This window comes from Macaca thibetana, chromosome 2 (genome assembly GCF_024542745.1).
Source record: "Macaca thibetana thibetana isolate TM-01 chromosome 2, ASM2454274v1, whole genome shotgun sequence".
NCBI lineage: Eukaryota > Metazoa > Chordata > Mammalia > Primates > Cercopithecidae > Macaca > Macaca thibetana.
In genome coordinates, this window is record NC_065579.1 from 167,393,701 (window position 1) to 167,537,879 (window position 144,179).

General features: G+C 37.0%; 1 long non-coding RNA gene and 1 pseudogene across 1 annotated transcript; one reads left to right on the plus strand and one right to left on the minus strand.

Moving 5' to 3' along the window:
• Positions 1-38,785: 38,785 nt before the first annotated feature.
• On the plus strand, positions 38,786-85,233 carry LOC126949279 (uncharacterized). Its single transcript, XR_007723649.1, has 5 exons — positions 38,786-38,804; positions 46,598-46,738; positions 52,860-52,923; positions 54,888-54,988; positions 83,943-85,233. It is a non-coding gene; the product is annotated as an uncharacterized LOC126949279 (long non-coding RNA).
• A 31,968-nt stretch (positions 85,234-117,201) lies between these two features.
• On the minus strand, positions 117,202-117,748 carry LOC126949276 (rRNA-processing protein FCF1 homolog; annotated as a pseudogene).
• Between the last annotated feature and the right edge of the window lie 26,431 nt (positions 117,749-144,179).

Sequence of the window (144,179 nt, forward strand, 5' to 3'; positions counted from 1 at the left end):
TTTTTGGTGTGATAAAAATGTTCTAAAATTATATTATGGCAATGGCTGTACAATTCTATAAATATACTAAAGCCCATTGAACTGTAAACTTGAAATAGGTAAATTTTATGGTATGCGCATTATGTCTCAATAAAGCTGTTAAAAATACATTAGTGAAAAAAGAACTAATATAATTCCCTACACTAACAAAACAAAAAACATGAACAATCATCTCAATGATTTCTATAAAAGCATTTATTAAAGTAAAACATTTATTTGTAAAGTATGTCTTAAAAATCCTACAGCAAACATGAACTTAATGATGAAATTTTTGAAAGTTTTTTTATTTTAAAATGACTTTCATAAAAAGATGTCTGTTTTAATCTAGAGGTCCTTGTTAGTGAAATAAGACACCATATAAAAATAAAATGTAAATATTGGAAAAGAAGAAATAAAACTGTCATTATTTGTAGATTATAGGATTATTTATGTAGAAAATTCATAAGTTCCTAGAATTTATAAATGCATATAGCAAAATTGCTAGATATAAGCTTAATGAAAAAACGTCATAGTATTTATAGATATAAGTAACACATGTAGAAAACTATGGTATTTATAGGTATAATTAACACATGTAGAAACCAGTAAAGTAAATCAGTTACCACATACCTTAGCATAAAAAAATGTCAAATATTGGCCAGATGCAGTGGCTCATACCTATAATTCTAGCACTTTGGTAGGCTGAGGTTGGTGGATTACTTGACCCCAGTGGTTCAAGACCAGCCTTAGCAACATGGCAAGACCCTGTCTCTACAAAAAATACAAAAATCAGTTGGGGGTGGTGGAATACTCCTGTAGTTCCAACTACCCAGGAGGCTGAGGTGGAAGGATTACCTAAGCCTGGGAGACAGAGGTTGCAGTGAGCTGAGATCATACCACTGCACTCCAGCCTGGGTGGAAAGGTGCAACTCTTTCAAAAACAAAAACAAAAACAAAACAAAGCAAAAAAACACACAAATATTTAGGAATAATTGTAAAAATGGGCAAGACCATTACATAGAAAAGTCCAGAGCTCTACAAGCAAAAGTGGTGAGAGAAATTGAAGAAAAGAGAAGTAATCAGAAGGATAGATTATATTTTTGTATCTTTAGTCTAGGTATGCATCTGTGCATACCCAGTGAAAAGGTAAGCCAGAGAGCGAAGGTATTTCTAAATATAGGTAACCAACAAAGAATGCATAACTAGAATTTTTTAAATCTGCAAATCAGTAAGAAAAAGGCAGACAACATAATAGAAAAATCGGCACAATATTTGAATAGGAAGTTCGCAAAAGAAAATACCCAAATAATGACCACATGACTATATTAAAAGGAACCTAACCTCACTGGTAATTAGAGAAAGGCAAGTTAGGTACCACTACATAATCATCAAAATGACTAAATTTCAAAAGACAACATTAGTTATTGTTTGCTGAGAATGTGGAGATATAGGAGTCTTTGTATACTACTGGTAGGAGAATACATTGGTGAAACCACTTTGGAAAAATACTTAGCACTATCTTTTAAAGCAGACCTTTTGCATACAGTATGATTCATCATTTTTACTTCTAGGTATATCCAGCGGAAAATGTATATATTTGCCTCAAAAGATATGTAAATAGACATTTAGAGCATCACTATTCATAATAGCCCCAAACAGGAAAAACATAAATGTCCATCTAGCAAAATAGATGAATAAATGTGTGACAGTTATATAATGAAATGCCATACAGAAATGAAGAAACTACCCTCATACCCCACGACAAGGGTGAATATCACAATTACAATGTGTGTGTGGGAGGGGAGCCAGATACAAATAAATGTATGTACTGTATACTTTCATTAATATTAAGTTTACCAAATAGTCAAAACTAAGATACAGCGTTAGAAGGCAGGATCGTGGTTTCTTTGGAGGAGGTGGGAAAGGGAAATGGCTGGGGGTGAGCCTGTATGGTTAGCAATTATTGTCTTTGTTGTCCTGATGACAGTTCCAGAGGACTTCGCTTTGTTATAAGTCATTGAGCTGTACCCTTATAATTTTTGTACTTTTTATATGTGCATTATATGTCATAATACAAAGCAGTTATAAAAAATGATTAAGCTATACTGGCCACAATCATGAATCTTTCAATGTGGGTATGGTGAATTTCTATATATCTCACTGTATAAATGTTTTTCAACTAAAATAGAGACCAAAGGTGCAGGAACCAAAATCACACAATGGAATTTCGTCTGTGCATACCCAGGAATATTTTTAATTTCAATGTTGTCCACTGTTTCCACAAGTCTTCATGACAAGGTAGTCTACTTCTTTTCATCATCTAAGATTTAAACAGGCATTCTTAGAATGTCTGTTTCACACCAAGCCATTGAAGAGGCTGCTATTGAGAAAGGATCTGAATACAACTGCCAGGCTTTTCAGCAGAGAAGGGCACAATCAAGGCAGTTTTTCTCCTATGCTAGTAAGACTGGCACCATATCAGAGTCCCCAGCCCTTAAGTAAGTCCTTGAGAGCACATGCAGTCAAGTTTGTTTGTCACTAGCCTATTTGAAAACTATTGAACCTTAAAAAATGTATTGCGTATTCATTAGTGATCACTGCTGCAGACGGGACCTTCAGGCAATCTTGAAGATGAATATGTACCTTCTACAGATATTTTTTAGCAAAGTGCACTGTCCATGAAATTGTAAATAAAAACATCTTGGAAAGAGCTGTACGTATTTTCTAGGCCCTCCTGGCTATTCTGTTTTACTAAAGGTCTGAACATGATGCATTCACGCTGATTATGTGTTTCTTGGAAAACGTCTTTCTTACCTCTGCACATGTATTGCTCGCAGCACATTTCAGAGGTGTTTAGGTGTATGTAGGGGTACCAAGGTTTTTTTTTTTCTTTAATTTTCTCTGAAATTTTTGGCCCCTCTTAGCAAGAAAGAAGCTTTTGAATAGTGAAGGGTAGCTTATAATTTGGGGGACACTGCATGAGCTTACTTAAGATTTAAGGTAAAGTTGTTTGTATTTCAATGGTAATGATAATATATTAACAATCAAGTTATATGTTTTTTAACCCAGATGTGAAAGAGAGATTTTGGACAGTGGAAAATCAGAATGGATTATCACAAAGAAGATAATTGTTTCTTATTTGGAAGTCTTAGCAAGTAGAATTTAATCTCTTCTATCTGGAATAACACACGTGGAACACAGGCTAGAGAAAATGGTTGCTTCTAAGCACTTTAACTTATTTTTCCTTGGGATGATAATATGAAAACAGGTGACTTTAGACACATTTTGGGCAGTTTGTTACTGGATTATAACATTTTACCTTTTGTCATTAGCACTGGGTGAATTTGCAAGTCTTGTTAGAGAACCATTTATAGCTCATACTTTAAACCAGTCCTTGCCAAATATTTTGGATCATAGGTTTTACTTTGGGTGCTTTTTAAAAACACATTTGTCTGGGTCTCTGCTGAATCTGAATCTCTTAAAAAAAAAAAAACCCTAGAAAACATTATTTATGTAATGAGTAACCCAAGAGATTCTTATGTCCAAGAACAATGGGGAGATGTGATTTATACATGAAACTTTGGAGTGGGATATTAAGGATATCAAAAGATTATTATTTATTCTTATCTGTATGAAATAGAGATGAGATAGAAAGACATGATTACATACAAAAGCAAAAGCAAGCTTAAAAATTTTATTTTTTAAAGTTATAAATCCACTTAATAATAATTAAAAATATGGGTAGTTTGTTACATAGGAAGGGCCAATTGTGATAAATGACTTTTTATAAGATTTTACAGTTTGTCAAATAAAATCAGATATATTTACCCAGTCAGTTCTCATAAAAACCCTGTGGAATAGATGTTACTGTGATCAATCTCAGTTTCTAAATAAGTCTTGGGAGTTCATAGAAGTTAAGCCGCTTAATCCAATATCTCCTGTAAAGTTGAATCTCATTTGATTTTAAAATAATTTATGTTGAAATGACTTTTCTACTTGTGACTCTGCCAGAAGCTAATGTTCTGAATGTCATAGACATCATTTCTACCGAACTCCTTTGCATGGAATGGCCTAGAGGAAACAACATCTTGAAATACAAACCTCCATTCTAAAGTGAAATAACCCCATCATGTTTTTTCCTTTTAAAGCAGGAATTCTTTTTTTTTTTTTTTTTTTTGAGCTGTCACTTTTATAATGGAATCTGGTGGTGATCATATTCTACCTAAAGTTCTCCAAGAAATTATTTGTTTTTGTCTTGCAGGCAAAGTAAACATTCTTTTCTACCTGTTTATTTAAATTTTAAGGCCAAAGTGCACTTAAACTATCCTGAAGGCTAAAAGTAGCAGCACAACAATCACAGAATATGGTTTATCTTTCTATTAACTGTTCTGCCAGTCAGCATTAAAGTTCATTCCCAGGGCAAAAGCAGGATTGCAATAGAGAAAACAGAAACAATGAAATACTAAGCAGCCATTCTAATAAGAGAAACTCCCTTTAAAAACGAGTACATAATAAAAATTCACCAAGTATGTAGGGAAATTTATCACTGTGAAGGAGAGATACCAAAGGCAATAAACAGAACTCAAACCCGAAGAAACAGAGTGGTTACAAAAAGAAAAGAATTTATTAGTCGGGTGTATTTTGCACAGAGAAATGTAAGCAAATATTGCCACCTAAAACTTAATCAACTACATCATATGGATAATAAAAACTGATCAATCCACATAACAGCAAAATAGATGAACTAAGGAGAGCAGAATGGCTCCTGAAACAGAAGAGTGAATTCACATAAGCAGATTCTTGATCAACGTCATTCCGTTCAGTATTTTATGCTGATGAAAGAAAAGATTCCTGGCAGAGCCACTGTCTGGGTGGAGTTTGCATGTCCTCCATGTGTCTGCATGGTTTTTCTCTAGGTACTCTTGTTTCCTCCCACATCCCAACGGTGTGCACATTAGGTAAATTGGTGTGTCTGCATTGCTGCAGTGTGAGTGATTGTGAGTGTGTGTGTAAGTGTGCCCTGCAATGGGATGGCATCCTATCCACAGCTGGTTCCTGCCTTGCACCCTGAGGTCCTAGTATAGGCTTCATCCACCTGTGATCCTGAACTGGAATAAGGGAGTTGGAAAATAAATGAATGAAGGAAGGAATAAATATAAATTATGAAATAAAAATGTGTTAACTCTATGATCATACAAATACATGACAAAAACAATGCAGTACAAAGACTCTCAGTGAACCCATCATATTTATTATCTTTTTTTTTGAACTGCATAGTGGTAGGAGGTGCTCCTTACAAGTTTTGCTTTGAAAACATTTATTCTTTGATTTGACCCACTACAACTGTGACTGCTGTCACTGATTCACCAAAAACTGGGTAAATGATGTCTTGTTTTTATTAATCTTTTAAAATGTATGTATAGCTCACATTTATTTCAATGTTTAATAGTGTAATTGTTTTTGGTCTTTATTCAGAAGTTTGGTGATGTTTTGCAACTAGAAATATACCATAGGATCTTGATTCTGGTTTATATCAATTACCCTATGGTAATATTGGTTTCATTATGCATTGTTTTGCTTAAAGTCAAAATTTTCAAGAACCTATTGACAATTTTCATTGAGGGCTTACTGTCCTAAATAATCAAATATTTTTAGAATGCAGGACAAAAGAAAAAGATGAAAAGTATGAAAGGTAAGATAAAATATAGACAATAGGTCCCATGTTCCAAATTGCATATACTAGAAGACTTAGAGAAGAGTGGAAGACAGGTAATACCTTGTATTAAATAAATAAAATATTAGACAAACATTTCCTAGAATTGAAAAAGTTAGGTCTTCAGGTTAAATGCACATACCTCTGCAAGCACTCAGCAAGATTTAGAGTAAGCTATCAGAGTACCACCTATCCTAATAAAATTTAGAACACCAAGGACAAAGACAAACCCTAAAAACTTCCAGAGAAAGAGAATTGTTTACTAGGAAATAATGGTAAGATTGAAATTGGATTTACCTGAACATTTACTAGATTCACCAGATGCAAGAAGATAATAGAAACATACATTTGAAGGTAAGTAACTTTGAACTTGTAATTATCTAATCATTCAATTGGGAGAAAGGAATAGGGTGGTTTTGCACATGAATGATTCAGAAAATGTATCATTTCTTATAGACAGAGGTTGATTTACTCTTGGGTGCCCTCCAGCAAGAAGACAAATATGAACCTAAGAAGAAGAAATAGGATACCCGAAGTAATGACAAGTAATTAAATTATTTAAAATTATTGTAAATTCTAAATCAGTATTAACTGTAATTATTTTTTCTGAAATTGACTACTTATAATAAAAAATGTCTAGGTGGTATCAACATGGGATAGTGAATGAAAGCAAAAGCATGTTATAGTTCTTGACTTTTGGAGGGGATATAATATGTACAAAGTTGAATACTAGTCATTGTTAAAAACAGTATCATTACAATTACAAAGAAATTATTTAAAAATTAAAGTTTACTATAATTGGAAGAAGAAAAATAAAATGTATACTTTCAAATTATTAGTAAAAATAAAAGCAACAAAGAAAATTTGATTAATTCAATAAAGGATAAAAAAGGGGAATACATATATTTTAAAAGCTGAGAAGGGGAAACAACATGCAAGCCCACAGGAAAAAAAAATCCATGTAAACATGGATGCAAAACTCTTAAATAAACATTTACAAATAGTATGAAACAGTCCATTGAAATTAAAATATGTCATATGAACATGTAATGTCTACCCCAGAAATGTAACAATGATTTAACAACAACAAAATCTGTCAGTGCCATATACAATATCAACATCTTAAAGCATAAATACAGCCTTTTAAATATAACTTAAATGGCATTCCTTAGCAAACAAGGATTCGAAAGGTAGGCCGGGCGCGGTGGCTCAAGCCTGTAATCCCAGCACTTTGGGAGGCCGAGACGGGCGGATCACAAGGTCAGGAGATCGAGACCATCCTGGCTAACATGGTGAAACCCCGTCTCTACTAAAAATACAAAAAAACTAGCCGGGCGAGGTGGCGGGCGCCTGTAGTCCCAGCTACTCGGGAGGCTGAGGCAGGAGAATGGCGTAAACCCGGGAGGCGGAGCTTGCAGTGAGCTGAGATCCGGCCACTGCACTCCAGCCTGGGCGACAGAGCAAGACCACGTCTCAAAAAAAAAAAAAAAAAAAAAAAGGATTCGAAAGGTTGTTATCATCATCTTGATAAAGATTCTTTGCAAAGATCTATAAAAATAAGTATCATGCTAAATAATATTTGAAGTTTTATTGAAAAGAGTAACAAGAAAGAAGGACCATTTTTTACCAGAAGCCCAGACCAGGCAACAGCAATAACAGCAGCAATGACAATATAAGTGGATGGTATGGTTTGGCTGTGTCCCCACCCAAATCTCATCTTGAATTGTAGCTCCCACAATTCCCATGTGTTGTGGAAGGGACCCAGTGAGAGATAATTGAGTCATGGGACTGGGTCTCTCCCAAGCTGTTCTTGTGATAGTGAATAAATCTCAGGAAATCTGATGGGTTTATAAAGAGGAGTAAGATGTGACTTGCTCCTCCTTGCCTTCCACCATCATCGTGAGGCCTCCCCAGCCATGTGGAATTGCGAGTCCATTAAACCTCTTTCCTGCATAAATTACCCAGTCTCAGGTATATCTTTATTAGAAGCGTGAAAACAGACTAATACAATGGGTAATGTGGGGAAGACGATTGTCTCATAGACTATCCAAGAGAATCAGCTGACAAGCTATCAGCATTCATAACCTTATTTGCAATATTGCTAGATAAAATATCAGCATATGAATGTAATTACTTTCCTGTATGCCTATATGTGAATTTTACAAATGAGGAAATATAATATTAAAAGTCTAAATAAAATCATGCACAGCAACAATAAAAGCAGCAAACTTTGAAGCACCTAAGTAAAAGGTGAACAAATGTCCAAAAAATTTATGTTTAACATTCTAAAATATATCTAAAATGTTATTTGAGAAATTTTGGAAGAGCTGCATACATGGAAAAATGGAAAATTTTGTGGGTGGGAAAATTTATTATTTTAAATTTTTCAATTATCAGAAAACAAATCAATAATCATGATTTTTTCCATCAAACTCAAGAAACTAACATAAATTTATAAGTTATAATAAATGTCAAAAATATTTAAGACAATATTGAAAAACATAGTCGTAGGAGCTTGCCCTGTTAACATCAAAGGATTAACAAAGAGTAGTTAAATCAGAATTTAACCATTATTAATTAAAAAGATAATAGCTAATAGAAATATAATAAAGAGCCTAGAAGCAACTCTTTTCCTCTTTCTGAATTTGACATACTGTAAAGTGGAAGTTTTAAATCATCAGGGAAAATGGGTTATTCAGTAACTAAGAGAGTAAGTTGATAACATTCTATAAAAGTTTAAGATATGATTTTTACTCACACAACTCTGAATTAAAAATAGATTAAATATATTCATGTAAAACTAAATCATACAGTTATTAGAAAACAATATAAAAGAATGTATATTTGATATTGAACTGGAAGAACACTTTTGAAATAAGTCACATAGCCAGAACTTAAAAGGAATGTTATAGGCCTTTTATAGAAATGCCTATAACACATTGTGAGAAGTGCAGGTGGAATGAAAGATGTTGTTGCTACCATTTTGAAAAATGAAATCTACTACATATGCTATTGAAAGAAAACTAATATGCCATGCTTATATGCCTCCAAATTCAAGATGTAATGATATCTCAAGTCCTGCATCTTAAGAATCTTGATTTGAGATGTAATTTTTAAATGAATTGAATGCTGAAAAGTTTTAGGGCTTCTCTACCAAATGCTTCTAGCTTATTAACAAATGTTGTAAGGCAAAGAAAATTTAAATAATTTGTCTAAGTCATTAAGATATTTATACTCTTAACTTCAGTAGAGTTATCTTCCAATTATGTACCCTATTAAAATGCTTAGATTTCTATTATTTCTCATCTTTCATGTATCTGTGATAATAACCAAGTGATCAGTAGTATTTCCACTCTTTCTGAGAAGTTTTAGAAATGCAGGTGATGCCTTCCTTCCTTGTTGTAAACTAATTTTATATAGCCCTGTGTGAAAGTTACAGGAATCTTTAAATATTACAGTAAGCATGAGGCTCAAGCACGACCTCAGGTGTTGAGCTGACATATTCAGTTATAGTAACAAGGCCATGTAAGACAAAAACATAATTACTCCAAATTTGTTTTCAGACATTTATTGACCTTAAGAATTCAGGGTCTATTATACTCCCCTCATCCAAAACTAATCACTGATACTTCATAACTTGAATACTGACAAATTTTCATTCAGTTGCTGTCAAAGGTTGAATAATTATATTTAAGGCACTTTCTTCTGGAATGTTTCATTTATTTTGGAGTGCAATATTGAAGTCTAATTTTGAAGATGTTCACTTGTCAACATAATATTTTTAAAGTTCTCAGCAATTACTTCTGAGGGATAGTTAAGGATAGCATGATAGGCTATTTAATATTTCCCAGGACTCGATATCCACTGAGGAATGGGGAGACTTCTTGAAATATGTTGATTTACCATAGCTTATCAACCAACCTTGATGGGTCTTTAAAAAGCTAAGTCTGCAGTTAAGGACTCAGCAAGAGGGTATTAGCCCCTACCAATTTTCACAGCTTTACAGGGAACAAAATATTCCAAAAGTCATCTCAGGAGAGGAGCAGAGATAAAGTAAATACTCCTTACATGTATGAAAGATAGTTTTACATTTTTGCATCTGAACTGCATAAAATTATATCTGCAGGCATATAGTGTACCAGTAATAAATTGTCTTGACAAGCAGTTGTTTACTATAAATTTTTAAACTTTTTATTCAGATGCCTTTGATTTCATTAAACATTAAAATAGGATTCACAGCTGAAGATGAATAATCCAGTATGAGTCTTATGTACGTAAAATAAATTTAGTGTTTTTACGTTCCTATTAGCATATTCTAAGTTGCCTCAGGAAAGTGCTTGCTTGGCAGTGAGCTGAGCTGACTGTAACTTGATATTCAGAAAATGTTGGGGGATATGTCAGAGTCCAGCATGGAACTATTCAAAAGACCATGGGTGCAGGGAGATATTTCTTCCTTAAAGTTTGAAGGCTTTCTGGCAGCTCAGGATTTTCCAATGTGACCCCTGTGGATGCCCCTAGATATGTGGAGATGTATGAACCCCATGGCTTCTCTCATGGATAGTGTTTCTTATTTTCAATATTCATCATTTTGTTTCTGTTATTGCCTTCTTCCACAGCTACCTCAAAGGAACATCATTTATTCTCAGGTTGGTAGATTATTTTTTCTTATCTTCTCTCCCTATACTCATCTAGTTGTGTAGCTGATTTTGTAGGCTGATTAATCCCAGATTTACATCTCTAGTCCCAATCTCTTCCCTGAGCTCTAGCTGCTTTTTAAATATTTGTCAGTATCTACATCGACATCCAGAATTCATCATGTCTAAATCCAAACTCTTGATCCTCCATACTCTTACTTCTCTCATCTCTGTCAGTCAATAGTGTATCACCATTCAGTTTCAAACCCAGGAGTTATCTTTAAATCTTCTCTTCACCCTCCACAATTAATATTCCACAAAATCCTCTTGACCTCACTGTCAAAATATATGATGTGATTTATCAAGTAATACATTCAACTAATATGTTAAAGGATCAAATAACATGCCCAAATTATAGCTAATAAGTTGTAGAACTTCTTTTGGACAACATCTACTGTGGTCTAGTTTATGTGCTCTCTTGCTCCATTTCTGCTGTAGTCTATTCCCCATGTAACAACCCCACGTAACCTTTAAAATGTAAACCATGAAACTGCTATTTTGTGAAGACAGAGTACATGTATTTTTTTTATTACTCTCACTAAGTACAACAAAAACCCCCTGAATATTGTACATAAAACAAATATAAAAAGTCTCTGAAAGGTGGAGAGAGAAAGGTAGATGGCTAGGGACTTCATGACCCAAGGAATGGCACAGCAATGAGTTCCTGGGTTGCGTTTTGCTTGGAATATCCTAGACTTGAAGCTGAAAAAGCTGGTAACCTAGAAATGCCAACAGGAGCAGACAACAAAATAAAACAAGACAAAACAGAACAGAACAAAACCAACAAATGTCGTTTCTGTTTAGCCAAAAGAGCAGGAGAGGGGCAGCCTAGCAAGGCAGAAAACTTTTGGACAATAACCACTTTGCTTCAGGCACAAATCACAGAAAAATTTCATACCCATTCCAGCAAAGACCAAGAAGGAGACTAAACATCTTGGCCAGGCACTAATGAACCCCCACCCTGACAAGGTGTTGACAGAAAAGCCAAGTAGGAACGAGGACTTTCATTCCTGCAGGGTGTCGGGGTGTCAGAGGTGACCAAGTGGCGAGTCTGAACTTCCACCACTACCCAGCAGTAATAAAGTGCTTCTCTTCTTCCCTTCTAGGGTGGTATCAGAGGAGGTCTAGTAGAGTCAGGCCTCAAACCACCACCCACTAATAAGAGGGCCATCTCCTTGCAGAGTTAGTGGAAGCTAGGCTACGAGCAATAGCAGGCACTTCTACCTTTTCCAGCAAGGGAGTTATCAGTGGAGGCCTATTGGAGGGATGGAACTCCAACCCTGCTCGAAAGTAACAAGGAATCCCACCTCAGGTACATACAAAGGCTTGGTGGAGAACCTGGACATCTTCTTGTACTGGGCAGTAACAAGTCAGTGCCATTCCTTCCCCTACTTGAGTGGTGTCAGAAAAGCCAACTAAAGCAGAAGGTTTAATTAAGATACAGAGTTTTATGATACAATACCCATAATGTTCAGGTTTCAATAAAAAGTCATACATTATACAAAAAATAAGGAAGATCTCAAACTGAATGAAAAAAGGCAGTCAATAGATGCCAACATCGAACAGAGGTGTCATAATTAACTGAAAAAGATTTTAAAGCAGCCATAATAAATATACTTCAATGAACACTAACAGGCTCAAAAAAAGGAAAGTCTCAACAAAGAAATAGAATATATAAAGAGAACCAAATGAAAATTCTAGAACTTAAAAATACAATAACCAAAAATTTTAAAAACTCAATGAATCTGCTCCACAGCAGAAGGGTGGGAGAGAGAAAAGAATCAGTGAACTTGAAAATAGAACAATGGAAATTACCCAATTAAAAAAAAAAGTTGAGAAAATAGACTAAAAAATGAACAGTCTTAGGGATCTGTGTTACTACTTCACTATTTATGTTATCAGATTCCTAGAAGGATACACTATTTATGTTATCAGAGTCCTAGAAAGGAGAAGAAAGTGTATGGAGTTGAAGAAGTATTCAAAGAAATAATGACTGAAAAACTTGCCACATTTGGCAAAATACATAAACCTATAGATTCAAGAAGCTGAACAAAACCCAGACAAGTTAAATAAAAAAAAATCTATACTGACATACATAGTGGTTAACATTATAGATAAAGAAAAATTCCTTAAAGTAGAGAGAGAGAGAGAGAAAGACAGAGAGGTGTGACACTACCTGAAGTGGAAAAACAATATGAGTGACAATGGATAAGTCATCAGAAATTATGAAGACCAGAAGAAAGTGGCACAATATTTTTGAATTGCTGAAATAAAAAGAACAGAACTGTCATCCCAGAATCCTTTATCTAGTGAAATTATTTTTCAGAAATGAAAGGGGAAATCATGTAATATCAGATGATCCAAAGCTAAAAGAATTTGTCACCCGCTCAGAATTTGTCCTAAAAGAATAGCTAAAGGAAGTTCATTAAATGCAAGAATAACAATAGAAGAAAGAATCTTAGGAAAGGAGGAAAGAACAAATACATAGTAAGCAAAAACATGGACAAGAACAATACATTTTCTTTATCTTCTTGAGTTTTCTAAATTATGTTTGATGGTTGAAGCAAAAATATAAAACCACTTGATGTGGTTCTAAATGTAAATAGAGGAAATATTTAGGTTCATTAGATTATAAATTGGGGAAGGTAAAGGAACACCACAGGAAATAAGATTTTTAAATTTTACTCAAACTGGCAAAATGTCAATGCAAGTAGAATGTGGTATAATCTATAAATAATGAAAAATCTACAGGAACCACTACAAGGTTATATACACAAAGTGACACACAAAAAGCACTATAGAAAAATAAAAATGAAGTTCTAAGAAGTTCAAATAATCCATAAAGAAACAGGGAAACAAAAACATGTAAAGGAAAACAAAGAGAATGACCCTCCCTACACCCAAAAAATCTAAAATGGCAGATTTAGGCCCTAAAATGTAAAAATTATATTAAATAAAAATGATTTCAATTAAAAGACAGCAATTGGCAGAATAAATTAAAAACTATAACCTAATTTTATGATATCTATAAGATATTTATTTTATATATAATGATGTAGGTAAATTAAAATTTAAAAAATGGGAGAGTATCACACAGGTATTAATCCAGAGAAAGCTGAATTGATCAAAGAAAATTGCCAGAAATAGAGAAGAATGTTTTATAATGATATATAGTATAAACACTCAAATATGTCACTCTATCAAGAATATATGATCCTAATGCTTATGCACTGAACAAGTTGCAAAATAAGTGATGCAGGAACTTACAGAACTGAATTAGAAAGAAAATATTAAGTCTTTTGCCATTAAATATAATGGTAGCTATACTGTTTTGTCAATTCTTATCAAGTTGAAGAAATTTCTTCCATTCTATTTTATGAGAGTTTTTATCATAATGGTGTGTTAATTTTTTCCAAATGTGTTTCTGAATCAGGAAAAACCGCGGAGGTCAGCTTTCACCACTCTTACTCAATATAGTGATGGAAGTTCTATGTAGTGCACTACGGCAGGAAAAGGAAATTAAAATCATATAGATGAGAAAGGGAGAAATAAAACTGTCCTTATTTACAGATAACATGATTGTTTATGTAGAAAATCCCAATAAATCTACCCAAAAACTCCTGTAACTAATAAATGAGCTCAGCAAAGTTGCAGGATACAAGATAAGCATATACAATTAATTGTGTTGCTATGTACTAGTAATGAACACATGGACACCAAAATTCAAAATACAGTACCATATAAAAACACTCAGAGATAAAAAAGAAATACTTAGGTGTAAATGTAATAAAACATGTATAGGACTTGCATGCTGAAAGCTATAAAACACTGATGAAAGATCAAATGAGGTCTAAATCAATGGAGAGATATGCTATGCGGATTAGAACACTCAATATAGTAGAGGTGTTAATTTTCCTCAAATTGATATGTAGATTTAATGCATTCCCAATAAAAATCCCACTATGATTTTGTAGATATAGACAAGATTACTCTAAAATTCATAAGAAAAGGCATGGACCCTAAAGTATTGAAAACAATTTTGAAAAAGAAGCATAAAGTGAGAGAGAACCCATCTAGTCAATTTCATGATGTATTATATAACTTTTTACATAGCTATAGTAATCACGATTGCATAGGACTGGTGGAGAAATGGACACATAGTTCAGTGGACTACAATAGAAAACTCAGAAATGGGCCCACAAATGTATGCACAACTGATTTTTGACAAAAGTGAAAACAAATTCAATAAAGGAGGCATAGCTTTTTCAACAAATGGTACTGGAGAATTTGTATTGACATAAACAGAAGAATTTTGATCTGTGTCTCATATCTTATATAAAAATTAATTGGAAATGAATCACAGAATTAAATGTAAGATATAAAACTATAACACTTTTAAAAAAGATACAGGAGAAAATCTTTAAGATCTAGGACAAGAAAGAGTTCTTAGAATATAAGTGCCATCTACAAAAATAATATTTGATAAATTAAACCTCATCAAAATTAAAAAGTTTTTCTCTGCAAAATCCTTATGGAGAACACAAAAAGATAAGCTGTAACAGGGAGAAAATAATTACAAAAAATATATTCATAAAACACTGGTACATAAAATATATAAAGAATTCCCAGAACTTAATTGTAAAACCAAAATTCACTTAGATGATGAGTAAACATTTTGCTGAAGAAAATATACAGTTATGAATAAACATTTTGCTGAAGAAAATATACAGTTGCAAATAAGCACATAGAAAGATTTTTGTTATTACTCATTAGGAAAATGCAAATTAAAATCACAATGAGAAACTTACCACTACATACCTGTCAGAATGGCTAAAATAAAAACAGAAATGACAAAGACTGTAGGCAAGAAAATGGAGAAACTATATCACTCATACATTGCTGGTGGGAATGTAAAATGGTACAGCTACTCTGGAATTCAGTATGGGAGTTTCTTTAAAAACTAAGCATGCAACTACCACACAACGCAGGAATTGCACTCCTGGGCATTTATCCTAAAGAAATGAAAACTTAGGTACACACAAAAATCTGTATATGAATGTTTAGAGCAGTTTTATTTCTAATAGCCAAAACCATATATCCTACAGTAAGTGAATGGTTAAACAGGTACCTGTTTACCATTCATGTAAATGAATGGTTAGCAGGTACCATGGAATAGTGCCTGGCAATAAAAAGAAGCAAACTAGTCATACATTCAACCACCTCTATGAATCTCCAGAGAACTTTGTTAAATGAAAAACACCAATCCCAGAAGTTTACATCCTATGTGATTCCATTTCTGTAACGTTCTGGAAATGATAAAATTGTAAAAATGGAGGATAGATTAATGTTGCTGGGTTATAAGGAGAGGGTGGGGATGGCTGTATAGAGACAGCATGAGGGACCCTTGTTGTGATGGAATATTCTGTATTTTGACAATATCAGTGTCCATATCCTGACTGTGATATTATGCTACAGTTTCACAATACGTTGGGTAAATGGTACATGGGCTCTCTCTATATTATTTCTTACAACTAATGCAAATCCACAATTATGTCAAATAAAAAGTCTAATTTAAGAGCAGCAAGCTGTAAATCATATTCCTCCCCTGCTAAGAGTCCTCCAATCGGTTTCTCATAATTCTTAGGATAAAATCCAGACAAAGTCCCAAAAGATACAGCTCCTGCTTACCTCTCTACATTCTCTTCCTCTAATATACCAAGCTGGCCTTAGGGCCATTGTACTTGCTGTTCATTCCCACTGCCTAACATTTTCTGTATTCCACATGTTCAACTTCCTCACTCACCCATCACCCTATTTAAAGGACTCTTCCCCATCCTCACCAGAGTTCTTTTTGTCTCTTTCCCTCCTCCTCCACTTTCTACTCTTTCTCCTGCTTCTCCTCCTGCTCCCTTCCTCTCTCACTCTTTCCCTTTTGCTCTCCATCTTCCTCCGCTACATACTGTCTATAATTGATCAAAGTTAGTTAAGTTCTCAAATAATTTTACTTCCAACCAAGTAAATACTTGCTTCCAACCGAGTAAATAAAATATTATAAAAAATGCTAAGCGCTGGGCGCGGTGGCTCACGCCTGTAATCCCAGCACTTTGGGAGGCCGAGGCGGGTGGATCACAAAGTCAGGAGATCGAGACCATCCTGGTTAACATGGTGAAACCCCTTCTCTACTAAAAATACAAAAAAAATTAGCCGGGCGTGGTGTCGGGCACCTGTAGTCCCAGCTACTGGGGAGGCTGAGGCAGGAGAATGGCGTGAACCCGGGAGGCGGAGCTTGCAGTGAGCTGAGATCGCGCCACTGCACTCCAGCCTGGGTGACAGAGCAAGACCACGTCTCAAAAAAAAAAAAAAAAAAAAAAAAAAAAAAAATGCTAAGGTCCTTTTTGACCATGAAATTAAATGCCTTTTCCCTACCTCTTTGTTAGATGTGTTTATTGTCAGATGTTTTTCTATGGATTTGTATACACATGTGATCTCCATATACATTATATAGTGTTGTATTTTTTCCTTTATTGTTTGTGGGTAGATGCTCCCAAATGCTTTAAGAAAATCTATCCGTGAGAGTATCTACATATATAATTAGTATTTTGTAGATTAAATGTCTTACATTTTATTTAGCAATGTTATTTATTGTATTGAAGAACTGCCATGTTCTCCGATTTTTTTTTTTTTTTTTGCTATTGTTTTTGTTTAAAACAATAATGAACCAAACATCTTTGTATATGCTTTTTTGGTATATTTGTATGATTTATTTTAATTTCCCATGTAGTACAATAACTGGTCATGTGAATCTTAATTTTCAGATGCATAAATTTTTCTATTTTTATTGATTTCTAATTTTTAAAATATAGTCAATGAATAAATACTGCAAAATACAAATGTTTGAAATGAAATTGTCTTTACAACCTGGCACAACAATTTTTTTTGTAAATGTACTAAAAAAGAATACGCTATCTTTTGTGCAGCATTGTGTGTGCGTGTGTGTGTGTATCTGTGTATGCATGCAGGTTTGTTTGCATGTGTTAAATCAAACTTCTTAAATATGGTATTTAAATCCTCTATACTAATTTTATTTTCTATTTTATCTTGTAACTTCAATCAGAGATGTGTTATATCCTCCTACTGTGAAATTTGGACTTATCTATTTCTCTAGGGGAATATCAGTTTTCCTTTAAAGTTCTGAACTTATGCTGTTAGATGTGTAAAACTTATGATATTTATATTTTCTTATTGGATTGTTGATTTGTAAATATGTCAACCTACTTAAAGCTGTTTGCTTTGAATTCCTTTTTGTGCTACTGCCAACCCAGCTTTATTTTGTTAGCATTGGCCTTTATTTTCAACTTTCTTGTGTCATTTTGATAAATGTGTGGACCTTAAAATAGAGTGTGTTTGATTTGTTTTAACAAATCTTAAAATGTTTCCTAAAAGATGAGCTAAGCACATTAATATTTACTGTGTCCACTGAAATCTTGAAATCTTGCTTTGTGTGTTTTTTATTCACCATATTATCTCATTGTTTCTTTTGTCTTCCTTCCTTGGTTTTGTTAGATGCATCATTTACCTTTTTCTATTTTTGTGTTTTCTAAATTGAAAATGATGCTTGTATTTCTATTATTGTTTCCTTTTTCACTTTAATATAAATGTTCAAATTTACACTTTTTAAAACAAAGATTAAAATTATTAAGCCATCTGTCTACCTTAAAAGACATAGGGCGGGTGTGTTGCCTCACGCCTGTAATCCCAGCATTTTGGGAGGCTAAGGCAGGTGGATCACCTGAGGTTGGCAGTTCGAGACCAGCCTGACCAATATGATGAAACCCCGTCTCTACTAAAAATACAACGTTAGCTGGGCGCAGTGGCGCATGCCTATAATCCCAGCTACTCGGGAGGCTGAGGCAGTAGAACCGCTTGAACCCGGGAGGCAGAGGTTGCAGTGAGCAGAGATCACGCCATTGCACTCCTGCCTAGGCAACAAGAGCAAAATTCAGTCTCAAAAAAAAAAAAAAAAAAGAAAAGAAAAGACATCAACTGTGTTTGTATTATCTAATTTCACTCTGTGCCCCCTCCCACCTTGGGCAACTCTCATCTTCCCCTACATAATGTGCAAACATATAAACATAGAATTAATTCATGGACAGAATTTGTATATTGATAATATCTTTAAATTGGTTTTCTATTGTATGTGTATTTTAATAATCAATACCTATTAAAACTTTCCAATAATATTGAGTGAATAACTTAGCATTACTTCCTGCATTTTATTACCTCCTCCTGGCTTCATTTCACTACTTGCTGAGGCATCTTCTTCAGTAATTCTTTTGTATATATTTCTCCTGGGCAAACATTGTGAGTCCTCATAGATCTAAAATGTCCTTATGTTAGTTTCGCTCTTGAATAATTGTTTGTCTTTTTATAGAATTCGGCGTATGAAGTGACTTGGAGACTGGTCTTTGGGCCCAAGCATGACTTTTAAGTTTCAGAGATCACCAGCCAGTGGGTTCTGACTACTCTCTAATGTACGCTCTCACACAGATTTTTTCCACCTAAGGCAGATGCAGGTGTCTAAGGGGTGTGTGTGTGTGTGTGTGTGTGTGTGTGTGTAGGCAATGGATGCCTATCGTTCCTGGCTGATTGAACATTGAATACACAGAAAGTGTTCAGTGCTGCTGCAGAGGAAGAGTGGGAGGTGCAGAGCTGTTCAACCATCAACCTAATGATGTCTCACACTTTACTTTCCCATCTGCTTTCCATTAGAGGATAATGATGTTGACTGTGCACATGTAAGATGGCTTTCTTATTTTGCAATAGTGGACATGTAATTGAACTGCATACTCCCTCATCTGATCACGTTTAACACAAGAAATTCAACATGAACACTCGAAAACAGGGCGTCATCAGTGGCTATATATTACCACTCCCTAATGGGACTTGAACCTCTTTAGATAAGGATGTAATGCTCTAAACTAATTCATTCTCTTTGTGTCTTATACTCCCTTAGAATTTTTTCCTTCCGACTATGAATTCATTGTTATTTGATGCCACTTTGCACCATGTTCATCTTCTTACTGAGCTCCACTGCCTTCTTTTGTCTTAAGTTTGCAGGAGTGATGGAAGGACAAGACTCTATAAAAAGATGATATTGGTGGAAATTATCAGGGGAAGTGTGGGGAACATAATTATTACTAATGTAAGGCGATTGGTAACAAATTTTAATTTGATTGCTCATTCATTTAGTTAGTATTTATTGAAGATTTCTTATCATCATACCCAGTTCTGTGTGCTGGGGGTAAATTAGTGGACAGACAGTAAAGATGAATGCAGCTTCAGAGTTTGTACTCTATTGACAGAGATCCTAGTTTGAGTCCGACATTTATATTTATGATATTCCATCAAATCACATAGTTGCATCTGAATTCAGATTTATTTAGGGTATATTTATTTTTCATTGACGTTTTGAACTCATTTTCCTTTTGATCTTCTATTGCTATGTAGTGTGGGGAAATGCTATGAGTTTTTGAAAAATAAATGCTTCATTAAAAATAATGGACTAATTCTTCACATTGCAGTCAAAATTATCTATTAAAAACATAAGTTTGATTGTATATTATTCAATATATTTCAATTTGTCATTGTTTTTAGGATAAAAGTAAAATGTTTGATACGGCCTCTTGGCCTGGCATGTCTTCCTGCTTCTCCCTCTACCTTATATCATACTATTATCCCCTCACTCTTGGTTCTGCTCATTCTGCTGTTCTCTCAGTTCTCAAACTTGCAATACTTCAATCCAATCTGGGCCCTGTCAGCTCAGCCGCAATAGTCCTCTTTCTCCTCATTGCAACTTCAAGCCCCCTGCCCTAATATCCTGCTCATCCTTCAAAATCAGCTTATGTATCTATTCTCTAGGAATCATTATCTGAGGCCCTACTTAATCAAATCTATTAATCGTTCTCCTTGTAGCCTGTTCTGTTTCATATTGCTTATCATGTTTGAAATGAATAATTAGTCATTTATCATTTGTTTCTGTAGACCATAAGTTTCATGAGGACAGGAACTATTCTTTTTCATGATCATTATTTTATTCTCAGAAGTTAGCAGAGGTTGACCTGGGGCAGTGGCTCACGCCTGTAATCTCAGCGCTCTGGGAGGTCAAGGTGGGTGGATTACTTGAGCTCAGGAGTTTGAGACCAGCCTGGGCAACATGGAGAAACCCTGTCTCTACAAAAAATATAAAAATTAGACGGGATCCCTGCTACTTGGGAAGCTGAGGTGGGAGGATTACTTGAACCCAGGAGGTTGAGACTGCATTGAGCCATGATGAGTCACTGCATTCCAACCTGGGTAATAGATTGAGACCCTGTATCAGGAAAAAAAAAAAAAAAAAACAGCATATGTCACGATATATTACAATACATTAAAGATACTCAGAAAATAAATATTTTTAGACAAAGTAATTAATCCAATTTTTCAGCAAACCTGGTATATGCAAAACACTATTTCTGTGTATTAAAGTAGCATATTAAAGCTTCCATAGTCCAAAATGGACTCAGTCATATTTTCTCTTGAATGGAAAAATTAGAGAAGTCTAACTTCAGAAAAATGATGAAATGCACATTAAAGAATGCTCTTGTGTGAAAAATGAAATGAGATCCTGAGGAGGAGAAGTTCTTGGGTATTTCTTGAGTTTTCCAATATTGACTTGACCAAACTGAACCTCCGTGTAAACCAAAGATCCCTTGATAAAATAATCACTCAGCCTTTGTTCCTTTCATTTTGTTTTACTTTCAAAAAGCCCTCTGGATATTCTATCAAAACTACAAAGTGGAAATTGGTTAGCTTCATTTAACACCATATTGTGCAGCAAAGGCCTCACATCAAGGCACTTGTCATTTTACATTCTTCTTATTTTAATAGTTTTCCCAACTTCAAAATCTTGGAGTTGTAGATAGCCAAAGGCTTCCATCCTAAATCCCTCAAGACCGAATTCTTTGATTATATTAAAATCCTGGTGTTCTAGCAGCCATAGGAATGTAAACTTTTCTCTGATTCTTCATCCCAAGACTCTGATGAAATCACACTGATGAAATCAGGAGGGCCTTTGGCAACATACACTGACTCTCTGGGTCTTTAGCAATGGCGGAATTTCTTTGCCTTGGCTGGCACTATCTTATGTGCTGGTTGTAATTTGAAATGTAAATGGCAATAAACGTTTTCCAATTTTCACTGAAATTTCAAAAGAATAAGACAGGAAACCATAAAGTAATTTCCTCACAGGAAAAATGTTATAAAAGAACAAATTATTATTACTTTGATCTGTTTTGTTTATGAATATGGAAGCCTGTGGGTGGAGTTTGAAGTTTTCATATCTAGTTAAAGAAGCTGTAAACTTTACAGGTGGGATTTGTTATAGATTTTGGAACAAAATATGCACATTTTAATGTATGCCACAGGTATTACACCAAGAAGCTTTTCCTCTTGTTTTATTGATAAAATCTCCTTCTTTGATGTGTGACAGATTTTCTACTAGAAACATGTCTGTTTTTTTGAATTGTTAGTCCAGAAATGCAGCATTAGGTATTTTGATGACCAACATAATAGTATTTCCTATCAACAACTCTAAATATTTTTCTTTTTAATTTATAAAATACTATTCTATGTTGCCTTCATTTAGAGTTTTATAGGGAATGTATTATCTGCTGGATATTTACCATAATATTTTATAAAACTTATGCTCTGTGTATCCTAACTAAATTGAGGTTTGAAGTAATTCGTGTACAATCAGCTAGGTCAGAAACCTTTTCATTTTAATGCTGACGTGGAAGGGTCATGTCAAGAATTACTTAATGACCTCACAGAACTGGAAAAAGAGGTCAGTAATTGTATTTACATTGTAAGATCTATATACTTCTTTGTTTATTAAATTGACCTCTAACTCAAGTCAGGAGATTATTTATGTCCTATTATAGCTTGCAGACAGTGTATCTTGCTATCAGTGTTTCTTTAGCTGGATTAGCATTTCAGTGTTGTCTATTTTTAGTTTTGTGATACGGCAATTGGAGCTTTGTGTAATTTCATTTGTCAAAACTCGACCATGTCTTTAATTTGTTACTGGGCAGTTCATCAGGCAATTTTGTAAAGCATTATTGTGAAAAGAGTTCTAGCCCTGCGGAAACTCTCCTGAAGCCAAATTCCATTTAGGAGTAGGACTGTTATACATTTAACCGTGTAATGGAAAACATGTTTGCATGGGGAGTTTCTTGTGTAATAATAACAGAACTAAAAGAAGTGAAAATTGAATAATTACCCTTTACCAAGTAACTGCCATGGGCCAAGCCCTGTGATAGGGGCGGAAGTGGTGTGATTTCTGGTTTTTTTTTGTTTTTGAGACAGAGTCTTGCTCTGTCGCCCAGGCTGGAGTGCAGTGGTGTGATCTGCAACCTCCACCTCCTGGGTTCAAGCGATTCTCCTGCCTCAACCTCCTGAGTAGCTGGGACTACAGGCGCGTACCACCACACCCAGCTAATTTTTGTATTTTTAGTAGAGACAGGGTTTCGCCACGTTGGCCAGAATGGTCTCGATCTCTTGACCTCATGATCCACCTGCCTCCACCTCCCAAAGTGCTGGGATTACAGGCGTGAGCCAGTGCGCCCGGCCGGAAGTGGTATGATCTCTAATCCTCACAGCAACCATAAAACGTAGCTGTGATATTAAAACAGTCTCCATTTTACATATGAAACACAGAAACAGGCACAGATTTCTTTTTTTTTCTTTTTTTTTTTCTCACGTACTCTTTTTAATATTATTATTATACTTTAAGTTCTAGGGTACATATGCACAACATGCAGGTTTGTTACATATATTTACATGTGCCATGTTGGTGTGCTGCACCCATTAACTCATCATTTACATTAGGTATATCTCCTAATGCTATCCCCCCCTCACCCCACGACAGGCCCCAGTGTGTGGTGTTCCCCACCCCGTGTCCAAGTGTTCTCATTGTTCAATTCCCACCTATGAGTGAGAACACACAGTGTTTAGTTTCCTGTCCTTGCGATAGTTTGCTCAGAATGATGGTTTCCAGAGGCACAGATTTCTTAAGTAACTTAGCTATAGTCACCTAGCTAGAAGATGGAAAAGCCTAACATCGAAGCTGATGGGCCCATGACATACATCTTCTTTCATCTCTTTGTGCCTTAAATTTTATGGCATTTATTTTTGCTATCGTAGTATGTTTCTCCACTCATCAATTATTGTTTTGATTTATTTTATTATGTAGCCCAAATGTGGACCCTTTCTTAGATGTCAAGTTAAAAAATTTTGCTCCTTGGAAATATATTAAGAACTTTGTTAAGTTATAATCAAAAGTATTTTTTTTATCATCTTTCATATTAAAAGACAATCACATCCTTTATTATAAACTTTTAAAAGTCTGTTTCCAGATCAGCAAATGTGAATTTCAGACAAATGTGCCATGGAAGGCATACTAATAGCCCCCCCAAACATGTTTATATCTAATCCCTGGTACCAGTGAATATGCTAGGTTACTTGGGAAAAGAGACTTTACAGCTGTTGTTAAATTGATGATCTTTAGATGGGAAGATTATCTATGGGTGGGCCTAATGTAAACACAAGAATCCTTACAAAAAGAAAATACCAGCACAACAGGAAGTCACAGTCAGAGAGGGATTCAGTGATGCTACTCTGATGCCTTTGAAAATGGGGGAAGGACCCAGGAGCCAAGGAATGCAGGCAGCCTCTAGAAACGAAAAAATAAAAAGAAACTGATTCTCTTCCAGAGCCCCCAAAAGGAATGCAGCCCTGCCAACACCTTGATTTTATACCTAGTAAGCCCTGTATCAAACTTCTGACTTCTGGAAAGGTAAAATAATACATTTGTATTGTTTTGGGTAATATGTTATAGTAATATATGAAATGAATACAAATGCAATTGATTGAATTTTAATTCTAGATGTGGAATCAGGCTTCAATTGGAGCCTTTTCTGCTCAATGGGAGCCCAGAAATTCTATGTGGAAGATTCTTAAGGACAGCAATGTGACTGAAATGGGGTGCTGGGAGAGTATACTGAGTTGCCTTCATATAGCAAATCACTTTTCTTTTTTTAATTAAAATGAACCCACTGTTTCTTCCCCTTATTTATTTACTTACTTACTTACTCACTTACTTACTTACCTACTTACCTACTTACTTACTTATTTTTGCTTTGATTTTACCTTACTAGCTTCTTGATTGGGGGGACGGTAAAATCATACCTAAGTTTCTTCCTGCCTAAAGGGTATCATGGGTATATAATTTGGTAATGTATGAACTCCTGGTAGAGAAGTTAGTATACAGTAGGCTGCCCAAAACTGATAGTGATTCTAAAAAATATGTCATATTCTTTAAAAATTCTAAAAGTATGTCATACCTGACTCCAGGATTGTTGTGGGTATACAGAGAGGTAGTCAGTCATAAAGCATGATGTGGACTCTGCAGTACTGTGCCTGTTTTAGTTTCCTTATTACATTATCAATAAACTGGATGCAAAATATCAAAACACACATCCATGGAGCAAATGACACTTATTTTAGTGATCAAATGGTCACTGTTAATGATTCGCTTCTTCCTCGCCAATCTTGTCCGTGAACATCTAGGCCTAGAAAGGTTTCCTTTGACCATCTTTCTGGGCTCTTCTGCTGGGGTCCTAGGCCCTGCTTCCTTGTGATCTGGGAAACCAGTCCAGAGACTGTTTTGTCAGGTGCAGTCCTAGCTGGTTGATTTCCAAATCTCTGAAGTTAAAAAAAATAATAATAATAAGCTTCCTCTAACTCAGTCTCAATTGCGACTCATTTTTATGCTGCTCAATAGAAAGGACATCAACTACCATTCTATTTACTACCTCATGTTTTTTAGCTCCCACATATGAGTGAGAACATGTGATATTTGTCTTTCCATGCCTGACAGTTCACCTAACATCATGTCCTCCGGTTCTATCCATGTTGCTGCAAATGCCAGGATTACATTCTTTTTTATGGCTGAATAATATTTTGTTGTGTATGCGTACCACATTTTCTCTATCCATTCATCCATTGATGGACAGTTTGGGATTGGTTAATGAGTACAAAAATACAATTAGATACGAAGAATAAGATCTAGTCTTTGGTAGCACAATTGGGCAATTATAGTTAACAATAATTTATTGTATATTTTGAAATATCTAGAAACGAAGATGAGATGGGGCAAGGACCTCTCACAGGGGCCTACTGCTGCCCCCACTGAAGCATAAAAATAAAGGAAAATATTACGTTTCTTCAAGGGACATTTCAGGCACCTAGCTAGCCTTGAGAAGTACATGATAAACCTGATAAACAAGAAGGTAATAGTAGCTTTTGTTCTGTTTTAAGAAACAATAGCCATGGAAATTAGAGTCACTAGATGTTTGGTTCCCTATAGAAACTAAGATAACATCTTAATATATGTCCCTGAGTTGTTTCTCAGAAACCCAGATCCCACCAGATGGATCCATTGGCATGTAGAACTCAGATAAGGGGGAAGTAAGAACCGAAGTCTCGACCACTGTTCTTTGTTTTAAATTTCTTCCTTAGGGGTCTAGAGGAAGTCATACCCACAGGCCAGACCTAACATTTCTTTCTGCTGACCTAAAATTTTTAATCTTAATCAACTGCAAATCAGAAAGTCTTTGAATCTACCTGTGACCCGTAGGTCCTCACTTCAACATATCCTGCCTTTTTAGGACCATCCAATGTATAGCCTTCAGGTATTGATTTCTGACTTTGCCTGTAACCTCTGCCTCCCCACCTTTAAAAGTCCTTACATGTAAGCCATCAGGGAGGTCACGTCTTAAGCATGACCTGGCTGATTCTGCTTGCCTGAAAATAAATACTTTCCTTTCTCCCGCTGTAAAACTTTGGTGTTGTATGTTTGGCTTTACTGCACCAGGCAAGTGGATGTCAGTTCATTTTGGTAACAAAGATTTGGAATATTCCCAACACAAAGAAATGGTAGGTTTTTGAGGTGATGGATAACCCAATTAGCCAGATTTGATCATTATCCATTGTATACCATTGTATACTTGTATCAAAATATCACATGCACCCCATCATATGTACAACTATTAAGTATCCATAAAAATTACAAACAATGAAGATAAAGAACGTCAGCTGTGGAATCTGATAGACCAGAATTGCATTTGAGTTTTCTCACTAACTAACTACATAGCCTTGTGTAAATTGTCTTAACCTTTCTGAACCTTAGTTTTCTAATCCATAAAATGTGAATCATAACACCTACTGCAGTTTTTCTGTGATGTTTAATTGAGATAACATATTTAATGCATTTAGGATAGGGGCTTGACCTTAGTAGGCATCCAAATATGGCCTATATTTTGCAAATGTGTTCAGGGATTTGAAGCACTAGACACAATGTTGAATTAGTTTTCAACATTGAAAACTGTTTCTCTAAAGCCTTAGTTTTACTATTCTATGTAAGTTCAAAGGGTAAAATTGAGAACCTAGAATTAACAATGTATGTTTTTCATCTTAAACGAGGCAATTTTTTTCTTTCCTTTTTTTTTTTTTTTTTTTTTTTTTTGTGTGTGTGTGTGTGTGTGTGTGTGTGTGTGTGGTATTATGGAGATATAGTGGTCAGAGTTCAAAGGACTGGTCTAAATTTCCAGAAAGACCAAGATTCCCTTGTCAAGTGCAGTTGCATTGCCAATGAGTATTTCAATTTGCCTTGCCACATAACTGTTTTCTCTATTGTGAGATTAACTTCAGTTAAAATCTTTTGTGGCTATGTTCTTTCTTAGATTTTTCCCTATAACTGGTCTCCATGCATTTCTTCTGCATTAGCACTAATTTGCTTGTGCCTACGATTGCAGTCAGAACTAGGCTGAACTTCTGAATTTTAGCTGTAAGTCTTTTCATCCTAGATATTTTAGAAATTTAATTTATTATTAAGCCAGAGAAAGCAAAACCCTGTAAAAATTTATATGATGGTTATAACTGACTTGATTCTTTTCCTAGAGCTGAAAGGTTTAGAGAAACTCAACATTTGAAATATTGATTATACAGGATTCATCATTTTCTCTCTCTCATAGGAAATGAAAGCTTCCTGGGCAAGAGAAATGCACTGCAGTGTTATACAAGTCTCTAATATTGATTGTGATTAAGGGTTGTAAAGTACTGACTACATGGATTTAAAGTCTTATGGACAATGAATACTCACACTTCTGTCTTGAAGTGAGAGAGAGGAGAAATAGAAAGTGGGTCACTGAAGATTGTTAAAAGTGCCAATTAGTGACCCTAGGCATTACTTCCTGTAAAGAAAAGTAGGCAAAACCTAAAGAGCCCTGTAGATTGGATTCATAGGGCTTTGGGGTACCAGCAAACAAGGTGCAACTGCTGCTTTACTTCATAAAGATAATAAGCATTCAGGAACCACGAAGAGGGGGAAATAAAATATGAAAAAAGATTATATAGACATCAAGGAAATGTTACTAAGAAGACCAGAGTGCAAAGCACTAAGACAGGGTGTTACTGGGCTCTTAGGAATCGCAATTCGGGAGACTAGATGCGACTAGAAGGCAAGTTGTGTCCCAAAGAAAGGAAGGAGAATGGGAACTTTTAACACAATGCTAAAAGTGATCGCATGTTATTTTGAAAGAATTATCAAAATAATACCTGACTCCATAGTTCGTTGGTCGTCGCTGTTCAGGAGTTGCAGCACAGGCAAAAATCAGCTGTTTTCCAGGATGTTGTGGTCATGGCAGTTTGGCCTTTCAAAGGTTTAAGGCAAGTTCCTGCTGAGACAACCAAGTAAAAAGGGGTCCCCAGAGAATCGCCAACTACTCTGCACAGTGTGAGGATGGGGTGGAGCCTTAGAAAATTCATGCCGTTTGCAGTGGGGAGGAGCCTGGCCTCTCCTGTTCCTGGGTAGTAACTTGGAATTTAATTCGTTGAGGGGGAGAGCCTGTTAGTAGGACTCCATCTCACTTTGCTGAGTTGTATTTCCTTTTTCCTTTTCACCTAATAAATCCCACTCCTCACCTAATAAATTCCACTTCTCACCCTCTGTGTGTCTGCGAGCCTAATCTTTCCTGGTCATGTGACAAGAACCTGGTTTCTTCCTACAACACTGCTTTACAAGGTTGCAGGTCATGCAAGCGGTCTTCCTAGAATGGTTTCTTGACCCCATTTTAGAGCTCTAAACCAGAATGACATCATTTTGTACATTACATTTCACAGAGAACAGAATGTTCTTAAGTATGGAGGAAGAAAAAGTGGTGTATTTATGAAGAGATGGACCTTTCAGCTTCTAAAATACATAGTTGGCCCTCCAAGTGTGCAAGGCATTACAAGTAATATATGGACATGTGTTTATAACATTGGAATGAGGTTGGGTAACATCTGAAAAGACATTCTTAATTTGTTGGCATAAATAAATTCCCACACCATGTTTGTTTTCATTTATACCTCCTCAATTAGGAGGTAATAGCTTATACTGTACTTTTTAATAGTTAGGTAATGTGTAGGTTTTTCAACTTGTTGACCTGTAATATCCCTGTATTATAACTTGTATATATTTACAATGTCACCGTAATATCATTTGTAATATAATGTGAGGTCCTATTTAAATAAAGTAAGATGGCCGGGTGCGGTGGCTCACGCCTGTAATCCCAGCACTTTGGGAGGCTGAGGCAGGCAGATCACGAGGTCAGGAGATCCAGACCATCCTGGCTAGCGTGGTGAAACTCTCTCTCTACTACAAATACAAAAAAATTAGCCAGGCATGGTGGCGGGAGCCTATAGTCCCAGCTACTCGGGAGGCTGAGGCAGGAGAATGGTGTGAACCCAGGAGGTGGAGCTTGCAGTGAGCCGAGATCACACCACTGCACTCCAGCCTGGGTGACGGAGCGAGACTCCGCCTCAAAAAAATACAATAAAATCAAAAATAAATAAAGTAGAAAAGGAACAAGATGGGAACTGTAAATTGATGAGAACCTCATTCAGTACCTTGTTCCGTAGTCGGAGAAGTCTGTAAACTGAAGCAGTTAAGTGACTTACCGAAGAGGAAGCAAGGTGAGTGGCAGAGCTGTCATTAGAGCTCAGGCTTCAAAATCTACAATCCAATGCCCTTTGACTATGCTTTTTGGAAATACTTCAGCGTAAGCATAGAAATCTTTGTGATATCTTTAAAAGCATGCATTAATGGAGCAGATTATTATGTTTCAGACACTGTTCTCTGTGAGCATAATAGACAAAGATCCCTGCTCTCCTAAAGCTTAGATCCTAGTGGAAAGAGATACACAACGGACACATAAGTATGTAAATATGTTACATGTCAGATTGTAATGAGTGTTATGAAGCGTGATAACGTAGTAAAAGGAAGAAGGGAGATTTTGAGCAAAATCTGAGCAAATTGAAGCCTTTAGGGGAAATATATTTCAGAGAGAAAAACAAAAGTTTCTAAAGAAAAAAAACATACTTGGTAAGTTTGAGCAATTGCAAGGAGAACAGTATAACTGAAGCAGGGTGAGTATAAGGAAGAACGAAAAGAGATGGAGACAGCCATAACACAGGGCTAGATTATATGGAACTTTATAGGCAATTTTAAGGAAATTTGGGGCTTTGGTTGATGTGATGCTTTGTTTTATGTGTCAATTTGAGTAGGTTATAATACCTAATTATTTAGTCAAACACTAATCTAGGTGCTATTGTGGAGTTATTCTGTAGATGTGATTAACAGCTGACTTTAAGTAGAGGCGATTATCCTTGATCATATTGAAACAAGAGAGTCCCCTGTTCCCTGACTCCCCTCTCAGGATATGCGACGGAAGTGTTGCTCATCTTTTGGCAGCCACTGCTCAAACCCCTTACAGGAAGAGGATCATGCAGATAGGCAGGTGTAGGAGCCAGGACAAGTGTGTTTCGGGTCCAGCCCTACACTGGCATCTAGAGATGTGGGTCTGCAACTCTCAGAGCCCCAGTAGGTGTGCCACCATGTTCTTTTAGCTCTGCCATCCACAGACAGCTTAAGTATTAACCAGTGCCCTCTTGGTACCCAGGTTCTTGTCCAGTGTCGAGGAAGAATCAGGTCACACATGGACTTGAAGGATGGTGAATATGGAGATTTTATTGGGTGATGGAGTTGGCTCTTAATGGGATGGATGGGGAGCTGGAAAGGGAATGGAGTGGGAAGATGATCTTCCTCTGGAGTTTGGCTGTCCCACAGCCAACCTCCTCTCTGATTGTCTCCAGCTGAACTCCTCTTGACATTCAGACTCTTCTCTTCTCTCCTTCTCTGCTGAGCTGCTTTTCTGCCTCTCTGCTCTTCTGTACATCTGTTCATCTGCTCATCTGCTCATGGAACCTGAAGTTTGGGGTTTACATGGGTACAGGATAGGGGAGTGTGGTGGCCCAAAGGGCAACATTCAGTCATGAAAACAGGAATGCCTGTTCCCATTTAGGGTCGTGGGTTTCCAGGCTTAGGGGCAGGGCCTTTGCTGGGAAACTGCCGTCTTCTACTGAGTATTTCCCTGTCTCCTGTCTATATCAGTATGGTGGGTTTCCAGGATAAAAAGGCCTTAAGACCAAAAACTGAGATTTCCTGGAGGAGAGGGCATTCTGCCTGAAAACTACAGCATTGATTTTTGCCTGATTTCTAGTGCACCAGAGTGTCCTTTAGATTTCAAACTTACCAGCCCCCATAACCACATGAGCCAATTCCTTAAAGTCTCTCTCTCTCTGTATCATCTATAAATCTATCTATCTATCATCTTGTACTGATTCAATTTTCTGGAGAACCCTGAATGGTACACGTGAGATGGGAAACTCTTTTAGGGTTTTGACCAGAGAAGAAATATGATGTTGCTTAGGTTAAGAATAAGCTGTGGAGGTTCAAGGCTGGAAGCAAGTGACTAGTTGAGAATGCTGTAAAAACTCAGGAGAGGAATGATGGTAGCTTTGCACTAGGGTGGTAGCAATGGAGGTCATAAAAAATTGCAGATTTTGAATATATTTGAAGTTAAGTCAATAGGGTTTGCTGACAGATTGATGGGGAGTGTGAAAACAAGAAGTAACAAAATTAAGATTTTTGGCTACAGGTTGAAAAATGAGTTTGCCATGGACTGAACTGGGGGTTTTAAAAGATCAATTTTCATGAAAGGAGAAGGCCAAGATTCAGTTTGTATGTAGCAAATTTGAAATTTTCATTAAACATTCAACTGTAGATGGGGAGTAAGCAGCTGGACAAAACATTCCAAAGTTTTGTGAGAGATCTAGACATGAGGTACAATATGGAGATCCTCTGAATATAGATAATATTGTAGCTTTGAGAGTAGCTATTTTAATAAATGTATAGATGGAAAAAGAAATACTATCCCGGGACTTGAACTTTAGTACTCCAACATTAGAAATATGTAAGATGGGCCTGGCCGTGGTGACTCATACCTGTAATCCCTGCACTTTGGGAGGCCGAGGCGGGCAGATCACGAGGTCAGGAGATTGAGACCATCCACCATCCTGGCTAACATGGTGAAGCCCCGTCTCTACTAAAAATACAAAAAATTAGCCAGGTGTGGTGGCGGGTGCCTGTAGTCCCAGCTACTTGGGAGGCTGAGGCAGGAGAATGGCATGAACCCAGGAGGCAGAGCTTGCAGTGAGCCGAGATCGCACCACTGCACTCCAGCCTGGGCAACTGAGCGAGACTCCATCTCAAAAAAAAAAAAAAGGAAAAAGAAATATGTAAGATGAGGAGAAAACAGCAAGAGATTGAGATGAGACTGAGATGAGGCAGCTAATGTGATGAGAGGACAATCAAAGAGGAAGAAGACCTAGAAGATAGGTGAAAAAGGTATTTGAGAAAATATCAGCTATGACAAATTCTGTTTATAGGTTAAGATGAGAACTGATAATTGATTGTTGATGACCTTCACCAGAGCTGTTTCAGTGTAATAATAGAAACAAAAGCTTGATTGGTGTGGAAGAGAAGAGAGAAAGTAGACAGAGATATGCTATATTCTAGTAGACAGAGATATCCTATATGCTTTTAGGAAGTTGTTTCTGTTGAAAGAAAGTTAAAACATCACATTTCTATATTGATGTGGATGATTTAGTGGGGAGTGAAATTCATGACAAAAGAAAGAGGAGCATTGCTGAAGCTACATCCTTAAGGAAATGAGAGGGGAAGGGAACCAGAACATTGGTGGGAGATTTGGCTTATACAGGAGATAAGGCAGTTCATCTATGGCAATGGGAGAGAAAGCAGTTCATTTAATGGCAATGGGAATGGCAGCATACATGTAAGGGTTCAAGTGTAGGCAGGTTGCAGATATAGAAATGGAAGCATGTAAAAAACTCCTGATGGCCTTGCTCTTCTAAATGAAAGAAAATAAGACCATAAGCTGAGAGTGAGCATGCATGAGGAGGTGTTAAAATTTGAGCCAACAGAAGACTGATGTAGTCATCCAAGTGTGGAGAGTAAAAATGCAAGGAAAATGTGGCAGATAGAAGAAGGACTATAGGCTTTTTGCAGAGCTGTTGGCTTCTGTCTTTACTATTGAAGATGAATGTGGAAAACTGGTACATTTTCCTTTAAATGGATATATTTTATTTTGCTGATTTGTATGGAAACAGCAAATTGAAGCCAGAATTAGAATGAGTTCTGGTAAATGCGATTAAAGGTAAAATTTTCTCAGATTTGTTATACCTCTAAAAATTGTGTTAATTTCTAAAATGCCACTAAAACTTTATGATCATGTATTTAAGCCCAATATGATAGAACTAAATCTCAATATAGCAATTAGGATCTCTTCCAAACCCCAAGCCAGAAGTTGGTTTGGGAGATGTTGGTGGCAGGAAACCAGTATCACTAAAGACATCAGAAGACATTAAGTCTCATTCAGGCTCATGATTGTGAAAATGTCATTTGTTATAATTAAGTCTAACACTGTATTTCTGGGAACAATTTGTATTGGGAATTTTTACATTCACATGCATATAACAATATAGGAGGTTTGGGGAAAATGTATCCTTAGTTATCATATTTTCCAGTGATGTGATGTCAATACTCTCAAATATGAGAATCATCAAAGAACAAGTTTTGGCAGCAATCTTTGAAGATAATGCTTCCTTTATCACATTGCCAAACTTCTCCTTTAAAAATAAAAGAACAACTTATAATTATTTGTGACACTTGTGAAATGATAATGGAAGCTTTGAATAGTTCTGCTCAGAATTCACACCTATTCAATTCCATATAGAGTTGTTAAAATAAATGAGAAATACAGCCTCAAGAACAAAGATACATGAATTCAGACAGAGCAATCTAAGAAAATAGGGTTTTCTTTTTAAATTTTCATTTGAATGACACTAAGAAAACCAAACTCTTTTAAAAGTAATCATTGGTGTTTACTAAAACACATTTTTCACTGTGCTGAACATATGCCCTTGAGGTAAAAATATTTTTCTTTGCCAAATCCTTGAGGAAGTTATAATTGGCTAATAATTCTCTGCTTTGGAAGAAAACAACCATCAATATCAAAGCTTGTATGATCATTACAACTTTTGCTATAAAATAGTGAGATTCTTAACTAAATTTTAGAGGCATGATATTATCATTTTGGAGTCTTTTCTTCATTGTATTCTTTCTGGAAGAAAACATAGTTCTTCTTTGAGGAATAGAGCTTACATTATGTTCCTAAGAGAGAGTGATGTTTCTTACAGTGGTGGCTGTGGCTGTGTGCTGCTTAGATTTTCCTTCCAGGAAGAACTTGCATATTCACCTGCAAGAAGTGCACTTAGCTGACAGCTTCCAGCTGTTAGCACCTTCAGGATTCACCTCAGCTTTTAAGCCAAGACAATGATCTTCCTGGGCAGCCTCCAACCAATTACTAAGAAGGATGGGGATACTCTAGACCTGGTCATTTCTGCCCAACATGGGACTCCTCTCATGGGTACTCATTGTTCTGGAGCTCCAGACTCATTGCTGTGGGTTTTAGATCTGCATTACAGGCTAAAAGCTTTCAATGGTCAGTTCAGCTTCTGCTTTTTATCTTTCACAGATGTTACCTCCATTCTCCTTCCCCGCGATAAACTCCTTGTACTACAATCCAAACTCTATCTCAATGTTTTCTTTCCATAGGACTCAATTGACAGTAATCCCCCTCAAATGTGTTGGGCCAAGTACTGTGCTATTAATACATACTGGGAATACAAATGTCACTTAACACATGTTTTCTATTCTAACAAGCTCACAAACTACTTGGGAAGTGAGCACCCATGATACGCATAAAGTACAAAAGAGTCAACCTAAGAAGCTATGGAGTTGTACTGGTTTTCAACTGCTTTGTGAGAAATCACCACAAACTTAGCACCTTAGAACAGCATGTATGTACTATCTTGGAGTTCTGTAAGTTATATATCTCAGCAAACTTGATTGAAGTCTCTTCGTATGTTCTCACAAGGCCAAAAATCAAGGTATCGGCCTGCTGGGCTCTTATCTGGAGGGTCTGGGAGAGAATCCACTTCCCAGCTCATTCAAGTTTCTCACAGGGTGTAGTTCCTTGTGGTGGTACAGTAGGCCTGAGGTTTCTGTTTCCTTGTTGGCTGTCAGCTGGAGGTCATTCTAGCTTCTAGAAGCCTGCCCTGTTCTTTATCATGTGGTCCAAGTCAGCAATGATGCTTTGAATCCCTCCCCTTCTTGGACTCACTGACTTCCTCTTCTGCCACCAGCAAGAGAAAACTCTCTGCTGTTTAAAGGGTTCGTGTGACTGGATTATGCCCCACCTAGATAATTGCTTCTTTTATTAACTCACAGTCAACTAATTAGTAACCTTAACTACATCTGCAAAGTTACTTCTATTAATTACCATAATCTGAATGAATTCGTATCATATTCACAGTCCTGGGAATTAGGCAGAAAATCTTGTGGGATCGTTTTAGGATTGTGCCTACCATAGAAGCATAGAGGAAGGGTTCAGGATGATGACATTGAGAAGGCAGAAACTTCCAGAGGGAGATGATTGTTGACCTGAATTTTTAAATAATAGCAAGAAACTCAAATGGGGGCAGTTTTAGACAAGAGTTAGTTGGAGATTTGAAACAGTGTAGGGTGTGCCAGGATATATAAGTGGAACTATTGCTGAAGACTACTCATAGAATGTCCCAAAATTTTAAGCTTAGGGATTAGGCTTGGTTGTTGGGAAACCATAAGAAGATTTTAAGCAGGTGATTGACATGTGCGTTGGAGAGTGATTTGGCACAACATAGAAGGTGGATTTTACAGAGTATCACTAGAGGTGGAGATCAAACAGAAGCCAGAAAATGTATATATCTGAGGGAGAGTGCTTGTCTAAATCAGGACATTTGCACTAGAATGGGGAAGAGGAGAAGACTGTTTTTAATTTAGGAGGTAAATTTTGTAGCACTTAGTGATGGACAGCAAATGGAAAATGCTAGAGAAGAGGCCCTCTCTGCTGACTTTTGGCTTAGGAGACTGTCCGTGGAGGATCTATACATTGATTTGGGGATGAAAGCAGGATAGACAGATAGAAGGGAGGGGAGAGAAGTGGGATGATGAAGAATATTGAATACTGGAAGTGTCGAATCTGAAGCAGTTGTGGAACATCCACATCATCAACTTTTTTCTTTCCACTGAATCAGCATAAAAGCATCCTCTTCTAATTTCCATAAATACAAAACAAGAAAACGTCCCTGAATCCCTCATTGCTCTCCAGCTACCAGCTGATATTTTCTTCTTCTTCATCCCTAAACTGCTTCCACATAACATCTCTTTTCATTCACTTCCCTTTTACTTTTCAATGCTTCTTCAGCTTTGCTTCCTAACTCACCTACCCACTCCATCGAAAATTGCTTTGTCAAGGTCAGAGGTGGCTTTCCTGTTGCCATTGTCCTCAATTTACTCAGTGCTCCAGCGGCATTTGATAGAGTTGACCTGCTACTTAAATCCACAAATTGACTTAGCGGTACATAGTGCAGGCCTAAAAAATGAGAAAAAAATAATCACCCATGAAGTTCACTGTAGCATAATGAAAATAACACTGAAACGCAACCATTTATTTATGACATAGTCTCATTGTGTTTTCTAGTCAGAAAGTTAAAATACTATGCTAGGCAGTTCAGACTATATTCATCAAAATTATGTCATTCTTTTCCTAACTTAGAAGAATATTTTCTTATATCAAAAGTTAAAGCCTTTGCCTGTACTTGGATCTTGCTATCCTTTCAAACATGCCTGAAGAGGTGAAAAATGTTACCAAGTTTTCAAAACAGGCTAGGCAGAGGCAGAGGCAGTGGTGAGAGTGAAACTGGCTTTGAGGTCAAGTAATCCATTGTTTTCACTGCTCTATAAATTTTGTTCTCACTTTCTTTTTCACTTAGAACTTCATGTAAAGATACTTACCAAATTTCCATTAATTATTTAAATCATGAAATATTGCAGACATGTAGAATTACATAAAGGATAGATAGATATATAGAACATGCATATTCCCACTATCTAAGAAATAGAATCAATTTTTTTTCTGTAGAGGAAACTATTAATACAGTTTTAATATTTATCAATCTCATTTATTTCTTTACATTTTTGCTAAATGTGTATGTAGTCCTATGTAGTACATAGACTCATTTTGAATGTTTCCATTTCTGTGTAAATGAAATCACTGAGTATATAGGTCTTTGCCTAACATATTTGTGATTTATCCATAATGAATTTTCAGTTGCTAAGAATTCATTTTCACTGTCATGTAACATTTGATATATGATAATGTCAAAATTTATTTACCTGTTCTTTTGATAGACATGTAAGTTGTTAATAAATTTTCCATTGTTGCTATTTTTAAAATGTCTCCTTATGAATGTGTATGATCATTTCTTTGCTGTATATACCTATAAATATGCTTTCTGAGTAGCAGGTATAATAAACTCATCAGATTTGCTAGATATTGCTAATTGCTCTCAGTAGTTGCCTTCCCCAGTGGGATAAAAAAATCTTATTTATTATTCTTATCAAAACACTGTTTTCAGAGATTCGCAGTAATATCTAAAGTTAGTTTTCATTTGCACTTCCCTCTTTGCTACTGAGATTGAACATCTATTCATATTTAATATTTACTAGTTTATTTACTTTTTCTATCTACTGCCTGTTCATATCTATTGATATTTTATACTAGATTCATTTTTATTTTTCTTTATTGATTTGTAGAAATCCTTCATATATTCTGGCAAGCACATGTGGCAGGTACTGTTACATGCTTACTCAATACCCATGTAATATACCATGTTCTCTAAAACTGTCATTATGACAGAAATTTGTTTTCCATTCTAATTTTATAATGAGCTTGCTATACTATAAAAAGTGAAAACAAAGCAAAACATTAGTGAAACATCGTTTGAGTTATGTTGAATGCATATATTAATTTTAAGGAAACTGCCATCTTCACGATATTGAATTTCCCTGTCTTTGAAATTATCTCTACTTATTTACATCTTTAATTTCTTTCAATAAAATATTTTAAATGCTGTGTATCATTATGACACCCATTTTCTTGAATTTATTTCAAGGTTTTTTTTTACTTTTGGAAATTATTGTAAATTAAATACTTTAAAAATTTATTTTATGGACCAGTTTGTTGCTGTGGTATTGACATTAAACTAATTTTGTTTGTTGGTCTGTTATAAAGCAATCTTGCTAAAATTATTGGTTATAATAATTGTTAAGTCTCTTGATTTTGTTATGTAGAGCATCATATTCTGACAAGTAATGCCAGATTTGTTTCTTGCTTTGGAAATTTCCTATTATTTCTCACTGTGCTTGCTGACTAGATCCATAAAACAATAATAAAAAAAAAGACTGATGAGTACTTTTGTTTTGTTTCTGATTTTAAAGACATTATACCTAATATTTAATTATTAAGTGTAATGTTTCTTTATTCTTTTGGTATATCTGGTTCAAGAACTTTCTATTCCTATTCCTAGAGTTTTTAATCATAAATGAACAATGAATTTTAAGAAAGTCAGTCTTTTTCTGTTACTGAGATATACTTTTTTCTTTTTATCTCTTAGTTTTGTTGATTATATTAATATATTTTGTCATGATAAACCATCCTGAATTTTTGTGCTGCCTGCATTTGACTTGATAATATTTTATTTAGAATGTCTGCATGTGTCTTCTTGAAGGACATTGCACTATAACTTAACCTTGTGTCCGTGTTCACGTTAGTATTTTCTTTCTAGGTTTTTCTCACCACATAAAATATGTTATAGAGTAGTTCATCTATTTCTCTTCCATGAAAGAGTTCATCTGGTAGATTGGAGGACCACTTTTCCTTGTGAGTATATTGATTTTGTGTCCTTACCTGTTATTATTTGACTTACACTCTCTGTGTCCCTGAGAGTATTCCTTGTGCATTAGCATTGGGGTTGGACACACAATTTATATGAGAAATAAGTCTTTGTTTTTGCAGATCACTGACACATTTGACATTTTTTGCAACTATAGCATAAATGAACTAACACATCACCAAAAATTAAAATTACGTTTTTCTTTAATGTCTGATAGAAATCACCTACAAAATTATTTTTCTCTTTTAAATGAGATTTTTAAAACGATACTAATTACTTTAGTAATTGTAGGTCTATGTGGGTCGTAAAAATTTATTTCTGAACCACTTTGAATAAATTAAGTTATAATTGTCTAGAAAACTCTCCATTTTGTTTATGTTCTTTGTCCTAAAGTGGATATAAAGTTCTACTCATTTTTAAATTTCTTCTGCCTCTACATGTTCTCCCTGTTTTAAAATGTCAATTGATTATTTCTTCCTTTGGTTTGTTCTTTATTAATCTTGCTGTGCTTTGCTTTATTTAGTTTATTAATCTTTATTTATTTATTTATTTATTTTGAAATGGAGTCCGTCTCTGTCGCCCAGCCTGGAGTGCAATGGTGCAATCTTAGCTCACTGCAACCTCCGCCTCCCAGGTTCAAGTGATTCCCCTGCCTCAGCCTCCCAGATGGCTGGGACTACAGGCACATGCCACCACATTTGGCTTATTTTTTTATTTTTAGTAGAGACGAGGTTTCACCATGTTGGCCAGGCTGGTCTCAAACTGCTGACCTCAGGTGATCAGCCCGCCTTGGCCTCCCAAAGTGCTGGGATTACAGGCTTGTGCCACCGTGCCAGGCCTTTATTAGTATTTTCAAAAAGTCAACTCTTTATTGAATATCTTGAATCTTTATTTCGTATTATTTATTTAATTTCATTATCTACTCATTTATTATTTTTCTTTTTCTTTCTTTGTGATTTTCTTTCTTTAAACTTTATCTTTTTAGAACACTTTTAAGTTCACAGAAAAATGGAGAAGAAGGAAGATAGATTTATCATTTACCCCTTTCCCCCATACATGCATGAATAGCCTCCATCCACCATTAACAAAGTCCCCCACCAAAAAGTGGTACATTTGATGCAACCATTGAACCTACATTGACACATCATTATCACCCAAAGTCCATAGTTAATATTGACTCTCGATGTTGTACATTATGTATGTTTGAACAAATGAACAATGACATTATCCACCATTATAATATCATAGAGAGCAGTTTCATTGCATTAAAATTGTCCTGTTCTCCACCTATTCAACCCTGCTTCCTCTGGAACTCCTGTCAACCTACTGATCTTTTTTAATGTCTCCATAGTTTTTCCTTTTCCAGAATATCATGTATTTAGAATACAGTATGTAGACTTTTCAGATTGGCTTCTTTCACACATTAACTTGCTTTCCAGTTTCTTCCATTTCTTTAGAAATATCAAGTCATATAATGCATCATATCAAAAGGCCAAAGGAGAAAAAAAAAAACCTACACGATCATATCAATTGATGCAGAGGAAACATTTAACAAAATCCAACACCCATTCATGATTAAAAACTCTCAGTAAACTAGGAATAGAAGGGAACTTCCTTAACTTGATAACGAATATCTACACATTAGAACTAACATCATACTCAACAGTAAAAAACTAGAAACTTCCCCACTAAAACCAAGAACAAGGCAAGAATGTCCCCTTTAAGCAGTATTTTTCAACAGCATACTGAAAATGCTAGCTAATACAATATGAAAGGAAACCAAAATAAAAGATATATTGATTGGGAAGGAAAAAAATACTCCTGGGTCTAATAAGCAATTATACCAAGGTTGTAAGATATGAAGTCAATGTATAAAACTCAGTTGATTTCCTGTATATAAGAAATGAATAACTGGAATTTGAAATTAAAACACAATACCACTTACATTAGCAGCCCAAAAATGAAATTTTGGGGTATAAATTAACAAAGTATATACAAGATCTATATGAGGAAAGTTATAACACTCTGATGAACAAAGTAAAAGAAGAACTAAATAATTGGAGAGACATTCATGTTCTTAGATATGAACCATCTTGCATTTCTGTGCTTTGTGAATTTGGCTTGATAGTATTTTATTTAGGATGTCTGCAGTTTTCTTCATGTAAGACATTGCAATACACTTTAACCTTGTGTTGGTATCCATGCTGGGTTTTATTATCTAGGTTTTTCTTACCACATAAAATTTGTTATAGAGTAGTCCATCTATTTCACTTCCACAGGAGAGTTTGTTTATCTATGGTAGATTGGACCACTACCCTTTTCTGCGAGAATATTGATAATGTTGTATGTCCTTGCCTTTCATTCCATTTTCATGACTCTATATTGTTAAGATGTCAATTCTTCCCAACTTGACTTATAGATTCAGTGCAGTCCCTGTAAAAATCCCAGCAAATTATTTTGTGGATCGAAAAACTGATTTTAAAATTTATATAGAAAGGTAAAAGACCCAAAATAGCCAACACAGTGTTGAAGGAGAAGGAGAAAGTTGGAAGGCTGACACAACCTTACTTCAAGACTTATTATCAAGCTACGGTAATCAAGAAAGAGTGGTACTGGTGGAAAAATAGACAAATCAATGTATAAGCCATCCAGTCTATGGTATTGTGTTATAGAAGCCCCAATGACTAAGACAGTACACAATTAAAGTGTAGACCAATCCAAATATATTTCCTTATTATTTTCCTTTATTTTAATCAACCTAACTACTGAGAATGTAGCCTTTTGTGTTTTATGCTACAGTCTAAATTAGGAATGTTAACTTTGTGGATTCAAGGCAAAATGTCTTGTCCTCTTTGTAATGATTAGAAAGCAAGGCAATAAGTAGCACAGAATAACAAATGACCTAAGTTTGCTACAAGTAAATGCCCATTTTTTACAGTGGTTTTCAACATCTTTTTCATTTTTGGATTTAAAGTTTCCCTTATTTTCTAGCAGGGCCAAATGTACATTGGAAAAGATGGTTAAAATGTATTCACCATACTTACATTTTTATATGGGGAAGGTTTTTGATGTCTAATATGAATTAAGCTGAAAATGATAGTCTCCTTTCATTCTTAAACTCTTTACATTCTGAATTCCTGCTTTCACCTCCGTTCTTGCAAATTTTCTCAAAGATCTCATAAATACCAAATTTTATTTATGCCTCTCAGTGCTCATTTGCTCATCATTTCCCCTCATTTCTAATTTCTGTTTTCCATTGCCGTTATCTTTTTTTTTTTTTTTTTTTTGCTCTCTTTGTAACACTACCACACTACCACCATTTCCTAAGGTTCAGACTTCAAAATTACATAATAAATTTTCCTCTCTGTACCCTATATTCCATTAATCAGGAAATTCTATAGATTCTTACTACTTATTATGCTTTTGTCTATTTTTTTTTCTATCATTCTCAGACCAGCAAAAAGTGAGACCCTGCAATGTTTCTTGTTGGTCTTTCTCATCTTTGTATATGCCCCACCTCCATGTCTGATCATGGCTTTCCTCGCTTTAAAAATCTAGAGACTAATGTATTATGTATTATATAACTTTCTTAGGTTAATATTCAAATTCTTCCTTTATTTGGCCCTAGACTATTTTCAACCATATCTTTCACAAAACACTTTTGAAGACAAAAATCATGCCATATGAAATGATTTATTGTTCAGTAAACATAAAATCACTCCTTTCAATTTCTTGGGCTTGTGATGTCTTCCAAATGAAATACATTTTACAATGCGTTTGCATCCCCACAAATTGAAAGTAACTTTTGTCAAGATAGAGACTAAATGCTTGGTACAGACATCTTGCATGGATGCTACCAAGGATTCCAAAGTTGGAAATTATCTCCCTTTTCTTTTCTTCTGCAGAATCTTTTATCTATTTTATTGTGTTTCTCAGATGCTGCCTGGTTAGATGGACATTTACATATATCTTCCTGTTAAACTGCAAGGTCCATGATAACTGGGTCTTTTCAACCTCTTTGTATAGTTTTTGGTACTAATCACAGGGAATAAATCATAGAAGATTTTCAACAAATGCTTATTGAGTCTGGAGGTAAATATTGTGAATGCAAACTAATCTTTCTTTTTAAGAATGTACAAAATGCTATTATTCTTTATGATGAGGAACCAAATAGAAATCAGTAAAGACAGAAGAAGGCTTCTTTTGTCCTCTATAGATGATATGTCATTCCGAAAAAACACATGCTCTAGTTTCCTAAATTGAAAACTTATAAATAGCATTATAATATCACCATGTTATACCATCAAAAGAAATAATTAAAATTGTTTTACAACTGAATTTAAAGAGTATCCCTTATATTGCGTATTACTTTACTCATTTAATTATCGTTACCTTCTGTGTTGGCCCAAGATTGCATAGCAAGTAAATGTTGGAGATTAAATGTATACATAACTCTTCTAAAACTCTAATTTTGTATACTTCACACATATTTGTTCTATTATATTAAGCTTATACTGGTTGTAGAATTTCCTTTGTGAGATCATATATCAACAAAAGGTCAAAGACAGTGTTCAACTCCCTTGCAGAATATGTTTAAATGCATTGTACTAAGCTCCAACATAGTCATTCTGCATATGTGGGAAAGTTCTTTTCAGACTTAGAGTTCTTGAATTAGAATAAGAGTTTGAAATTACACTTACAACCTGATAGGAGCTGATATGTTATACTAAATACAAACTATAAGTAGTATTTTTTCAAACTGTTGACATGTGCCCAGGTAATACATGGACTACATTGTTTCCCCAAAAGGTTTTTGGTTTAATCTAGTGTTTTTCAGATCAGATTTCACAGATGTGTTGTCAGGAAATGTTAGATGGTCCACACATCCTATATAGTCACTAATTTAGTGTTAGTTTTGTGATTCTATTTGAAATAAGCAATTGACACAATTGATAGCATTTAGCTTTTATTGTATTGGCAAACATGTCTTAGCATTAGCAATTACCTTGGCATTTTCCAATATTAAAATGATCACTATCTGTTGCTATGTTTATATTTGGATTTTTATTATAAGCATATCTACCATTTGATCCTAATATCAAAAACATAAAATCATTCTAACACAATTTTCATGTTGGACTTTTTAACATTAACAGACAAATATATAGGTATAAATTTCTATTGAAAATGTTTTCATAGAATAAGATTTCAATTTATTAAGCAATATAATAAATTGGGACCTGATAGTAAGAAAGAGCTTTGAGGGAAAGTAATGTCCCATTTATAGTGGATTGAGAAAAGGAAAACAGAGGCTGATTTAAAATGCAAATACAACATGTGCACCAAGGGAAGGGCCAGATGCTATCACAAAGGAAAAGATCACTTAAATAGAGAAAAGTGGTGAGGCGTTCCTGCTATCACCATTAGTTTGCTGAACCTCCACTTACACTGTAGCAGTCAGTACCGCATTTATATTGAGAGTTTCAATTTAGTTTAGCAAAATATCCATCACATTAATTTAATGCTGTTACTCTGAATTTTTATTTTCTTAACTTTTTTTAGTATTTGCTATAAATGCTTGGTTTTATGGTTGGGAGAGAATTAGGTACATAAGGGATTTATTCTGTCGTATGTTTTTATATATTAAGCAAGATAAAAATAACTGAAGTCAACACTGCTAGTTCATAATACATCTTTCCTTTATGTGAGTTTTTTTTTTTTCTTTTCTCTAGTTAGGAGTCATTGTCTTTAACTATAATCATTCATACAGCAGTTTATAAACAAAAACAAACATAATCTAAATACCTACTATAATCTGTTTTTGAAATGCTAATAACAGGTTTGCCAGTTTTAAAGTGTAAAGCAATTCATTATCACAGCTAGCTGACAAAAGCTTGGGGGCAATGATTTGCTAAAATGATATTAAGAAAAATACGAAACAGTTAACCCTTGAACTTTGAAACTGTTTGAAAATACTGGAATGAGTCTGTACTAGTATGTATAACATTTTGTTATTTATGGACATTTAAAAACAAATGAAAACGCTTGAAAATAGCTGAAAATTAAATACATCTTAATCAAACTAAGTCAACTTCCTCCTCAAGGTGAATAAAATAGCAACAAAAAATTCAGGGTCTCTATTTACCAAAAGTTTATTCTTGTATTTCTTCTCTCTCTTGTTTCACATATTTCAGGCATTTTGCCGATGTTTAGGCCAGTGATCTATTTATTGCCATGAGATAATATAACAATAGATGATAGTGGTCAGAAGTCTTCTCAAACTGCACAGCTTTCTCCCTTAGTAGATTTAGGAGTTTTGTGTTTCTTCCCAAAATAATTTGATTATACTTTGCCAACTGCCAAAATTCTTGTACTAGAGAAATGAGTAAAGTAGCCCTCTAGTGAGGCTATTCATTTGAAGCCAGATTTTCACTCAATACAACAAAATGGCTGCAGGCAGCTGTTTCACAGTGACCCTAAAATGCTGTGTTTTACAAATGCATATATTCAGGATTATAAGCTTTGGTGCCACCTGCTCTTGAATAGTGTGCCATTTTTCTTCCCCACTGCTCCCCTAACCCTTCATCATCACTTCACAAATCTACTCTCCAACTATTAATCCAAATGAAAATATCAAATACTTGGTTCAATGGTAAGATAAAATTACCATTATTGCTATGGTTTGAATGTATGTGTTCCCTCCGAAATTCATGCTAAGTCTTAATCCCCAGTGCAACAATATTAAGAGGTGGAGCCTTTAGGAGATGATCAGCCTCAGAAGAGGAGCGCTGCAGTGAGACCCTCATTCTTCTTAGTGTGTATCTAAGTGGTCATGATCAGAATGCGGGCAGAAATAGGGAAAGATTCTGAGATGGTCTTAGACGGAAAAGACAAGTACTATATTGAAAACTAGAGGAAAGGACAACCTTGTTACAAAGTTGCAAAGAACTTGGCTGCATTGCGTCAGTGTCCTACGGTTTTGTGGAAGGCAGAATTTAAGAGCAGTGAACTTGGATATTTGTGGAGGAGATGTCTGTGTAAAGTGTTCAGGCTGCTGCATGGCTTCTATTGATATCTTAAAGTAAAATGCAGAAGAGAGAAATGGAATGTATAATCAAAAATGGAACAGAAATTAACGATTTGGAAATTCTAAACCTTTCCATGTAAAGAATGAAAAGGGGGTGTTTTGGGGAGAATATCAAGAATGTGGCCAAGTGATACGGAAATTAGTATGGATAAAAGGAACCCAGATGCCATTCGTCAAGACAGTGTAAGAATGATCCTGAAGGAATTTTGGAGATCTTTAAGGCTGCCACTCCCATCACAGACCCAGAGTGCCAGGGCCTTGAGAGCAGAAATATCTCAGGGTAGAGGCCCCGAGGTCTGGGCTCACAAAAGGGCTGAGGTCTGGGCTCAGAGAAGGGCCGCAGCTCTTCTCTCCTCATCGCCCGCAGCGCCGTGAGAGGGAGGGTGTGTTTCAGGGGGCTGTGTTTCAATCTGTTTTTACAGCTCTTTCGGTCCTGGGGCCCCGCTCCAGCCCGCATCTCCTGGACTGGCCTGGCCCTGCCTCTGCTTCCTGTTGTGTGGGGCGACCACTCAGTGCTGGCAGAGGGTGGGAGGGCTATAGTGTTCACAGCTCTGGCTCAGGCAATACCAAGGTCTGGGCCCCCAGAAGAATCACTACTCTTCATTCCCACAGTCTGTGAGCGTGTCGCTGCCTGCAGCTCGGTGAGTCAGCCAGGAAAGTGTTACAGCTCCTTTCACTCCCGCTGTTTGGCAGGTCCTGAGTGCTTATCCCGCATCCAGGAAGAATGAAGTTATGCGGACACCTGGAGAGTGAGCAAGGCTGGGAAGAGCTTTATTGGGCAACCAGACAGCTCTCAGAAGAGAGGTGACCTGAACAGCTAACTCCTATCTGCAGGTAGGTACTCCCAACCAGCGTCCAGTCTGGCGGTGGGGAATGGAGGAAGTGTGTGTTGATTGGTCCATGAGCAGGAGAAAGTCCATGCTAATTGGTCCATGGGTGGCCATGGAAAAAGCACCACTTGATTGGCTGGAAGACATCAAGGAAGTTGTCACTCCGGCAGCGGACTTCACCTGGAACTGGCAATTTGTTCCCCAGTTCACTGGGGACCCACCCTCCCCTGCCTAGGAACCTGTGTGCCTCCTGCCACCATCTACATGCCATCCATGGCGCCCAGGCTGTCTGCACCGAGGAACACCCGCAGGCCCATTCTGAACCACCCTCAGCCCCTGGCCTCCCTCCCGTGTTCTTCAGTGGCCACAGTTTTAGCCTCAGAAGCAGTTTCTGGAGGGACCCGAGGCCGTGGGGGGGGGGGGGCCCGCTGGCATGTTAGTGTTCCCCTGAGCACATGCACATCTGACCAGATTGTGACAGCTCTCGGGCTTAGCTGTTGGGACACGTCCACAACTTTGCTCTGCCGCGGAGCAGTGCTGGGAACAAAGAGAGGCCAAGTAGCGGGGGCAGGCACTTCCGAGCCTGTGGGGGCAGGAGGCTTCCCAGGCTCCGGGGAGCTCAGGGATGGATGCCTGGATCTGGAGCTGTGGCTGGGCAGCTGCCCACTCGGTAGGGTATGAGTTTCTCACTGGGATCACCTGTTCCTGGTCCCTGCCGGCTCTACAGAGGATGCAGCCCTGCCCGTGCCTCCCCGGCTGCAGTTGATGTCCTTGCAGCAGCTGCTCCAGATGGGCTGCCGCCACCACCAAAAGATTCTTCTCAAAACTCAAGATTTGATACTGTCTGCCTTGTTGGGCTTGGGCTTAATTGGAACTTTTTAATGTTTATCTTATGCCTGTCCCACCATTGTATTTTGGAAGCAAAATAGTGTTTGATGTCATAGGTTCACAGCTGGAGGGGAATTTGCCTCAGGATGACTCATACCTTGACTCTCACCCATATCTGATTTAAATAGGACTTTTGACTTAGACTTTAATGCTAATGGTGGAACAGGTTAAGACTTTTGAGGCTATTGATAAGAAATAAAGACATTTTGCATGTGGGAAGGATATGAATTTGGGGGTGGGGGCTAGGGGCAAAAATGCTGTAGTTTGAATGTATTCCCTCCAGAATTCATGTTGAAACTTAATCCCATCTGCAGCAGTGTTAAGAGGTGGTGCCATTATGAGGCGATCCCTCATGGATGAAATTAGTGTGCTTACAAAAGGGCTCGAGGGAGTGAGTTTGGCTCCTCTTGCCCTTCCTTCCACTATGTAAGGACACAGTTTGCCCATTTTGCCACACGAGTTTGCAGCAAGTTCCCCACCAGACAATGAACACCTGTACCTCGAGTTTGGACTTTCCAGCTTGCAGAACTGGAAGACAATTTTTCTTCTTCACAAATGGTCCAGTCTCAGATATTTTTGTGATGGCAGCACAAATGGACTAAAACAATTATCTTTCTTTTTTTCCCACAGCTCATTGATTAGGACTGTTGAAGCTTGGGAGGCAGATGCCTGTCGGAAGCATGGAGAATGTTTAAAAACATAGAAGTCTATCTAAGACATTTATTGCCAGCTTTCACAGATCCCATATTTAGAAAGGCTCCCAGGCCAGGCATGGTGGCTCACGTCTATGATCCCAGCACTTTGGGAGGTCGAGGCGGGTGGATCACGAGGTCAGGAGTTCGACACCAGCCTGGCCAACATGGCGAAACCCCGTCTCTACTAAAAATACAAAAATTAGCTGGGTGTGGTGGCACGCGCCTGTAATCCCAGCTACTCAGGAGGCTGAGGCAGAAAAATCGCTTGAACCCCAGAGGTGGAGGTTGCAGTGAGCCGAGATCACACCACTGCACTCCAGTCTGGGTGACAGAGCAAGACTCCGTCTCAAAAACAAAACAAAACAAAACAAAACAAAAAAAAAAAAAAAAAAAAAAAAAAAAAAAGAAAGAAAGAAAGAAAAAAGAAAGGCTGCCATCCCAACAATTATGCACAAAAGTCTATTCAAGTGTCTTGCATGTACAGAGATTTTTTCTGATTATTTGATTATGCTATTGTTCTGTGAGTAAATTAATGCTCTGGGTGAGCAAATAGAGTGGCTAGTATTTATTTCTTAAATGTTTGATTTATTTTTTTTCCAAAAAAGATAAGTTCCTTTTTTCCTTTTCCTTTTTTTTTTTTTTTTTTTTGCACTTAACTAAAAATATCCCTTCACTGTCACATCTGAATTTGAAAGAAAGTTGCATCCTTTTTCTTAGACTCAAAACAATTTACCAGGTTTTTGCAGTGTTTCAAAATGTTTTAAAAATTCTTTAGCTATAATATCCCAAAAGGTCATAAATTGACAATATTTTTCCATGAAGGTCAGTTTCCATCACTTTTGTCCCTTTTTCAGCTTCTATCTGTCACGGCAAATCTCTGTACCTCTTTCCTTCTGTCTGCCTTTTTTTCACTTTCTTTGCAATGTTTTCTCTGTGCTTTTCCCGCAAAACTCTTGTTTCTTTATCCATTTTACAACACTCTGTAAATTGTTCATAATATAGAAGTATATTTCAGTATGAATATATGTATGTATATTTAACACATACATATAGAAATTTGAACACTTTAAAATATGACCAAATGACTTTTCATTGTCTTTTAGGCAATATCTTTAATTATACACTAAATTCATATTTTCATTTGATAAGGAATTTACTCATGCCAACTAAAATTTATCTCTTTATTTCCTCCTCTGTTTTGCTACTTACATTATTTTTATTATTCTATTTACTAAAATATTTAGATGTTTATTTCTTGTTTCATCAATATTAAAACTATTTCAAAATACATCACTAAGTAATAGGATAAAATTAGGGCTCCTTTACTCCTGTTTACCTACTGCCTACAACCTTAAGTATTTATTTTTATATACCAAACCATTATTTTTTAATTGTTCTATTTGTAATATTTACATTCTATTGAATAACTAATAGAATGCAATTAAAAGGGAATTCAAAATTCCTTGTTTATAGGTTAAGTTTTTAAAATGGAAAATAAATAAAGTTTGTTATAATATTATGATTATATAAATATATTACAGGAATAAACATGATAACCAGACCCACAGAAAATGCATGTAGTTCTATGTCATTTCAAAGAGAATGAGTATGTTGCAAGAGAGAGCAAATGTATTCAGATTCTTATATGTTAATGCTTGTTTAAAATCAAGTCATAATAAAGGACAAGCTACAAAGTGAGAAAAAAATACTGGGACATCACTTATCTGACAAAGGACTATGTATAGAATATAAAAACACCACTCAAAACTCAACAGGTAATAAAACAACCAATCCTGTTTTAAAAATTGGAACATAAACCATCACTTCACCAAAGAGCATATACAGATGGAAACAAGCACATGAAAAGATGATCATCATCATTTCCCCGATTAGAAAAATACAAATTAAATCCACAGTGAAATAATATATATTAGAATGACTGGAAAAGGAAACCAAGCAGATGTCACAAAACCAAGCAGATGTCACAAACCAAGCAGATGTCACAATACAAATATGCACTTAATATATGATCAAGGAATCCCACTCAGGTATTTATTCTAGAGAAATAAAAACATGTTCATATAAAAGCTCACGTACAATATTTATAGCAGCTCTTTTTATAAATGCCAAAACATAGAGATAAACTAAATTTCTTTAACGAGTGGATATATTGTGATACGTTCATATAATAATCTTCAATAATAAAAAGTAGTAAACTATTGATACATACAAGGATTAATATTTAAGGCATTAAGCTGTGCTGAAGAAGGGTGTTTTAAAAGGTTACATAATGTATGATTATATTTATATGATGCCTTAGAAAAGGCATAACTGTAATGAAGATGAAATAATGAGTGAGATTGGGTGAAGTGGCTCATGCTTGTAATCCTAGCACTTTGGGAGGCCGAGGCAGGCAGATCACCTGAGGTCAGAAGTTCAAGACCAGCTGGCCAACATGGTGAAACCCCGGCTCTACTAAATATACAAAAATTAGCTGGGCATGGTGGCGTGTGCCTGTAATCCCAGCTACTCGGGGGCTGAGGCAGGAGAATCTCTTGAACCCGGGACGGGGATGTTGCAGTCAGTTGAGATCATGCCACTGCACTCCAGGTTGGGTGACAGAGTGAGACTCTATCTCAAAAAGAAGAAGAAATAATGAGTGGTTGCCAGAGGTTAGTGTTGGGGAAATGGTGCAACTACAAAGGGGCAGCAAGCTGGAGATTTGTAGGTGGAGGAAATTGTTTGTATCCTCAACTATGGATCGTGGTGGTATTAACATGTTTTAATACTCATGGAATTGTACGTCAAAGAGATCAATTTTAGTGTATGTAGTTTTTAAAGAGTAAGATAAAGTAAAATAAGTTGTACCATGTATTAGTTACTTCAGATCTGGAATATAACTTCCAACACTTTCCCTAGAATTTCCTATTGTATTTTTCCTTTTTGATAGAAGAAAATATATACTTTTAATCAAGTAAATGTATAAAAGATTTATGTAAATGTATACATTTATATAAATTATGTAAATGTATAAATTTATGTAAATATCTTACAGCTTCTTAATAATAATAATAGTATATGTTACATGGCACTTACTTTCATTTTGAGAGCATTCTTGGAGTCCTTTGACCTTCTATCTAATTTTGACTAAATATTTGCTAGGTGTACTATACTATTACATCCATAATTTTTTTACCTTTGCACTCCTGGGTTGGTTCTGTTGTTTCCTGGATTTTGAGCTCTTTTCTCAGGAAAGTTTACAATTTTCTCTATTTAATATTTAATTTTTTTAACTAAATCTTTATGAGAGGTAAGATTTATAAATTTTTGCATGCCCCAAAAATATATTTTTCTTTTATGCCTGGTAATAATTGGTCTGGGTAAGGAAATCTATGTTCCATGTCATTTTTAAAGAGCTCTGAAAGTGCGGATATCAAACTCACTGTCTTAATTTGGGTTCCTCAAGAAAGCAGGAACTAAGCAAAAATTTAAGTATAGGTAGTTGATTTTGGTGTTAGACCCAGGAATCAGAAGTGAGAGAGTGGGGAGAGTGAGGTTGTTAAGAAAGAAAATGTAATGTTAGGGTGCTCTATCAAAGTAGCTGCTGTGGACAACTGGGCCCAATTCCTCCAGCATCTTCTGAGACTGTACCTACTACCTCCCAGATTTTTCCATCTGGAGTATAGGACACTGGAGTACTTGATACACAGGTTACCACTCCACATTGTTTGTTGGATTCTCTTTATGTGCATTAAATTTCTCCTTCCACTGCCATTTGTTGTTAGTACTTGAAAGTTCCTACAATGCTGGAGAAAGCTCTGAGGCAAAATGCAAAAAGATGCACATTTTTTCAGCATTATATAAATTTGAGGCCACTTGGAACTGTCTACTACAATTGATAATGAAATCATATTGTGCATTGATAGGATGTGACCAAGGACCCACCCCAGAGGTGTCTGGTTCACTCCTTACACTGTAGATATATCTGCTTATGTACCTGACATGGTTTGGCTGTGTCCCCACCCAAATCTCATCTTGAATTGTTATTCCCATAATCCCCATGTGTCATGGGAGGGGCCCGGTGGGAGGTAATTGAATCATGGGGGTGGTTACCACCATGCTGTTCTCCTGATAGTGAGGGAGTTCTCATGAGATCTGAGGGTTTTATAAGCATCTGGCATTTCTCCTGTTGGCATTCATTCTCTCCCCTGTCACCCTGTGAAGAAGTGCCTTCTGCCATGATTGTAAGTTTCCTGAGCCCTCCCCAGCCAAGAAGAACTGTGAGTCAATTAAACCTCTTTTCTTTCTAAACTACCCAGTTTTGAGTATTTCTTGTGAGAACAGCTGGTACAGTACCACATTAAGTTCACTCAGTTTCTAATACTTCAAGGTAGTGACCAGCTGGAATTTTTATAAGATTTAATACAGGAGTCTTAGTGGAACAGACTACAGTCCCTAATGCTGCCACTTTGTCCGAGACCATTAGAGATATTTACCATCTCTTGTCTCAATTGTTCATTCTAGATTTTCTCCCTTTTTCAGGCAGAATTTTATCTCATCTAAACAGCTTACCTGGTGTGATGACCAAGAGCTTTCTCTCTGAAAGGTCAGTTAATTACTCAAAGTTTCTTCTGTGATTACCAACCATCTACTTCTGGATAACAAGGCACTAAAACATTTAGTGGCTTAAAACAACATATTATTTATTGTTTATTATGGTTTCCTGTGTTGACTAAACTTAGCTGGATTGTTGCTTGGGATCTCTCCTATGGCTGCAGTCTGTTAGAAATAGATATTGCAGTCATCAGAAGGCCCAAATGACCTGAATGCCCAAGTTCCAGTTCACTGCAGGCTGTTGACTGGAGTATCTACACATTGCCTGTCCATGTCTTAGGCTTCTCAGGTATGGCAGTTGAGTTCCAAAAATAAGTTATAGACAGACAGGAAGTAGAAGTGTTATGGGATCTTTGTGGTGTCAGTTTTTCTGGCTGGAAACCTCTGTGGCTAGTGGTGCCTTTGCCTGAGTTCTTGTCCTATGTCCAGAAAGAATGAGGTATGCAGACAAATGAAGGATAAACAAGACAAAGAGGAGCTTCATTAAGTGTTAGAACAGCTCAGAGGAGACCTGCAGAGGGTAACTCCTCCCTGTTACTATCAATGTCTGCTGCTCTCAGCAGAGTGGGGGCCCTGGAGAGGGTAGCTCCTCTCTGCAGCTGGTAGCTCTCATGCCTCTGCTGGTCTCTGAAGCTCTCAGTAAGAGAGGGTAGCTCCTCTCTACAGCTGGTCATCCCAGTCCCATCACCTCTCTGTTCTCTCCACTCTCTGCCCTGCTCTGACTGAGCCCGGGGCTTTTATTGACCTCAGAGGGGAGGAAGTATGTGCTGACTGGTCCATGGGCAGCCATGGGCAGGCCCAGGAAAAGGCACCATAAGTTCCCCATCTTGTCTGCAGGACTGGCATCCTGGCCTCAGGCTTCAGGCCTGTTCTGGCCTGAAGGTGGGGCTTCACTGGGGATTCACCCCCTTCCTCCCAGGAGCCTGTCTGCCTCCCACATCATCTATAGAACCCAGGCTGCTGGTATCTGCAGGCCATCACCCAAGTACCCCCAACCCACCTCAATGTCCCCTCCATACTTCTTGGTGCCTAAAGTCCAGAGGGGGCCAAGGCAGCAGGGGGCTGGCATGCCAGTGCTGCTCCAAGTGTGGGCACACCTGGCTAGTCTGTGACAGTGCCCAGGCTCAGCCCCAACCCTGCTCCAGTATTGGAGCCAATGCTGGGAGTTGGGATAGGCTAGGCAGTGGGAGCAGGCACCTCTGATCCTGCAAAGGCAAGGGGGCCCTTCCCAGGCCCCCCAGGAGTGCAGGAATGCCTAGGTCTGCAGCTCTGGTTTGGGAGGCTGCAGCTGTGCTGGGGGACAGGGCTACTGCCTGCTCTTGGAGTGGGAGGCCCACATCCACAGTCACAATGTGGGCAACTGCAGCCTCACCCTCCTGGCAACTCCAAGTCCTTTCTGGGCCTGGGCTGACATCCAGGGCAGGCGTGACGTTGCTGTGAGCTGCCCCTGTGGCCTTAGCATGCAACCTGGCCCAGCCCCATCATGGCAGCTCCCAGGGTGGTAGGCTGCAGGCAGCGAGGGCTGTCCAACTCCTTCCTGTGCCCTCCCTGAGGTGGCCAGCGTGATGGCAGTGGTTACCCCAAATGGCCCACTGTTGCCATCAGAAGCTGCTAGTTTCTTAAGGCCAGGACCTGCCATAATGTGACTTGTATTATATTTTAATAGTTAAAGAAATTATAGATCCTGCTCAGATTTAAGATGGGCATAAGACTCATTTTCAATGGAAAGATTGAACTTCTCATAAAATAACCTATGTTTGCAACTAAGTAGTTTTCTTAGTGTCCTTCCTGTTTAGATATCCAGAGAGAGCTTTTTCTTTAATTTTGTCCCATTTCTCTCTCTTCCAGTCCAAGCTAATAATCATTCCTTTAAAGTTTTTGTGGACTTTCTGTGTATTAAATTACAATCCACTTTTTTAAACCAGTGGTTCTAAATATAGATTTTTTGTCCTACAGGCATTTAGATGGTCTGGAAACAATTTTGACCGTCAAGAATTGGGTGAAGAGGCCAGGCGCCGTGGCTCGCACCTGTAATCCCAGCACTTTAGGAGGATGAGGTGGGTGGATCACCTGAGTTCAGGAGTTCGAGACCAGCCTGGCCAACATGGTGAAACCCCATCTCTACTAAAAATACAAAAATTATCTGGGCATGGTTGCGGGTACCTGTAATCCCAGCTACTCGGGAGGCTGAGGCAGGAGAATCGCTTGAGCCCAGGAGACACAGGTTACAGTGAGCCCAGATTGTGCCACTGCACTCCAGCCTATATGACAGAGTGAGACTCCATCTGAAGAAAAAAAAAAAAAAAAAAAAAGAATCGGGTGAAGATGGTCCTACTGGTATCTAATGGGTAGAGCTCACGAATATTGCTAAACATTCTACAAGGTACAGGACAACACAAAAGACTCCCTCATCCCAACAAGGAATTATCTGACCCAAAATGTCTATAGTGCCAAGGTTGAAAAGTCCTGCTTTAGATAACAGCCACACCCATAAGTCTATTTGAGACAGTCCCTTCATTACCTTTGGTTCCCTATGATAATGTCTTCAATATTATTAGAAGACTTAATGTGTCACAGAGAGGATATACAAGGACCTTTATCTGTTTGAAGTTATCTTTCAGATACCACTTTAGCTCTTTCTTCAGTTTATCAAGGACCTTATACTTCCACATAATTTGATCTTTGTTTTGAAAAAATTTATACTATGGCATTCTTTTTCTGGAGAGATTGGAGATTTTTAAAAAACAGTCTTATTTTTGGTCCCAGAAAGCTTGACCTTTTATGTTTCATTTAAATTCTGATTTTAAAAAATGGAAGTATTTCCCCTTTGTTTAATTTCTCTCTTCTTATATTTTATCATAGGCAGCTAAAATCAGCCAGATGAAGCTTGAAATTCTGCCTTCAAATCTCCCCAACTATCCCAATGTTACTAGGTACTCTCTCTATTTTTCTTATTGCCAAAGGTGACAGTGTTGCCAGATTTTCTGCCACTACATAAAAAGTGCCTCTTTTCACTAGCTTCTGTTATGGACTGAATGTATGTATCCCCCATGAATTCATATGTTAAAGCCTTAACCTGCAATGTGACTATCTTTGGAGGTGAGGCCTTTGAGAAGTAATAACATTTAGATGAGCTGATGGTGGTGGAGCCAGCATGATAAGATTAGTTCCCTTATAAGAAGAGGAAGAAAGATGGATTTCTCTCCAACTACACACATTGAGGAAAGGCCATGTGAGTGATACCAACAAAGCTGGTCTGCCTTAAAATGGGGTCTTTCCCTGTCCAGTGCCACAAAGTCAATATGCAAAACCAAAAGTGAGAGTCAAGAAGTGCAGGTATAGGGCATATTTAATGAAAGGGTTGGGCATTAAAAATGAGGAGAGGAATATTCATGTATTTTCTGGGAGCGGATAGAGAACTTGGAACTGGAGTTGCCACCTTCCTTTTTGTCATTTTGTGGTTTATTCTGGTTGTTGTTATAGTGATTGTCAATGGTCATGGTGCTTGTGGGAGTGTCACTGAGCATGGACATTAGATTATAATGAAGTTAGAAGCTCTTCAGAGGTCAGGTGACCTGCCATTTTACATCCCACCAGTCTTAGCTGGTTTAATCACAAGGGGAAACTTCTGACTTTAGTCCTCCTGTCTCCTAAAGATAAGCAGAGTTAAGGTGGTATAGAAATTGATCTAGGTCTTAAAGGCATTACACTAGGTAACATGAGGACACAGTGAGAAGGTGGTCATTTGCAAGCCAGAAAGAGGGCCTTTGTCAGGAATCAAATCTGCTGGTCCCTTGATCTCAGACTTCCAACCTCCAGAACTGTGAGAAGGGTCTGTGGCTAAGCCACCTAGTCTTTGGTATTTTGATATAACAGCCTGGGCTGAATAGGACAGCCTCTAATAACACCCTCACTGTCTTCAAGCCCTCTCCAGCAGCCTCCTTAAGGTCTTCCAGGTTTCACTATCAGTCTCCTGCAAACTCTTCCAGCATCTGCCCATTGCTTAAACCCAAAGCCAATTGTCGTCAATTTTTAGGTTATGTTTTTTCTAGGAGTAACATTTACTTTGCTCTTGTTAGGTTGTCACAGCTGTAATTATTCCTTCATCATTGTCACCAGGCATGTGAGCACCAACATTTCGGTTTATGTTTCCCTAAACTAATGCCTGAGAAAAAGACTTAAGTGAAGTTCATTTGTTTGAAATAATATCCCAAGAAACAGGGTTAAGGGAAGGGAGTAGTGAGACAAGGAAGGAGGAAAAGATAATGAGGTCACTGCTTGGAGCTTTAGTCTGCTAGGATTTTTGAAGCACATGTAATGCCACCCAGAATTATCCACTGGAAAGACAGTATGCTTTTGAGTTGGGATGCTGTATCTGTGAGGTGTCCCTTTACATGAAATGTGCTTTTCAAATGTTCTGAAATTAGATTTGCAGCAAAGGGCTATGGCACAGAGGAGCACTGAAAATATCTTCTACACCAAAACTCATTATTTATAGGCTATTTTATTTTCTTTCTGGAAGCTCTTAATATTTTATCTTCATCCTAGATATTTTAGATTTGATAATTCCATGTCTAGGTGCAGGTCTTTTTGATTTCATTCTGCTTGGCACTTAGTGATCCTTTAAATATAAAGTCTCGTATCTGTTTTTAACTCTAGGAATTTAGAACTCATATATAATTTCTGCTTCTTCATTTTCTTCGTTCTTTCTTTGGAATCTCCTATTTATTAGGAATCAAAATCTGCTATATTCTATTTCTTTGTCTTTTTGCTATGTCCTCTAGGAGGTTTCTTTATCAGGAAACCTTTCTGCTGAGTTTTCAATTTCAGAAATCATATTTTTTCATTTCAAAAACTCATTCATAGATATTTGTTTTTCATGGCATTCTATTCTTGTTGCATGGATATATTATCTTATCAAATGGAACAGAAGAAAACTGAAGATATACATGTTTTATTTCTTAAAAATCTTCACATGAAGACAAGTTTCAAGGGGAATAAGCCAAATAATTGATCCTTGAGAAAAAAAAAATAACAAGGAAAGACTTTGTTATTTATGTTTTATTATGTATTATTATTTATTATTTATGTATCATGTTTTATTTCCTTATTAATTGAGTTTTCTCTAGGATCAGTTATTTGTCTTATTCTTCTTGATACTCTTTATTACACAATGATTTTCCCAAATGTCTCATGATAATTGGATTTCCATTCATCTTTATGAATAAAAAAGTGTTGATTCACTTAAGTTGCTGGGATAAGTTTCGCTGCTGCGCTTTAGATATGTTTGTATATCAAACCAACAAGCATTTCTCTTTATCTAAGAGGGAAGTATGTGTGTGTGTTTTGCATTGTTTGTGTCTGTGTGTGATGTTACTGGTAATCAGCAGGTTTCATTTGAATGTATATAGATGGTACATAGATGAGAAGCAGGCAGACAGTCTGCCCATGGGATACCTTAGAGAAAATCAAGGTGACTTTAGATGGAAAATCTAGCACTTATAACATTTGCTATTCCCAAGCAGCTGATTTAATTTCTTTAGGAAATAGTTATTTGGTTTATGCTCAGGGAACATGCAAGACCTGTCAGGCATCATTCACATGGCAATGAGAGTCTGTTGGGAGGAGCCAAGATACCACGATGTGGACAGTTTTAAAATAATTTCCTTTGATTGCTTCTGTTTCGTTATTTCCTACTCCCTGGGCCTGCAAGTTCTTAGCATCAGCCTCCTCTAGATTCTCTGCAAAGAGCAGTTTCCACCAATGCTGATGTCTGTTCCTATTCAGCTTCTGACCTATGTCTTCATCTGCCTGCATAGTTTATCTGCCTTTATAACTTCTTCTACTTTTAACTATGCAAGAGCCATCAGAATATTTGGTCCAGGGATGGGCTCCCCACTCCAAAACGTACTTTGGTTATAAATTTATCTCATATTGCATGTCTTTACCCTAAGTTAAATAAAACTGTGATACATTGAAGAGGTACTATATCTTTTCAGTCTGCCATTTTAAACTGGCAGCAACAAATATTTTCTTAATCTGTTTAATAAAGTGTTAATGTCTTCTAGTAACAATGTAAAAGTTAAGTAGAAAGTATTTTATATTTTTTAAAAACACAAAGATTTTCTTTTATATAGACCTTAACTTTTAATAGACTTTTAAAAACTTTTATTTAGGCTCAGAGGTATATGTGAAGACTTGTTACATGAGCCTCGAAAGTGACTTTAATATCCTGAAAACATATAGCTAAGACCCAAACTGGGATTAGATACCCCGCTATGCTTAGCCGTAAACCCAAATAGTTAAATTAACAAAACTACTCGCCAGAGTACTACAGGCAACAGCTTAAAACTCAAAGGACTTGGCAGTGCTTTATATCCCTCTAGAAGAGCCTGTTCTATAATCAATAAACCCCGATATACCTCGCCATCTCTCGCCACTCAGCCTACATACCACCATCTTCAGCAAACCCTAAAAAGGCCTTAGAGTAAGCACAAGTATGTACATAAAAACATTAGGTCAAGGTGTTGCCTATGAAATGGTAAGAAAAGGGCTACATTTTCTATTTCCCAGAAAATTTTACAATAACCATAATGAAACCCAAAGGTTCAAGGAGGATTTAGCGGTAAATGAAGAACAGAGTGCTTGATTGAATGAGGCGTGAAGCACGCACACACCACCCATCACCCTCTCAAATACTAGTCTAGAGACCACTATTACTAATAATTTTCCTACACATATAAAGAGGAGATAAGTTGTAACATGGTAAGCGTACTGGAAAGTGCTTTTGGACTAACGAAAGTGTAGTTTAACTTAAAGCACCCGGCTTACACCTGGAATATTTCATATCACCTGACCACTTTGAGGCAACTCTAGTCCCAACTTTATTAAACTGTGTTACCGGATCTCCTTAAACCAAATCATTTACCCTGGACAAAAGTGTAGGTGATAGTAGTTACTTACTCTGGTGCAATAGTTATAGTACCGCAAGGGAAAGATGACATAATCACACCAAGCATCAAAAAGCAAAGACAAACCCTTGTACCTTTGCATAATGAATTACCCAGAACAGACTTCACAGAGAGAACTCTAGCCAAGACCCCCACAACCAGATGAGCTACTCAAGAACAGCTAAATAAGCACACTCATCGTTGTAGCAAAATAGTGAGAGGATTCATGAGTAGTGGTGATAAACCTATCGAGGCTGGTGATAGCTGGTTGTCCAAGACAGAATTTTAGTTCAACCTACTTCTGGAATACAAAAGTGAAAAGGAGACATTTCTAATTTTATTATTAAGGTCATTATTATTATCAAGGATGATAGTTGATTGATTGAGTTTATGATGGTTCATTGTCCAGAGAATAGCATATTGGAAATGATTCCTATTATGAGAATTATAGATACAGTTGCTTGTCTGAGGAAATATTGAGTAGCTGCTTCTGTGGAGTGGATTTTCTTTTTTAATTAAAATTGGGATAATGGCTAGTATGTTTATTTCTAGGCCTATTCAGATGAGATGTCGGTGTGAGCCTAATATTGTAATAAGAGTTCCTGTAAAGATAGTGAAAGAGATAATAAGTTGAGTTAGAGGGTTAATTAGTACGGGAAGGATAAAAACCAACATTTTCCGGGTAGGGGCCCGATAGCTTATTTAGCTGACCTTACTGTAGGATGTGGTGTGGTGTATTAGGTAGCACAGATAATTTTGGATTCTCAGGAGTAGGTTTGAATCCTATAATTCTACAAATAAGAGGATTAAACCTCTATAATTTACTCTATCAAAGTAACTCTTTTGTCAGACATATTTCTTATGTTTGAGGTGGGATACTAGATATTAGGACAGGCATAGAGATGTGTCATCTGAAAAGCATTAGTGTGAATGGTAAGAAATTTTTTCATGGAGGATGTACAGGTTGACCATAACAGAATCGAGGGTATGACACTTGAAGTCATAAAAATAAAGTCGTTAAAAGGAAAGTTTTGGTGATGAAAATTATAGTATAGAATACTGGTGTATGAATATCATGTAATGCTCCTTGGAAGATAATAGTGGTTAGGGCATTTATTATAATAATATTTATATATGCTGCATAAAGAATAGGGCAAATGGACCTGCATCATATTCCACATTAAAGCCTGAAACGAATTCTGATTCCCCTTCTGTCAAGTCCAACGGGACTCTGTTAGTTTCTGCTAGCGTGGAAATAAATCATATTATGGTTAGAGGTCATGATGGTAGTAGTAGTCAGAATAAACTCTTGTGTTGAGTATAGGTAAGTTGAATGAGCCACTTATTAACAGAACTGATAGGAGGATAATAGCTAGGGTAACTTCATATGAAATGGTTTGGGTTACTGCTTGTAGTGTAAACAATTAGCACATATTTTGAACTGGATGCTCATCTTGATCATAAGATAGAGTAGACAGCTAGGCTTAATGTGGCTAGTATAAATAAGAGACCTATGTTAAGATTAATTCGAGGATATGGTATGGGGAGAGGGATTCATATAAGGAGGGCAATAGATAAAGCTAGGGTTGGAGCAATAATGGATAGGGGAATAGTGGATGCTAAAAGTCACAGGGGTTCTTTAATAAAAAGTTTTATTGCATCTGCAAAGGGCTGAAGTAGTCCATACAGACCTATAATGTTGGGTCTTTTGCATATTTGTACATAGCCTAAGATCTTTCATTCAATGAACATAAGGAATGCTATGGCAATGGCCCTGAGTCTCCTAATTTGAGCAGAACTGGGTCAAACAGGAACTCTACTAGGACATTATCAGACTTATAGTGTTATTGTCACTTACTGTTGCATTGGTTATAATTTTCTTCGTAGTAATACCAATCACAAATGAGGGCTTTGGCAACTGATTAGTTCTCCTGATCATTGGTGCAGCAGACATGGCATTCCCTCGAATAAATAATATAATATCCCAGGTGCTTTACTATTAGAATTGTTGTTAGAGTTGGTGGTGGTGGGTGAATAGTTGAATATGATGAGGTGAAAATTGTAATTGATTTTAATAATATAGAAAATTGGGTAGTTTTTGAGGGTGAGGAAGTAGGGTTATTACGTGAAGATTCTATGGGTGTAGCTCTTTTGTATAGTTATGGGTGTTGATTGATGGTAGTTGCTGGTTGATTTCTGTTTGTTAGTATTTATGTTGCAATTAAGATTACTTGGGGGGATAGATTAAATAATTAAGAGTAGAGTTAGGAGAGATGGAATAAGGAAAGAGAAAATGTAGAGTTTAATTAGGCCTTTCTGGGTAGATTCAATGGTGGAGTCTAAAATTTGGACTTGGGCAGTGTTTTTGGCATTGATTTTTCTAATCAAATTAGATCTAGTAGAAGGGAGGTTAGATTTTGACTTTCATGTAGATTTGAGTGTGTGTGTGGGAGGGTGTTGCACAGTGTATTGTGATTGGATAAAACCCTCATATGTTTGAGAAATTAAATGTTTGTGATGGATGCTTAAGTTTAAGGTTTTTAGTCATGAGGTTAAGTTCTGTTGCCAGTGAAAAGCCTAAAATACTTACGCCAAGGGCTGCACGTTTTAGGTGGAGTGGTATAGTTATTTGGGGAATTGATATCGGAGTAATATTGCTGGAGATGAAGAATCTGGCGAAAATGCTACCAATTGTTAGGCATTTGATTGAATTAATTAGGAGGGGGTTGTTTTTGTTGATGATAATCGAAGTTGTGAAACGAAGTTGTCCTAACAGTGTGAAGAAAATAATTCGGGTGCTGTAGACAGCTATTAGGGAGGTGTCAATGAGAGTAATTAAAAGGGCTCAGGTGTTGGTATACGACGTTTGCGGTTTTGATAATGAGATCTTTGGAATAGAAACCTATGAGGAAAGGTATTCCTATGAGTGCGAGGCTGCCAATAATAAGTGAGGAAGAGGTGAAGGGTAGGGCCTTAAATAACCCACCTGTTTTTCGGATATCCTGTTCATCACTGAGGTTATGGATAATAGATCCAGAGCATATGAATAATATAGCTTTGAAGAAAGCATGGGTACAAATGTTAAGAAATGCTCAGTGAGGTTGATTAATGCCAATTGTGACTGTTATAAAGCCTAATTGACTTGAGGTGGAGAATGCTACAATTTTTAAATATCTTTTCTCGTCAGGGCACAGATGACTGTAAATAGTGTAGTAATAGCTCCTAGGCATAATGTGAGGGTTTGAATGATTAAGTTGTTTCTATTAAAGGATGAAATTGGATAAGTAAGAAAACCCCTTCCTAAACCATTGTGCTAGAATGGAGTAGAGCTGTGACTGGTGTTGGGACTTTTATAGCTGATGGAAGTCAAGGATGGAGGCCAAATTGGGCTGATTTTCCAGCCCCTGAGAGAAGATCAATTAGTGGAAGGATACTGAGGTTGGGATTTAAAATAAACATTTGTTGAAATTCTCATGTGTTGGAGAATAGGAGGACTCACGCTTTTGCTAAAATAAAGCCAGTATCACCGATGAGATTATATAGGATTGCCCGAAAGGCTGCTGTATCAGCATCAGTTCGGCCATATAATATCCGTATGCCTTCTCACCCGATAAAGAGTTAGAAAAGGTTTTTGGCAGTAACCAGAATTAATATATCAATGAGAAAAATGAGTAAGTACTTGAAAAATTGGTTCATGTTGGGATCTGAGTGTGTCTACCACATTTAAAATTCTCTGATGGATCATGTAACGAATAGTGCCACTGGAATGGATATTATAGGGAAGTAGTCCAGTTTGAAGTTGAGCGAGAGTTTTAGGGTTTGGATTGTTATCCAGTGCCAGTTTGAACGATAGCTTTTTGGCCTGTGTATATAAATATGGCTGCAGGGATGAGGCTAATGATAAAGGCACATGCACTGAGTCCAACTTCCGTTTATCACTTAATTTTTATCACTGCTGTTTCCAGTGGGGGTGTGTTTGACCTAGGTGTTGTGAACTGCATTTATGCACACCTGATACCTGCTGCTTTTGATTTGGATAATATAGAGGGCATTCTCACTGGGGTGGGGATGCTTGCATGTATAATCTTACTAAGATTTAATTAAAAGGCCAGGAACAAACCTATGTGTTTATAGAGTTATGTGAACTCTTCTAAGCATTTTCAGTGCCTTGCTTTAGTAGTTAAGCTACATTAACTAGGCAAAGTACACTGGAGCTCAGGGAGGGGGTCTGAAGTGTTTGGTGAGTATACCTTGTCAGGATATAAATAGAAAGTGAGCATTTTAACCCAGAAAGTCTAGTTTTTTATTTTTTTTAATTGACCATTTCTAAAATTGCACTAATTGAAGGTTTAGCTAAAAAGCCACTTGTAGTTGAAGCTATAATTAGTTTAAAATTGTAGCATCTAGGGTATACTTTCTTTAAAGTGGGTAGGGGTCTGAAGTGTTATGTAAGTATCAGGGAAAAACCTTGTCAGGATATGAACAGAAAGTAATCATTTTAGCCCAGAAAATACTGGGATTTTTATATTTTATTTCCCACCCCTAACTGTTCAGTCAATGACCAACTGACCTCTATTCAATAGTGATTAATCCAACTTGTATTGAAACAAATAATATCGATGCATAATATCAAAGAGCAAACCTGATTCCTTATGTTAATTTCCCTGATTCTCCTTATTGGTTCAACTAATCTTCTTGGACTTCTCTCCCATTCATTTACAGCAACTACTCAATTATCAATAAACTTAGGAATAGCAATTCCTTTGTGAGCTGGAGTAGTAGTCACCGCTTCTGCTTTAAGACTAAAGCTTCCTTATCCCCTTTCCTGCCACAAGCACACTTATTCCACTTATCCCTATATTGATAATCATTGAAACTTAGCCTATTTATCCAACCAATAGCACTAGCTGTACGATTAACAGCCAACAATACAGTTGGCCACCTACTAATGCATTTAATTGGAGGAGCTACACCAGTATTATCAACTGTTAGCCTACCCACACCTTCAATTACATTTATTATTCTAGTTTTACTAACCATCCTCAAAGTCGCCATAGCCTTCATTCAGACCTATGTCTTTACACTCCTAGGGAACCTCTACTTACACAATAACACATAATGACCTTCCAAACTCAGGCTTACTGCATAGGTAACTCTAGCCCCCTGACCCCTAACAGGAGCCCTTTCAGCACTACTTATAACTTCTGGCCTAGCCATATGATTTCATTTTAACTCAACTACCTTCCTAACTTTAGGCCTACTAACCAATACCTTAACAATATATCAATGATGATGCGACATTATCCAAGAAGGCACATTCCAAGGCCACCATACATCAACTGTTCAAAAAGGCCTTCAATACGGAAAAATCTTATTCATTATTTCAGAGGTGTTCTTTTTCTCTGGCTTCTTCTGAGCATTCTACCACTCTAGCCTAGCCCCCACTCCAGAATTAGGAGGATGCTGGCCTCCAACAGGCATCTCCCCCTTAGCCCCTTAGAAGTCCCTCTTCTTAATACATGTATTTTACTTGCATCCAGGATTTCAAATACTTGGGCTCACCACAGCTTAATAGAAGGTAATCGAAAATACATACTTCAGGCAGTGTCTATCACAATTGCCCTAGGCATTTACTTTATACCTCTACAAGCCTCAGAATATTTTGAAGCCCCTTTCACTATCTCCGATGGAGTTTACAACTCAACATTCTTCATAGCCACAGGTTTTCACGGGCTTCACATTATTATTGGATCAACATTTCTTACTGTCTGCCTACTCCACCAACTAAAGTTTCATTTTACGTCTAACTACCATTGTGGATTTGAAGCCTCAGCCTGATACTGGCACTTTGTAGACGTAGTATGACTATTCCTATATGTTTCTATCTATTGACGAGGATCATACTCTTTTAGGATAACATAGTACAATTCAATTCCAATCAATTAGCTTCAGCATTACCCAAAAAAGAGTAATTAACGTTAGCCTTAGCAGCTGACACCTTACTAACACTCTTACTAGTAACAATCGCTTTTTGACTCCCACAACTTAACATCTACACAGAAAAATCCAGCCCCTGTGAATGTGGCTTGGACCTGATAGCCTCTGTCTGCCTCCCCTTTTCCATAAAGTGCTTCATAGTAGCCATCACATTTCTCCTCTTTGATCTAGAAATCGCCCTATTACTGCCCCTACCATGAGCTTTTCAGACAACTGACCTAAAATTAATAATTAGTACAGCTCTCATATTAATTATCATTTTAGTCTTCAGTCTAGCCTACAAATGAACCCAAAAAGGATTAGAATGAATTGAGTTGGTGAATAGTTTAAGTCAAAATAAATGATTTTGATTCTTTAGATTATGATATATCATAATTGCCAAATGTCTTCTATTTATATTAATATTACATTAGCCTTTATTATGTCTTTAGTAGGGGTAATAGTCTATCGATTCCACCTGATACTTCCCTACTATGCCTAGAAGGCATAATACTTTCTATCTATCTATCTATCTATCTATCTATCTATCTATCTATCTATCTATCTATCATCTATCTGTCATCTATCTATCACCTATTATCTATCTGTCATCTATTCTCTATCTATCTACTATCTACTATCTATCTGTCTGTCTATCTATCTATCTATCTATCTATCTATCTATCTATCTATCTATCATCTATCTATCTTTTGAGATGGAGTGCAGTGGCCCAATCTCAGCTTACTGCAACCTCTGCCTCCCGGGTTCAAGTAATTCTCCTGACTCAGCCTCCTGAGTAGCTGGGATTACAGATGCACACCACCATGCCTGGCAAATTTTTGTATTTTCAATAGGGATGGGGTTTCACCATATTCACCAGGCTGGTCTTGAACTCCTCAATGATTTACCTGCCTTGGTCTCCCAAAGTGCTGGGATTGCAGCATGAGCCACAGTGCCCAGCCAATACTATCAATATTTATTATAAGTACTCTCGTAATTTTAAATACACATTTCATGCTGGCATCCATAATACCTATTATCCTCTTAGTTTTTGCAGACTGTGAAGCTGGCATAGGTTTAGCCTTACTAGTTACGGTCTCCAAAACCTATGGCCTGTATTATATACAAAACCTAAATTTACTCCAGTGCTAAAAATTATTATCCCAATGATTATATTACTCCAAATAATGTGATGCTCTAATAACTCTATAATCTGAATTAATACAGCTTCCACAGTTTACTTATCAGTCTCATCAGTCTGCTATTCTTCAACCAATGTAATGATAACTCTTCAACTTCTCATTAACTTTTTTTTTTTCTGATTCATTGTCATCAACCCTTCTAATCCTAACAGCCTGGCTACTACCCCTTATAATTTTAGCAAACCAATATAATCTATCCAAAGAATCATTCCCACGAAAAAAACTTTATATCTCAATACTAGTAGGGATACATATAGTTTTAATTATAACATTTACGGCCACAGAACTAATCATATTTTGTATTATCTTTGAAGCCACACTAGTCCCCACCCTAATTATTATTACTCGTTGAGGTAATCAAGCAGAATGCCTGAAAGCAGGCTTATACTTCTTATTTTACACACTGATAGGATCCTTACCTTTGCTTGTAGCACTTATCTCTATTCAAAATGCCTCAGGCTCACTAAATATGTAATCACAACATATACTACTCAAGAAATAACAACTCTTAATCTAACAACCTTCTATGACTAGCGTGCATCATGGCATTTATGGTAAAAATGCCTCTCTACAGACTCCACCTATGACTTGCTAAAGTCCACATAGAAGCCCCCGTTGCCAGCTCAATAGTACTTGCAGCAGTACTCCTAAAATTAGGCAGCTATGGAATGATACAGATCATTCTAATCCTTAACCCCTTGACAGAATACATAGCCTACCCTTTCCTTATAATATCCCTATGAGAATAATTATGACAAGCTCCATTTGTCTACGCCAAACCGAACTAAAAGCCCTCATTGCTTACTCCCCTGTAAGCCACATGGCACTTGTTATCGTGGCTGTTCTTATTCAAACCCCTGAAGCTTTATAGGTGCAACCACCCTTATAATTGCCCATGGACTCACTTCGTCCCTACTATTCTGCCTAGCAAACTTGAACTATGAACGAGTTCAGAGCCAAACTATACTACTTACTCAAGGCCTTCAGACGGTACTCCTAATAATGGCCACTTTTAGCTAGCCTCACCAACCTTGCCCTACCCCCTACCATTAATTTAGTAGGGGAACTCTTCATAACCATAACTTTATTCTCTTGATCCAATCTCACCATCATTCTTATGGGGCTTAACATGTTAATCAGAGCCCTGTACTTTCTGTACATACTAATCACCACACAATGAGCGGTCTTCACATATCACATCAACAATATTAAACCCTCTTTCATGTGAGAAAAATACCCTAATATTAATATACCTAGCACTCCTTCTCCTAATATCCTTAAACCCCCAAATCATTTGGGGACATATATGCTGTATTATAGTTTAATTAAAACATTAGATTGTGGTTCTAATAAGAGAAGTCTGCAGCTTCTTATCTACAGAGAAAGTATGCAAGAATTGCTAACTCATGCCCCCATATTTAACAATATGGCTTTCTCAACTTTTAAAGGATAAGAGTTATCTGCTGATCTTAGGAACCAAAAACATTGGTTCAACTCTAAGTAAAAGTAATAAAATATATTCTCCTCCCTTACTATAACCTCCCTAGGACCACTCTTGTCGTGGAGGTTTGTTGTACAGATTATTACATCACCCAGGTATTCAGCCCAGTACGCAATAGTTATCTTTTCTGCTCTTCTCCCTTATCCTACCTTCCTCTCTCAAGTAGACTCCAGTATCTGTTGTTTCTTTCTTTTTCTTCATGAATTCTCATCATTTAACTCCCACTTATAAGTGAGAACATGCAGTATTCAGTTTTCTGTTTCTGGACTAGTTTGCTAAGGATAAAAGCCTTCAGCTCCATCCATGTTTCTGCAAAAGACATGATCTCATTATTTTTTATGGCCGCATACTATTCCACAGTGTATATGTACCACATGTTTTAATTTAATCTGTCATAGATGGCCATTTATGTTGAGTGCATATCTTTGCTATTGTGAATAGTGCTGCAGTGAACATTTGCGTGCATGTGTCTGTATGGTAGAATGATTTATATTCCTCTGGATATATACTCAGTAATGGTATTGCTGAGCCAAATGGTGATTCTGCTTTTAGCTCTTTTAGGAATTGCCATACTGCTTTCCACAATGGTTGAACTAATTTATACTCCTACCAACAGTGTATAAGTGTTCCCTTTTCTACCCAATCTCACCAGCATCTGTTATTTTTTGATCCTTTAAGAATAACCATCCTGACTGTTGTGAGATAGTATCTCATGAGGTTTTGATTTGCATTTCTCTAATGATCAGTGATATTGAACTTTTCTTCATATGCTTGTTTGTGTATCTGTCTTCTTCTGAAAACTGTCTTCATGTCCTTTGCCCACTTTTTAATGGGGTTGTCTGTTTTTCTCTTGTAAACTTAAGTTCCTTAAAGATGCTGGATATTAGAGTTTTGTCAGATGCATAGTTTGCAAAATTTTCCCCCATTCTGTAGGTTGTCTGTTTACTCTGTTGTTAGTTTATTTTGCTGTGCAGAAACTCTTAAGTTTAATTACATCCCATTTGTCAATTTTTGCTTTGCTTGTGCTTGCTTTGTTATCTTTGTCATGAAATTTTTGCTTGTTCCTATGTCCGGCATGGTATTCTCTAGGTTGTCTTCCAGAATTTTTATGATTTTGGGTTTTATATTTAAGTATTTAATCCATCTGGAGTTGATTTCTGTATATGGTGTAAGGAAGGGGTCCAGTTTCAATCTTCTGTATATGGCTTGCCAATTATTCAAGCGCCATTTATTGAATAGAAAGTCTTTTTTCCCATTGCTTGTTTTTGTCAGGATTGTTGAAGATTAGATGGTCACAGGTATGTGGCATTATTTCTGGGTTCTCTTCTGTTCTATTGGTTTATATGCCTGTTTTTGTACCAATACCACGCTGTTTTGGTTACCATAGCCCTGTAATATACTTTGAAGTTGGGTAATGTGATGCCTTCAGCTTTGTTCTTTTTGCTTAGGATTGCCTTGGCTATTTACTCTCCTCTTTCTTTCCATATAAATTAAAATTCTTGGGCCAGGCATGGTGGCTCACGCCTGTAATCCCAGCACTTTGGGAGGCCGAGGTGGGTGGATCACGAGTTTAGAAGATCGAGACCATCCTGGCTAACACGGTGAAACCCTGTCTCTACTAAAATATACAAAAAACTAGCCGGGAGAGGTGGCGAGCACCTGTAGTCCCAGGTACTCGGGAGGCTGAGGCAGGAGAATGGCGTGAACCCGGGAGGCGGAGCTTGCAGTGAGCTGAGATCCGGCCACTGCACTCCAGCCTGGGCGACAGAGTGAGACTGTCTCAAAAAAACCATAAATAAATAAATAAATAAATAAATAAATAAATAAATAAAATGAATAAATAAATTAAAATTCTTTTTTTCTAGTTCTGTGAAGAATGTTGCTGGTAGTTTGATACAAAGAGAACTGAATTTATAAATTGCTTTGGGCAGTATGGCCATTTTAACAATATTGATTGTTCCTATCCATGAGCATGAAATGTTTTTCTATTTGTTTGTGTCATTTCTGATTTCTTTCAGCAGTGTTTTGTAATTCTTATTGTAGAGATATTTTGCCTCCCTGGTTTGCTGTATTCCTAGGCGTATTAGTTTAGTCTCACATTGCTGATAAAGACATACCCAAGACAGGGTAATTTATAAAGAAAAAGAGGTATAATGGACTCACAATTCCATGTGGCTGGGGAGGCCTCACAATCATGGTGGAAGACAAGGAGGAGCAAGTCACATCTTACTCCTCTTTATAAATCTTTAAGATCTTGTCAGACTTACTATCACGAGAACAGCATGGGAAAGACCCACCCCCATGATTCAATTACCTCCCACTGGGCCCCTCCCATGACACATGAAAATTGTGGGAGCTATAATTCAAGATGAGATTTGGGTGGGGACATAGCCAAACCATATCACTAGGTATTTTATTCTGTTTGTGACTATTGTGAATGGGATTACATTCCTAATTTGGCTGTCAGCTTGGATACTATTGATGTATAGAAATGCCACCAATTTTTGTACATTGATTTTGTAACCTGAAACTTTGCTGAAGTTGTTTATTAGATCAAGGAGTCTTTGGGCAGAGACTGGGTTTTCTAGTAATAAAATTATATCATCTGCAAACAAAGATAGTTTGACTTCCTTTCTTCCTATTAGGATGTCTTTGATTTCCTTCTCTTGCCTGATAGCTCTGGTGAGGTTTTCCAGCACTAGGTTGAGTAGGAATAGTGACAGTGGTTATTCTTGTCTTGCTCCAGTTCTCCAGAGGAATGGTTTGAGCTTTTTCCCATTCAGTATGATTTTGACTATGGGTTTGTCATAGATGGTTCTTATTATTTTGAGGTATGTTCCTTTGATGCCTAATTTGTTGAGGGTTTTTAATACTAAGGAATGTTTAATTTTATCAAAAGACTTTTCTGTGTTCATTGAGATGATCATGTGGTTTTTGATTCTAGTTCTCTTTATGTGATGAATAATGCTATTAATTTGCATATGTTGAACCAACCTAGGATCCCAGAAATAAAACCTACTTGAATTTGGTGGATTAGCTTTTAGATGTGCTGATGGATTCACTTTGGTAGTATTTGTTGAGAATTTTTGTGTCTATGTTCATCAGGGATACTGGCCTGAAGTTTTCTTTTTTGTGTGTGTCTCTGCCAGGTTTTGGTATCAGAATGACATTGGTCTCACAGCATAAGTTAGGGAGGAGTCCCTCCTTGATGTTTTGGAATAGTTTCAGTAGAATTGATACCAGCTCTTCTATATATGTTGGTGGAATTCAGCTATGCATCTGTCTGGTTCAGGGCTTTTTCTGGCTGCTAAGTTTTTTATTACTGATGATATCTCAGAACTTTTTGGTATGTTCAGGGTTTTAATTTCTTCCTGGTTCAATTGTGGGAGGTTGTATGTTTCCAGGAAGTTACTCATTTCCTCTAAATTTTCTAGTTGGTTTGCATAGAAGTGTTTATAATTCTCTGAGGGTTTTTTGTATTTCTGTGGGGTTGGTGGTAATGCCCCCTTTGTCATTTCTGATTGTGTTTTTTTGGACCTTCTCTCTTTTTTCTTTATTAGCCTAGCTAGCAGCTGATCAATGTTATTTATGCTTTCAAAGATCCAATTTTTGGTGTTGTTGAATTTTTGTATGTTTTTTCTCATCTCCATTGTATTCAGTTTAGTCCTGATTTTGGTTACTTCTTTTCCTTGCTAGCTTAGAAGTTGCTTCATTCTTGTTTTCTAGTTCCACTAGATGTGATGTTAGTTTGTTAATTTTAGATCTTTCTCACTTTTTGATATGGGTGTTTAGTAAAAATTTTTAGCATCAACTTTCTTCTTAACACTGCTTTAACTGCATCCCAGAGATTCTGGTATGTTATTTCTTTGTTCTCATTAGTTTCAAATAATTTCTTGATTTCTGCTTTAATTTAATTTTTTATCCCAAAGTCATTCAAGAACAGATAGTTTAATTTCCAAACTGGAGGCCCCACTTGGTGAAGAGCAGGGACTCGGGGTCTCACAGAAAAAGAGAGACTGGGCTCTTCACTAAATGGTGGCTGTGGCAAGCTGGAGGTGCCAGCAAAGCAATCAGGGCCTTTATTTTTTTCCTCAGCCCAAAGGCAGCAAAGGTGGTACCACTGGAGTGGCAATGGCAGAAAGCCTATGGGTCATCTCTGGGACTTCCTCCTGAGAGAAAGGCAGAGCTGCCACTGATGGAAGTTATTAGGCTGAGCTGTACCATTTTGCATTCCCACCAACAATGAATGAGCGTTCCTTTTGCTCTACATCCTTGTCAGCTTTTGGTGGTGTCAACATTTGAACTTTGGCCATTCTAATAGATGTGCAGTAGTATCTCACTGTTATTTTAGTTTGCATCCCCCTGATGACATATGATATAGAGCATATCTTTATTTGCTTATTTTCCATCTTCTTTGCTGAGGCAAAATGCCAAGTTTTTGGCTCATTTTTAAACTGTGTTATTTTCTTATTGTTGAATTTTAAGTGTTTTTATATACTTTGAATAGCATTCCTTTATCAGATATCTCGTTTGTAAATATTGTATCCCAGTCTGTGGCTTGACTTCTCATTCTTATAATATTGTACTTTGCAGAGCAGAAACTTTTAATTTTAATGAAGTCTAACTGACAAATTATTTCTTTCATGAATTGTATCTTTGGTGCTGTATCTACAAGTCTGCCATAACCAAGGTCATACAGATGTCTCCTATGTTATCTTTTAGGTGTTTTATAGTTTTGCACTTGATATTTACATCTATAATCCACTTTTGAGTTAAATTTTGTTAAGGGTATAAGGTCTGTGGTCTGTGTCTAGGCACTTTTTTTTCTTTTTTGGTGTCTAGGCACTTTTTTGTCCAGTGGTTCTAACACCATTTTTTGAAAAGAATGTCTTTACTCCATTGCATTGCCTTGGGCTCTTTCAAAGATCAGTTGACTATGTAATTCAATTTCTGGGCTCTCTATTTCATTCCATTGAGATCCTGATTGATTTTTTTCCCCTTTATTAATTAGTAGAGGATGGCAGCCAACACAATAGCTGTACACTACACAAGGCAACATCTTCCTCAGTGGTTATTATTCTTTTAAAGGAAGTAGTACAGCCTTCCTGTTGGTTGGCTTCTCAATTACACTTTACTAGGTTCTGCCCTTTCTACAATCTTTCTACTTAGTTAACATAGTTCTCCTAGGCCACAATGCTTTTATCACATACAACATCTGTTTGACAGTGGTTATTTGTTCAGGAGCTCTTATCTCTTTGACACAAGCTGGAAGGCAGGAGACATTGGTGACCTTTCTCTGGGTATTTAGTATTAGATATGTCCTTGGTGGCCATATTTTCCACAGTGTTTACAAATTAGACAAATCAGGGTGTATTGAGTGGCTAGGAAGGTGAGGGTTGATGAATGTGAGAGAGAAATAAAACAAACTGGCGGAAGGAAGGAGAGGTTAAAGAAATCCCGTTCATTTCAAAGGCCTGATTCTCTGGCCTTGTATTGTATGAAACATCCTTGAATCCTGGGTTTCTTAAGTTGGCTGGAGTGGGCTACTATAATTTGAGGTTTAAAAAAAAAGTCCAGATTAACATACTATCCCTCCAGTGAGCAGCAAATATTATTCATATATGTTATAAGTAAACTGGGTAATAAGTTGGTTTTAATTAATGATATTCCAAATTTGTTCCAATGAGATTGGCGTATCTAGTCATGAAGCTAAATGTTAAAAGGGTTCCATACTATGCTTTTCATCCCTTTAAGATTGGCATTCCACTAAAGGAGAAACACCTGATGCCTGAGGCCTTGAGGCAGACACAGTTGAAAGGCTTTGGGGGAAATAAACTAGAGCACAGCTTGACAAAGTCTTATAGCTTTCACTGGGAAAGACAGAAAGTAGAAGACTCAAAATAAATCAGTCAAGAGTGCAGGAGCTGAGGGGGAATTCAAGACAGCTCTAACTTTGAAAATGAATGAAATATTAGAAGGAAGCAAGAGTAGGAGAATCCACAGAGATGGAATCCACACAGTTTGTATTGCATCTTATTCATTTAGGATCAAACTGTACCCCCTGGTCCCTGAAACAGGGAAATGTGCTAAAAGTGTCATTTTTTGAATGCTGAGCAAGATTTATGGGCTTGTTATGAATTGAGTAACAACATTAACTCGTAGTCTGAACATCACAAAGGCAACATGATACAAGTGAGACTAAAGGTTTTGAAGATTGTAAAATATTACAAAAGACATCACATTAGGTTACTGAAAATATAGATTTGCCAAAATTCAATTCCTGAGGGAATTATCACGCGTTTGAATTCTCAGAAAAGCATACTTTCTTGAGAATTGTTATAAGCAAACATATAAATATTAGAAACTAAATGTCTCTTGTTTTTGTCTGAACACTTTCAGACTACACTTAAAGAAAAACAAGTATGGCCAACTGGGCGCGGTGGCTCACGCCTGTAATCCCAGCCCTTTGGGAGGCAGAGGCAGGCAGATCACCTGGGTTCAGGAGTTCAAGACCATCCTGGCTAACACGGTGAAACCCCGTCTCTACTAAAAATACAAAAAATTAGCCAGGCGTGGTGGCAGGTGCCTGTAGTCCCAGCTACTCGGGAGGCTGAGGCAGGAGAATGGCGTGAACCCAGGAGGTGGAGCTTGCAGTGAGCGGAGATTGTGCCACTGCATCCAGCCTGGGCGACAGAGTGAGACTCTGTCTCAAAAAAAAAAGAAAAGAAAAGAAAAACAAGAATGGCCACGGCCCCATTTAAGCTTTCTTTGCCATAATCCCTCACTCCTCCATTTTCTATGCCATATTTTAGGCCAATATCATTTTTATCTTAGATTATTTGTAGTAAAAATGACAGAAAACATCTATTGGGTGTCAGTGGTTCTTGCAACAACACGGTCATGTAGATGACTATCAATATCCCCATTTTACAGTTGAGGAAACAGGCCAGAGAACTTAAGTATTGCCCAAGGTCACACAGCTAAGGGGCAGAAATCTTGGGCCCCAGGGTCTGTACTCATAAGCTCTACACATGACTGCCCCTCCAAGTGGTATTTCAGGCAACCTTTGTCCTTGGTGCCTTGTTGGGAAAGGCAAGCTACCAGGCAGTTTGAAAGAGCAGGTAGTGCGGTTTGTATCAGATAATCTTCCTCTGCATATAAGGAGCTCAACCAAAAAGGTCTACCTCTAAAACAACACTGATCAACTCATATGCTGAAAATGTGCAATTAGAAAAGTAGGCCACTTAACCAAAAGGAACTACCATGAATGATCTTAGGGAACTGTAGGTTTGCAGCACTGCTGTGCCAGAGCCATGTGCAAAATGCAGTTAGGGAAGGGCAGAAACAAGGTAAGCAGAGAAACTCACTCTGAACCAAACCCTCTCTTGGCATCAAAATTTTTGCTTGACTTTCTGAAGAATTTTAGCAATTTACATTTTCTGCAACTGTTTGAGAATGCCTCCTTCCCCTACCTTCATAAATGCCAGGTTGTCCATTTTTGCTGCTGTTGTTTATGCCAATGGTTTAGACAAAAATGGCATTTTTTTTAACGTCCACATTTGAGATTAATGGTGAATTGAGTATCTTTTTATATATCATTATCTCTTCTTGACTACTTATATTTCTTGTTTTGTTAAATATCTGTTTACGTATTTTGCCAACATTTCTATTGGTTTGCTCTTTCAGGTCCCCTCCATTATATACAAGAGTTCCTGGTTTATTAACATTGTAACTCTTTATCTATTATATGTTTTGGAATATTTTCCTATTTGTTTATACTGGATCCATAATTGACTTATTTGACTCTTGTTTTGTGTCTTCTTATATCACTACCTGGATGCTCTTTCCAAAATCCAAATATAATCATGAGTCTTCTTTATTTTATAAATGTTCAATAACTCTACTACATCTACCAATTAAATTGGAAATGTCATACATTGGCATACCAATCTTTTTTTTTTTTTTTTTCTTGAGACAGAGTCTCGCTCTATCCCCCAGGCTGGAGTGCAGTGGCGTGATCTTGGCTCACTGCAAGCTCCACCTCCTGAGTTCATGCCATTCTCCTGCCTCAGCCTCCCAAGTAGCTGGGACTACAGGCGCCTGCCACTATGCCCGGCTAATTTTTTGTATTTTTAGTAGAGACGGGGTTTCACCATGTTGGTCAGGATGGTCTCAAACTCTTGACCTCTTGATCTGCCTGCCTTGACCTCCCAAAGTGCTGGGATTACAGGCATGAGCCACCACTCCTGGCCTACCAATCTCGTTATTGCTTGATTGTCACCAATCTTGACCACTTCATTATTTGTATAACTCTAATAATAGGTATTTTAAAAAGCACATTATTGAAACATTATTGACATCTAAAAAGCTGTACATATTTAATGTGTAAAACTTGGAGTTTGGAGATAAGTATATACCTGCAAAACCACCACCACAATTAATGCCACAAGCCTGTCCATCACCTCCAAAAGTTTCCTCCTGCTCTCATTATTTATTACTATGATTGATACTTTTGACAAGAACATTTAACATAGGATCTACCCTTTTATCAAATTGGCAAGTGAACGATACAGTATTGTCAATTATAGGTACAATGCTGTAGTCTCTAGGACTTACAAACCTTGTATAACCAAAACTTTGTACACTTAGACTAATTAATACATTCCCATTCCTTTCCCTTCAGCCCCTGGCAGTCACCATTTTACTCTCTGCTTCTATGAATTTAACTATTTTAGATTCATTATGTAAGGGAGATATTGTAATATTTATCTTTCTATGTCTGGCTTATTTCATCTAGCATAATGTCCCTCAGGTTCATTCATGTTGTCACAAATTGTAGGATTTCCTTAATTTTTTTAGGCTGAATAATATTCCATTGCATGCATATACCATGTTTTCTTTATTCAATTGCCCATCAATATACATTTAGGTTGCTTCCATGTCTTGGATATTGTGAATAATATTGGAGATGCAGACATCACTTTGAGATCCTCATTTTAATTCCTTTGGATATATACTCAGTAGTGGAATTACTGGATCATATGGTAGTTCTACTTTACATTTTTTTAGGAATTTCCATATGTTTTTCATAGTAGCCACACCAATTTACATTCCCACCAACAGTGTACAAGGGTTCCCTTTTCTCTTCATCCTCACCAATCTTTATCTTTGTGTGTGTGTCTGTGTGTGTGTGTGTGTGTGTGTGTGTGTGTGTTAAACAGTTTTTCTAACAGATGTGAGGTGATATCTCATGGTAGTTTTAATTTGCATTTCCCTGATGATTAATGATGTTGAGCACCTTCTCATATACCTGTTGGCTATTTGTATGTCTTTGGAAAAATGTCTAGTCAATTCTTTTGCAAATATTTTTCTTTCATTTTATAGCTTACCTTTTCATTTAGTTGATTTTTTTAACTGTGTAGAAGACTTCTAGTTTGAAGTAATTCCACTTGTGTATCTTGTATTTATTGATTGTGTTTTGTTTTCATATCCAAAAATTCATTGCCAGATCAATGTCGAAAAGTTTCCCTCTACATTTTCTTTTACTAATTTCACAGTTTCAAGTCTTACATTTAACATTTTGAGTTAATTTTTCTATATGGGTTGAAGTAAGGGTCCAATTTTATTCTTTTGGATGTGAATATCCCATTTTTCCAACATCATTTATTGAAGAAAATGTTCTCTCCCCGTTGTGTGTTCTTGGCACCTTTGTGGAATATCAGTTGACCGTAACTATGTGGATTTATTTCTGAGCCCTCTCTATATTTCTTCCATTGGTCTATATGTCTGATTTTACGCCAGCGCCATGCTGTTTTTGATTAGTATACCTTTGTAGTAGCTTTAAGATTGCTTTGACAAGCCAGGCGCAGTGGCTCATGCCTGTAATCTCAGCACTTTGGGAAGTCGAGGCAGACAGAACACAAGGTCAGGAGTTTGAGACCAGCCTAGCCAATATGGTGAAACCCCATTTCTACTAAAAATGCAAAAATTAGTTGGGCATGGTGGCACACACCTGTAGTCCCAGCTACTTGGGTGGCTGAGGCAGAAGAATTGCTTTAACCCGAGAGGCAGAGGTTGCAGTGAGCCAAGATCATGCCACTGCACTCCAGCCTGGGCAACAGAGCAAGACTCCATCTCAAAAAAAAAAAAAAAAAAAAAAATTACTTTGTCTATTGGAGGTCTTTGGTGGTTCCACATGAATTGAATTTTAGGATATCTTTTCTAATTCCGTAAAACATTCTATTGGAGTTTCATAGGGATTTCATTGAATATGTAGGTATCTTTTGGGTACTATGGATATTTTAACAATATTAATTTTTTCAATTCATGAACATGGGATATATTTCATTTATTTTGCATCTTCAATTTATTTCATCAATCTTTTATGGTTTTCTGTATACAGTTATTTTATCTCTTTGGTTAAAATTATTTCTTATTATTTTATTTTTGATGCCTTTTTAAATGGGATTGTTTTCTTGATTTTTTAGATACATTTTTGTTACTGTATGGAAACACTACTGATATTTATATGTTGATTTTGTGTCCTGCAACTTTGCTGAATTCATTGTTTAGTTCTAACAGGTTTTCTTGTGAGTCTCTAGGATTTTTTATATAAAAACATGTTATCCATAGATGTAGTTTTATTTCCTCATTTTTATTTGGATGCCTTTTATTTCTTCTTCTTGTCTAATTGTTCTGGTTAGGACTTACAGTACTATTTTGAGTAGAATTGGCAAGAGGGGTCATCCTTGCCTTGTTCTAGATCTTAGAAAAAAGCTTCCAGTTTTCTACCACTGAGTATGATGTTGTCTGTGGGCCTTCCATATATGGCCTTTATTGTGTTGAGGAAAATTCCTTTTATACTTAATTTTTTTGAGTTTTTTTCTTTTTTTTATCCTGAAAGGATGTTAAATTTTTTCAAATGCTTGTTCTGCATGTGTTCAGATGATCATGTGATTTTTTATCCAGCAGTCTGTTAATGTGTTTTATCACTTTGATTGATTTACATATGTTGAATCATTCTTGCATCTGAGTGACAAATCCCATTTGGTCCTGAATTTGATTTGCTAATATTTTGCAAATTTACTTTGTTTGTATTTTGTTCAGGACTTTTGTTCCCATGTTCATCAGAGATACTGGCCTATAGTTTTCCTTTCTTGTGATGCCTTTGCCTGGCATTGCTATCAGGGTGAGTCTGGCTTCATAAAAGTCATTTAGAAGTGCGCTTTCTCATGTTTTGAGCGTTTAGGAAGGATTGGTATTAATTCTTCATTAAACTTTTGGTAGAATTCACCTGTGAAGCCATCTAGCTGAAGGCTTTTCTTTGTTAGCAGGGTTTTTGGTTACTGGTTTAATCCTTATTTGTTATTAGTCTGCTCAAGCTTTCTATGTGACTCAGTCATGGAGGATTATATGTTTCTAGAAATAGGTCTGTTTCTTCTGGTTGTTGAATTTGTTGGTGTGTAATTGTTGATAATAGTCCTTTATGATCTTTTTTATTTCTGTGGTAATGGTTGCAATATCTCCTCTTCTAGTTCTGATTTTATTTAATTTTCTCTCTTTTTTTCTTAATCGTTTTAACTAAGGGTTTATCAATTTTGTTTGTTTTCAAAAACCAGCTTTTAATTTTATCAATCTTGTCTATTGTTTTTCTAACTTTGATTTCATTTCTTTTTGCTCTAATCTTTATTATTTTCTTCCATTTGCTAATTTTAGGCTTAGCTTGGTCTTCTTTTACTAGTTCCTTTACTTATACTGTTAGGTTGTTCATTTGAGATCTTTTTGTTTTCTTACTGTAGATGTTTATATCTATAAAATTGCTTTTTAGAACTGCTCTTTTTTTGCCTTCTATGTTTTAGCACATTGTTTTTGTTTTTGTTGGTCTTGAGGTATTTTCTTATTTCCCTTTAGATTTCTTCCTTGACTCAATGACTATTCAAGAGTTTATTGTTAAATTTCCATGTATTTGTGAATTTTTCCATTTTACTTTTGTTGTTGATTTTTAGTTTGCTAACGTGGTTTGGGAAAGATACTTGAAATGATTTCAGTCTTCTTAAATTTGTTTTGTCACCTAGCAAGTGACATATCTTCAAGAAGAGAAACTAGTGGTAGGGCAACACTTATCACGTACATGCACCTGATTTCCTGGATGGGGTGCTCAGAGCCTGTTTGTGGGGGTGTTGATGCAACAGGAAAACATAAAGTTTTAAAATTTATAATACACAGGTGTTTCCCAGGAAATGGTACACGGTGGCTAAACCTTGATCTATTTTATATATCTGAAATATTTTAATTCTGCTATCAAATTTGATTGATAAATGTCTGGGTGTAGAATACTATGTTAGACATAATTTCCCCTCACATTGTTTTCTAGATTTCTGAAATATTTTAAAATTTGGATACCTTTTTTTTTAATGGTATTTCTTTGTATGGAGCTTCTTTCTTTCACTCTGGGCATATCACCGTACCTCTTTATTACCAACTTTCTAAGAAAGTATGATGGTATGTCTTGATGTGAGCTCTTTTAATCTATCATGTGCGTTTTTTCAGACCTGGACTCTCATGTTCTTTAATTCTGGAGAACTGATTGAAAGCATGAATAGAAGCTGTCTTGAAATTACTTTCTCTAACTTGAAAAAAATTCCTATTCACATTTTAAATTAAAGTTTAAAAATTACATTCATCAAAAATATTTCTGACTACCCTTCTCATCTCCAAAAGAAAACAGCAAAACACCACCACCAACAACCCAGGGCTATGGTTCTACCATGTGTACATGTCTATTGATCCTTTTTATAGTGACGATTTTTACTGTTTATTGCTCTGCCCAGGCAATGAGAAATTTGGTCAGGACTATATTTTAAAGAGAAATGATTTCAAAAAAGTTCTTCCTGACACACGTATTTACCTTTCTTAAATAAATTCATTGTTTTTGAGAAGAATAAAATGCCTGTTGTAAGATAGTAAGAACTACAAAAAGCAAAACAAAAAAATCCACAGTGTACTCCATTTCTTCGCAAAGGGGGTAAGCAATACTAGTGCTGTGGGCAGCTGAGCTGGACTGTGTGCGGAACAACTGCTGGGTTCCTGCTGCTGGATTTAAAAGGGCAGAGGCTTACCGGATTCTATTTGCATTACTATAAGTGTTCTAGAGACTGAAATCTGATTTCTTGAGGCGAATGTCTCTCTGGTGACCCTAGCAGGAAGCCAGGCTTTTCCATCAGAATGAGTAGGTACCTAAAGGATAAAAATAGTTATTTCCACTCTGAGTGAAGGCAAAATAAGTGAAATTTAAGGAGACTAAAGACAGATCATCTGGAGAGATGAGCAGAAAAATGAGCAAACATACTAATTCCCTGTGTCAGGAAGAATTAGATGTTTAAATAAAGCATACATGTAAATAGCATATTAATTGTGTTAGAACTCTATTTTGTATAATGTGCTTAATATGTAGCTGTATTCTCTTAAGCAACACATGTAATATTAATTTTAAAGAAATCTCCCTATTAGATTTATATATATATACACACATATATGTGTGTGTGTGTGTGTGTGTATATATATATATATATTTGTTTTTTTTTTTTGAGACAGAGTTCAAGCTGGAGTACAATGGCACCATCTTGGCTCACTGCAACCTCCGCTTCCCGGGTTCAAGCGATTCTTCTGCCTCAACCTCCCGAGTAGCCGCCATCACACCTGGCTAATTTTTTGTATTTTTAGTAGAAACTGGGTTTCAGCATATTAGCAGGCTGGTCTCGAACTCCTGACCTCAGGTGATCCACCCGCCTCAGCCTCCCAAAGTGCTGGGATTACAGGTGTGAGCCACTGCGCCTGTCAGATTCATATTGTTTATTTACCAAACATAGAAAGGCAATGTGCCTAATTCCAGATGATGTCTATCTACAAAGTAATCACTAAACTAGTATCCAGACTGGGTCTGACAAAACTAGAGTCAGTATATTTGTTCTCCTATGCTCCCCTGACCCCCAGCTTTACTGAGGTATAATTAACAAATAAATAGTGTATATATTAAAGGTATACAGCATGTTGTTTTCATATACATATGTATTGTAAAATAATTATCATTATCAAGTTAATTAGCATATATTTCACCTCACATAGCATTTTTGTTTTATTTTGGAGAGAACATTTATGGCCTACTCTCTTAGCTAATTTTGAGTATACAATAGCAGACTATTAACTATAGTCACCACGCTGGACATTAGATATCCAGAACTTATTTGTCCAGCATAACTGAAACCTCATTCCCTTTGACCAGCATCTTCCTGTTTCCCCCACCTCCCAGTTCCTGGAAACCGCCATCCTACACTCTGTTTCCATGAGTTCCACTTTTTAAATTACACATACAAATGAGATCATGCAGTACTGTCTTTCTGTGCTTGACTTATTTCACTTTACATAATGTCCTCCAGGTTCATCTATGTTGTCATGAAGGAAAGGATTTTCTTCCTTCTTAAGGCTGAATAATATTCCATTATATTGAAAGAGTTAAGAATATGCTACCCAAAAATATGCTTCTCTGGTTTATTGACTATTATGAATTAAAGAAACTTAAAAAATAGCAGTTGCAAAAAGATTACTCTAACCTTCATTGTTTTTTAAAAGTAGGAGATAAAATTCTCATATGAAGAGTGTTTTCCTCTAACTAAAGGAATAACATTCTTATAATTAAGAAAGGGAAGTTGAAACTGTTTGTGTGAAAAATGCCATTGGATTTGTTTTAATTATTTATTTATTTTTCCTTTCAACTTTTTATTTTAGGTTCAGGGGTACATGTGCAGATTTGTTACATGGGTAAATTGTATGTCATGGGGATTTGGTGTACATATTATTTCATCACCCAGGTAATGAGCAGCATAGTACCCTATAGGTAGTTTTTAGATCCCCTCTCTCCTCACACTCTCTACCTTCAATAGACCACAGTGTTTACTGTTCCCTTTTTAATGTCCATGTCTACTTAATGTTTAGCTCCTACTTATAAGTGAGAACATGTGGTATTTGGTTTTCTGTTCCTGCATTAATTTTCTTAGGATAATGGCCTCCAACTCTATCCTTGTTGCTGCAAAGAATATGATTTCCTTCTATTTTTATGGCTGCATAGTATTCCATGGTTTATATATACTACATTTTCTTTATGCAGTCTCCTGTGATGGGCATCTAGGTTGAGTTTATGTCTTTGCTAGTGCTGTGATGAACATACGTATGCATGTGTCTTTATGGCAGAATGATTTATATCCCTTTGGGTATATACCCAGTAATGGGATTACTGGGCCAATAAATTCAATAGTAACAAGCAACAGGGAAAGAACTGCCTATTCAATACCAGACTAAATCTCTAATTTTTTTTATTGCCATTAGGAAGAGGAAGAAGAAAAGGAAGGAAGGAGAGGAAAAAGGAAGGACGGAAGAAAAGAAAAAAGAATGAGAGAGAGAGAACAAAAGCATCAAGGATAAGTGATGCTAAGAAGACTGGCTAGCCCTATGCAGAAGAATGAAATTGGACCCTTTCCTTTCACCATATACAAAAACTCACTCAAGATGGGTGAAAGACTTAAATGTAAAACCTAAAACTGTGAAAACCCTAGGAAACCTAGGAAATGTCATTTTGGATATAGGCTCTGGCAAAGATTTCATGATAAAGACTCCAAAAGCAATTGCAACATAAAAAAAAATTGACAAGGAGAACATAATTAAACAGCTTCTGCACAGCAAAAGAAACAATCAACAGAGTAAACAGACAACTTGCAGAATGGGAAAATGTGTTTGCAAACTATGCATCTGATAAAGGTCTAATATCCAGCATCTATAAGGAACTTAACTCTGCAAGAAAAAACAAACCCCCACCAAAATTTTCTTAGAATAATCAAAAAATAGACAAAGAACATGAACAGACACCTCTCAAAAGAAGACATATATGCAGCCAACAAGCATATGAAAAAAATACTCAGCATCACTCATCATCTGAGAACTGCAAACCAAAACCACAATGATTTATCATCTCACAGCAGTCAGAATGGCTATTATAAAAAGTCAAAAAATAACAGATACTGGTGAGGTTGTGAAGAAAAGGGAATGCTTATACACTGCCCATGGGAATGTAAATTAGTTCAGTCACTGTGGGAAGCAATTTGGAGATTTCTCAAAGAACTTAGAACTTCCACTAGAATTTTGATAAGGATTGCATTGAATTTGGTGTCTCTTTGGGTACCATGAACCCTTTAACAATAGTAATCCATGAGCATGTGGTATTTTTCCATATATTTGCTTCCATTCAAATTTTTGAACACTTTGAAGTTTACATAAATCTTTCTTTTCGTTCTTCTTTCTTTCTTTTTGTCTCTCTCTTACTTTGTTTGTTCTTGTTTCCTTCCTTCTTTCCTTCCTTCCTTCCTCTTTTTCTTTGTAGTGGCAATATAAACATATTCTAGCTTTAATCTGGTGATTTATATTTAGTGAATTTTTTAAAAATGAGAATAATGATTGAATTATAATTGGAACTAGACCTAAAGCAGAGAGAAACCTTTCCTCTTTTCTTTTCTTGTTTTTTTTTTTTTCTGTTCTCCACTGCTTCTTAATTGATTGGTTTGCTTTTCTAGTCATAAGGAAGCTGTGTATTATAAAATTAAATTGATATTGTCATTTCTAGAGATGGCTACAAGTAGCCAGAAGATGTTTTTAAAATTGAAAGCTAACTGCCAATTGAAAAAAAAAAATCGCAACAAAACAGAATTTTCCTTCCAAGTTTGTCTTGGGGAGAGGATGCATAGGGAGTTGTGTGGGGGCTCTGTATTTCTACAGTGAAACTGGTAATCACTTAAGGGGTTAATGGGGGAGCCACAATGTGTCTGTGTGTTTCCTTGTGTTCCCACAGCCTGCATGACTCCTTATTTTCTTCTTTATTTTATTTATTTATTTATCTTGAGATGGAGTCTCTCTCTGTAGCTCAGGCTGGAGTGTAGTGGCAAGATCTTGGCTCACTGCAACCTCCACCTTCCCGGTTCAAGCGTTTCTCCTGCCTCAGCCTCCCGAGTAGCTGGGACTATGGGCACCCCCCACCACACCTGGCTAATTTTTGTATTTTTAATAGAGACTGGGTTTCACCATATTGGCCAGGCTGGTCTCGATCTCCTGACCTTGTGATCTGCCCACCTCAGCCTCCCAAAGTGTCGGGATTGCAGGCATAAGCCACCGCCTGGCCTTTATTTTCTTATATACACTGAAATTGGTTTTTTGTTTGTTCTTCCCTGCAGGGAATAGAGTGAGAAGTATAGAAAAGATGTTAAACAACAGCTGTTTGAGTAAACCTTCCTTAGCCTAATTGGCTGAATATTAATTGACTGAATATGACTAGTCTCACAACATGCAGAAGATGAGGTGTTAGTAGGCAAGCAGAACTCTGAAGGAATGTGTGAATATTTTGCATCTCTGGTTGGTAAACTTAATGGATCACAAAATACAGTTGATGGTCAACTGCTGTGTTCTGCACATGGCAGCTCCAGGTGTGACTATAGAAGGTTTGCATATTAGAGACCAAGTGTAGCAGAAAAAGCTTAACTCCTCTTGCTATTGCTCCCAGGTTCCTGGGTTGAGATATTGATGAATTAGTTGACAAACCTAATATTCTTAGAGACAAAACCCACAAAATATTCATAGACTTTAATAATGCTGTAGTGACTGTATCATTTCCCTAGCTTTGCCTCTGTTTTCATATCTGAGAAGACAAAGGGTCTAAAATAAAAAACTTGCCTAAGGTCCAAATTTAACCCGCATCTTTTAACACCAAGCATTATATTTTCTCAATGAACCCGAGAAATCGTAACTGTTAAAAATGCAAGACTGTGTTTGCTCTCTTACAGAAGGGTGAAGCTTCCATTATGATATTTCAGTACTCATCCTAAGAGTGAAAAAAAAGTTCTGCTGATGTCTGATGTGCAATCTCCCAAAAATTCTAGTTTCCAAGGGCTCCTGAAATATTTCAGGAGCTATAATTTCTGAACTATTTCAGGGAGGAATACAGAGTAGAGATCAAGAACACAGATTCTAAAGTCAGACTGGCCTAAAAGTAGCAACCAAATTTCTCTCTCAATGCTCTTATTTGTAAAATGGAGAAAATAATATGTCTCCCTAGTTAATGAACACTATTGGGTACACACCTTACAGCTGAAAGGAAGTATTAGTAGTTTAGAAGTATGAGCTTTAGAGCCTTACTACTGGGATGAAATCCAGGCTCCTCTACTTGTTAGCTGTATAGTCTTGGGAAAGTCACTCAACCTCTCAGTGGCTCAGTTTTTTCATATGTAAAGTGAGAATATTAGTATCTACATAAACTGTTGGATGTAAAAAGGGAGAACTTAATACATACAAAACTCTTATAATAGTCCCCTGTACATAGGTACTCAAGGAATAGTAGCTGTTACTGTTACCATTTATACTTAGAATTGCTGTATAATTTATCATCCACATTGAAACACTTTTGGGATTTGAAAGGGAACACTATTAAGAATTATACAGGAACACGCTATTTAAGAAATAACTTACATAACCCTTAGGAACTCTTACTTCAGGCTTTAAAAGGCAAGAAGCAAATAATTTTAGGAGATTGATAACAATGTCACCTAAATTTGAGATACTAAAAAGAGATTAGTGTTCTCAACTATGTGAAATGTATTTCTCCTACCGTATCAAATATAATCCTAGGAATCTTGCTTCTCTCCTTCTAAAACACTTTCAAGAAAAAAGGAGTAAAGTTCAGAATCATACTACAGCTTGCATTTGTGGTGTCTTTTTCTATGTGCAAGGCCCAAGACGGACTGCCCCGGCTTCCTCGGGTGGGTCCCCAGAGGAGAAGTGGGAGAACGCAAAGAGAAGACAGGGTGTGGACGCAGACTCCAGAAGAAGCTTTCTCTGAGCCGCATTAGACTCCGTAATCACTTTAAAGATAAAGAGGTCGGCGGGGGATGTGGGTCTTGTACATTAGGAGAAAACGGGCAGAATTAATTTGATAGTGCATGTGGAGGTTCGCTTTACCCTCTCCTGTATTTTGTCAGTATCAAAAGTTATATCAAATTAACCATGTGGTAATAAGGTAGTACTATTCCCCCAAACCATTAAAAAAAAAAAAATACACACAACTACAGTAAAAAGAGGGAAAACAGGTTAGCACAAGTAGCAGATAACTCTTTTGTGAGATGATAATGAAAATGATGGACATGAATTTTGATTTTAGTTTATAGATATTTTTGAACAAACTGGAAAGTTATGCCCAATTGTGCGAAGTCCTAGGGGAGTGGTACCTCTCCAGAGGTGTGCCCAGTTCTTTCCTTAACATGGCGTGATCTTAGCGGTCTAAGTTAAGTGTTGGGTTTTGTGAGTGGGTCTAGCACGCACTAGTTTCTCACCTGTGGGTCTTTGCCGTACTGAGGCCTTTGCATTGGGTGTCCTGTAGCCCACCTGCCCTCATTTCACTTTTCTTTTTCTTCTACTTTAGAAGATTAAAGTTGCCATTTACTTATGAATCTTGCTCACGGTTTGCCTTCTCTGTGAAATCTTATTTATCAAAAGGTGAAATTAGACATGTCCCAATTAATCTTCGACTTTACTGCTGTTGTAACATTTTTCATGACTGATTTGATTTGAATGCTTGCTTACAAGTTTATCTTCTGTATTCATATTTGAAATTCTTTGGAAAAGGGGTCGAGTCATCAGTGTTGAATGAATTGGAGTCCTAGTACGGATCCCTCAGAACTTGCCCCAAAGAGAACAAAGCCTCTGGGTGAGCTTCAGGATTAAGTTTGAAAATTTGGAGCTGGATCCTGTGGTAGGTCCATCCATATTTTCTCAGGTCAATAGCAGGTCATAATGTTATGGGTGGGAGATGCCTAGAACTTGGCTTGCACATCTTAGATTAGCACTTACATGAGGTTACATAAAATTCTTTGGTTTATTGTTTGGTATTTCCTTTGGTCCTCTTAAATAGTATTTTTTAATAGTATTGACTGAAGACCATTTGCATTAGAATTGTTTGGGTAGGTTTTTACAGTTGTAAATTTCTCTACCTAATCCCAGAAGAGAGGAATCAGAATAATCAGTGATGAGTCTTGGGATTCTGCATTTTAACAAGACCCTTGTTTAATTCTTAAACTAAATAATATTTGAGAACCAATGCTCTAGTGAATTGTAGCGTGGTAACTTCCTTACACTTAAATACACTGAGTGACATCAATATAATAATACTGGCTAAGTTTTATTGATTATATTTTAGGTACTTAGTGGTAAGATCTATGACTACACTGTAATTTCACAGGTATATTATGAGAATTATGAGTTAATGTACATGCCTGAAAGACACTACGCAACTGTGAAGTATAATTATCCCTTTATTTCCATGTGCTCACAGAATGATTTGATAGCAGAATTGAAAACTGAATCCAGGAAACTCATTTTTCTTCTACCAGTGCTTGCTAAAGTGACTTGCAGGAATAAAGAGGAAATTTGTTATTTAATACCCAGCTCCCAGCCAGGTGCAGTGGCTCATGCCTGTAATTCTAGCACTTTGGAATGCCAAGGTGGGCAGATCGCTTGAGGTCAGGAGTTCAAGACCAGCTTGGCTAACATGGTGAAGCCCCATCTCTACTAAAAATACAAAAATTAGCCGGGTGTGGTGGGGTACACTTGTAATCCCAGCTGCCTGGGAAGCTGAGGCGGGAGAATTGCTTGAACCCAGGAAGTGGAGGTTTCAGTGAACTGAGATCATGCCACTGCACTCCAGCCTGGGTGACAGAGTGAGACTCTGTCTCGAAAATCATCATCATCATCATCATCATTAATTTAAAAATAAATAAATAATAATACCCAGCTACAGTATTATTTCATTTCTGACTTCTCTGATTCTGTTTATGGGTCTTCCCCACACAAATGGCACCTACTGTAGCAGGACGAGCCGCAGACAAAACCTCTCAGACACCGAGTTGTAGAAGGAAGGGCTTTATTCAGCTGGGAGCATCGGCAAGTTACTGCCTTAAAATCCGAGCTCCCCAAGTGCATAATTTCTTTCCATTTTAAGGGCTCACAACAGTAAAGATTTCACATGAAAGGGTCGTGATTGATTTGAGCGATCAGGGGGTATGAATCAGGGGCTGCATGCACCGGTGGTCAGAGTGAAACAGAACAGAGCAGGGAGTTTCACGATGTTCTTTTATCCAGTGCCGGGAATCTATGGATAACGCTGGTTTCTAAGTCATGAGTTGATTTTTAACTACTACGTTTAGGCCAGGCAGGCCCAGGCCCAGTTTTGGGCCTGGCGCTGGGCTGCCTGTCTTTGGTTTCACTACCTTGTTTTTTCTTAAAACAGGTACTGAGTATAAAACAATATAAAACAATATGAGAGCGTTTCTCTCTTTCCTCACTACTCTTGGCTTGTCATCTTTCTACATTTCCCAGGGAGAAAAAAATGTAGTTTCATGGTTTTGATGAGGTGCAGGACACACTACCCCAACATATTTTAAACTGAGAAAACTGTAGAAGCAGAAAGGTCTCTCTGACCTTCCCCTACCCTTCTGCCCTGAAGCAAGTCAGGAAACCTCCGAAGGATTTTCTGACCTTCCACTGAAGCAGGCCATAAGACCCTGAGGTGAGAGGGCCGCGCTCTATACCTGGAGGAAAAGAACATCTTTATGTCAGAAGACAAAGCATCACAGAGAAGAATCTGAACAAACAGACCTCGCTAAGTTTCTTGCTATTTAGTACCATTAGCACGTACCCTTTTTGATCTATCCTATTTTTCCATGACTAATTAAACCTACTATACAAAACACTTAGGTTCAACTGTTTCTTCAGGCCTTCATTTCCTTATGAAGGCTCCCATACTTTGTAAAACTTACATTAAATAAATCTGTATGCTCTTCTCTTGTTAATCCGTCTTGTTATAGGAGCCTCTGCTAGGAACATAGGATGAATGAGAAAAATATGTACTTCCTTCTCTTTTTTTTTTTTTTAAATTTATTTATTATTATTATATTTTAAGTTGTAGGGTACATGTGCACAACGTGCAGGTTTGTTACATATGTATACTTGTGCCATGTTGGTGTGCTGCACCCATCAACTCATCATTTACATCAGGTATAACTCCCAATGCAATCCCTCCCCCCTCCCCCCTCCCGATGATAGGCCCCTGTGTGTGATGTTCCCCTTCCTGAGTCCAAGTGATCTTATTGTTCAGTTCCCACCTATGAGTGAGAACATGCGGTGTTTGGTTTTCTGTTCTTGTGATAGTTTGCTAAGAATGATGGTTTCCAGCTGCATCCATGTCCCTACAAAGGACGCAAACTCATCCTTTTTTATGGCTGCATAGTATTCCATGGTGTATATGTGCCACATTTTCTTAATCCAATCTGTCACTGATGGACATTTGGGTTGATTCCAAGTCTTTGCTATTGTGAATAGTGCTGCAATAAACATACGTGTGCATGTGTCTTTATAGCAGCATAATTTATAATCCTTTGGGTATATACCCAGTAATGGGATGGCTGGGTCATATGGTACATCTAGTTCTAGATCCTTGAGGAATCGCCATACTGTTTTCCATAATGGTTGAACTAGTTTACAATCCCACCAACAGTGTAAAAGTGTTCCTATTTCTCCACATCCTCTCCAGCACCTGTTGTTTCCTGACTTTTTAATGATCGCCATTCTAACTGGCGTGAGATGGTATCTCATTGTGGTTTTGATTTGCATTTCTCCGATGGCCAGTGATGATGAGCATTTTTTCATGTGTCTGTTGGCTGTATGAATGTCTTCCTTTGAGAAATGTCTGTTCATATCCTTTGCCCACTTTTTGATGGGGTTGTTTGTTTTTTTCTTGTAAATTTGTTTGAGTTCTTTGTAGGTTCTGGATATTAGCCCTTTGTCAGATGAGTAGATTGCAAAAATTTTCTCCCATTCTGTAGGTTGCCTGTTCACTCTGATGGTAGTTTCTTTTGCTGTGCAGAAGCTCTTTAGTTTAATGAGATCCCATTTGTCAATTTTGGCTTTTGCTGCCGTTGCTTTTGGTGTTTTAGACATGAAGTCTTTGCCCATGCCTATGTCCCGAATGGTACTACCTAGGTTTTCCTCTAGGATTTTTATGGTATTAGGTCTAACATTTAAGTCTCTAATCCATCTTGAATTAATTTTCGTATAAGGAGTAAGGAAAGGATCCAGTTTCAGCTTTCTACTTATGGCTAGCCAATTTTCCCAGCACCATTTATTAAATAGGGAATCCTTTCCCCATTTCTTGTTTCTCTCAGGTTTGTCAAAGATCAGATGGCTGTAGATGTGTGGTATTATTTCTGAGGACTCTGTTCTGTTCCATTGGTCTATATCTCTGTTTTGGTACCAGTACCATGCTGTTTTGGTTACTGTAGCCTTGTAGTATAGTTTGAAGTCAGGTAGCGTGATGCCTCCAGCTTTGTTCTTTTGACTTAGGATTGTCTTGGAGATGCGGGCTCTTTTTTGGTTCCATATGAACTTTAAAGCAGTTTTTTCCAATTCTGTGAAGAAACTCATTGGTAGCTTGATGGGGATGGCATTGAATCTATAAATTACCTTGGGACGTATGGCCATTTTCACAATATTGATTCTTCCTATCCATGAGCATGGTATGTTCTTCCATTTGTTTGTGTCCTCTTTTATTTCACTGAGCAGTGGTTTGTAGTTCTCCTTGAAGAGGTCTTTTACATCCCTTGTAAGTTGGATTCCTAGGTATTTTATTCTCTTTGAAGCAATTGTGAATGGAAGTTCATTCCTGATTTGGCTCTCTGTTTGTCTGTTACTGGTGTATAAGAATGCTTGTGATTTTTGCACATTAATTTTGTATCCTGAGACTTTGCTGAAGTTGCTTATCAGCTTAAGGAGATTTTGGGCTGAGACAATGGGGTTTTCTAAATATACAATCATGTCATCTGCAAACAGGGACAGTTTGACTTCTTCTTTTCCTAATTGAATACCCTTGATTTCTTTCTCTTGCCTAATTGCCCTAGCCAGAACTTCCAACACTATGTTGAATAGGAGTGGTGAGAGAGGGCATCCCTGTCTTGTGCCAGTTTTCAAAGGGAATTTTTCCAGTTTTTGCCCATTCAGTATGATATTGGCTGTGGGTTTGTCATAAATAGCTCTTATGATTTTGAGGTACGTTCCATCAATACCGAATTTATTGAGCGTTTTTAGCATGAAGGGCTGTTGAATTTTGTCAAAAGCCTTTTCTGCATCTATTGAGATAATCATGTGGTTCTTGTCTTTGGTTCTGTTTATATGCTGGATTATGTTTATTGATTTGCGAATGTTGAACCAGCCTTGCATCCCAGGGATGAAGCCCACTTGATCATGGTGGATAAGCTTTTTGATGTGTTGCTGAATCCGGTTTGCCAGTATTTTATTGAGGATTTTTGCATCGATGTTCATCAGGGATATTGGTCTAAAATTCTCTTTTTTTGTTGTGTCTCTGCCAGGCTTTGGTATCAGGATGATGTTGGCCTCATAAAATGAGTTAGGGAGGATTCCCTCTTTTTCTATTGATTGGAATAGTTTCAGAAGGAATGGTACCAACTCCTCCTTGTACCTCTGGTAGAATTCAGCTGTGAATCCATCTGGTCCTGGACTTTTTTTGGTTGGTAGGCTATTAATTATTGCCTCAATTTCAGAGCCTGCTATTGGTCTATTCAGGGATTCAACTTCTTCCTGGTTTAGTCTTGGAAGAGTGTAAGTGTCCAGGAAATTATCCATTTCTTCTAGATTTTCCAGTTTATTTGCGTAGAGGTGTTTATAGTATTCTCTGATGGTAGTTTGTATTTCTGTGGGGTCGGTGGTGATATCCCCTTTATCATTTTTAATTGTGTCGATTTGATTCTTCTCTCTTTTCTTCTTTATTAGTCTGGCTAGTGGTCTGTCAATTTTGTTGATCTTTTCAAAAAACCAACTCCTGGATTCATTGATTTTTTGGAGAGTTTTTTGTGTCTCTATCTCCTTCAGTTCTGCTCTGATCTTAGTTATTTCTTGCCTTCTGCTAGCTTTTGAATGTGTTTGCTCTTGCTTCTCTAGTTCTTTTAATTGTGATGTTAGAGTGTCAATTTTAGATCTTTCCTGCTTTCTCTCTTGTGGGCATTTAGTGCTATAAATTTCCCTCTACACACTGCTTTAAATGTGTCCCAGAGATTGTGGTATGTTGTATCTTTGTTCTCATTGGTTTCAAAGAACATCTTTATTTCTGCCTTCATTTCATTATGTACCCAGTAGTCATTCAGGAGCAGGTTGTTCAGTTTCCATGTAGTTGAGCGGTTTTGATTGAGTTTCTTAGTCCTGAGTTCTAGTTTGATTGCACTGTGGTCTGAGAGACAGTTTGTTATAATTTCTGTTCTTGTACATTTGCTGAGGAGTGCTTTACTTCCAATTACGTGGTCGATTTTGGAGTAAGTACGATGTGGTGCTGAGAAGAATGTATATTCTGTTGATTTGGGGTGGAGAGTTCTATAGATGTCTATTAGGTCTGCTTCCTGCAGAGATGAGTTCAATTCCTGGATATCCTTGTTAACTTTCTGTCTCGTTGATCTGTCTAATCAACGTTGACAGTGGAGTGTTGAAGTCTCCCATTATTATTGTATGGGAGTCTAAGTCTCTTTGTAAGTCTCTAAGGACTTGCTTGATGAATCTGGGTGCTCCTGTATTGGGTGCATATATATTTAGGATAGTTAGCTCTTCCTGTTGAATTGATCCCTTTACCATTATGTAATGGCCTTCTTTGTCTCTTTTGATCTTTGATGGTTTAAAGTCTGTTTTATCAGAGACTAGTATTGCAACCCCCGCTTTTTTTTTGTTCTCCATTTGCTTGGTAAATCTTCCTCCATCCCTTTATTTTGAGCCTATGTATGTCTCTGCGTGTGAGATGGGTCTCCTGAATACAGCAGACTGATGGGTCTTGACTCTTTATCCAGTTTGCCAGTCTGTGTCTTTTAATTGGAGCATTTAGTCCATTTACATTTAAGGTTAAGATTGTTATGTGTGAACTTGATCCTGCCATTATGATATTAACTGGTTATTTTGCTCGTTAGTTGATGCAGTTTCTTCCTAGCCTCGATGGTCTTTACATTTTGGCATGTTTTTGCAATGGCTGGTACCGGTTGTTCCTTTGCATGTTTAGTGCTTCCTTCAGGGTCTCTTGTAAGGCAGGCCTAGTGGTTACAAAATCTCTAAGCATTTGCTTATCTGTAAAGGATTTTATTTCTCCTTCACTTATGAAACTTAGTTTGGCTGGATATGAAATTCTGGGTTTAAAATTCTTTTCTTTAAGAATGTTGAATATTGGGCCCCACTCTCTTCTGGCTTGGAGAGTTTCTGCCGAGAGATCTGCTGTTAGTCTGATGGGTTTCCCTTTGTGGGTAACCCGACCTTTCTCTCTGGCTGCCGTTAAGATTTTTTCCTTCATTTCAACTTTGGTGAATCTGGCAATTATGTGTCTTGGAGTTGCTCTTCTCGAGGAGTATCTTTGTGGCGTTCTCTGTATTTCCTGGATTTGAATGTTGGCCTGCCCTACTAGGTTGGGGAAGTTCTCCTGGATGATATCCTGAAGAGTGTTTTCCAACTTGGTTCCATTTTCCCCCTCACTTTCAGGCACCCCAATCAGACGTAGATTTGGTCTTTTTACATAATCCCATACTTCTTGCAGGCTTTGTTCATTTATTTTTCTTCTTTTTTCTTTTGGTTTCTCTTCTCGCTTCATTTCATTCATTTGATCCTCAATCGCAGATACTCTTTCTTCCAGTTGATCGAGTCGGTTACTGAAGCTTGTGCATTTGTCACGTATTTCTCGTGTCATGGTTTTCATCTCTTTCATTTCGTTTATGACCTTCTCTGCATTAATTACTCTAGCCATCAATTCTTCCACTTTTTTTTCAAGATTTTTAGTTTCTTTGCGCTGGGTACGTAATTCCTCCTTTAGCTCTGAGAAATTTGATGGACTGAAGCCTTCTTCTCTCATCTCGTCAAAGTCATTCTTCGTCCAGCTTTGATCCGTTGCTGGCGATGAGCTGCGCTCCTTTGCCGGGGGAGATGCGCTCTTATTTTTTGAATTTCCAGCTTTTCTGCCCTGCTTTTTCCCCATCTTTGTGGTTTTATCTGCCTCTGGTCTTTGATGATGGTGATGTACTGATGGGGTTTTGGTGTAGGTGTCCTTCCTGTTTGATAGTTTTCCTTCTAACAGTCAAGACCCTCAGCTGTAGGTCTGTTGGAGATTGCTTGAGGTCCACTCCAGACCCTGTTTGCCTGGGTATCAGCAGCAGAGGCTGCAGAAGATAGAATATTTCTGAACAGCGAGTGTACCTGTCTGATTCTTGCTTTGGAAGCTTCCTCTCAGGGGTGTACTCCACCCTGTGTGGTGTGGGGTGTCAGACTGCCCCTAGTGGGGGATGTCTCCCAGTTAGGCTACTCAGGGGTCAGGGACCCACTTGAGCAGGGAGTCTGTCCCTTCTCAGATCTCAACCTCCGTGTTGGGAGATCCACTGCTCTCTTCAAAGCTGTCAGACAGAGTCGTTTGCGTCTGCAGAGGTTTCGGCTGTGTTTGTTATTGCCCTGTCCCCAGAGGTGGAGTCTACAGAGACAGGCAGGTTTCCTTGAGCTGCTGTGAGCTCCACCCAGTTCGAGCTTTCCAGCAGCTTTGTTTACCTACTTAAGCCTCAGCAATGGCGGGCGCCCCTCCCCCAGCCTCACTGCTGCCTTGCCGGTAGATCACAGACTGCTGTGCTAGCAATGAGGGAGGCTCCGTGGGTGTGGGACCCTCCCGGCCAGGTGTGGGATATGATCTCCTGGTGTGCCTGTTTGCTTAAAGCGCAGTATTGGGGTGGGAGTTACCCGATTTTCCAGGTGTTGTGTGTCTCAGTTCCCCTGGCTAGGAAAAGGGATTCCCTTCCCCCTTGCGCTTCCCAGGTGAGGCGATGCCTCGCCCTGCTTCAGCTCTCGCTGGTCGGGCTGCAGCAGCTGACCAGCACCGATCGTCCGGCACTCCCCAGTGAGATAAACCCAGTACCTCAGTTGAAAATGCAGAAATCACCGGTCTTCTGTGTCGCTCGCACTGGGAGTTGGAGACTGGAGCTGTTCCTATTCGGCCATCTTGCTCCGCCCTCCAGAAATGTGTATTTCCTTCTCTACAATTTCAGGAAATCATAGTCCTTGATTAGTGACAGACACAGTTATCATTTATACTTGCATGGTACAGTTGATTTGTTCCTTAATGAAGATGAATCCACTAGACAACTGAAGACAAAAAAATTGACAGCTTTCATCGACTTGTGTGCTCCTTTTTAAAATAACATTATCTTTTTGTTGTTGTTGTTGTTGTTGTTGTTGTTGTTGAGACAGAGTCTCCCTGTGTCGCCCAGACTGGAGTGCAGTGGCCGGATCTCAGCTCACTGCAAGCTCCGCCTCCCGGGTTCACGCCATTCTCTTGCCTCAGCCTTCGGAGCAGCTGGGTCTACAGGCGCCCGCCACCTCGCCCGGCTAGTTTTTTGTATTTTTTAGTAGAGACGGGGTTTCACCAGATTAGCCAGGATGGTCTCGATCTCCTGACCTTGTGATCCGCCCGTCTCGGCCTCCCAAAGTGCTGGGATTACAGGCTTGAGCCACCGCACCCGGCCTAAAATTATATTATCTTATCTTAATTGTGTCTTTCTTTGAATTTTCTTTAGTGGTTTTACCCTAAATCTATCAGCCTAAATAAGAAATTATTTAATTGTAATTGTTTTTAAATTCAACAAAATGATATCAGTCTCATAAAACTTCTTATTCACTTAATATTAATATTAATGAACTGCATTTTATCTAGATTATTATGGGTAGTTATAGTTTATTTATTTTCACAGCTGTATAATATTGCATTATTTGGATATACCAAAACTTTGACTCCATTCTCCTTTCAGTAGACAGTTTTAATTTTTACAGTTGTACTCGATTATGTACCTTATTTCCTAGGATATACATCTCCTGGTTCACATTGGCAGGGGTTTCTCACACATATCTATGGTCAGAAGTGTTGGGTCATAGAGTATGTGTGTTTTCAAATTTTCTCAACAATGCCACACCACTTTCTGTCAGCAACATGGAAAAGATCTTGTTTGTTTTGCCTGTTTATCTAAGTAAAGCTCAGCTTTAATCAGGATCTCTAATCTCTCCCAAAGTGATACAGGAGGATAAAAAAACTTTAACTCCAGTAACTTTTCTTGATATTACATGTCATTATTGCCTACTTTTTTGGGTTAATTTTCTTAGATGTGTCTTCTACATTACTAACTCAGAGTAGCAGGGCAGGGTACTACTGGTCAGGAGTATACGTTCAAATCCTGGGTCTACTATTTGCCAGCTGCAATTTCTTAAACAAGTTATTTAGTCATTCTTGGCCTAGTTTCACCATCTATAAGTGAGGATATTTCTTAAACAAGTTATTTAGTCATTTTTTGGCCTGGTTTCACCATCTATAAGTGAGGATATTAGTAGTAACTATATATATAGTTATATAAACTCTATGTAGTTTATATAGTTTGTATATATATTATATATATTATATATAATACATATATAGAGTATATTATATATAATACATATAGAGACAGTATATTTTATATATATAAACTATATAGAATCTGAACAATTAGGCCTCATATTATACATATATAATATATATATGTACACACACAACTGTATATAAAGCCTAATATATATAAACTATAGCTCGAGACCAGCTATATAGTTTATATATATAGCTTATATATCTATATAGAATGTATATATATAAACTATATAGAGTTTATATCTATTAGGCTTTATATACAGTTGTGTGTGTGTGTATATATATTTATTATATATGTATAATACGAGGCCTAATTGTTCAGATTCTTCTCTGTAATGCTTTGCCTTCAGCAATAAGAATGTCCCTTTCCTTTAGGTATAGAGAGGGTCCCTCTCACTTGAGGTCTTATAACTTGCTTCAGTGGAGGGTCAGAAAAATCTTCCCAGATTTCATGACTTGCCTCAGAGAGGAAGGGTGGAGGAAGGTCAAAGAGACCTTTCTGCTTCTGCAGTTTTCTCAAATTAAAACATTTGGGGTAGCGTGTCCTGCATCTTTTCAAAACCATGAGACTACGTTTCTCTCTCTCTCTTTCTCACATTCCCTAAAGCACTTGAAAGAATTTCTAGCACATAGCAATACATGAATTGTCACTTTTTAATATTTTGTTTGTTCCTGCTCTTTATTCTTAGGTTAGTGATTATGATCACTGCTTTGGACAATACTTGATGAGATTTACTTGTGCGTACTGATTTCTCTGCTTATCATTATTTCTTGCATCCTCCTCCTTCATTAGCGTAAATTTCTCAGCTTCTCTCTGAATTATCTTCTAATCATTTCTTTAATAAGCATTTGTGGTGGTAATTTTTTAAAAAACTAAAAATGTTTTTCTTTTGCTTTGCTTCTGGATGATGATTTAGCTAAGCTTGAATTTTAGGTTGAATATTTTAATTCAGCACTTGAGATTCATTGTTTCCTCTACCACTGTTAATGAGCCGCTTTCTAACAGTCTGTTTTTGTTTGCTTGAAGATGACCTGTCTTTTTTCTTTGGGCACTTTTAGGATGTTTTCTTAGTTTTCGTGTTATCTCAAAATATTATGCTTTATATATGTTCTTTAATACAAGACTTAGTTGTTTTTAAATTAATTGTGGATATTTTTCAACCATTTGTCTTTTTTCATGAACTAGTTTATCACCTATTTCCTGTAATGTAGCATTTAGTTCCATGGTTTTAGTCGCTGCGGAAACTGGAATCCAGAGGTTAAATGCTTTTTCTAACATCAACATTAAAAAAGTAAGTATCTACAATGAATTAATAGATGAGTATTTTAGTAACAATGATAATAATAAGTTATTATTATTAGATTATCACTACTAAAATGGACTTCTTTTTCTGAGTGCAGAAGCCCAAGATTGATCTTTATCTCATTAAATGCCAAGTCAGACAGAAAAGGTATTTGTAAAATGAGATTCTCTTGGAAAAACAGATCTATCGAATGTTATAAGATATTGCACTACTTCTGGGACTAACTTGCTGGTTATAATCTTCCAGTAGCAGATTGTGGAGAGCTTTTTGGGAGGTTCCAGGAGGGAGATCCAGTAGCTTTCTCTAAGTTTATATGTGTCTGCAAGCTCTGGCTAGAGTCTTGTGGATGTTCATCAATGACATGGTTAGAATCTGAAGAGGAAAATCTTATCCAGGAGATGGGGTGGGCTCTAAATGCAATTACATGTATTCTTATAACTGAGAGGCATAGGGAGTTTTGTAAGAGAAGAAGAGGAGAAGAGGAGACATAACATAACCAGGGAGTGATGTGGCCACAAGTCAAGGAATGCCTGGATCCACCAGAAACTAGGAGAAGCAAGAAACAGATCTTTCCTTGGAGTCTTCAAAAGGAGCATGGCTCTGTAGACATTTTGATTTAGTACATCTGGGTTTCAGAACTGTGATAGGATAAATTTCTGTTATTTTAGTTCACCAAGTTTGAAGTAATTTGTTATAGCAGCTATAGTAAACTAATACATACCCATCAGAGACACTCTATGTTAAATATTTGGGAGCCAAGATTTATTTCTTCTGGAATTTTCCAGTGTTTCACTATTACTCTTGATGTTACTGCTGCAATCTGGCACGGCTGAGCTTAGCAAATCAGATGGAAATGGAATGGGGAGAAACCACACCAAGGGGCTGGACAGTGGGTCTGTGGGCTCTGCCATGAGACAGACGAGGAAGCTAGGTTGGCATGAGTAGAGGCACCTGTAGCCCACATTGGCACAAGGGCAAAGAGGGCTCTTCCGTTGAGTAGCCAGAAGTTTGGTATTTAAAAGATGAGCTGAATTGGGGACTAGAGCAGATAGGTGGTTGTCATAGAGAAGAGGAATGGGGCCAGGCATGGTGGCTCCCACCTGTAATCACAGCACTTTGGGAGGCCGAAGTCGGCAGATCACTTGAGGTTAGGAGTTTGAGACCAGCCTGGCCAATATGGTGAAACCCCATTTCTACTAAAAATACAAAAAATTTAGCTGGGCATGGTGGCGAATGCCTGTAGTCTCAGCTACTCAGGAGGCTGAAGCACGAGAATCACTTGAACCTGAGTGGCAGAAGTTGTAGTGAGTTGAGATTGTGCCACTGCATTCCAGCCTGGGTGACAGAGTGAGACTGTGTCTTAATAAAAGATAATAAAATAAAATAAAATAAATATAAAAATAAAAAAAAGAAATGGGGTCCAAGTCGGTGCAGTCACATTTTGTTCTGTAGTTTCCACAAGGTGTTGTCCTTTCAATTGACACGGATTTCTATTTGGAGACTCTTATAACCTTCCCTGAAGGCACTTTTCAGACTCTCACAGTTATATATCAGAGGAGAAAAAAATTGTCAGCTTCTTCTTTAGCTGGGGAAGTAGTTGCATGGGTGATTGTTATTGTGTGATTGTGTCTTACATGATTTTATAAATAATCATATATATCTTATGATTATGCAGTGTATTTTTAAAATGTCTTCTACTAGTCAAGGAGTTACAGTTGAAATAGACAATAACTGTTCTTCCTTTTAGAAAAATAGCCCATGCCCTTAACTAGATCGCTATGTGTGCAGCTTCTGTTTGTGTCATGTTTGCCAGCAAATCTAAATGAGTAATATTGAATAATAATATCCTACACCCCACTGAAGATCCCAGATGTGGATTGACACTTCTCCAATTTCTGATATTGGAAGCTCTCCTTGGCCCGCTTCTATAGTTATTAGGACAGGATCCAAGATTGGCTTCAAGTGAGCATCGTGTGGAGTCAATTTACAAACCATGCGCATAATTTAGCTACCTAGTCAAGCTGATTTTCATGGGTAAGCTGCACTGTTTTTCTAGAAGAGTATTAGGGTATCTTGACCATGATACATGCAGCACATCCTGGGGTGAATGTCCATGAATAAATGTGGCTCTAATCATACTTTTAATGTGAAAGAAAACTATCATGTAACATAACTTCTAGTAGATGTTCAATACATAATAGTTCATTCTGATAGTCATTGACAAATCTGTCAGAGGGGTTAGAATATTTTCAGGGTGGAAAGGATATAAACAACTAAGCATGTTCCAGAATTTTTGGGATAACCTGTTGAACACTGGCATTTTTTTTCCAAGATGTGACCAAGAAGGCTATGCTGAACCTATGTGAGTTCGGCCTGCCTTTCATGGCAAAGCTTTCAAACAGATGCATAGACTTTGGTGAGACACATCAAGGTGTTCCTAGAGGTATGTTATTGTCCTGTTTTTTCATGGAAAGCTTCAATTCTTTCCAACATCTCCACTCGTGGTCATCCATCTATGCTTGGAGATCTCCACAGGTATCGCACCACTCTTATTTCCACAGCTGAAAAGTTTGCTCTCCCTTTCATGGATATAAGTCCTTTGATTTATTATCTCATACATTCCATGGGTCAGAATTCAGACACATCTTAGCTGGACCTTCAGCTCAGGGTCTCACAAGGCTACCCACCAGGTGTTGGCCAGGATATATGCCTTCTGGAGCTTGGGATTCTCTGCTATACTCACACAGTTGCCAGCATTCAGAGCCCTGCAACTGGAGGCCTTGAGGACCCTGCTTCCTTGCTGACTGTCCATGGGGACCACTCTCAGCCCTTGGAGGTATCCCATTGCTCTTTGCCACAGGCCATCTCACAGCATGGCAGCTCACTTCTCCCAGACATTACTTTTCAGGTGTTTGCATCTCCATATTTCTTTCTATTTTCTTTTTTGCAATTCCGTCTAGATGTATATTGGATTTTCATATTTTGTTCCCCTTGTCTCTTAACTCCTTTTATTATTTTTCTATCTCATTACCTCTCTAGGCTGCATATTAGGCAATTTTTTCATACCCATCTTGCAAGAAATTATGTCTTCAGCTGGGTTTAACGCTTATTTTTTTAACCTATTGACTGAGTTCTTAATGTAAATGACTATGTTTTTAATTTCTAAATATTATATATATTTTTTTCTGTTCCCAAGGTTTCCTGGCCTCCTGGTTGTTAAATGATGAAGGACAAACCCTTTAGTATAGCAGGAAAGCCTATTAAACCCCCTGACAAAGACTCCAGTTAGTTAGGCTCCTCTGAGACCTCTTTTTGACTAGACTTCACCCTTGGACTCTGTCCTGGGGTCACTTAGTTCAGGTTTTTTTGTTGTTGTTTGTTTGTTTTGGGGGTGTTTTTTTTTTTTTTTTTTGAGATGGAGTCTCACTCTGTCGCCCAGGTTGCAGTGCAGTGGCATGATCTCAGCTCACTGCAACCTCCACCTCCCAGGTTCAAGCAATTCTCCTGCCTCAGCCTCCTGAGTAGCTGGGACTACAGGCACCCACCATCACGCCTAGCTAATTTTTGTATTTTTAGTAGAGACGGGGTTCCACCATATTGGCCAGGCTAGTCTCGAACTCCTGACCTTGTGATCCACCTGCCTTGGCCCCACAAAGTGCTGGGATTACAGGTGTGAGCCACCGTGCCCAGCCCTTAGTTCAGTTTTAGTAAGGTTCCTACTGGGTCAGTTTATCAAGACTTTCCCACCCTTGATATCTGATCAAATTCCTATTTCCTTACCCTCAATACCTGAACACCTTGTCTTGCCTTCTGCAAGAATCCTTGTGAGCTGGTTTAACCAGAATCCCCTTTACCCCTGATGTTTTCTCTTTGTAATTTTTTATCCACATGCCTGCGGGACGATCTTTGGCTGTAAATCCCCATTTGTTCTTGTTGTATTCAGAATGGAGCTCAATTCTGTTACTTTTTCCCTATTGCAATACTTTTGGAATAAAATCTATCTTTGCTGCTTTAACTTCTGTCCAGCTCTGGTTTCCTTTGATATCCCTTCCCAATTTGTTTCTTTTGCACTTCAAGATTGTTTAGGACGTCGTATCCTAAGTCCTCCCTGTTCTTTACATACGCCATGCTTTTGAACATCACTACACCTTTACATTTGCTGTTCTCTTTGATGGAGATACCTTCCTCCTCTTTCTACTTATTGAACTCCTGTTCTTCCTTTAAGACCCACCTCTAAACCCTTTCTTCGTCAACTTTTCCCTGACTCCTCCTCCGTTCTGTGCTTCCATAACACCATATAAAGAACACTTTTTACATTGTACTTTAGTTACTAGTCATTTTTCTATTTCTTCCACTAAACTGTGACTACAACAACAATACCGTCCATGTCTTATTCACCTGTGTATTTCTGTCCTTTCCATTTAGTATCTGGCCCATAGTAGATATCCCATAGATTTCCTTTATTGTTAGATAATAAAAATAAGTTCACTAAAATTTTTCTACACTACTAAATACAGAGTATAATTAAGTAGTTAATTGTATTCTGTATTCTGTATATCCTAACACATTATACAGAGATAAATCTCTGGGAGAAAAGTATTTGTAAATGAAATTGAAAATTGAACTGCAACTTCTTATTTTCCAAGTTGCTAGATCTTACTTTTGATAAATTATCAATCATTCTTATCAGCTTTGTATCTGATCCATGACAAAACAGGAAATAATCTTTGAGTCAATATTTAATGCATTGCAGGGTTTACTATATTTAAAATAACCCTGGTATAAATCCTTTTATAAACTTGAGAGGGTTATAATATAAATAATTACTCCAAATTATAGCTTCAGAATTTCTCAGACTGTAGATATGTTATAATAGCAAAATGAACATATTCACTCATTTCTTGTCAAAACTAACTGGAAACATTTTCTTGCAATGATTGATATACGAGGACATTGAAACCCTAGTCAGTAGTTGAGACATTTCTAATTTTACGTCACAGATTTTTCACTTATTGAAAATACTTACTGGTTGTTCACTGCTTTTCTTCTTGGGGGCAACTTATATCAAATTGCATGACTCGAAGTTTGTTCAGGTTGAGAAATTGTGTACTTATGGTCAAAATATCTTCTCTTGTCTCTGCAGCCTGTGTTTTATTTTTCTTTCTCTTTATTTACATTATCTTTCAGATTCAATACTAAATCTGATGTCATTAAAGCGAAATTTTCTAAACAAATTTTAGAGAACTGAAGCAATTTTGTTGAAAGATTAGCTGCTACTAACACTTAAAATGTGAGCTGTCTGTGCATCTTATATAGTCATTTGAATACATTAAAATTTTGAATATCTAACAAGGAATGATTTAGTAAATTTTACATTAATAAAATAAATGTTAATTAACAGACAATACTTAAAATGACTTCAAAATGTGCATGCTAATGTCAGCTCTTGGAAACAATAGTAAAAGCTGAATCATAAAAATGAGTCCTCAGGGTAGCTGCTTTTATGTAAACTGACCTCCCGAATGTATGAGAAATGGGAAGCATTGCTTCTTAGCTAAAATTTAATAAAATGGTCACGGAAATGTCTTTCTGTGAAAAGGTAAGTTCCTAGGCTGTTTGGACAAAGAGAATTCAAGGAAATGAACTCATCACTGCTGCTGCTTCTTGTCAAAATTTCACTGAAATGAATATAGTTCTCTTATCAAAATAAACATGACATGAATTCCAGAGCTCACTGTTCCTATCTTTGCTGTTGGAGGTGCTGTTGGATTTTCTTGCAGCTATAAATGATGCTGAACAAATGTAGGCAAGAATCTAATGAATTGTATGCCGAGCAATCACAGAACCTGCCTGCTTTTCACTATCATCCTATTTATGGAGGGATTTTTATTTTACAAAGCTATTGATACAGAAAAGTCTATAGAATTCACGATGTTTGATGAAGCCTGGCAGGAAAGTCTATCTTTTGGAGCACTGTACCCTCCAGTTTCTGTATCTTTGTTTCCTTTGAAGATGTGAGAAATTATATAGAAGGGGTGCTGTTTTAGGTAAGCTGATGGTAGTGCTAGATTATATTTAGAGGTATTTACTGAAGCACAAAGCTACCGGTGAAAGCCCCAGTGACTTATCACTCAGTAAAAAGGTGAAGTAACAGCTTTTAACTCTGAAGACACTGATGCAAGATATGAAACGAAACAACTTACCCTTTTCAGGGAGAGTATTCATATTTACCAGAAAGAACAAAAACCTAAAATACTAAGCTATTTGACTCAAAAAGGACTCAAAGCTCCAAGTCTTTGTTGAAAGTGCTTGTTCAGTGTAAAACCATTCCCGTGACTGTTTCTTTTTAATTTTTCATATTTTATTTCAATAGGTTTTTGTGGAATAGGTGGGGTTTGGTTACATGAGTAAGCTCTTCAGTGGTGATTCCTGATATTTTGGTACACCCATCAGTCGAGCAGAATACACTGTACCCAATGTGTAATTTTTATCCCTTGCCACCCCCGCCCTTTCCCCTGAGTCCCCAAATTCCAATGCATTATTCTTATTTGTAAGAGGCCAATAACTCAAATGATTTGATAAAAATCTTTTTGTGTACTCATCTTAGAAACAGAGACTAAAACTTGTTTCCAATGTATTACTTCGTGATGTTTTAAACAATGCCTGAGAAATATTTTATTTGGTGGCCATATGGAACCTGACAGTGATTTGCATCTAAGGAGACTTATTTAAAAACTGTTCGTTTGCATGTAGAATAATTTAAGGGGGTCAGATTAAAGAGAGTTCCACACTTACGTTACTTCCATCCATTGTTTCAAGTCACAATTCAACCTTAGTTTCTGTTTTAGTTTTCTGTTTTCAATTAATAACACATAGAGCCAACTAGGCATGAGGCACTATAAGGTAAGCGAAATGGAAAGAAAGTGATTATGCCTTTGAGGAAGTGCGATCTCACTGGGAAGAGAAGTCACAAATAATTGACTTTCTTGCTTGGTGTGTAAAATATGGTAAAGCTGGGCACATGGTTTATAGGAGTGCTGAGGGGTATTATAATGACCATTAATTCACTAACCCCGTTGGTTTTCAATATTTGGAAAATCATTAGGCAAGCTGCAGATGAGGTGCATATAACAATAGTATTTTGAACTATTAGTTGTGTGGTTCTTAATTTAGTATTTGCTAGTTTTAAAATACTTATCCACACTGCTAGACCAAGCATCAATGCTGTCCCTCTGTTTTTGTTTTTCTAAAGATTGATTTTGGTGTAAGTAATGAGACAGCAAAATTTCAAAGAAGCATACATGGGACATTTTACCAGAGTTCATGAGAGTTGAGAATAATGTTGGTAGAAACCATTTTTGAATTAAGTACATTCATTGGTAAGTGTTCTTTTTTTTTTTTAATTAATAGATTGGAAACTAGCATTTATAAAGTTAGCTATTTGAGCATTTGTCTGACTATCCACTACTTTAGGAAGACCCTGTAAAAAGTAGAAAAAATAAGATAGAACAGAACTACATTTGTATACCTTCTACAAATGACTTTGCTTACAAAACTCATTGGATAACTAATGCCAATGACTCATAGCTTTGAAATGAGCTCATTACTCTATTTTCAACATATTCCTTCTAATTACATGGTAAGGCATAGTCAGTGTAACCCTAAGGACAACAGCAGAATCATAGGTATACATATACTACCTGAATTTATGTCTAGGGACTAGATGTAAAATTATCCAGTATAAATTATTGTGGTCAGTATGTTTTGAGCAACCCAGAAAAGCTTTAATAAACTGCAGGAATTCAGTTGCTTTCAACCAACATGAGGGCAAAATGCACAGGCAAAATTTCTAGGACTTACGAAAGGGGACTATCCAAATCCTGTAGTTATAATATTTGATAATGAAGAAAAATGCTTTGAATATGATGGAAGAAGAAGGTAGGTATCACTTTTCTCCTATTATATTCTTGCTTAAATAAAGTTTGTTTGAGAGAATGATTTTTGGGTTGAGATGAATTTTATTTATAGTTGAAATTTTTCAGGATTAAAAAAACGGCCTTTAAAGAAAATACATACTTGATGCTAAGACTAAAACAACAACAAATAAATATCTCAGTTCTAGTTCAGGTTAATTATTTTTCTATAATTATTCATATCACTCAAGTTAATTTATTTTTCTCTAAGAAATGACTATTGAATATCCATGGACTCTCTTTCTCAGTTGGGTTTTGGGCTTATTTCCACTGCAAGATTATTTTTTATGAAAAATGTTTTGAAATTAGCTCCTTATGATCTATAAACTATCTGACTTATAACATATAAAGCAGCCACATAGGTTAAATAAAATTTTAGTGTATATATATTTGTATGAATCATTAAGAAGAATGTAGAATTTTAAGATTTTTATAGTTAACATCATAATGCTTTAAAAATCTTTGAATTATAGCTCATAAAGATATTCCCTTATACTTATGAAATCTCTAAAACTTTGCTTTTCACATTTAAGTCATGAATTCATATTAATTGATTTTATGTATGTAAAACCATCACTGTTTATTAAAGAGAACTTCATTTCCCCAGTGATGTGAAATGCCAGCTCTCTCATATGTTGTTTGGACCCATTTCTGGTCTCTTTCATCCCATTCCATTGAGCAGTTTGGTTTTCTCTGAAATTATATCACATTGTCTTAATTCATCTAGTGATATAAAAGCTCTGCTTTTGCTATGAGGGCAAGTCTACACTCCTTTTTCTTTTATTTAATTTTACTTTAAGTTCTGGGATACATGTGCAGAACGTGCAGGTTTATTACATAGGCATACATTTGCCATGGTGGTTTGCTGCAACTATGAACCCATCATCTAGGTTTTAAGCCTCACATGCATTAGGTATGTGTCCTAATACTCTCCCTCCCCTTGCCTCCTAACCCCTGGCAGGCCCTGGTGTGTGATGTTCCCCTCCCTGTGTCCATGTGTTCCCATCGTTCAACTCCCACTTATAAGCGAGAACATGCAGTGTTTGGTTTTCTGTTCATGTATTAGTTTGCTGAGAATGATGGCTTCCAGCTTCATCAATGTCCCTGCAAAGGACATGAACTCTTTCTGTTTTATAGCTGCATCATATTCCATGGTGTATATGTGCCACATTTTATTTATCCAGTCTATCATTGATGGGGATTTGGGTTGGTTCCAAGTCTTTGCTATTGTAAATAGTGCTGCAATAAACATATGTGTGCATGTCTCTTTACAGAAGAATGATTTATAATCCTTTGGGTATATACCCAGTAATGGGATTGCTGGGTAAGATAGTATTTCTGGTTCTAGATCCTTGAGGAATTGCTACACTATCTTCCACAATGATTGAACTAATTTACACTCCCACCAACAGTGTAAAAACGTTTCTATTTCTCCACATTCTCTCCAGCATCTGTTGTTTCCTGTTATAATAATCACCATTCTAAAAGGCCTGAGATGGTATCTCATTGTGGTTTTGATTTGACTTTCTCTAATGACCAGCGATGATGAGGTTTTTTTTTTCATATGTTTGTGGCTGTATAAATGTCTTATTTTGAGAAGCATCTGTTCATATCCTTCACCCACTTTTTGATGGGGTTGGTTTTTTTCTTGCAAATTTAAGTTCCTTGTAGATTCTGAATATTAGACCTTTGTCAGACAGGTAGATTGCAAAAACTTTCTTCCATTCTGTAGGTTGCCTGTTCATTCTGATAATACTTACTTTTGCTGTGCAGAAGCTCTTTGATTTAATTAGATCCCGTTTGTCAATTTTGGCTTTTGTTGCAATTGCTTTTGGTGTTTTAGTCATGAAGTCTTTACCCATGCCTATGTCCTAAATGGTAGTGCCTAGGTTTTCTTCTAAGGTTTTTGTGGTTTTAGGTTTTACATTTAAGTCTTTAATCCATCTTGAGCTAATTTTTGTATAAGGTGTAAGGAAGGGATCCAGTTTCAGTTTTCCCAACACCATTTATTAAATAGGGAAGCCCTTCCCCATTGCTTGTTTTTGCCAGATTTGTCAAAGATCAGATGGCTGTAGATGTGTGGTGTTATTTCTGAGGTCTCTGTTCTATTCCATTGGTCTATGTATCTGTTTTGGTACCAGTACCATGCTGTTTTGGTTACTGTAGGCTTGTAGTACAGTTTGAAGTCAGGTAGCGTGATGCCTCCAACTTTGTTGTTTTTGCTTAGGATTCTCCTGGCTATACAGGCTGTTTTATGGTTCCATGTGAAATTTAAGGTAGTTTATTTCTAATTCTGCAAAGAAAGTCAATGGTCGTTAGATGGGAATAGCATTGAATCTATCAACTACTTTGGGTAGTGTAGCCATTTTCATGATACTGATTCTTCCTATCCATGAGCACAACATTTTTTTCCACTCATTTGTGTCATCTCTTATTTCCTTGAGCAGTGGTTTGTAGTTCTCTGTGAAAAGGTCTTTCACGTTTCTTGTAAATTGTATTCCTAGGTGTTTTATTCTCTTTGTAGCAATTGTGAATGGGAGTTCACTCACGATTTGACTCTCTTCTTGTGTACTGTTGATTTATAGGAAAGCTTGTGATATTCGCACATTGATTTTATATCCTGAGACTTTGCTGAAGTTGATCAGCTTAAGGAGTTTTTGTGCTGAGAAGATAGGGTTTTCTAAATATACAATCCTGTCATCTGCAAACAAAGACAATTTGAATTCCTCTCTTCCTATTTGAATACACTTTATTTCTTTCTCTTGTCTGATTGCCCTGGCCAGAAATTCGAATACTATGTTGAACAGGAGTGGTGAGAGAGGGCATCCTTGTCTTGTGCCAGTTTTCAAAGGGAATGCTTCCAGCTTTTGCCCATTTAGGATGATATTGGCTATGGATTTGTCATAAATAGCTCTTATTATTTGGAGATATGTTCCATCAATACCTAGTTTATTAAGCGTTTTTAGCATGAAGGGATGCTGAATTTTATCAAAGGCCTTTTCTGTATCTATTGAGATAATCATATGGTTTTTGTCATTGGTTCTGTTTACGTGATGGATTACGTTTATTGATTTGTGTATGTTGAACCAGCCTTGCATCCCGTGGATGAAGCCAACTTGATCGTGGTGGATAAGCTTTTTGATGTGCTGCTGGATTCTGTTTACCAGTATTTTATTGAAGATTTTTGCATCAATGTTCATCAGGGATATTGGCCTGAAATTTTCTTTTTTTGTTGTGTCTCTGCCAGGCTTTAGTATCAGGATGTTGCTGGTCTCATACAATGAGTTAGGGAGGCATCCCTCTTTTTCTGTTGTTTGGAACAGTTTTAGAAGGAATGGTACCGGGTCTTCTTTGTACCGCTGGTAGAATTTGGCTGTGAATCTGTCTGGTCCTGGGTGCTTTTTGGTTGGTAGGCTATTAATTGCTGCCTCAATTTCAGAACTTGTTATTGGTCTATTCAGGGATTCGACTTCTTTCTGGTTTAGTCTTAGGAGAGTGTGTATATCTAGGAATTTATCCATTTCTTCTAGAGTCTCTAGTTTATTTGCATAGAAGTGTTTGTAGTATTCTCTGATGATAGTTTGTATTTCTGTGGCATCAGTGGTGATATCCCCTGTATCATTTTTTTATTGTGTGTATTTGATCCTTCTCTCTTTTCTTCTTTACTAGTCTAGCTAGCAGTCTATCTATTTTATTAATATTTTCAAAAAAAAATAGCTCCTAGATTCATTCATTTTTGAAGGATTTTTCGTGGCTGTATCTCCTTCAGTTCTACTTTGATCTTAGTTATTTCTTGTCTTCTACTAGCTTTTGAATTTGTTTGCCCTTGCTTCTCCAGTTCTTTTAATTGTGATGTTAGAGTGTCAATTTGAGATCTTTCCAGATTTCTGGTGTGGGCATTTAGTGCTATAAATTTCCCTCTTAATACTGCTTTAGCTGTGTCCCAGAGATTCAGGTACGTTGTCTCTTTCTTCTCATTAGTTTCAAAGCACTTCTTTATTTCTGCCTTAATTTCGTTATTTACCCAGTAGTCATTCAGGAGCAGGTTGTTTAACTTCCATGTGGTTGTGTTGTTTTGAGTGAGTTTCTTAATTCTGAGTTGTTCTCTAGCTGCCCTGAACATTTTTTCCTTTGTTTCAACCTTGGAGAATCTGTTGATTATTTGTTTTGGGGTTGCTCTTCTTGGGGAATATCTTAGTGGCATTCTCTGAATTTCTTGAATTTGAATGTTGGCCTATCTTGCTAGGTTGGGGAAGTTCTCCTGGATAATATCCTGAAGTGTGTTTTCCAACTTGGTTCCATTCTCCCTGTCACTTTCAGGTACACCAATCAATCGTAGGTTTGGTCTTTTCACATAGTCCCGTATTTCTTGGAAGCTTTGTTCCTTCATTTTCATTATTTTTTCTCTAATCTTGTCTTCACACCTTAGTTCAGTAAGTTGATCTTTAATCTCTGATATCCTTTCTTCTGCTTGATCGATTTGGCTATTGATACTTGTGTATGCTTTACAAAGTTCTCCTGCTGTGCTTTTCAGTGCCATCAGGTCATTTATGTTTCTCTCTAAACTGGTTATTCTAGTTAGCAGTTCCTGTAACCTTTTAACAAGTTTCTTAGCTTCCTTGCAATGGGTGAGAACATGCTCCTTTTGCTCAGAGGAGTCTGTTATTACTCACCTTTTGAAGCTTACTTTTGCCACTTCATCAGTCTCATTCTCTGTCCTGTTTTGTGCCCTTGCTGAAGAGGAGTTGCGATCCTTTGGAGGAGAAGAGGCATTCTGGTTTTTGAAATGTTCAGCACTTTTTTTCTGGTTTTCCCTCATCTTTATGGATTTATCTACCTTTGATCTTTGGGGCTGATGATCTTTGGATGGGATTTTTGTGTGGGGATATTTTATGCTGACGGTATTGCTTTCTTTTTGTTATTCTTCTAACAGTCAGGTCCCTTTTCTGCAGGTCTGCTGCAGTTTGCTGGAGGTCCACTCCAGATCCTTTTCACCTGGGCATCACCAGTGGAGGCTGTAGAATAGCAAAGATTTCTGCCTGCACCTTCCTCTGGAAGCTTCATCCCAGAAGGCCACCAGCCTGATTCCAGCTGGACCTCTCCTGTATGAAGCGTCTGTTGACCCCTGTTGGGAGGTCTCTCCCCATCAAGAGGCACAGGGGTCAGGGACCCACTTCAGGAGGCAGTCTGTCCCTTAGCAGAGCTGGTGCACTGTGCTGGGAGAATCCCTCTTGTCAAGATCAGCTGCTCTCTCAGAAGGTACTTTTGCAATGTGGAGCCAGGTACTGCTGAAGGTAACGTCCTACTCTCCTACAGAAAGTGTGTAATAGGGTGTCTATTTTTGCTATTTATATTTCCAAGCAACAGTATCCAGTTCCATTTCTCAGCTTCAGGAATGTCCTGGAGTCTTAGCTCTGAATCTTCTAATACCAGCAGGTCACAGAGCGAAGGAGGCTGAGGCTATGGCAGAATCACCTAGACCTCCTGGAGCAGAGGACACAGGGCCATGAAACCCTAACCCCAAGCTCCTTTTTTGTGTTTTGTTTTGTTTTTGTTTTTGTTTTTTGAGACAGAGTTTCGCTCTTGTTGCCCAGGCTGGAGTACAATGGCATGATCTCTGCTCACTGCAACCTCCATCTTCTGGGTTCAAGCAATTCTCCTGCCTCAGCCTCCCAGGTGGCTGGGATTACAGGTGTCCACCACCACACCTGGCTAATTTTTGTATTTTTAGTAGAGACAGCGTTCCACCATGTGGACCAGGCTGATCTCGAAATCCTGACCTCAGGTGATCCACCCACCTCGGCCTCCTAAATTGATGGGATTACAGGTGTGAGCCATTGTGCCTGGCTGCTCCTTTTTCTTTATGAGTGTCTTGAATGTACTTGACACTGTTCTTCTATAAACATTTTAGAATCAGCTCATCAAATATTACAGCAAATCCTATGGTGATTTTGCTTGGGAATGCACTGACTCTTCACATCAATTAGGAAAGAGCCGACATTAAGAGTATCTCTTTATTCACAGATATGTAAGATTTTCATTAGTTTATCATTTGGAATATCTTTTAATGCTTGCATAATTTTCTCCATATAAGTTTTGAAATGTTTTTTAGGTATCTTCCTAGCATTCTTACAATATTTGTTGCTGTCACAAATGTCACTTATACAAGACTTTTTTCCTAATTGTTGTTTGATGAGATATAAATACACAAATAATTTTTGCATATTAATCTTATAACCAACCACCTAGCTTTACTTTAATCAATTTCTACAAATTTTAGTTAGATTATTTTGTGTTTTCTCCATTATATCATCTGTGAATAATATGTTTTGTCTCTTCCCTTCACATCCTTAGTTTCCCATTATTTTTCTAGTCTGATGCTGCTAGTTAGACATTCTAACTGAATGTTAATTTGAAACTATTGATTCTTTGCTAAATTTCTGTCTTTGAAAGTGATGCTTCCAATATTTCATCATTAATGATAACATTTGCTGTAGGCTTTTGGCAGATATCGTTTATCAGATTAAGTTCATTTCCCTTCTCATTTTGCTAAGAACTTTTCTCCCAAATCAGTGTCTATTTTTTATCAAATTATTTTGACAGGTTTTAAAATTTAAAGAGTTTTTATTCTGAATCAGTGTCTATTTTTTCTCAAATAAGTTTTTCTCTCAAGATGATCATATGGTTTTCCTTCCATTTTCTGTAATTTTATTTGTAAGAAATCATTTGTGAATTTCTGGCATAATGATAAATTGCTCTTAGTAGATCGTGTAGTTTATAAATTTTTAAATTTGGATTGGCAATATTTTCTTTAAAACTTTTGTTTGTATATTTATGAATGAGAGAGACTGGCCTGTCATTTTCCTTTTTTTTTTTTTTTTTTTTAAACTCTCCTTATCATATCTTTGTATCAAGGTTATACTGGTCTCATTGAATGATTTGGGCAATATCCTCCCCCTCTAGTTTTCCATTATCTGGAAGACTTTATATTAGATTGAAGATATAATATCATCAAAAGTATATTAGAGCTTGCATGTTAAATAACTTGGGCCTAGAATTTTTCTTTATTTCAGCATTGATCAATTTTTATAATAATTTGAGGGCTATTCAGACTTTCTACCTCTTGATTAAAAGTTTGTAGTTCTATTTTTTATAAATTTCTCATAATTTCCTAAGTTCATACATTTATTGGCAAGCCTCTCTTCTATTCCCTCATTTCTCTTTTTCTAGGACTCTACTCAGAGCGCTACTTTGGATTGAACATTTTCATTCATCCTACATGTATATATCTCCATTTTCATATTTCTATTCCCCTGGCTCTCTGCTCTTGTTTTGTGGGTAATATTTCAGATATACCTTTACTGTTACCTCTTTGGCTATGTTTTTTCTGCTATTTAACCTCTTTAATTAGTGTTTGCTTCATTTCAGCCATTATATTTTCAATATCTAGAAGTTCCATTTGGTTGCTTTTCTAGAATTCCTTGCTTATTTATGAAAGTCTCTTGTGGCTTGGTCTATCAGAGAATTCAGTTTTTATGTTTTCTACATTGGCTATTCTACATTTTGCGTCTGACAATTTAATTATCTTAAGGTTTTTATGGGCTAAATCTTTTTTTTTTCTCTTTTTTCTGCTGCCTCATGCATGATATCTTGTCTCCTTATTTGCTTGATAGTATTTAGAAACTTATGATTGACTTTGGTCTGGGAATAGTGTGGCCTTACATTGGGAATGCTTTTCTTCAGCTTTTGTTTCTGTTAAGGGTCTCTGGCGTATCATAGATCTAGTTGGACCTTTTAGGGTATCCTAGCTTAAGATAGGCATTTCAGCTTCAGCTTCCTTACTTCGTTGTCGGCCAAAAGTTTAATGTGTAATTGCAGTAGTATGAAGGGCACCTGCTCGTATTAAAGCCACCTGTTTGAGGAGCAATCGCATTTCTCTCACTTGCTTACCTCTCACAGCACGCACTTTCAGCTACTTAAGTCCTTTTGAGGGAGGGAGAACAGCTTTCCCCTGCTTCCTGGAGCTCAGCATGCTCTGGAAAATATGTTATTCATCATTTAGTTGTGTTTTTGTAGGAGACCTTCTCAGAGAATTCAGTCTCCAGCATTGCCAGATGTAGTTACTCTTGCATGATGTTTGCACTAGTGTGGAATTCCTTCAGCTATTTGAAGATGTTATACCAGTATTTTCTAGCATTTATTTATTTTTGCTAAAAAGTTTGCTGCCAAGGCAATTACTATTCTTTGGTAAGTAAATGGTTTTACTTTATGGTAACTTTTCAAATTTGTATTTTACCATGTCATTTCTAAGGTGAACTTTAAAAACTCCAGCCTTGGAATTGGATATCCTTTTGATTTTACATCTCCTCTCTTCATTTTGAAAAAACATAAAAATCAGTCATTATCTCTCCTGTCATTACTTCTCTTCTACTTTTTGGCAGGGAAAAGAAGTGGTGGAGGCCGGGCGCGGTGGCTCAAGCCTGTAATCCCAGCACTTTGGGAGGCCGAGACGGGTGGATCACGAGGTCAGGAGATCGAGACCATCCTGGCTAACACGGTGAAACCCCGTCTCTACTAAAAACTACAAAAAACTAGCCGGGCGAGGTGGGGGCGCCTGTAGTCCCAGCTACTCGGGAGGCTGAGGCAGGAGAATGGCGTGAACCCGGGAGGCGGAGCTTGCAGTGAGCTGAGATCCGGCCACTGCAGTCCAGCCTGGGCGATAGAGCGAGACTCCGACTCAAAAAAAAAAAAAAAAAAAAAGAAGAAGAAGAAGTGGTGGAGAAAGTCCTATTCAGTCTATCTTGTAAATTTTCAACTATTTCCCGAGTCTGTAAACTGTCTTCTTTCTTCCTTCATCTCTCTCTTTCTCCCTTCCTTTCCTTCTTCTTTTTTTCTTTCTTCCTTTCCTTTTATCCTTTCTAAATATTTTAACCTCTGCCTTCTGTTTGTACTGAATATTTTTTTTCTAAAAATATGCCACTTTTTATTGTAAACTGACAATTTATAATTGTGTAAATTTATGGGTTACAAAGTTATGTCATAATCTATGGATACAATGTCAAATAATTAATTAAATCAAGTTAGTTAACATACCCATCACTTTAAATACTTAACATTTTCATGTTAAGAACATTTGAAGTTTACTCTCATAGCAATTTTGAAATGTGTGACACTTTTTTATTAACCATATTCACCACACTGTGCAACAGAACTCAGAAAAAAGTATAAGACATATTCTTCCTAGGATTTTGTACACTTTGATCATTATTTAAAATTTTTTTTTTTTTTTTTTTTTTGAGAAAGAGTTTTGCTCCTGTTGCCCAGGCTGGAGTGCAGTGTCGTGATCTTGGCTCACTGTAACCTCTACCTCCCAGGTTCAAGCGATTCTCCTGCCTCAGCCTCCCAAGTAGCTGGGATTACAGGCACATACCACCATGCCTGGCTAATTTTTGTATTTTTAGTAGAGATGGGGTTTCATCATATTGGTCAGGCTTGTCTCGAACTCCTGACCTCAGGTGATCCACCTGCCTTGGCCTCCCAAAGTGCTGGGATTACAGATGTGAGCCACTGAGCCCGGCCTAAAATTTTTAAGTGATACAAAGTATCAATTTCAAAACAGCATACGAAAGTGAGCATATTTAACCATACTCAGCTCATAATAGAGCAAATGGGTGAATGGAAGCTACATATCACACTACGGAATGTTTAATGAACTGGAAACAACAGAAAGTTGGTCGAAGAAAGGCATATAAGAGTTAGAACCTAGGGGCTCCATAGTCACCTGACATCTATTCAGAGTTTTATCTAGGTTAGAAATGTACATGTTAGGAACTCCAGGATTCTTTTGGATTCTTTTTTAAGGTCCTTGTCAACCAAGGACACAATGTAGCACTTGTGAGTTACTCTCTGTGCTAAGTTGTCATCTGCATAGGTTTTTTTGTGTGTCCCCGGTAATCATTCAAATATTAGATCCTTAACAATCCTTAGAGCTACCTGATACTTCTGCCCTAATTCCCCAATTTCAGCCATTACACAGTTATACAAGGGATAGACGTGTATACAGACAGTCCAACATTGACTACACTATTTTAATGGAAAAGTTGATAAAGCTGGTATCAAACAGGATGTGGTAAGGTGGACTCAGCGTGTATTGTATTGGAAAAATAACCAAGAAGGGTGTTGAGGAACTTTTCTTTTCTTTAGCATGCCGGGATACTATTTTTCTTTCTTTTTAGGTTTCAGTCTATCCTATTCTTTAAGCCTCTGATCTCTGAGACTGAGCATTCACTTCATGGTCACATACTTCCTGTTTAATTTTGCTTCTCCATGTTCATGCCACACTCTTGTGTCTCCTATTATTATCTTTAAACTGAATTATTCCTTTATTCAACAGTACTATATATGGCTTATTAAATTTTAATTTCAATGATCATATTCTTAATTTCCAAAAATGTTGATTGGTTTATTTTTATATCTACCTGTTCACATTTTGTAATATCTATTTTTGGTTTGGTTTGGTTGGCTGATTTGCCTATTTGTAATGTTAGTTATCTTCATGTATTTTGAAGTTTAATTTTGCATCCTTTTCAATGACACATTGTGGTTTTTCCCTCTCCATTCTTAACTTTATTGGCTAATAGTTTTGCATTATCTACTGGATCCCCTTGCATAAAGAGATCTGTTCTTCTTTGATATAATTACCTCTGGAAATATCTCATTACACATCATTTAACTTCCTTTCGTAGGTTATCTAAGTGTTGCAATATGATATAGACATAACGACAATATGATTGTCAGACAGAAGTTCGTTCCCATCACACTTCCAATAGCAGAGGGACTGAGAAAGCTTCTAGATTTTATTTTCTCTCTAAAAACAAAATATCACTTTAAATATGAAAGAAGAATTAGATCAACACCATACAATTCTTATTCAACCTTACTCCATACAAGAGGCATAAAATACTCGGTACACAGGTTTTCACTTATTCATCTTGTAATGATGGCAGATTTCTACTAAACTTTGTAGTATCTGAGCCAAGATACAGCTGCAGAATTTTCCACAAGGAGCTCTTACCAAGTAAGAAGGGATGATATTGCAGAAAATCTATCTGTGATTTTAGCTCTGAACTCATCACTTTCACCTTTTTCTAATATGCCAAATTTACTTATTTTATTTTTTGAGACAGAACCCAAGCGGGAGTGCACTGGCACAATCTCGGCTTACTGCAACCTCTGCCTCCCAAGCTCAAGCAATCCTGCTGCCTGAGTCTCCCATGTAGCTGAGCCACCATGACTGGCTAACTTTGTATTTTTAGTAGTGATGGGGTTTCACCATGTTGCCCAGGCTTGCCTCAAACTTCTGACCTCAGGTAACCTGAACTCCTTGGCCTCCCAAACTGCTGGGGTTACAGGCATGAGCCACTGTGCCCAGCCCATGCTGCATTTACTTATTGCTAATATGCACCAGTAAATAAATGTATCCATAGATCCAGGGAAGTGTTAATGTCTCATATGACTTAATTTTAGATGTGTCCTTTTTCTTAAACAGACTAGGATATAGAATAAGTAATTTTACAGAATAAATTATATTTGAGTGGCAATAATTATTAACTGGGAGAAAAGGATACGGACAAGAAATGGGTTGGCAGAATAATAGTTTAGCATAAAAGCACTTGAGAGAACATTTCAAATTGTATTCTCTAGGTTGTGAATATGTGTGTAGGGAGTGGGTTTGATGAGAAAACAACTTCATGATAAAATAAAATCTAGATTTAATGAAGCTAATAATACTTTCTTTTTTTCTGAAAAGAATTCTGAAGGAAGGAAATGGTAAGTGTTATTTCCCAAAGGTCATTGCCCATGGAACTCTTTTCTTTCTTAGGAATTTTATTAGCTTCTATATAGAAGTAGGACTGATAAGCCTCACTATATTGTACTAACCAGTATCCTTTCTGACTGCAGACAATCACTTTATTAGTTTCTGCCTGTGCCATACCACTTGTTAAGTATTTTGAAAATCACCTTGTATAGGATGAATTTTAGAAAATTCCATTTGAGAGTTGATGTTATTGATGAGTCACAGGTGAAATAGGATTGAGAATATTTGTCGTATTTGTTTATTTTTCATGGTTTCAGATTATTTTATGCAAAATAAATTTCAATTTGTATATTAATTACTATGTGACATGTAAAGTACCACTGTAGGCATTATGATGCAAAAACACATTTATTAAAAACACAAGTAATTCATGTCCAATGGAAAAATATTGAAAAGCACAGATAAGCAAAAATTTAAAAAAATAAAATTAAGAACTCAATTTTGGAGCTTTCCCCCGTTCTTCCTGCCAAGTACAGCTAAAACCCCTGAACATTATGTATAAAACACAGAAGAAGGCTCTGAAAGGCAGAAAGAGGAAAATAGACCAGCTAAGAATCTTGAGACCAAGAAATGACACACTGGAGAGTTCCTTGGGTTTCCTTTTGCCTCATATATCCCAGACTTGGAGCTGAAGAAGCCAGCAACCTGAAACAGCCAGGGCGGAGATGTAACCATTGAAGATTCAAAGGATAACTTACTCTTTTTAACTACTCAAAACACTGCAATTTCACAAATTGTTTTTGAAGAGATTCCTTCTCTTTTAAAAGTCATCAATAAATCCTCTATTGCTTAAGTCAACTCATATAGAGTATTAGTTTCCTACTACTGTTGCAAATTACCACAGAATATGTGGCCTAAAACAACACAAATATGTCTTAACATCCTGGAGGTCAGAGGTCTGAAATGAATTGGCAAAGCCACATTTCTTCTCTCTAGGGGAGAATCCATTTCTTGGTCTTTTCCAGCTTCTAGAAGTCATCTGAGCTTTTTGGCTCATCTCTTTTTCTCTCCCAGTCTCTTTCATACACCACCCCTCTGTTTTTATTACCATATCCCTTTCTCTGACTCTAACTCTCCTGCTTCTGTCTCATAAGGATACTTGTGATGCCATTGGGATTGCCCACGTAATAATCTAGTTAAATCTCCCATTTTAGGGTCCTTCACTTAATCATCTCTGCAAAGTCCCTTTTGTCATATCATGTATCATATTCACAGTTCCTGGGGTTTAGAATGTGAATCTCATTTGAGAGCCATTACTTTACCTATCAAATATGGCATCTGCTTTCCTTGGATTCTTTGTTACATTTATATTTCTTAAATGTCTGGCTATTTCTTCTCAAATTGCCTTTCAGGTTTTACTCTCTGCTCTTTCCTTAATTATTGGGGCTTCTCAGGTTTTATTCTTAGTAACTGGGATCAATCCCAAATTAAATACTAGAAATTTCCATTGTATTTCTTATCCTGTGCAATCAAGATAATTCCCTAAGTGGGTTATAAGAATCTCTATTATATTTCTGACTCTGCTATTGAATTTTTACACAAATAATCCATAGACATCTCACAAATAACATGTCTCAGACTGAAATCATGTTTGCACCTTCAAAGGTGCACCGTTTTACCCATTCACTTAATGTCATTTCCACGCACCCTTTGCCAAGTCAAAGTCATCTTTATTTCCTCCATCTCCTTCCCTTCCCCAAATCATTATGGATCTGAAAAGCACATTAAATTTAATTTCTTTATAAATCTTTCTCCATATGCACCAACACTCCTCAATCTAGGTCAGTTTTGTCTTTTCTCTATATTTTGGCAACAGACTTCTAAATGGTCTTAAATCCAGTATGACTCCCTTTAAATTCATTCTCCATATTGAAGCTAGACTAGCAGTGAAACAAGCAGCTATAGCCCTCTTTGTAAACCACAAATCTAATCATGCCACATTCCTATCTAAAATCATCCAGTGACCCTTAATTTATGTTAGGATAAAAACAAAACCATTTTTTACAACATGGTATGACAGCTCCATGTCTTATCCTGTTTTCTGCTGTTACAACAGAAGTAACACAGACTAGACAATGTATATATTTAAAAAAAGAGATTGATTTAGCTCATAGTTCTAGAAGTTGGCAAACTGAAGATTGAGGGGCTGCATCTGGTAAAGGTCTTCTTGCTGTGTCATAACATGGTAGAAGGTATCACTTGGCAAGAAAACATGCATGCAAGACAGAAAATGGGGGTCAAACTTACTCTTTTACGGGGAGACTACTCTCCAGACAATAGCATAATTCATTCATGAAGGCAGGCTCCTTATGCCTTAATCACTTCTTTAAAAAGCTTACTTTTTAATACTGTCACAATGGCAATTAAATTTCTACATGAGTTTTGGAGGGGACATTCAAACCACAGTACTCTTGTGTATTGAGGTCACTGGTTTCCTCTCTAGCTTCACTACTCATTGTATTCTTTCACTTCCTTAGTTGCTCTAATCATTCTCTCATTCTCTCGTTCTCCGTTTTCTCCTCCTGACTCTCCCATACACTGTTCATGCTACTCTTTTTGTCTAGAAGCTATTTTTCTCACCTTCTCATCTGGCTAACTGCTATTCTCTTTTCAGATTTCCAACTCCTCCAGGAAGCCTTTTCTGGCTGTGAATTCAGGTCAACTGTACTTTCCTAATGGCTCCTTTAACACTCCACTTGTCTCAAATTACCTGTTGTCCGTTTTTATGCCCATGATTAGCACTAGACTGTAAACACCATGAGAACAGGCGTAACATTTATGTAATAGGTATTCATTAATTGTTTGATGAAAGAAGAAAGAAGAAGTTGTTTTATGAAATACAAATTGGATGTGAAGGATTGTAAATGTTATTTTTTTTTGCAAAATAGAAATACCTTTCAGGTGAAGTAGCTCATGTTTTCTTAACAAGAGAGGAAGGGAGAAGGAGAGCCATGATAGTTTTTAATATCTATCAAGGATATGCTCGAATTAATACTTTAACTCTTAAGAGTAGATGAACTTTAGTTTTAATTCAAACATGTTACTGTTTTAACTATTTAATGTCTTTTTCATGAACCTTTACTGTAATAAAAATAAATAAACACACAAAATCTCACACTGTTTTAGAGTTGACAAACATCATTTTGAATTGCTGTTGTTGTACCTACATGTAAACTAGAAATGAAACACTTGCTGAACTTAATATTGATCGAGTTCCATAATATTAGAGTCATTAAAGCAAAGCCATTGATGTTTTAATGAAAACAATTAGAAAAAGTTTAGACTCAGATTTTGCATCTTCATTTCAGTAGTGTCCTTCTGTAAGTCATAAACATGTCTTAAATTGGACTTTTAAGAATTATAAGCTAAATATAAGAGTTCTACTTGTTTGAAAGTAGTTTATATGTTAAAACTGCTAAACTCTAAACATCTATGTGCTTTGGTGCCCCCATTTTCTTTGATTTGGAGTTTAGGATGAGAGACGTTAAGCTCCCAACTCAGAATAAGAATCTATAAGAAATATGCTTCAATGCAGAAGCTGTTCAAAATGGTAATTATTCCTGAAACTCTGTAACACAAAAAAAAGTTTTGCAGATTATTTATTCAATTGCCTTCTCTAATCAGAAAGTTTTTTATTTAATTTTCCTCTCTAACTGTTATAGAGTAGGATTTTTTCCTTGAGCCAAGAAAGAAATGCAGAAGTCTTGACAAACAAGAGAAGAGACTGCCTTAGGGAAAGGGACTACAGTGAACGCTCAGAACTTCTTCCTGTGCTAAGATAATCTTTAAAAGTAAACATAAGAAAACAAAAGGTGGTGTGACTCACTGGCTTTTGACTATATAGTGGAACATTAAATCTTAAATTATTTGGTCATTTGAAAAATGCTTATATATGCTAAATGGGTAATCTTAATAATACTACCCTGCTTTTGATAAAGATTATCCAACCTTAAAATTGTTTTAATAAGCTCACAAGCCAGAGTTGTTCAAGTTTAGGGAACCGAAGGATAAAACACAGTAATTATAAGTAAAAGTAAGAAGGAGCTATAGAAAGAAATCCAGAATACCAAGGGATCTTTAAAATGAAAGAAATAATAAAGCCCAGCTTAGTAGTATAGGAAAGGCATTCATTTTTAATCAAAATCTGTATTACCAATTTGGGAAAGTAACTTTTATTCCTAAAGAATTGGTTTATTCTTCTGTAAAAGAAGCTTCTGTCTGGGGAGTCAGTGATTATGACAATTTCCTATTTTAGTGAGTATTGTATTTTTCTGACATGTTCTGAGTAAAAATATCAAGGGGACTAAAAATATCAAGGATAAACCCCATGAGCAATGGGGTTTCTCTGTAAACATTTGCTACATTCCAGTGGTGATAATCAAAGACATCAGTTCTCACGTATTTGTTTCTAATCGTTGTGAGAAAGAAATGAAATTAGTGATAGCCTGTATTAGCAAATGTGTATAATCCCAACTTTTATCGACAGCCCAACTTCAATACCTGGGTATGTGATTATTTTGCATGTAAGCAGGTGTTAGAATGGAAAAAAAAATAAGAACTACTGATGTACAGAGATAGGAAGTAGAAAAATAAATGCTTAGAGATGTCTAGATATTAAATAATTAAGTATAAAAACATCAAATCCTGTCCCATTTGATGATATTTTAGTTAAATATCAAAGTTTTTTCATAGCTTGAAATGCTCAGGTCAAATCTCTTTAAAATGCCATGGATGGCAGCTTTACAAAACTGTGTGAACCCTTCATCCTCATGAAATGTTAAACACTGATGGTTCTAAAGAAAGTAAATGCAGATCTCTTGAATTTAATAGAAAATTTTTGTAGGTTTTTTTTAAACTGAATATATCACCATATTGAGGCCAAATATTCTTAAAGTGAAAGGAAATGGCTATGTCAATTTATCTCCGAAAAGAAAATTATTTGGTAAATTAAGATAGATGTAAAAAATGGGTGAATAAAGAGTTAGATACTTAATTGTGATAAAAAAAGAAATATTGGGAAGAAGGATTGAGGATTCAAAGGAGAGCAGATAGCTGTGGATATTAACAGCTTCTCAAATTATGTAGTATTGTTGACAAAACATGAGTGATCATGCGACCACATGTTTGGTAGCCATGAAACCAATACATTTTTTAAAACTAAGAATATAAAAAAAGAAAGTTTTCATATTTTTATCATTCTAATTAAGCCACTCTAGCTCGATATATCTCTGTGATTTTCCAATTTTCCTCTTTTTGTAATTGTGTGAAGTGCCTTTGATTTTGAACTATGAAACCCACTTGAAGATTTTAACATGCTTTTTCTCTTCTCCTTCTCTTCAAGAATAGTCTTAGAGATGTTTTCAAAACACATAAATCAAAGACCTTAGATAAATCTATCTCACACCTTCTCTTTGATCCTATTTTCTATGTCCTTGAATGCTTTTGCTCCTTTCATAAAGTGAACAGAGTTTCAATTTTGCGTTGCAGATTTTCCAATCTGACTGTCAAAGATATAAAACTAATTCTTTCCATCACTGAAAGTGACATTACCCTTTTCTTTCCCTTTTTCATTAGTAAACAAACATCCCTGAATCATTAAGTTTTGTTGCCTGTTAATATTAATTTGGGATATAGCCTTACTTATGAAAATGGTGACAATTCTAAACTATTTAAGAAATAAAGAATAAAGATGCCGCCCTTGAAGGGCATTGAGGTTTTCAGCATCATAACAATTTCAAACTTCTTAATATACCGTAGTTAATTAAGTCATCAACTAGACATATCAGGTTTATTGCTCTTTTGGATTAAAATAAATTAAAGCAGAACAGAAAAACAACTTAATTGGCCTTAGATAAGTTGTTATATTGTTACTACAATAGTTCTCTTGGAATTTAGTAATCATAATTATGCAAATCTTAATTAGGTAATTATTGTTGTGCAGTTTTTCTTGACTTAAGGAGGAAAATCCATTGGCACAATCAACCGTATCATGCTGTGTCAGAAACTTTAAATCAGAAAATTTTTTAGAATAAGTTGTGGAGTGCTTTATTATTTACTGAGTATAATTCCCTAAGCAACTAAGGAGAAAAAGTTTGAAAATACTCCTTGATTCAATATATATTCTCTTTTGTAGCTGCCCGTATGCTGCTCTGATTTGTCAGAATAAAACTGATGGAGGGGACAAGTCATCATGCATGGGTGATTTTCCATCAAAGTAGACACTATGTAAAAGAGGCTCATGGATTCTTGGTTCCACCAAGAATAAATTTTGAACACAGTTTGGAATACTTTTATGTTTCTTAGCCCATAAGAGATTGAGTTCAGCCATTTAATTTCTACTTTTGATTTACAACAGCCATGGAAAGAGGAGAAACTGTGTTTCTAGTGTAACACATTACATGCATTTGAGGAAATTTATATACACTGCATTCTGCAAAATGAAAGAATCTTCATTTTGAGAAAAATAAATAGAGTTAAATACAATAAAAAGTTTTAACCAAAATACTAACAAAAACAATGAGAGGTATTTCAGGAGATAATTTGAATAATCCAGAAAGGCAGCTGAGCATGGCTAAAGATAGAATAGAATGGCTTGTGGTATCCTGCCAGTACAGATGGAAGTAGATCTCTGAGTCAGTACAGCTTTCATTAAGAAGGAGTCAGAGGAAGAACAGTCTGCTCTGAGGTTGAACTTTGCAAAGTTGGGAATGTTCCTGCTTTGAAGGAGATCTTAGTTTAAACATTCATTTTTATTTTATTTTTTATAGAGTTAATGAACAAGTTTACAGTCTTCCTTTAACCAATGAGTTAAAGAAATCTTTGCATAAGTTCATTGAAACTAGAGGTTCCACCAAGATATCCATGTAAATGCACCTTCCAGAGCCAATTTAACTGTGTAGGCATAGAAGCAAACATCCCCTCTTGGCTTCTGCAGCAAATTCCAAGTGGCAGTGGAAATTACCTTCACTGACTCTTTTGTTTCTTTTTCCCCCGGATTCTGTGCTTGTGTTTTTGTTTCTGGTTTTGGTTTTTATATGACTCAGAAGTTATTTCCTAATGTGCCAGAAATGTTTGTGAATTTGGTTTTATAGCCTATTTGATCATCCTTTTTTAGGTGGAGACCTATTCTGTTGGGTTAGAGATGACAGAAAATCTTATTTGTTGGTTGGTTGGTTTGTTCAAGAGTACACTGACCTTCTACAAGAAAGGATATCTGGAAATGTGAGTTTTTTGTTCCCTGTTTATTTTAAACCATGACTAAGGGTATAGAACTAAAGCTGCCAGCTACTTGTCTGTCTGGCTGTAATTATCTTATAAGTCTAAAATCTTAATATCTTATGAGTCTAAGATATTAAAATTAATGTCTTATAAAATTAATATCCTATAATTAAGTATAATTTAGTTAATTTTAATATCTTAGACTTATTAACTCGTTATTAATGATCTCTTAATACTTGTATAATATCTCAGACAATTGAAAATTGGTCACCATGCATGGTTTTAATAAAAATATACATACATATTTAAATACATATATACATGCGTGTATATATCTTAAATATATATACATATATGTACACACCCTTGTGTTTCATAAGCTTGCAGAAGCTTGGGACAGCTCTGAATGGCAACACAGTCCTGAGATGTGTGATTTCCTGGGACTTTCACTGGACCTGCATTTCAGCTGTACTCTCCCTACTGCCCTATGCTTCTTTGACCCTATAAGTGAAGCCAGCTTGGCTAGGCACAGTGGCTCATGCCTGTAATTCCAGCACTTTGGGAAGCCAAGGCAGGCGGATCAAGAAGTCAGGAAATCGAGACCACCCTGGTCAACATTGTGAAACACTGTCTCTACTAAAATACAAAAAAATTAGCCAGGTGTGGTGGTGTGCACCTGTAGTCCCAGCTACTCAGGAGGCCAAGGCAGGGAAATCACTTGAACCCGGGAGGAGGAACTTGCAGTGAGCCAAGATTGTGCCACTGCACTCCAGCCTGGCAACAGAGAGAGACTCCACCTCAAAAACAAAACAAAAAACAAAACAAAAAGTGAAGCCAACTCAATTGTCTCAAATAATGATGTTTACAATGTTTTTAAATAAACACAGAAATTGTCCCTCCCAGTCTTAAAACTTCAAAAACTTACATTTGTATTATCTGAGTTCCTTTCTTACGAAACCAATCATCAAGGCTCCCAGATAGTATCAATGAACTGAAACTTACCAGATCACGACATCTGGACAATGAGATGTCAGACCCCTCATCCATCCTGATCACCTAACTGACTACCTGCTTCCTGTTGGCCAACTACTCTACCTTACCCCTCCCTAATTCCTGTTTTCCCACAAATGGTTACATTTCTGTCCTGTTATAGAAGCCTTTAATTTTCATTGGTCGAAGAGATGAATTTGAGACTGATTTTTCTCTCTCCTTGGCTGTTGCACCTGCATAGCCTTTTTCCCTGGCAATACTTTTTGTCTCAGTGATTGACTTTCTGTGCAGTGAGACCAAACTCCTGGTGTTTTGGTAACAAATTTTGGTTTCCTGATCGTGAACGCATTGCTTGTGACTTAGCTGCCATGGGCTGGGAGAGTTTCCCAGCCGACTAAGCAGCTATCTGACCATTTTGGCCAGAGGTGGATTTTAGTCTCTCCCTATTTGGGCCCACTTCTGCCAACCCTAGCCATGCTCCTGATTGCCTAGGAAGAACACCTCTTGAAATTTGACATCTATATCCAGAAAGGTGAATGTCTTTTATGGGTACTAGATAGTGGGAATGGCTCCTCTCGATTTGGAAAATCACAAAGGCATATCAGTTTTCAGGTTAAACAAGCCAAACTGATGGAGAGAGGATACTACCTTGACTGATTCAGTTTGAACACTCTTGGGGCTTGTTCATTGCTACAGAAGTTGGATTGTGTTTTGGTGATTGTTTGTGTATGTCTACGTAGTTATGGGAGGTCAAGCTTTGATCCCAGAGTGCAGCCCACATGGGTGCATTCTTTGGGTTAGTCTGTATGTAGTTGTGGGTTGATGGAGCAGGGGAAAGTCTACAGCCATACCACTCTGAGGGTGGCTGATCTTGTCTGGTTGTGTTGTCTTTGCATTGTACTGCTATCTTAGAATTGAATTCATTTTCCTCTTGAATGGGAAAGCAGGATGGAGGTCCATGTATATATGCTTTTATGCTGCTGTTCTAAACGGAGTTGGGTCTGCTTAGTACTGTGATGCTCTTCTGTGGTGCTGTTTGGCTCCAGTGTTCTTTGGAATCTGGGGAAGTTTGACCTTTAAAAGTTAAACTGCCATGGGAACCAATTTACCCAGTTTTGTTTCATAGCCTTCACTGTACTATCTATGAGGGCGAAAAAGTTAGCCATGTGAACATGTTTGTAAACCAATGAGTTTGTATTGCTATCTCATGCCTAGAATTCTAAAGTAAAAACTATTGGATCTTTGTTTGCATAAATGTATATGGGTCTAGATGTTATGTGTTGTTTTTACAGGGTACCAGATTGGCTCATAAATAAAAGAGCACTCATAATTAAGGGAATATGTCCAAGCATTTTTCAAGTTCATGTGACTTGAGTAAATCATCAATAAAAAAGATGACTTTAAAATTATTGGTAAAATAAAAATAGAAATGTCTTCAGAATTGTCAGCATACATTTTTGTCTGGGTTTTATATTTGTCTTTATTAGATAGTTTGAGGTGTCAAGGTTTGGTACAGAAGGTTATAAAACTATAAAGCCAGCCAAAATAAAATAATCTGTGTTTGTGTGATTTGTTTGACAAATAAGTCTAATTTAATGTTGTTTTAATGAAAACAGCTGAATCTTCTGAGTTATTAGGGAAAATGTCCATATATTTAATTTGAAAGTTCTCACTTAGGTAAGCACCTGATATCCACAGGGTATAAAAAGTGGTTCACAAGGAAATGACTTAAAATGATTATTAACTTTGTTTAATATCTCAGTTTTCGGAAGCTATCTAAATAAACTTTAAAAATGAAAGAATTGAAAACATGTAAATGGGATCAATGCTTGTAGGTGAACTTTTTGTGTAGTTTAAAATCTTAAAATTATTTTGAATGCTTATTGGATGTTTGGGTCATTTCCAATTCAAAAAGGGTTACGATATGGGGAAACAGGTTTTTGAAAGTTGTGAACTGTTCTCATCTATAAAATGCTAGCTAATATCTGATAAATAGTTCAGAATTTTCAGAATTTCTTGCCTTCTAGGTTTTCATTAACATTTAAGATTAGTAAGAATAAGAATTCTAGTTAATATAAAATTCTCTATATAAAATGTACCAAAGAAGATATGTTTTTATTGAGAAAAATAGTAATTTTGTCTAATTCAGAAGTTACCTAAAGGTTAATTCTAATTATGGACTTAGAAGGCTTATTTATGAAATAAGGAAGAAAGGAATCAGTAAGTATGGGAGAGAGACAGGAAAAAGTTATGGATATGAAGATATATTTTTGGTAAGGAAGGTTAAAGAAAAGATTTTCATATGAGAAAGAATCTTGTGTGGTAAATTTTTGTACTATAGTAAAATGATTTGTTATTTAAAAAGAAAACTTAGGACAAAACAGAAAGTGTAAGCATGTCATATGAATTTCTTTTTTTTCTGTTTCTCTATCACCTTCATGTACATACAGAGAAAATAGAAAGTTAAAAAGATTAGGGCTGGGTGAGGTGGCTCACGCCTGTAATCCCAGCACTTTGGGAGGCAAAGGGGGGCCGATCATGAGGTCAGAAGATTGAGACCATTCTGGCTAACACGGTGAAACCCCGTCTCTACTAAAAATACAAAAAATTAGCCGGGTGTGGTAGCAGGCGCCTGTATTCCCAGCTACTCGGGAGGCTGAGGCAGGAGAATGGCGTGAATCCGGGAGGCGGAGCTTGCAGTGAGCTGAGATCGCGGCACTGCACTCCAGCCTGGGTGACAGAGCGAGACTCCGTCTCAAAAACAAACAAACAAAAAGATTAGATAGTAAATGATTCTTTAAAACCTGATAGAATATTAGAGAAATCTGGCAAATTTACATTGCTCATAGATAAAGCTCTTAGTCTTGATGAAGGTAAAATAAGAAATATTGTAAAGAAATAAATTAACAGTTTGACAATTCTTTTTTAATATAGCTAAACATGAAGCTAGATTTAGCACGCTTTTAGATTGCTTTATCTACAAAGCCCTACAAGCGAATTTCACATGAATGCTTATATTGCTTTGTAGATAGTACTAACACCAAATTACTTACTAGTCATGTGCCTAAAGTGAATTTTTTTTTTTTTTTGAAAAAGGCTGGAGTGCAGTGGTACGATCTCAGCTCACCGCAGCCGCCGCCTCCCAGGTCCCAGTGATTCTAGTGTCTCAGCCTCCTGAGTAGCTGGGACCACAGGCACAAACCACCATGCTTGGCTAATTTTTGTATTTTTAGTAGAGATAGGGTTTCACTACGTTGACTAGACTAGTCTCAAACTCCTGATCTCAAGTGATCCTCCTGTCTCAACTTCCCAAAGTTCTGAGATTACAGGCGTGAGCCACTGTGCCTGGCCTAAAGTGAATTTCTTAATTGCATGAAATGTAAAGTGGTATTGGTGGACATAAAGACATTAATTTGTATACCAGGAACAAAATATTCAGAGTGTGTGTGTGTGTGTGTGTGTGTGTGTGTGTAGGCTCTGGGTAACACCATAACTTTGAAGGTTAAATTGAGTAGGAGAAAAATTTGGAGTGGATTTTCTATTATGTTTCTCCTTTTAATTTTCATTTATTTGCTGCTTGTTCTCCTTTGGGTTTCACCTATACATACATATATATAAAGCCACCGAAGTTTTTAGTCTCTAATGGAAGGCTTTTATTTGGTTCTATAGTAGTTATTTTGTTTTGTATGCATTTCCAACAATTCATCATTTGCTCTATTTGTTTAAAAGTCCTAAGATACCTTTGTCATACCTCCAAAAAAAGATAGAGCACACCAGCCATTTAAAATTGGATTGGTTTTGCTTACTTCTAATAATCTAGAGAGATATAGAGTTTTAAAATAAAGACTTGTTTTTATAAGTTCTGAACAGCAATAGTACACTATTTATTTTGTTATTTGGAAAAGTAGGTGAGAATAGAAATTTTTAAATATTGTTTTTTTTCCAAAGTAATTTAATTTAATCAATAATTTGAGTTGGTTTCAGATCTTTTCCTTTAGATGATGAGGACAAACTGTGATATGGGCACAAAGTTTTAATGTTGAGGAAATGTTGGCCTTGTCCTTAAGGAAACTATATTAAATAGGATTTCTCTCAAACTACTTTAGTTATATTTACCATTATTAAAATTTAGTGGCAATCTCCTAGATTAAGTAGCAATAAAAACTTGTGAAACTTTTTAGTGATTTTTAAATTTTTATCCTAAGCCTTTTATCACTGATGACAGGCCTTCATGTGTGGACTTGAAAATAAAATATGTGCACTTGAGGATTATTTATCCTCATTTTGAATTTCCAAAACTGATATTTGCATATACTACTTTTTTTAATGATGAAGGAGAATGTTAATTGTCTTACACTGATAAGTTTGGCATAGGACCTGTCACATTTTTAATGCTTTGGTCACAGTTCTGTCACTAGATTGCTAGTGATTAGGTATATGCAAGGAGTAACCTAACTACTTATTGGTTTCAAGTGCTGTAGACAGTAACTACTAGACACCAAATCACAGTGTTTTAATTTGTGATATGTTAGAGAGAACAGCAGGACTTGCTGCTATATTAGTAAACTGAAACACTAATTTCTAAATGTTCTTTTTCATGTCTCTAAACATTTCATTAAATATTGTCTTCTATTCTTAACATAGATGCATATACTATATTTGATCATTTATATTATAGATAGAAACTTATTTTACAGTAGTCTATCTGCAAATTATGGGTAGAATGCTCCTTTATTATAATTTTATTTCTCTATTGCTTTCAAAGTGTTTTGATTAGCACTTTTGTTAAATGAATAACTATTTTTTTCAATGACTTGTGATTCTGTTTTGACCAAATGTATTGATGCTTTTAACATTTTTGATAGATGTCCTATTAAGTCATCTTTGTGCTAAATTACAGGGCTTTGACTCCTGGGTAAATCTAAAACACTGACACCGGTATAAGCCTCATCTGTAGACCTGGGAGAAGGTGACAATCGAAATAAATTGCTTTCATGAAAAACAGGGTCAAAAATTAAACTATTTAATTCCTCCAGAACCAGGGATTATTACGGAAGAGAGAGTGGGGGCTTGAGATTGTAAGGGCCAATTTTGAAGAATAAAATTAGTTCAGACCCTCCAATTCAAGGATGGGCATACAAATGCCTAAATAGCTGATGAATTGAGGAGTTTTGACTCTTTAACTTCTTTAACTCAACAGGTTTAACAAAACACTTAAATGTGGGTTATCTACATTATTAAACATCATAGTATCCCATAACACTCCTCCTCAGCATGAAGCAGCCAGAATGATCTATGACCAGACTCCCCATGATTGAGGTATTGATAAATAAAAAAGAGGAACTGATACTGGTCCAATTGTCCCATAGAATTGATGTTTATGGTTTTTTGAATGAACATAGAAATCGACCCTTCCAGTCTTCAAACTTGAGAAACTTACATTTGTCTTATCTGAGTTCCTTTCTCAGGAAACTAAACATCAGGCCTTCCAGAGAGTATCAGTGAACTGAAACTCACCAGATCACCACATCTAGAAAATGAGACACCACACCCCTCATCTGTCATGATTGCTTAACTGAGCACCGGCTTCCTGTTGGCCTAACACCTCTCCCTTGTTCTCATCCCCCAACTAATTCCTGTTTTCTCATACATGGTTACATTTCTGTCCTGCTATAGAAAACCTTAATTTCAGTTGGTTGGGGAGATGCATTTGAAACTGATATCCTGTTCTCCTTGGCTGCAGAATCTGAATAACCTTCTTCTCTGGCAATACTTGTTGTCTCAGTGATTGGCTTTCTGTGGAGGGAGGAATGGGACATAGACTGAGCCCCTGGTGTTTCAGTAACAAAAGTACTCCCTGATAATCTTCCTTCATGTTTATCTCCATATCAGTATCTCCTCGCTGGGAAATCTAGCCTGGGGCACTTTTGGTTTTCTATCTAACCACTTTAAGAAAGTATAAAAAGAATGTGTGTATTGTATGCATTTATGAAATTTCTGGTATGCTCAAAGCTTGCATATGACAGATAGTTCTCAATTACCTATGTTCTAGTAATCAGAAATAAAAATTAGTTGTTTTGTTAAAAGTTATATAGTGCATGGGTGATTGCAACTTACTAGGAGCAATAGGGCAAAGACATTTGCCTGTGTACACAGATTTTGAGAGGTATTTTTTAATGAAGAGAAAATCGGTCTTATAGAAACATGTGTTGATACAGAACATTCTATTTGATAGGTCTTGAGAATGTCACAGACAATTTTACTGAGGAAACCGCAATCAGTAATATGAGATTGATCCTTGGCAGAAAATTCTGAAAGCAAGATGTAGATAGAAATCTTTGGCATCTAAGCAACAATTCAGGAAAGGTGACCAATGTTAATTACAAGTAAACAAATTTTATTTGCCAGCCTCTCTCAATGGAGAGTTACTTGAACAGTATTTATTTTTCAAAAGACTGGAAATAGATGCAGATGACTGGGGCTCCAACCCTGATTTGTCCATTACCCTTTTGCAGGTTTTGTGCAAATCCAGAGCCTTATGATTATCATTACTATTACTGGAATTATTACCAAATAGTTTTGTAATTTCTATTGTCCAAGTATCTTCATCACCTGATCCTTGCCTAACACTTCTGTCTCACCCCTTGTGCTCCTTTCTTGCCCATGCCCTTTCCATCCTACAAACCATATATGTAGCTTCTGATACTGGAATATTCTCTGTTCTCCTGCTCCAAGAGACATCAAGGGGTTAAAAGGGTGAACCCTTCAGCCAGCTGAGTCCCTGCATTTTCTCTGTCATTTCCTGTGTGATTTGCAGCAAGTTACTTACCCTCTGGTGCCTCAATTTACTCATCTCTAAGTAGAGATTAATATTAGCATCTATGTTATTTGATTGTGACAAGGATTAAGTGAAGAGTATTTTCTTCATAGTAGCTCAAGTATTCTTTGGTGCTTTATTATTTGTTAGCAATGACATGTTCCTGTTTAGGAATTCTGCTGCTCTATTTTGCACTCTGAATCTATTACTGTGTGAGCATATTTTTCAAATTCTACTTTATGAATATGTATGGTGAAAGGTATTTGATAGAGTACTTGCACGTGTAAATTATTGCATAATTGTTGAGAAATTAATGAAAATTTTATTTAAAATGTTTCTGTTGCCTAGAAACAGCATAGATGCCTAAAAGTACCTCTCCCAAGTTTGTATTGAACAACTGAGAGATGTATGTGAATTTGTTTCTTTTCATACAGAGAATTAAATGTGTAGAAGACCTAAAGAAAGGAAGTCTCTTTTGTTTTTGTTTTTGTTTTTTTGTGAATGACCTAGTAGAGAATATGAATATTCTGGAATTTTCTGGTAATTGGCCGCAGGTGGGACTCAAGAGGGGGTGCTGACATGCTCAAGGAAATGGAAATGCTCTCACATTAAGTTAATCACTTTGGCTGTTATTACCACTAAAGGGATCACCCTGTGCTCTGCACTGCTGCTATGTCCCTGTCTCTCATAAATTGCAGAAAGGCTGCAGGAAGGCTTTAAAATGTAGGGTTTTTTTAGGGATTAATGGCACCCTTAGTTGTCTAAGTAATGGACTTTTCATGATGTATTTTAAACTTATTGAGCATTAGTTAATAGCTATAATACATGTCAACAATGTGACTAAAGCTATTTCAATTAGATCAATTGTGTGATTAAGTGGTTACCAGTTAGCCTCCCAGGTAGTTTTTCTCCTCTAAGCCCTAAAAATAACATCTTTACAGAATTTCCCCAAATGCATACTGTAAACCAGTTGCCATAGCCAAAATGGAATTATTTATTCAAGTATTTTATTTGCATCTGAATGTTTGGCAGTTGTGGAGAATAGCAACAAAACAAATAGGGGAAAATATTTGAATATAATTTGTCCTCTTTTGCCACTTAATTTGCTATCACACATTGAGTTTAAAATCCTCAATGTGATATACAGAATTTCAAAACATTCCCTTTGTTTTTTCTTGACTCTTCAATAGCTTTCCCTGACTTCCCACAGACACTGCATTCTATGAACTTTCCTTCACATCTAAATCTTTATTATCACAATCGCTGTGAGAAAAAACTAATAAACCAACAAAAAATGTATCAGTTAACTAAAAGACCACCCATATTTTATAAATCTGTAAAACCCAAGAATATTACTACTGCTCAGTCAACAAGTCAGTCAATGTATGTTGCAAATTCATCATTTTCTTGTTATTCTTTTTCTACTACTATAGTCTAAGCCTCATCATTCTCTGCCCACATTACTGCAATAGATTCTTAACAGATCTCCCTGTGTCTAGTTTATCCCTTCACAGGTTCTTCTACTTGTGAAGGGATAAAGGCATGGCCAATGTAATTCTCAACTTTCATCTTGGTTATTTCTCTGCTTAAAAACTAACATGCCTATTACTTATCAAAAGGAAGCTCTTCATTCTTTCTGACTTAAAGTCAAAGACAGAGTTCTGGCCAGTGGAATGTGGGCAAAAGGAATGTGCCCATATCCCTGCCTCAACCACAAAACCTCCCATACCATTTACCAAATGCTCCCTGTCTCTATCATCTGCTGGCTAAATGGAGGGCAACCTATGGAGAACTCTGAGGTGATAGGCAATGAAAGAACCAACAGATTAAAATATCAAGGTCCCTGAATAGCTTCATAGTGCAGAGCATCTCGCCTCCACATCCCACTCCTGCCTTAGACTCGACATAAACAAGAATGAAAAGTTCATTGTGTGAAAACAGTGAGGCTTCTAAGATGTTTGCTGAAGCAATTAGTCCATTAGCCTAAGATGTATTGGTTTTGCAATAACAGTGTTGTCACTACAAATCGAGATTAACAAATTTACTGGGAGGTTAATATGTGGGTTTTGAACTTTTTCTATGCAGTTTTTATTAGTTCTATGCTTATGGTTTTTTAATCTAAAAGGTTTTTCATGTTTCTAATTCTTTATGCTAATTATTTTAAATCTTGTTTTGGAGCACATGAAAATAATGTTTACTCATTTATACAATAAACATTTATTTAGCATCTATTATGTCCTAGGTACTGTGTTTATACAAAGAGAAAGGAACAAAAGGTTATTTCTATTTTTTAAAAAAGGATTATATTATAATCTTATATGGAGACCTTTTGCTACGTAATTTTTACACTCAGCATAAGCTCTCAACAACATCACTCCTCTCAGGATCCCAAGTGACTAGATTCTGATTTTCAGGCCTTATCTGAGACACTCAGAATTGTTTTCCTGCCTGATTTTTCCTGGGGTTTGATGCTAATGACATAGGTTTTTTGATGCTAATGAAATCCCTTTTTTTTTTTCATTATTAATTCTGAAGGAGGAATTCTTTTTTACTGAATTCCAACCCATGTACAGACAGCATAGATTTTCTTTTGCAAGCATTCATTACTTTAGGTATTCCTTTCTAAACTTGAACACTTTGATGGTAATGTCATGGTAGAGAAGGCACTTCTCTCTCTTTTGAGTTTTTGAAGTTACATGATTAGGTCCAGAGACAGGGATAGGAAATAGTACCTTCAAGCTTGCTCCACTACTGAATTAGTGTGTAATTCATGATCATTTCTCTTTCTAACCATCCTTTTCTTTTCACTGCCATTTGATAAAGTTTATCTCTTACGCAAGGGCGTAAAACTGGCTATGACTAGTTCACCAGTTTTAAATACACGTTTTGGACAATATATAGGAATTTCGAAGGAGTCTTGATAGTTTTTAAAGAAATGTTGGTGCTAATAGTGTGTCCAGAATTGGTTCCTTCCAGTGGGTTCTTGGTCTTGCTGACTTCAAGAATGAAGCCGCGGACCCTCGCAGTAAGTGTCACACTTCTTAAAGATGGTGTATCTGGAGTTTGTTCCTCTGATGTTCAGATGTGTCCACAGTTTCTTCCTTCTGGTGGGTTCGTGGTCTTGCTGACTTCTGGAGTGAAGCCGCAGACCTTCGCTATCCCAGCCCGCGGGATAGTCAGTGTAGGCCCTGGAGGAGGGGGTGGGAATTTGGGGAACAAGAGACACGAGAAATGGAGACAAGACAGTGCTCTGATCAAGTCTCGTTTAATGGTGGTAATGCAATGCCTTATATACATTTGGAGGGGAAGGGGTTGCGCTAAGGCGGAAATGACCTCATTGCGGAAGGCGTGGCCAGATAGGCTTCGGTTTCTCCGGTCGGACGTCATGTTGCGCCTGCGCTGTCAGGTAGTCTTTTCGTGGGCACGGGAAAAATGAATGAAGAAGAAGCAGGAAGAGCGCCATCTTTTAATGGCGGTATTAATACAGGGAAGAAGGTAAATCCAGGGAGAAGGTGTGGGGTGGAAATGAATATAGCTCAGGCGTTTAATCTTTAATTATTATTCGCTATGGCCGGGGCGTGCAGCTCCGGACAGGTCCCCCTTTTTATATTTTTATGACAAGAAAACCCCTCGGGAACTGCACCTGTCTTAGGTTGGGTCAACTCACCCCCACCTTCTAGGCCCGTCATGGGATAAGGCAGCAGCAAGGGCGGCCCTCCTGTCTTAGGCTCCGGAGATAGTGTCCTCTTACCCGTCATTGACTGTCCAGTTCAGCACACAGGGGAGGTGGTCTTATTAAGGTAAATAAGACTCACCATTTTCAGTCATCTCAAGGCGATGATAATGAACCTGTATAGGTTTGGCCTGGAAGGCCTCGATTTGTTGTCTGACAAATGCCATAAGCTTATTAAGGATTATAGGCCCGAGAGTGAGGAAGAGTAGAAGAGTGAGTAAAGGACCAAGAAATAGCAGGAGATAGGGGAGAAGTCCATCGAGTCCAGTCCATAGTGGATTGGCGGCCAGGCCTTTTCTGTGCTTTTCTAGTTCTTCTTGCAAAGTTTTTATCTTATCTCTGACGATTCCAGATTTGTTGGCGTAAAAACAGCACTTTTCCTGTAAAGCCAAACATATCCCTCCCTGTTCTGCCATTAACAAATCTAGACCTCTTCTATTTTGGAGAACTACTTCAGCTAACGAGTCTACTTGGTCTTGTAAATCTTGTATAGTACTGGATAAGGTCCGTACATCTGAGATTAATTGATTGGATAATTTAGTATATTGGGTTAGTGAGACTCCTAGGCCTGTGGCTCCTGTAGTAAAAGCAGTGGTGATTCCTAGTCCAGCCAACAAGGGAATAAATTGTATGGCTCGTTTCGGTCTATAAATAAAATGTTCAATAGCGGAGATGGGGATAGGTTCATCTCCAGGGATGATATCAATGTCGGGGAGAAGAGTGGCCAGAACACAAAGTCCTGTCCAATTTGTAGGTAGATACGTATATGCCATGTTGTTTCCACAAACGGAAACCGAGCCATTTATAGCACACAAAGGGTTGGTGGCATTGATTATGGAAGTACAGTTGCCAAACACAACATAGCCTAAATCAATTTCTTTAGTGTTATTATATGATGGTGAAAAGAGGCAAGAGGAATTAGAAAACGTCATCGGTTGAACTAAGTTGGGGGGGGTAATAGGACAGGAATTATTTACTAAGGATTCATTTCAGTTATTGACATAGGGCAATGAAAGGTTAGGTATGGCTAGAGGAATAGGGGGGCCCATTTTAAGACAAAGCCAACAATCGTGGGCCAGGCTTGTATTGGACATTTGAAGTAAATTGTAAGTAGCATTGAGGATATCAAAGGTTTGGGCATCGAGCCTAAAATTATCTCTAAGCTCAGGCAGGGCTAAAGGGTGATATTGAAGTTCAGGATATGGAGCTTTATGAATTTCTTCTAATTTTTTCTGGATGGTTTTAATTCTTGCAATATCTAATGGGCCTCCTCCATCAGAAATGTGAATGGGGGCGGTAGTGCTCCAACAAACAGGCTTTCCTTTTTGGCCGTTACAAGGAGATTGTACAAGTTTATTAGTGGATCCTAATACTTGTACGTCATTGATGCCTCCAATTTGTGTTTTTAGTAACGTGGCCGTATAATATGTTCTATTGCCTGATTTGCATTGTTGATAGGAGGTATAACAGGAACTATGTACAGAAGATAGGAAAGAGCTACAAGGGCATTCTAGGAGCGGCCCGCTAGGTGAGGTATCTCTTGGGGTAGACTTACATTTCCATAACTGGTTTGGCATTAGGTAAGCTGTCTTGCCCGTGCAGGTCACCTGGGTGATTCTATCTGACGGAGGTTCAGATATTTGTCCCCCTCTGCAGTCACAAGGCTGGCCGTATTGTTTTCGTAATAATTCTTTTGCCTTACGAGGGTCACCAAAACCTGCATAGACTGTCACTATGTTATATAGAGCGATTATTCTCCAAAGGAATTTCATGTTAGGCTTCATTTTCTGAAAAACAAGAAGGAAAGGACTTCTCAGGAAGATTTATCTTCCCTGGACTGACAATGGTTATGATTTATTTGTCTTACCAATCTTTCAGGCAGCCATCTGGCTGCATCATTTTTTTGTGAGAAGATGCATACTGAGCCTCTTCCCCAAATTAAAACTGGATCGGGGCCATGCCATGAACTATCAAGTGGATCTTTCCATTTTACCATTGCAAACTGTTTTTGAGATTCAGGATGCCAGAAACGGTCGGCAGCCGATTTTCCATGACTGTCCAAATTTAAAAAATTAAGGATAAACAGGGCATGATTGAGTATGTTTCTGGGGGTACCCTTCACGGGGTACCAGCTCCCCCCTTTTAATTTTGTGATAATAGTTTTTAATGACAGATGAGCTCTTTCTACTATACCTTGTCCTTGGGGATTATAGGGAATGCCTGTGGTATGTTTAATTTGTAGGGTATTACAAAATTGTAAGAAGGTTTTGGCTATATAACCGGGGCCATTATCTGTTTTGATTTGTTTGGGTATTCCTAAAATAGAAAAGCAGTGTAATAAATGAGCTATGACATGTTTGGTGGCCTCTCCTGTTTGGAGAGTTGCACTGATGAATCCACTATAGGTGTCTATGCATACATGGATATATTTTAGTTGACCGAATTCTAAGTGGTGAGTAACGTCCATTTGCCAAATTTCGTTGGGGATGAGTCCTCGGGGGTTAACTCCTAGATGGGGAACAGGTAAATATGTTATGCAGTTGGCGCATTGTTTAACTATTTGTCGAGCTTGTTCTCTGGTAAGTTTAAACATAAGTCTTAAGGTTTGGGCGTTTAAATGATGTAAGGCATGTGCTTTTTGCACTTGTTGCAAATTGTCTGTAGTGACTGTGGCTATGGTTTTTGTTGCCGTGTCAGCTGTTGCGTTACCTTGTGTTAGAGGTCCCGGTAATCCTGAATGTGCTCTAATATGCCCAAGAAAAAAGGGAGTAGTCCTTTTTCGGATAAGTTGTTGACATTGTAAAAATAGGTTAGCTGTGTCTGAAATATGTTTAATTTGAGACACAGTCTCTAAGAGAGGTATTGAATGAGCCAGGTAGGCGCTGTCTGTATAAATGTTAAGTGGCTGACAAGGAAAGGCTGATAGTGCTGCAATTATAGCTTGCAATTCGACCAGCTGAGCTGATGTATAAGTGGTCTGGAATTTAACGACTACATTATTGTAAGTGTAAGCGGCAAGTCCTGTGGAAGATCCATCAGTGAAAATTAGTAATGCGTCATTGAGAGGTTCTTTACTGGTAATATGGGGAAATACAAACGCATGAAGTTTACAAAATTGAATAAGTTTGTTAGGTGGGTAATGGTTGTCAATCACGCCAGTATAAGAAGCGCAAGCAATTGGCCAGGCTTCCGTATTTTGTAACAGCCAATGGATGCGTGATTGAGTGTAGGGCTGTATAATGGTAGAGGGTTCTATTCCAAAGTATTTTCTACTGTTTTCTCTTCCCAAGATAATTAGATCAGCTATGGCATCATAATAAGGCAACAAAACCTTTTTAGGGGAGGAGGGCAGGTGTACCCACATAATGGGATTGTTCTGCCAAAATAAGCCAGTAGGGGTTATTGTTGTGTTAAAAATAAGGAATATTAATGGCTGAGAATAATCAATACCGGTAACAAATTGTGTTGCAATGGCATGTTCTACCTGTTGGAGTGTTATTAATGCTTCTTTAGTAATGGACCTGGGGGATTTTGGATTAGAGTCTCCTTTTAATATATCGAAAAGAGGTTTTAACTCTCCTGTGGTGAGCTTTAAGTATGGTCGAAGCCAATTTATGTCTCCCAGTAATTTTTGGAAATCATTTAAAGTTTTTAAATGATCACGACGTATAACGGCCTTTTGATTAATGATTTTGGGTCCATTAATCTGGAAACCAAGATAAGTGTATGGATCTTGTAATTGTACCTTTTCTGGGGCTATCTGTAGTCCGGCTGCTGTTAACTCTTGTTTGAGTTGGGCGAAGCACTGTAAGACTTGTTCGCCAATTTCTCCTGCTATTAAAATATCATCCATATAATGTATAATATACATTTGTGCCCATGTTTTTCTGACTGGCTCTATAGCGGCAGCTACATATTTTTGACACAAGGTAGGACTATTGGCCATACCCTGAGGTAAGACTTTCCATTGATAGCGCTTCATTGGTTGTTTAAAATTTGTAGATGGAAGACTAAAGGCAAATCTTTTCTGGTCAGCAGGGTGAAGGGGAATTGTAAAAAAGCAATCTTTAAGGTCAATAATGATTTTAAAATATTTTTGAGGAATCGCAACCGGTGAAGGCAATCCTGGTTGTAAGGCACCCATAAGGATCATAGTGATATTTACTGCTCTTAAATCTTGTAAGAGTCTCCATTTACCAGACAATAACAAAAATAGGTGTATTCCAAGGGGAATTACTTTCCTCAATATGTCCTGCTGCTAGTTGTTCCTGCACTAACTGTTGGGCAGCACTTAGTTTATCATTGAGTAAAGGCCACTGATCAACCCAAACGGGCTCATCTGACTTCCAAGTAATGGGGTCAGCGCACCTTTGGGGGGCAGGTATGTCAGTGGCCTGAGCTAAAAATTTCCAAACCCCTTTTTATCAAGTTGTCCTGAAACCAGTATAGGCTGTGGGATACCGTTCTCTCCTTTTCCAAGACCTTTACCAGGGGTGTATCCTTGAGTTAACATTTGTGCAGTAACTATATCATTTGGACTACACATTATAATTTTCATTTGAGAAAATAGATCTCGCCCCCAAAGGTTAACAGGTAGATAAGGGATGACAAATGGCTTAATGAGGCCTGAATTGTTTTCTTTATCTGTCCATGTTAGGTATTTAGAACTTTGTTTAGGATTACTGCTTTGTCCAATTCCTCTCAAGTGAGTTAAAGTTTCTGTGGTAGACCAATGAGAGGGCCAATCTTCCTGTTTAATGATAGTTACATCAGCCCCCGTGTCTATTAGTCCAGTGAATGCCTTCCCGTCTAACCATAAGGTTAGAGAGGGTTTTTGATTTGTAATTGGTTGCACCCAATATATATCTGATGATCCGAAACCTTTTATATTTCTATTAGAGTATTGGATATTATGATCTGTTTTAACCAAAGGTAGCAGGAGTAACTGAGCTATTCTAACTCCTTGAGGGACAGTAATAATACTATCAATAGCTCTGGCCATAATTTTAATTTCTCCTTCATAATCATTATCGATAACTCCAGGGAGGACTTGTAAGCCTCTCATGGTGACACTACTTCTTCCTAAAAGTAGCCCAAAAGTGTTAGGTGGTAAGGGTCCATATATTCCGGTATATAAGGTTTGCGGTCCCATTTCAGGTGTTAGTATTGTGTGGGAGGTGGAACTGAGGTCCAATCCTGCACTTCCTGGGGTTGCTCTACTAAGCTTTGAAATGGATTGCTGTTGCTGGCTGGAACAAAGCTGACTGCCCCATATGCTTGTTTTGGGGCCTGAGGCTGGCCCCTCATCCCGTTTCCCTGCCTGGGGGGTAAAGGATTTCCTTGACTGTCAGTTTTAGATTTACATTCGTTTGCCCAGTGCCTTCCTCTTTTACACCTTGGGCAAAGGCCTGGGATTTTTGCTTTTGGACTCTTATTTTGGTTTTCACAGCAATCTTTTGCAAAGTGTCCCCTTTTACCGCATCTAAAACATCCCCCTTTATCTTTACCTTTGTTAATGAGGAAATCTCTTACTGTTTGGCCGCTAAAAGCGGCGGCCATTGCTAGGTCTTGTTGATATGAGGGCCCAATATCTGAACAAAGGCGAATGTATCCTGTTAAATCTGTTTTCTTTCGATAAGGTCTGATTGCCGTTTGGCAGGCGGGGTTAGCATTTTCATAAGCTAACTGTTTAACATAATCTACACCCGTTTCTGCATTTCCAAAGATTCTACCTGCCGTGGTCATAAGTCTATGCACAAAGTCTGAAAATGGCTCATCGGGTCCTTGTTTAACCGCTGTGAGCGAGGCCCCTGGATCTCCTTTAACGGGAAGTTTTCTCCAGGCCTTTGTAGCAGCAGCCTGGATTTGTGAGAACAGTCCAGGGTCATATTGCATTTGGGCCTGAGTGTCTGCATAATTACCTGAACCAGTTAACATATCAAAATCCCAACCGTTTCCTGCCTGTTGATTTCTTTTAGCTGTATCTCTACAATTTTCAAAGAACTCTGACTTCCAAATTAAGTGGTCTCCCCCCAGAAAGAACTGCCCTGACTAAGGTATTCCAGTCTGTAGGAGTGAGCCAATTCTCAGCTACAGA